Raw genomic sequence first — 126718 nt, forward strand, 5'->3', positions numbered from 1 at the left:
ATTTGTTCCACTTTTTTTTATAATTAAATGTTTCGTTATTCGTTCGTTGAAGCAAGTTAGGTATGGAGTGGATTAAAAAATGATTCCGTTTTTATCCTTATAATGTATTAAAATAAAATAGTTAAATATAATAATACTAAAAAAATATGCAAGTGATACCATAAATGAGTTTTTTTTTTATTGGTTAGATAATGCAGACAAAGATATTTACATAAATACTACAGACAACAACTCTGTGCACGATGACTTGCAATTCTATTATTTGATTAAATGTTACAAACTGTATTTTGGTTTATATATTACAATTATGCTAAATAAACTAGTGAATCTGTAGAACTTCAGCTCTCAAGAATTGAATAAATTTGATGATAGTTAATGGATATTTTATAGAAACTTTTAATTTAATAAATTTAAATAATAATATTTTATAAACTTTCTATAGCAAACAACTTTTTTTTTATTATCTTTATTGAATATAGAATAAGAAATGAAATAGTTTCTTTACTTAATATACAAATGAATCTAAATTTTTCAAGGCAGATTTTTTTAAAATTTCAAATGCAATTTAGTTTCTCCATTGGTATATTGTATCTAATTATTAAACAATATAGCATTGTAGTTTTATTAGAAACAAAGAATTTTTCAAAAGCATACAATATATTTCATCATTTGAAGAACTTATTGTGCTATTTGACTATAAGAGGCAGGAAAAAAAAAAACTTAACACAAATTAAAAAAATATAATGAAAATAGTTATTTCCATTTTTTATTAGTATTTATATAAAAATATGTTCTTTTCTATGAGAAGAAATATTATATTTCTATAATTTTATATTATTTATTTTATTGTTTTACAATAAAAAAAATAATAAACACAAAATAAAGTTGGATGGACACTCTAGAAGCAAAGTAAACAGAATGAAAGTAATTTGATTAAAACTTGTTTTTAAATATTTACATAACAGCTCATTTTTGTGAGGCAGTTAAGAAAATAATATATTTGTTTTCATTAGGTTTGCTTCGAAATCATTAAGGAAACCAAAATATGAATGATAAGCATAGATAATGTACTCTCAATTAGCATTGGAACCATTGTGCATTATATATGTAATTTTCATAATTGTGCTATAGGTATAGGAAAAATATTTATTCACTTAAAATATAGAAATGTTACAGTGTTAAAGAATATAGTAAAAATATTTACAGATTGGTTACAGAAGGCTACACTTAGCTGAATGCCTGCTAAAAATGTCTTTGGTAAGTGGTTAGTGATTAAAAAAAAACTATAATTGGTTATTTATTTACTGAATTATATAGGTAATTCTCATAATTTATAAGACTAACAATGAAAAACATTTATACATGAATATTTGACCGAGTTAGTGCAACAAACATTGATATTGCATTATAGGAGATGCTTTGGATGTAGAATATTTTACTATATAACTTTCAAAAATCAAATAATAAAAACAGCAAATTATTTAGCATGTAACTAAATTGAAATACTAATATGAAAAAAATTTTTTGTCTATTGAATTGATATATTTGGCTCTAATTTACAATGTAAAATTTTAATGAAAGGAATTAACATTATCAAGAGGGTTTTGCAATGAATAGACACATATTAAATGCACAAACTACATATAAAATGCTAAGCAAGATGTGTAAACTTTATTAAGAATGAGAACAACGCATAATATAAAAAAAAATATTAAAACTGAAAAACATAGATACCATAATTACAATTTCAGGATCAATAAAGTAAAGAAAGCGACAAGAAGGAAAAATTTACCTAAGTATTTTAAACACTAGTATATCTTCTCACAAATCATGTGATGTGTCGCATTTTATCGTTAAAAAACGTTCCAAGATTCAAATTGCCAATACTACAATTGATTTTGAATAATCAATTTTTGAATACTTAGTACATTCTAAAAGAGACACTATGAATCTATGTGTGCAATATTTTACTTGGATTTTTTCTTTTTAAAAAGAATTTATCATTGCATAATTATTTTTAGAAACTATATAACTGCAACTGGCTAATGGAAAATAAATGTAAAACATATGAAGTTCCCAAATAATGTCTTAAATTGTGTTTTTATGATATGAGAACATGATGCAGTTTTGGGAATGAAATTTTTATTTCAGAAAAAAATTGGTCAGCTATATCTTTAAATTGGGACTGCAGAAAATGCAAAATATCAGAACACATTCTAAATTTATTCTGTTTGAGTTTATATTCTGAATTAACAACATTCTATTCATATTATAGAAAATACTTCTACAGAAAGATTATATCAGAAAGCATATTCTATTTAAAGTATATATATTTCAGATGCTTCAATTTGTCAATGCCTTTTGTGACTATCTATGGTTTAAAAAATCCAAATTTTAGTTTATATTACAAAATTGAAATGTTCTCGTGTCAAATTTTAAATTTAAAAATAGCAGTATACATTTTTTTTTCCGTTCATGGTAACATATTAAGACAAATAGAAATGTGAAATTTAGGAATTATAAAAAAATAGACATACACTGTTCTGGGAATGTAAAGGCAAATATAACCATTGGCAGAATATTTTTTTTTCTCAGACTATAAAGATATTATATCCATACAATCATATAATAGGCACATCTTTTTTACTTACTGCAGAAATAGTACATGTTAGATGTAAATGAAAAATATGTTTCCATATTATTGAGAAATTTTTCTGTAAAGGAATGTTATCATATTACAATTAAATTTTTTTCAAAATCAGTAAATTACCAGTTTTGAAGATGATGTATTAATGGAAACATTCGTCGGGTCAAAAGTACTTTTAAATGATTTCAAGATTCATTAATATCAGGAAATTCAGAACCCTATAAAAACAGAATTAGTAATAATAATAAAAAAAACAGTAGAAAACAAGTAAAAGCCACCTGAAAATGAATTGTCTGAAATATTGCTTTTGGTAAAATAAATGGTATTTGTATTAAATATCCATTGAATAAGATGAAGGTCACTGAAAAATATATTTTAAGCTAATATGTCAACACCTTGCTTGGAAAACGCATCCTTCCACTCCAGCGGAAAACGATTCAATTGAAGCGGGATAAGCGTTGAGCTACAACTCAACATTTAAAAGACAACGTTTATCCCTGCTGCCCCTCTCGGTCAACGTCCCTACCTGTCGAAAGTATGGTTTGGGATGGATTCGCCCATCCCATAGGGATAGACGTTGCGATTGAGACGCTAGTGTGGCAAAGTCGTACTCTTGGCCCTAGTTGGCGCTGCTATAAAAAATAAGAGACGTTCCCCTCAGGCTTAAATCGCTGTCTTCGTAACAGCGGGCTTGTCGGTGGCAAGTGCCATAAGAAACAAACAACAAACAAACAAATTTGTTTAAACACTTCGCAGCACAAAAAAAAAAAAAAGCTTCTTTAACATTTGTTATCTTTAGCTAATAACTAAGCTAATAATTCCTAGCTAATAACTTTAGCTAATAATTCCGTTCTAAATAGCTCCTGAACTTGGTAATACCCTTGAATAAGAAAAAAAAATCTCTACTTCAGATGACTGAGTAGGTACTTATTAACAAAAACAGTCGAATCTTAACTATTCTGTACAGTTTCAAATTCCCCATTACTTGTTTAATTAGGAAACCATTAAATATGAAAATCTTTCATTTTTCCGCACATGTAAGAGTTTAATGAGATGTTTGTGTTAGAAATAGGATCTAGCAACAAGTCATTTCCTCTTAAAATCGGAACCGAACTTTCTGTGTTTGCATTTCTGCAGCATTGTATTGATTTCTCTATGTAGCTGAAGTTATATCACCTCGCTAAGTAATAACAAAATAGAGATTTATAATGAAAGCTTTAGAATCAAAATTGCTTTTATAATTTTTGAATTAAATTTATAATTTGAATGACCAATAACAAATTTTGCTAATTGAATTTACTTTATTTCGAACGAATATTAATTTCTTATTCATTCGAAAATTCAGCAATGCATCTAATGATAAGGTTATTTAATTAAGAAATTATTTTTAATTGAAAATGAATCTAAAAAAGTATTGAATCATTAATTTTTAACGGATGGTTTTAAATACTTTATAACCATCATATATCAACGAATGATTATAAATAATTTATAACTATTTAATATGAATTATGTTAACAAATAATTTTAATATTATTTATTGTTTAAATATTTCACTTTAAAAATATTTTAGTAAAAATTAATCAACATTAAAATATGTATATTCATTGAGTTATTATAAGTATAATAATTTTATATGGAACATTCGATTGCCAAAATATTTGGACAAATTCCATATATCCTATTTCGCAATTGTATTTTTATTGATTCTAAAACTGTTTATTAATTATATTCAGTATTATCATTCATTTTAATAGACATGTTTTTAGCTTTTAATTACTCTTTTTGTATAGTTGAATTAATTTATTCTATTTTATTTTATAAATTTAATTCTTTTATATCCTGTTTGATTTGATATTATTTTCATTAATAACTGCTAAACAAAAATTCATAATTTAATTTAAAATTTGTATTTTAGTCCCAGCACATAAATAAGAAATGTTATTTTTAGAAATATCACATTATAATATTGGAAGAAAGAAGAGAAACAATTTGTTCATAAAGTATACCTATCAAATTGCTATGCGTCCGTAAATTCCTGACAGAGTTCCTGATAATTCTAATTACCAAACAAAATTTCTCCTATTTCACCCTTTATCTTGAAATTTCTTTGCTTGTAATTTCTGTGACTTCCACCCGCTGGTGTGGCTTGATATGGAGAGGGGGGGGGGTGCCAGCTCAAGTGTCGTCCTCGTCATCTGATCGAGGTTCAAAATTACGAGGTCCGTCCCAAAATAGCCCTAGTGTTGCTTTAAAAACGTGACGGTAATATAGCTAAACTAAACTGTGATTTCCAATGAAAAATTTTGCTATTAGTTTGAAACATTCCCAAGCTTTCCTCACGTTTATCTCCATTTAATTAGAAATATTCTTCTTCTTTTTCATAATTTCAGATCTTATGAAAGCCTTTCTTTAGATTGTCTTTGATAAATCCGAGAATTGCTCATTGAAACATTCTTTATAGATAATTTATTAGTTTATATTTACTTAAATAATACTTAAGATTTTACTTAAAGGTAAAATTTATATAAAACAATTTTCTACTCATAATTTATAAATATATTTAATAAATCCATATAATAATATTACGCTCCTTTTAAATATTCAAAATTTTTACAGATTAGATTGTACATGATAAGATTTTTAATTATTTTTCCAGAAATCAACATCATGAATCTATAAAAAAAAATCATTAATTATTTTTAAAATAATTTTTTCATTGCAGACTTGTGAAACTAAATCAGAAATATAAAAATATAGTAATACTGGAAAGATTTTTTTGAAAAAAACATCGTATTCTTTTCCATCGATACCCGTGGCTTGTAGAAATGTTTCCATCATTCATATTAATAACGAGGATTTGATGCATAACAGAGGTGAAATGCGAGTTATTTTTAAGGATTTTGCTGCTTAAAACAATTTTGAATTAGGTGTGAAATCCGAGGAAAACATGCTTCTAATTCTATTTTAACTATTATTAATACATTTTTCATATTTGATGAAAATAAACACACACTCTTTATCATTCGTTTACCCTTATAAAGCTATATATTTATAATTAGTATTCTTCAGTTAACATAAAACTTAGAATAAAATTTTTTGCACTTTGTTTTAGATATATGTAAAGTAATCTAAATAATAATTTCTACATGGGGTGAAAATAGTTTCTCTTGCTTATTAAACAGAACAAAAATAAAATCATCAAGATTTGAGAATAAAATCTCACCCTTTTTAAAATACCGATTTCATTTATGCATTTGCCGCAGTTCATGCAAAGCTTTCAATTTATATACTACGGGAATCACCGTCAAAGTACTTGCATAAAAACATTTTTTTATTTGAAATTTATTAAAAATACATTTTTTAAATGTTTAATATCGAAAAATTTAGAAACTGATAAATGAGTTTCGCGAAATCAATGTGAAAAGAAATGCCAGAAAATATTAAAGCATAACTTCAAGAATGTACAACAGTAAAATATAGCTTCATCTTCAGAACTTCTCAGAAATCTATATCGAAAGTTTTCAAGAGGAAGAATGTGAAAATCTGTACGTTTATACGAGTGAAGAATGAAGGAATTGGAACAACATATTGCTTGGTGTCGAAACACATAAGATTAGATCTCACTCAGCCAAACCAAAAAAGAATGTCTTTGTTCATTCCCTTTGCTTTTGAAATGCAGCGAGAAAGCTGTTGAAAAAGACGAAAACGCATGAGAATGTAGAAGAAGTATTCTTCGGGATTCTGCTGCTTCTAGCATCCATCGCTCTGCATTTTGTTTCTAGAACTACTTTATTCCTTCCCATGTGACGCATATTTAAATTTTATTTCGGCATTCAACTAATAAAACCTTAAATAAGAGCAAGAAAATTTTGCTTTATATCTTAGCAGATATTTAAAGAAAATTTTATCTTTGAGGTATGAACACGTTCAGAGCACTTTTTTTAGAAAAACATAGTGTAGATATACTTTAACCATATTTCTGGATTTGAGAACTATCAAAGATTAGTAATAGAATGTCAATATTTGAAATAAACATTAAGAATTTTTGAAAATTAGTACTTAATAGCATAAATTTAAGCAAATTCTTAAGAAATTTCAAATTGGCTACGCGAAAAACTATTACTTTCATCCGAACAAAACTTATACCAAATAAACTGCCTAGTTTTCTCTATAGAATGAACTACAAGCGTATGGTTATAATTATTAATAAAAATTTTAGAACCAGTCAAAGATTTATCAGGCAATTTGTAGTAAATTTATGACATTAATATTCAAAAAATAGGCTGTAAATTAAAAAAAATATTCGCTCAATCTAAATTCTTTTAGTTCATTCCCTAGAAAATAGTATAAAGACAAAGTACACCAAGTTTCATAGAAATAAAATAATTATATTTCGAGTAATTTTATTTGAAGTGAGCAAAAATTAAGTAAAAATCAATTTTGAGAAAAATGCATTTAAAGTATTCATTAACATGTTTTAATAATAAATTATGTGCATACATACTTAAAATTCACCCCATCTATAGGTTATACCTTCTCCCTCCACAGCTTTTAATAATTTTTCTCTTTTTTAATAATTTTTTTTTTTAAATTTAGCAGTGAATGCCGCTTGGATTTATTTATTCTGTCATTGTCGAGCTCAGTAAATGCTCTAACTGCATTCACACTAGGATACACTCCTATATCCTTACGGACATTCGGTAATCCTATAAAATCTTTCTTAAACTGTATTTAAACTCTTGTATAAATGCCCCTAATCTGAGGGTTCGGAGCTCAACAAAGACAACTTTAGGAACAAATTTCCACAAAACACCGTTGAAACTCTCATAGGCATTTTACTTTTTTCCGTGCAAAACATTTTCCGTATATTAAACGAAATTTTTAACAGGTTTTCACCCCTTTACATTAGTGCTTCCGGTTATTTAAATGCCCACTTCCGGTTTGCCGATCATTGCGATAATATTAATATCTTGATTTCTAATTAACATAGAGGCAAAAGTAAACCTGTTTTGGTTAGCTCAAAAACTGATCTATCCAATAAAAGATTTTTAAAAAATGCCATTTTTAGCGAAAATTGACCTTTTCAAAATGTTCGAATACTTTAAAATGAAGCTTACCGGCGTCCTGGCATAGGGGTAGCGCATCTTCCCCGTGATCTGGGCGTCCCAGGTTCGAGTCCCGGTTTGGGCATGGTTGTTCTTCCGTCGTTCTATCTGTGAGATGTGTGAATGTGCCCTTCTGTAAAAAGGGGCTGTGCAAGCGATTGAGTGATGCGTGAGTAGTCAAGTCGTTCTCTTGGCCTAAGTTGGCTCTACGATAAAAACAAGAGGCGATCCCCCTTAGGCTTAAATCGGCTGTCTTTGAACAGCGGGCTGTCCGTGGAAAGTGCCATAAGAAACAACAAAAACAAAATGAAGTTTGCGTTAGGTTTGTATTTTTGTTTAAACATTCACTAATAAAAAAAAAAAAAAAAACTTTTAATTTTTGGACAAGTTTGATTTTTATTTAATTTGTTAATAATCATGAATCAACTCTGCTATTCAATGGCAACAGGGGGCTATTTAGCATTCAGGATGTATTTATTTATACATCGTATAAATGAAGAAAGGAAGAGAAATTGGAAACACCTGCATTTTTTCTCCCTGTTCAGCAATAACCTCGGTATCCCTTCCTTCCTCTTCCCCTTTTTTGAATTTGTTACGATAATATGCATTTATTATTTTTTATGTGATATTCACTCGATTGGTAAAAGAGATATTTTTGTGATCAAACCATTGTTGAACTGCTTGAGGGCTTAAGCAATCTTTTTTTTTTCTTTTTTCTAATTTCTCGTAGTAATATGGTACGTTAGATTTTAATCGTATTTGCGTTCATCAAATTTGATATTTCTTTTACATTCTATCTTAATTATGTGCTCTTAAATAATTAATTTCGTTAATTTTTATATTTATTGAAGCATTAACTTTGGCCTTTAAAGCAACTTTTAATTGTATTATATTATTAAGTAGCAACAGTTTCTGGCTGAATAATAACTCATGTTATTCTTGTATATATATTATGCAAGCTGTTTATTGTTGCCATCGCCTCTTATGTCACTTGTCATAGATAAGCCCGCTGACGAATTCAGTGATTTTTACGTCGAGAGATTTTCTCTTGTTTCAGTAGCGCCATCTACGGCCAAGAGTACGACTTAGCTATTTATGCGTTGCAACGCTTTTACGGGGCGGACTTCATTCAAGCATTTCATTCACTTATCACAAATCGTAATTTAGACCTGAATCAAAGAACGATCACTTCTGAACCCGGACCCTTAGTCGTATTGTCCGGAGGACTTCGTGGCCTCGACAGATTTAAATGTACACCAGCCACTACATACACGGGGAGACTTCGGCCAGCGGGGTTCGAATTCGCAACCCAAGGGATGCTATTCCAACGCCCTACCAGCCACGCTACCCAGGCCTACCAAGCTGTTTAATTACAGCCAACATAAAAAATGTAACTTCTGTATATATGAAGCATTTATCATCGTTTATTCATGAAATTGGTATCGGTGACAATGCCTTGAAGGGACAAGTTTATTCAAAATGAAAACTAATTAATATATTTAATTAATAATTTATATAATAATTATATTAATTAATATAGTTAATAGTGAATTAATAAAGTTAATGAAATGCAATTTTTAAAATTTCCAATGTGCAAGCTGCTATTTCCCAACAATCTGAACTGATAAATCGTTTTACTTTCTCGTATACGAAGTATATAGGAAGAAATTATTGTAATCGTCGAGAAATTCGAAAACGAGATTCTCGAATCTCCAAATTTCAGACCTTCCTCATATCGAAAAACATATTTTAGAAATTATTTCTGTCTGTCTATGGATTGATTCTATAACCCTTAAACCCTTTCAGCTTGAAGGATTAATTTTGGTATATGAGCTTAGTATTACATTTCAAGATTTCTCCCAAAATTGGTACGAAACCCATTTAGAAGTCTGCAATCTGATTGTCTGAATATAAGTGAATGTAACAACTGCCGAACATAAAGAGTTAAATAAAAAAAATAAAGGTTTATGCGAAATTTAACATCTGATATGTAAATCTGTATTAAATTTCGAAACTAATCCGCCAAGAGGATGACCATCTTTCGGTTTATATTTTTGCATGCAAGTAACCGCAACACCTAAAAAATGTACCGACTTAAAGAAATACAATTTGGTACGAGATCTGGAGACTCCATTTGAAGTTTTCTGTTAAATTTCGGTGTCAATCAGTTGGAAAAAAAAATGTCCAAGAAAAATATTCGTACTTTTGTATTAGCTGCATGCCAATTATTAAATGCCAATAATTAAAAGTAAAAAAATATTGCTAATGATTACTCACATGATTCACTTCAAATACTGATGTTCTTAAATTCTATTCAATTAATACACAAGTGACGATAATTTACTTTAGTACAAAACACAATTCTTTTGTGAGGGATTCTGAATATGAAAATCTGAGCTTTTGGGGTCCTATAATTTTTATGCGCCGTGGGAAAGTGGATAACATCTTTATTAAAGAGTGTGCAAAAGATTTTGGCGAAAACTCCCGTGGGTTCATTACAAGTTTCACATTTCGCAGTAATTCTTAAGAAAAATCCTTTTGTTTTCCTATATACTCCACCTGAAAAAAATAAACTCGGTAAATAATGGCGCATTTTAAGTAAATCTCATCTTGTAAATTGTAAGAATAAATGCTTCTTTAATTAACTGGTACTTTGATTAACTGGATAATAATTTTTATTTATTATTAACTGGCATTATGTAAAATTAACCGAATATACCTTCGATTGATATTTAACTGGATAGGTTTTGTTGCTGACAATAAGGATATTACATATTTGATTTTGAATTAAGTTTGGCAATAGTTTAATCAAATCAATAGAATAAGTAAGTGACAAATATTTAAAGATTTTTGGTTTTAATATTATATTAATAATATTTTAAATCACAAAAATAAAGACTGTGGTGGTATGTAGATTATTATGATCCATGCAGGAAGCAACAGGACGAATGTTGTTGGAAACATTTCTTTTAATAATGACATTCACACACTTAAAACAAGCACAAACACAAAACCTTCACGCGCGCGACTTCACAGTTCAGCGTCACATCTCATTCTAATTACAATCGCAATGCACTATGGGATGGCATATGGGATGGCCTAATCAGGCATCGCCATCTAGTATCCAAAAGAGAAGATAAGAGTAATGCAACTGTTACATCCTCCCCCTCTGGCTCCGACGACGTCTCGGCAAGGAGACAGAATTTGAATTGTCTGGAAGTCTATTGGTTCCTGAGGAAAGGGAATTAAGTTTTGGTGGTCGGCCTCTTTTGCGAATCGGATGCAGTGGTGTATCCGCTTCCATGTTTCGACTGTACGAACGTAGAGCTGAGGTATGATATGTTCCTAAGGAGGTGGATGGATCACTTGGGCTAGCAATTTCATAGGTAGTTGGAGAACGCTGCGTTAATATGATGTATGGACCATCTCGACGTGGTGCAAATTTCGACGTTTTACGTTTAAATTTGTTACTAATGGGATGTGATGTTACCCAAACCTTATCACCCGGAGAATAAAATACTTGCTTTCTGTTTTTGTCGTAATATATCTTCCTTCTGTCTTGTTTCATTTCTATTCGTTCCCTTAATTCGTTCATGATGTTTGCAAACCTTTTAAGATAAGGCGTTATCTCAGGTACAAAATTGTCATTCTCGACAACTGCTTTGAAATCTCGTACAACATCATCAACAGTCCTTAATTCTCTTCCGAATTGGAGGAATGCAGGTGTATGGCCAGTGGTATCACAAACTGCGGTGTTCATGGCGAAAAGAATCATTGGTAACTTCGAATGCCAGTTTCCGTGATCATCTCCAACCAATATGGCCAGTCGAGGCTTTAAATCTCTATTCTTTCGCTCTACAGGATTTGATTGAGGAAAATAAACAGGAATGAGATTTTGGCTAATGTTGAGGGTGCAACACACCTGTTGAAGAACGGCACTGACGAATTGAGACCCATTGTCGCTAATGATTCGTCTGGGAATTCTATATCTCAGGAATATCTCCTCAATGAGTGTAATGGCGCACTCACTAGCAGTTGCTTGAGATAGTGGAAATAGTTCAACCCATCGGGTTGCACAATCCTCAATAATAAATATCCATTGCTTACCATTTTCAGTCTTTGGTAATGGACCAAAAAGATCGATCGAGATTATCTCAAATCTTTGAGAATAGACTGGGGTTCGCAGTAAACCAGCTGGCTTCTGGTTGTTTGCTTTATATCTGTTGCATTCTGGACAATTTTTTACATAATCATTTATGTATTTTCTCATACCAGTCCAATAGTAACGCTTAGCAATTCTTTGAAAAGTACCTTCTTCTCCATAATGACCGGCCATCGGATCATCATGGTGTTTTTCCATTATAGAATCACGTTCTGAAGAAGGAATTACCAGTTGTGCCTCTTCGGAATCAGCATCTGGCAAATATCTGTAAAGGACACCTTGATTCATTAAGAACCCACGTTCTGTCCAGTTGGCATAATCTTCTGTTTTCTGAGTAGATTCGAAGCTGTCAATAATCTTTTTCAGATTTTCATCAGCAAGTTGAGCTTCGCGCATATCTTTAGCACTTCTGACAGGCAGGTCAGCAATGGCTATGTTACACACTTCATAAGGAGTTTCTTTCTCATCACATACAGGTCTACTGAGCATGTCTGCAACTACATTGGCTTTTCCAGCAACATACAAAACTTTCAGGTTGAAAGCTTGAATTTCTAAAGCCCATCGAGCAAGTCGACCCGTCGGAGACTTTAAAGTTAAGAGCCATCGTAAAGGTTGGTGGTCGGATGCCACAGTGATTTCAGAACCTTCTAAATACCCACGAAATTTCTTTAAAGCCCAAACAACAGCCAGTGCTTCCCGTTCTGTTGTTGAATAATTGCGTTCTGCTTGAGTGAGCAATCGACTTGCATATTCGATTGGATGTTCTTCTGAACCGGTACCTTGAAGTAAAACAGCTCCAAGTGCATAGTGGCTTGCGTCAGTCCGGATAATGTATGGCTTGGTGCCATTAGCTTGCTTCAACACTGGGGGTGTTGTAAGGCACTTTTTAAGGGTTTCGAATGCGGTCTGCTGGGGAAATCCCCAATTCCAAGGAGATTTCTTTTTTGTGAGGTCACTGAGGGGTCGTGACATCTCGGCAAAATTTTGTATGTATCTTCTGAACCAGGAACATGTCTGTAGAAATGATTGGACCTGTTTAACATTCTGCGGAGGTGGGATGCTCTGGATAGAGGCAATTTTTTCAGGATCAACTTCTATTCCTTTCTGAGTTATCCAAAAACCCAAATATTTCACTTTGCGGGATGCAAAGCAGCATTTCTCGCGGTTGGCTTGAAGTTTGAAGAGGATCAGTCTTTCAAAGACACACTGCAAATCTGAGAGGTGTTTTTCAAATGTCTCTGACAAAATGATAATGTCATCTAGGTACGCGAGAGTAAAGATATCTTCCAGACCATTGCGGAAGCGGTCTATTAATCTTTGAAATGTTGCCGGTGCATTTCTGAGTCCAAATGGCATCCTTTTGAAGCGGTATGTTCCAAAAGGGCAAAGAAACGCGGTTTTGTCTTGATCATCTGGATGGACCTTCACTTGATGATAACCGGCTTTCAGATCAATTGCTGACATGAAAGGGGTTGGCTTTGCCTCATGTAGAAGATCGTCCATTCGTGGCAATGGATAAGAGTCTGGAATAGTGATGGAATTCAGTTTTCTGTAGTCTATACAAAGTCTCATGGTACCATTGGCTTTTGGAATTAGGACCACTGGAGAGGCATATGGTGACTCGCACTCTTCAATAATTCCTTCAGCAAGGAGTCGGTCAATTTCTTGTTTCAATGTTTCTTTTTTAGTTGGAGACATCCTATACGGTGGTACGGTGACTGGGAGATGATCACCAGTGTTGATTCGATGCTCGATGAAAGGAGTTGGTTCTCCCCCTGGTTGGAAACATTTCTCGTACCTTTTGAGCAGGGAATTGAATTTCGTCCGTTGTTCGCCCGAGAGATGGGTGCCCTCCTTTTCTCGAAGTTGACAGGGATGGGATGCAACAGGTACAGCCAGGAGAGACTTAATATCAGCCGGAGGTTCAATAAAGTTAAACGATTGGTGAGGAGCCTCTGAGAAATACCAAAGTCCTTTCTGAAGATCCAGGACGATACCTGCGGCTCTCAGAAAATCTGTACCCAGAAGAGTTCGGTTTCCCTTGGAATTCTTCAAGACTATAAGTTTCGTGGGGATAACTTTTCCTGCCATACCAATATCTACCGTCGTTGTGAGTATATCTGTTTTTTGTACATGCCCGTCGGCTAGGGCCATGTCAACAGTACTATTTTCGAATCTTAGTCCTTTATTCTTGAGGAAATGGTAAAGTTTTTCTCCGGCAACCGAATGTGTAGCTCCAGTGTCGGCACACAATGCTGCTTGGGAACCACAAATCGTAATTTCAATAATGCTTGATGGCTGGCTTTCCATTGAGATACTATAAAAGTTCATGTGATTAAGGGTTGGAGGTTGAGTGCGGTCTCCTTGAACCATAGGATTACATTTCGCACATTTTGCCTTTACAACTCCTGGCTTATTTGAATTAAATAGAATTGTGTTGATATATATACATAAAAAATTACTATTTAATTATTTTGAAATTTCATAAAGTTAGCATTTTAAGAAGAATTAATTTTTGTATTTCAATTAATCAATAATTATGCCTTTCTGCATTTTAGTATAATATATTAAAAATGAAAAATGTGCAATATTTTCTCATTCACCGATTTCATAAGGGGTTGATGGTTGTTGAATTGATATGTCCGCTACTCTCGTCGTTGTTCCAATTTAGTGACACTCATCAATTTAAAAAGGTATTGATGGTTGTTGAATTGGCATGTCCACTACACTCGTCGTTTTTCCTGTAGAGTAAGTGCTCAGTGATTTAATCAGAGATCGATGTTTGTTAAGATGACGTGACCGCTACTCTCGTCGTTGCTCCAATAGAGCAGCACGAGTAGCATTCATCGATTTATAAGAGGTTGATGTTTCTGGAATCGGCATGAACGTTACTCTTATCATTGCTCGAATAGACTAGCACTCATCGATTTAATGACAGGTTTATGGTTGTATAATTGACATGTTCGCTAATTTCGCCGTTGCTCCAATAGAGCACCACGAGTAGCAATCATCAATTTATAAGATGTTGAAGGTTGTTGAATTGAAAAGTAGTCTACTCTCGTCATTGCTCCAAATGAGTAGTACTCATCGATTTAATGAAAGGTTGATGTTTGTTGAACTGACATGTCCGCTAATCTCGTCGTTGTACCAATAGAGTAAGCGTTCATCGAATTAAAAAGGTGTTATGGTTGTTGAATTGACTAGTACGCTACTCTTGTTGTGTCAATAGAGCAGCAAGAGTAGCACTCATCGATTTATAAAATGTTGATGTTTGTTGAATTGATATGTACAATACTCTTGTAGTTACTCCAATAGACTAATACTCGTCGATTTAATAAGAGGTTGATGATTGTATACTAGACATGTCCGCTAATCTCGTCTTTGCTGCAATAAAGTAGTACGAATAGCAATAATCAATTTATAAGAGGTTAATGGTTGTTGAATTGAAAAGTAGTCTACTTTCGTCACTACTCCAAATCAGTAGCACTCATCGATTTAAGGAGATGTTGATGTTTGTTGAATTGACATGTCCGCTACTCTCGTCGTTGTTCCAATAGAATAAGTGCTCATCGAGATAATGACAGATTGATTTTTGTTAAGATGACGTGACTGCTACTCTCGTAATTGCTCCAATAGAGTAGCACTCATCGATTTATAAGAGGTTGATGTTTGTTGAATTGACATGTAAGCTACTCTTGTCGTTGCTCCAATAGACTAGCACTCATCGATTTAAGGAGAGGTTGGTGGTTGCATAACTGAAATATCCGCTAATCTCGTCGTTGCTCCAATGGAGTAGTACGAATAGCAATAATCAATTTATAAGAGGTTAATGGTTGTTCAATTGAAAAGTAGTCTACTTTCGTCACTACTCCAAATCAGTAGCACTCATCGATTTAAGGAGATGTTGATGTTTGTTGAATTGACATGTCCGCTACTCTCGTCGTTGTTCCAATAGAATAAGTGCTCATCGAGATAATGACAGATTGATTTTTGTTAAGATGACGTGACTGCTACTCTCGTAATTGCTCCAATAGAGTAGCACTCATCGATTTATAAGAGGTTGATGTTTGTTGAATTGACATGTAAGCTACTCTTGTCGTTGCTCCAATAGACTAGCACTCATCGATTTAAGGAGAGGTTGGTGGTTGCATAACTGAAATATCCGCTAATCTCGTCGTTGCTCCAATGGAGTAGTACGAATAGCAATAATCAATTTATAAGAGGTTAATGGTTGTTGAATTGAAAAGTAGTCTACTCTCGTCACTGCTACAAATCAATAAGCACTCATCGATTTATAAGAGGTTGATGTTTGTTGAATTGACATGCCCGCTACTCTCGTCGTTGTTCCACTAGAGTAAGTGCTCATCGAGATAATGAGAGATGTTTATTTGAGAGATTAATGTTTGTTAGGATGACGTGTCCGCTACTCTCGTCGTTGCTCCAATAGAGCAGCACGAGTAGCATTCATCGATTTATAAGAGGTTCATGTTTGTTGAATTGACATGTACTTCTACTCTTGTAATTGCTAATTGTATCGATCTAATAAGTGGTTTTGTTCATGCACACGCAAGTGTACGAAGCTAGAGTTAAAGATGAAAAAGGTGGTTCAGAAATGCCAAAGAAAGTATCTGAAGTTGTCTCGTAGTATGGCTTAGAAATGAAGTTCAAGATATGTTAATTCCTAAAAAGGAAAGTAGAATTTTTTGTCACATCGTCGAAAACGGAAATATACAAGACGGTGACATCTTGTGGTAGACTTATTGAATTTCCTTGTTTTGGCTATTCTGTTGTGCCTTTTCTCGTTTTTTTCTTCTTTTCTATCGTATGAACCTACGTTCACATTGATCCTGAGTTTGTCGTTTATATATTTTTTTTATTATTTTTCTTAAATATAATTTTGTGTACGCATTCTTTTTCTGTGTCTTCTGTTTTTTGTTAACATTTTTCAGGATTGCTATGGGTATGGACCCCGATGATGCCTGTCCTAAAATTAGAGCAAAGAATGGTTTAAGGATGTGTTATGTGTGTGGAACTCCTGGACAAGTTTCATGGGAATTCCTCCGTATGATTTCTCAAGCAATTTGTATATTTGCACGATATGTATATACGAGGTAACTTTCGTTTTTGCTTTTTTCTCAGCCAGTACATACTGTTAATCATATGGATTAATATCTTAGCTTTTATATCTGTATTTTAAAATTTGGTGAAATGTGATTTGTGTTGATTAAATTTCTTATGTAATGTTTTTCAGATACAAAAAATAGTTCTCAGCCCTAAAATGGGACATTCCACCAGAAAAATTAAAATACATCTTAAAGAAGGCCAGAGTTCGTAAGAAACATTTCTCCGATTCCTCTTTTACTAGCACGCTGAAGAACAGCTTAAACAAATTTGAATTCCCAACTATTACAGAAGGAATATCTACAGCAGGAGTTGATTTTTCTTCATTGTCTTCCCTCAAATTTGTAAATTCTAATACAACATCAACCCATGATGACTCTCTGCCTCTACCTGCATCCAACTGCTCATCTGTTGAAGACAATAAACATCTCATATGTACTACAGCAGCATGAACCTCTGCCACAAATAATTGTTTGTAGACAACTCCCAAAACAAAGAAAATAAAACCTTTGCTTTCAAGTGTTTCCAAATTAAAGAAACGTCTATATGAAAGTCTTACTTCTTTTCGCCTTTTGGGGCAGCTACAAGTAAAATTGACAGATAAGCCATATTTGTTTGAATTTATTCTTTCGCGACTACATATACAAGGGAGGTCAAACAAAGGTCGATCACAGAAAAGTAATTTGCACTCAATTATTTACACATTGCAAGTGCATATCGGTCTTTTCCAAGCAAAGCAACCTTACAAGGTAAGTTGTTAATATTTTCCAAATGTATATTAATTAGTTTGTTTAATACAGTATTCTGAGTTTATCATTCATAGAAAAGGATACTACTTCTGCATTACTTTTAATTTCTTCTTTGGTTAACTGTTCTGAATTTTGCATTATTATTTTGCAAAAGTTTTTACATCCTTTAATAACCATCCCAAAGTGGTCACATTAAGTAGTTCCGACTGTAATGAAAAAATATATGCCTGCGATAAACAAAAATATTAGTCCTGATTATATCATTTTTTATTATTAATTTTTTTTATTTCAGATATAATGTTTCTAAAACTTTCAAGATTTTGTCCAAATTTTGATCAAGTGTTAAAAAATCACCTCGGATCAATCATCTCGGATGAGTAATTCGTAAAAATTATGCAGCTCTTTCATTGATGTAATGTCGATAAAAGCAGGATTAATATATGCTACAGACTTAGATTGTGTTGATGGGTTCACCATGTTCAAACAGGAAAACAATGATAAATCACCATATGCAATTGTATTCATGGCACAAATCAAAAATTGGAAGCAGGTTATTTTAAAATCTTTTTATAAATTTTTAATCTATATGTACGTAGAAATATATACATAGGAATATATACAAAATATATTGTAATTGTCAAATAATGCATATATTACCGTTCTTTTGATAATTTTTTACTCTTAAATCTGTAACTTAAGCAATAAATTATATATATATATATATATATATATATATATATATATATATATATTTTAATTTCAGGTATTAGGTTATTATTTCACCTCCCCTACAGACAATTTCAGTTTAAGCCAGAAGTTGTAACAGAGTTTGGTAATAGAAGCAATCTACATTTTACATTCTTGTCACTTAAAGGTCTGTATTGTATACTACCAAGATTAGCAGAGTTTTATGATTTATAATAACTATTTTAATGAACCATTACACTATTGTGCAGTCTTTAACTACTTTATAAAGATTTTATTACATATTTTGTTTTATTTTTTCTTCCCCCTGCTTTATAATACGTGTATTCATATTAAATTTTCAGGTCCAAGAGACAAAGGGCTTTTCAAAAACGTGAATGTGACAACAGAAAATCCTAGCTTTATACGCAAAAATAAGAAAATTTATGCAATGTAAGATTCCCATCACCTTCTAAAATCTGTCAAGAAATGGCCTGATGAATCACAGTAATTATTATAAAGACACGTCTATTGGAAATGGTTCAGAAATTGATATTTCTTATATAGCTTTTGCAAATTGGAAACATATTGTGGAACTTTATCAGATAGATTCAAAAGAAGTAAGAAAAAAATCATTTTTAAAAACACATTTTATTAATGTACTTAAAAAACAAAGTTTTTTTTCTCTTGTAGCTTTTATTGTGTCTTTAATTTTTACAATTTTTACAATTTTAACAATTTATAATATTTATAGTAACCAAAACTTAAAGTTGTGTATTATCATCCGTATTAAATATTAAATCTTTTTATAATAAACATTACATTTTGTATTGATCCCTATATTTAATATTTTCTTATATATTAACTGTAATTTCTTTGTTTTAGGAATTCAATGCCTGCAGAAAGTTGACAAGAATCACATTGTAGTATCAGGATTTAAGAAGATGAATGTGAAACTTGCAGCTCAGGTAAAACTCATTTTTACTCGTTGAATACTTATTCTATTTACTGTAGTTTTATAATTTCAATTTTTAACTGAAGTATTCAAGCATATACTGATAAACCATTTCATTTTTGTTGTTTACTGTTTTAGGTACTAAGTCATACAGTTGCCTTAAGTCTATATGTCACCGTCCAGAAAATGGAAAGTAATGCAATTGATACAGCACTTCTCATAAAGAAAATGGATGTACTGTTTGACACTTTAAATTATAGTACTTTGAAACATTAAAAAAAGGAACTATGTGCAGTCACAAAATATAGATGCCACATAAAGATTCGGAAAGAAACTAAATCCTGGATTAAAACATGGAAAATACCCTCAAGTAAAGGAAAAAAATTGTTTCTACATGTAAAAATGGGTGGATTTTAACCATTAATGCATTCCTGGGAATTTCTGACGATTTACTTAAAAATAATAAATTCACACTAACTAATCGATTTAGCCAGATCTGGCAGAAAATACCTTTGCATCCCATAAAGCACAGAGGAAGATTTAGGAAGAACCCAAATATAAATGAATTTAGGCATACTATTCAACAGTTATTATAGCAAACTTTTTCAGACACTCGAGTGGAAAAAATTGCCAAGATGATGATGCAAATTCGCTTATAGATTTCAGTACATTTAATAAAAAAAAAGAGTTATTTGAAATTATTAATTCTGAAGAATGTTCAAAAGAAAGTGTTCTAGAAGATGTGGATACCTAAAACTTAACAACCATAAATAGTGTTGAAGAAAATTTGTTATGTTATGCTACTGGCTATTTTGTTAAAAAATATTTGTCATCTGATGATTGTTTGACATGTCAAAAATTATAAGTAGATAAAAACAAAAATTTTAGATAAACACACATTTTATTTTATTTTTTTACATTTGAAGTAATATGATTATGTTAAATATGGGTTAAACTGGCCAGTAAATGATGTATTTCAATATTTTGTAAAATTACATGAATGCTTTATGACTAACTTGCACTTATTTTATGAAAAAGAATGTATAAGTAAAAGATTTGCTGGTATTTTGTAGAAAATAAATATGGACTTTCTTGATAATCATGAAGAGCACAAAGAGAAAGTGCAAATATTTTTTATTTCTTCTTTTGTTAGGATGATGGTAAAACATAAAGTAAAAACGGCGAACAATGATTTGAAACCCAATTTTAATTATAAAAGAAAGGTGAAATATTTGTGACTTGTTTTTTGGAATGTTCCTTATTTGTAATATTTTATTATGTGTGTCCAATAAATTTTGTTTTATAGTATTTTAAGTCTGACATTTATTATAACATCTTGGTGCAAAGCTAAATAACATTTTTTCCCTATGGTTAAAAAAGATGATAATGAATTTTACAACTGAATTTTTCTTTACCATAATTACATTCCATTAATTTGTATATCTTTAAAAAATGCCTGAGAATTTAGGAAAAATGAATTTATTACTTCAATATAATCTGAACAGATGGTACAAAGTTAAATTAATCTCTCTAAAAGATAATTTCCTGGGGTTAATTTGTTAAAATTATATTTGGACAAAAAAATTTTTGAGAAAAGAATAAAAAGGAATTAATTTGAAAAATACTTTATGTTTTGAATTCTTTATCCTCGTATTTTAAAATATTCATATTCTACGAAAGGGATAATTATTTTCTGTTCATACGTAAAAAAATAGATATGATTTTATTCAAAATAAACTTAATACTTTTTAAATGAAATTTCTACTTGCTTAAAATTATTAATTCTCTACAAAAAATGAAGCTCAAAATAGTGGGGAAAGGATGCTGGATTGGAATTTTTTTTTTAAATAGTCATGGAATAGATTATTCACACTGATGAATGAGGAGCAAAACTAACTTGAGATTTAAGTATTTCGATATCTAAAAATAAAGAACAAAATCTACTCTAGTCTGTTAAAAAACGCTGAAAGGCACCTTATATTGATGACTAAATTACTTCTGCTCCTAAATTTCCTAATTGCCGAAACATGATAAAAATTTAGAAAGAATAAAGATAGCAATTGTAAAAAACTTTTTAGATCGTTGTCATGGCGACAAGCATCCTCTCCTGTCGTGATGACGTAACGATGACGTAATCCGATGAATTCAATTGCGGAAAGTTGATGGCTCTTGCTAAAAAAGTTTCCATTGATGTCTATGAGAATGAGACCTCTGTTTCTCCTTCTCTGTGTAAGAAACACTCGAGTTCTTTTTCTTCCGGTGGCGATGGACGAGTGAGGTCGTACGCGTTTTACGTGCTCTCTTTACTTAGCCTTTTTAGGCTTTAGCCATGTTTGGACGTCCCCATCTCAGGTGAAATCTGCTCCTAATTAAATCTTATCCCATTTCTGTAAATATTGAAATGTTTGTTTAATTATATGTAGTCTTAATAAATTAATTGTTTGCCTATTTCTGGTATTATGAGTCTCTTTTTTCAAAAAATTTCCACTTTACCACTAGATGCCTTCTTGCGTATATATTTTGTAGAATGGGGGTGTGCATTTCGTAGCTATTTGCTTTATATTTCAATTAGAATACTAATTATTTAAAAATTAAGTAGAATTATGCCCCTTTCTATCCATAATTTCCGAAAATATTACTGCATGAAACTCGGTTTTATAAAAATTTAAAATCTAAAAGAAATTGTCTCTTTAATGATGCCAATTCTATTTCTTTTTTTCTCATAATAAAGATGAATATATGTGCCTGAATATATATATGAATGCTATTCATACTTGAATGATTGACCTAGAACTGCCAACATGTCTTTTTTATGTATTTTCAAAGCTAGTAATGTGCACTTCTAAATAATTTGATATTATAATTAAAATGTTAGTAAATTAAAAAGTAAGTAATGTTTTAATAATTTATCATCTTAATTTATGTATATATTATTGTACAAAACATTTTGCACCATTATATAATATAAAAATATTATCTTTAATTTAGTTGTTAGGTATTTTTTTTTTTCTGAATTTTAACAATTTAAAATAATTTTGCATAAGTTTTGATTTTTGCATTGAAATGGTTAGTGTTTCCATTATTTCATCAAACTAATCGCATTAGTTTCTTCCGTCGCTGAAGGTGAAGGAACAAGGATTCGGTTTAATATTTATGTCTTCATGGAGGAATATGCAACAAAGCTATATCAAAGCAAAAGTCAGAAGACAGATGAATTAGACAGTTATGTTTTAATAGCACTGTGATGTTCTGAATTGTAACTCATTATGATGGGTTTTATTATATATAATGTTCACAGAGGACATAAGGTTATTAAAATAGGACGGTTTTTAATCAGTGATAATTTATTGCTTAAAAAATTTGTTGGCGGAAAAATGAGCAGGAATTTATTTGTAAGAGATTTAATTGAAATAAACGCAACCAATATATCGTTAAACTAATAAAAAACTATCGTCAATTAAAAATTAAGCAAAATTTTTGCGTTTTTCCGCTATAACTTCTGAAAATATTACAGCACAAAATTGATTTTTACATCATGTTGAAAATCAAAAAAAAAAAAAAAAAAATCTTTGCAATGATACTTACGTTTTAATCAACTAATTAAATTTCTTCTTTTAACGAATTTTTTAAAAAATCTATACTACTATTATAAATGTGAAAGTTTGGATGGATGGATGTTTGTTACTCAATCACGCCAGAATGGCGAAACGGAATTTGATGAAATTTGGCACAGAGATAAATTATAGTCTAGAATAGGACATAGACTGCTATTTATTCCACTTAATTCAGAGGTTAATTTTTTATTAATTAAAAACTAACTTTCCCGCTGAAATTTTTTTTTATTTCCCCACCGCCAAATGAGTAAGGCTTCAGTTTTTTTCCCACCCTAATGAGGTTAGGCTTAACATATATCCAACCGATTATTTCAAACGATTCTGTATATTTTTTTAGTGTTTGATGCATCTAAAATTAAACATTGTAAATTAATCGATTTGTTCACGATGAATCTGAGAAAATTTTGTTGAAAATTCTTGAGATATTACATAAATTAAGAAAGATAATCTGTAATGCCCATAAATGCTCAGCGACTCTGTTTTCAGTACTCATGTTAAAAAAAACGTTTTGTTTCAGTAAAAAATGTTCTTATATTAATTGCAGTTTAATCATGTTCACTTTAATTTAAAGCATGAATTCTACGGCAACTAACAGAAAATTAGAGAGATACATATGAAGTTATGACTGAAGCCTTTTATAATATTATGAGTGAATTATATGACTATCAAAATTTGAAGCTTTAAAATATTTTAATGAAAAAAAACTATTAAAATAGGAATTACATAAAATATTTAATTGTTAAAATTTTAACAAGCATTAAGATTAGTGAGCCGGCTGGTCGCCAAAAGCAGGTAGTCTTAAATAAAATAAAGAATTCGTTTAAACAATCTAGAAGTTAGATTGTAATTTCATAACTTTAATTCATAATTTCCTGTGGATTTAAAAAAATTAAATTCCATAAATTATGCTTTGAACTTTTGCACATTCGTATGGTTTCCGCAAATATTTATTTTTCTGCAAATAAATAAATTTGATTTTTCGTAAAAAAAGTAAATTAATTATAAAGGAATTAAAATAGCGATGTACTATATTTTTAAGCAATATTTACAATACGATTTCTGTTTCTTTTCTCCAACAAGTTGGTCAAATAATATGGGTATTCGTACTTCAAAATTTTCTTTCAAATTTAAATGGAACTTAAATGATTTAACATTTCTTATTGATCAGGATCTAAGGATTAAACAAACTTTTCATTGCGATTTTAACAGATGTGAGTTTAATGTATTAAAATACAGCTGCATCGCTCAAAAGTCTTATTGTAATATAAAAGGCAGAAAACTTCAGTAAATGAACAATTGCTTTACTCAAATTATTTTATTGCATTTTAGATATAAACAAACAAAAAAAACCCACCACAAGTCATTTTTTTTATCAAAAAGTATATGAAATTCTAAGATTATTGCGTTACATAAAATCAATTATGGTACTTTGTTTTCAAATGTTCAATACAATATTGAGATATATATATAGGGTAGTTATAATTAAAGTTTCACTTTGAAATGGTCATAAAAGGAAAACTAAAGGACCAAATATTATCAAACTTGGTAATAGTTTAAAGAAGGTCATGGGAATTTCTTTTCTGCCAAAAAAGTTCCAAAACTCACCAACAAGGGAAAAATGACGCTGTATGCAATATTGTTAAACAAAATAGGACATGAAGACATCGGTTTAAAATGTGTTTAATCGATTCTGAAACGTGTTACAAAGCATATTCACTGTGTGTTATCTCAAAAGCACTGTTTATGGTGATAATTTAAACAATTTGGCAGAACTGAAAGAAGCGATACACCTTTCCTCCTGATATGCTAAGAGTTACTGTTGAGAATGCAGTAATGCGCTTTAACTTGCTTGCAGAAAATGGTGGACACTACCTTGAACAATCTTTACGTTTCAGAAGCGATTAAACACATTTTAAAACGATGTCTTCATGTCCTACTTTGCTGATTACCCAATATTGCATACAGCTCCATTTCTTTCCAGGTGTTGAGTTTTTGAACTTTTTTTTTTGGTGGAAAAGAAATTCCCATGACCTCCTTTAGATTATTACCAAGTTTGATAACATTTGGTCCAGTAGTTTTTCTTTCACGACCATTTCAAAGCAATTATAACCACTCTGTATATCAGAGAAGCAATTATTGTTCAAAGAATTCTGCTTATTCAGAAATGTATCAGATTTATATTTCTAGTCCCCCCCCCCGTTTTTACTGGTCTTTTCTCAACCTTACAGAATTGCTTTGTTCCCATCTTTTTTTTTTTTTTTTTTTCCCTTGCATACGAATTCTATCTCTTTGCGAAAACCAAAAATTATGCAGAAAGCAATTTGCAATGAGAACTGAGGGTTCATGTTTGAAAACCTTCCTTTATCTACTTCTTTTAATTTAATTAGCAAAACAAAATGTAAGAATGAAAAATCCACTTATTTTCACTTCATTGCTGGTGGTTTAGAAATTAAAATATTTTTGCTCGTGAGGCTCTATTCCAATCCATTGGTTTAATATTATAGAAAGTTTATCAATTAAATTCCATTACATACGAGAGAAGAAACAAATTAAAATTAATTTCCAATTTTTATTTCACTAACAAAATTTAATAAAAAGGATTTTTAAATCTGTTTTTATTAAACTTTTTTTTCAAATCTGGGCTCAAGATGCTCATATTTATTTAATGGCTGGCTAGTTACATTAACGCCCCGTTTTAAAGGAACAGTAGGACTATTTTGAGACGGACCTCGTAATTTTGATCCTCGGCCAGATGACGAGGACGGCGCCTGAGCTGCCCTCCTTCTCCAGGCTTACATACCACACCACCGGGCGGGTGGATCCAATTGATTTAACGTGCTCCAGACCCGCTTACACGACAGTTCTTTGATAGAATCAGGTCTCTAACCTGAAACCCTCCGGTTCGGAAGCCGAGATCTTACCACCGTGACCCCACTAAGTGTCGGGATACGATGCATATTTGTGTCATAGACTCAGGGTGGTACTTGGAGAGGGAATAAATGCTTTACATAAAGAAATTGCTTTTCTTCTTATTAATAAAAAGTACTAAGCATATAATTAGAATTATATGCTTGTTAAAAAATAACAAATTTTAAGGAAAATAATAATTTTCTATCATAACAGAATTTTTAAAAAAATTAAATGAAAGGGGAAAAAAGTGAAAGAAAAATGAATTCGAAGAGCGGGCATAGAACCTGCGTCAACTTGTTGGAAGCTCGACACTCTGACCACAAGACAAAATAGGAATTGTCCAAAGACGCAGTTTAAAGCCACATGTCTAGTCTTTAGTGTATATTCTATAATGATGCGAGTCCCTGCATGAAAGCCATGTGTATATCAGAACGAATAAGTCTGCGCCTGTCCAGGCCCTCCGACCGAATTTAGAATTTTGTTTCATTCATTTCTGTATTTTGGGAAAAGTTTTAAATAGATTAAAATATTTTCAAATTCTTGAAAATTATCACAAATTGCAAAGAAAAACAATATTTTTTTCTAAATGTATAATTTAAAAAAAATTTAAAAAGATTTAAAAAAAAGTGAAAGAAAACCGAATTCGAAGAGCGGGCACCGAATCTGCGTCAACTTGTTGGAAGCTTGACACTCTGACCACAAGACAAAATACGAGTCGTCGAAAGACGCAATTTAAAACCATATGTCTTGTCTTTTGTGTATATTCTATAATAGTGCGAATCCCTTCATGAAAGCTATGTGTATATCAGAAAGAATAAGTCTGCGCATGTCCAGACTCTCCAACCGAATTTAGATTTTTGTTTCCTTAATATCTGTATTTTGGGAGGTGTTTTAAATAAAAGATAGTAAAAAATTATTTTATTCATAATGCTTAAAAACTTACATACGATCCATCATTCTTAGGTGAATTTACCAAAACGTCGTCGAAAGATTCAGTCGAATTCCGTTTTATGTACGATATTAATGTAGAATTATAAAATGTAAATAAATTATAAGGGGGAAATTAATAAAAGAATCGTGGATTTCCTTCAACCTAAAACCGCGAAGGAACAACTTATTGACATTGCCGAAACTTAAGCGGCCTGAGTCGACACCTCTGAAAGAAAAGAAGCGGTATCGGCTGATCACCAACCCTCCAGGTGGAGGAAAGGAAATGACAGAAACACAAAACATTCTTCTCTTGTGTCCTCAGGGACCCCTTAAGTTGAAGTCATAAAGAGAAAAGCAGAAATCTGTAAATGGATTTAAAAGTGAACGGACCGGTTATTCTTTAAATTTCCGTATCATTAAATCCCATATCACCGAAATGGGAGTATTCACAAGAAAGTGTGACATCACCGCTCCGCTTAATGATATTTGACTTTCCGATATTTGCACTTGACAATGCTCTATCCCATAAAGATCATTTCTAATTGCCTGTGACATGTCCTTCTAATGGTATTCATTCTGTTCATTTTGCAGGCGCCATCTATTGGCAGAATATAGATCTAAAATGAAAATTATAAAGAAATGACATTTTTTAAAATTCAGCTTTTTTAAAAAATGCTTTACTCTAATAAATAAATAGAATTGAAAAAAAATCAAAATTAGAAAGTAAGCTGAAATAGATAAATTCAGTCAATCACACGTTACTTAAATTAGCAAATAATTAATTACAATTAACAGATTTTATATTTCATTCTACTTAATTTTGTTTAATTAATAGTATGATTGAAATAACAGATATGTGGTACAAATATTTAAAAATAAGAATTGCAAAATTATTGTTATTTAAAAAATCGTAGATTATGCATCTCTATCCGTTGCCTTCTTCAGATGCCGAAGGCATCACATGCTCAAATTTTTTGTCTACACGACAGACCGGCGCAGCCGGTTTGCAAAATTTCTTTATTATAAAATTGTAAACGTAAGCAATGATAGTGATTCTAAATGTTAAAAAAAAAAAAAAAAGTCTTCTCAGATATAACAAAACTGACCAGTAAAGATCATAATTTTAATGCAGGAAGTGGTAACGGTAACTGTTTTGCAGAATTGTTTATTTTGTCCGCCATCTTCATTGGCGACTTGGCATCCTTGGCGTAGCAACGGGCGCACTAAAGTAAGATTTCACCCAGAAATTTAATTCAAAAACATTTGGTGAGTTCTTGTCTTAAAAAAATTGCAGTTTTGGTGCCATCCTCTGTTATGTATCTGTTTTTCTTATATGACCAGTTTGATATTTTGAAGGCATTAAGTCTTTGTGCAAATATTAATGTTTTTCAAAGACAAAGTTTTTTTCTTAACTTCTTAAGATTAGAGATGGAAGTTTTGATTATTGTTCTAGTAGCATCACATTACAGTAGCAAAAATTAATGCTACTGTACCAATGTCTTTCCATGTGTATACTTGATGCTGTCTCTCAAAGGGGGATTAGAATACTAATGGAGACTAATACTAATTAAGAAAGTTGCAAAGACTATTAGTTTCATTAGCCAATAAGAAATAATTCATCTTTTTATTTCTGCATATAAAAAATAAGACATTTAGGTAGGAAATTTCTCTACCAAAAAGTTTGTGTTTCTATTCCTCTTAAATGAATCATATTTAAAATGCTTAATGTTATTGTATTTTACTGTTATATCCAGTCAGATTTTACATATCTTTCCAAAATCTGTGGATATCAGTGCTTAAATAAAATTGTACAAAACTAAATTATTTTAAGCGAAATAAATTGCTGACAATGGGTACATGGCTGATATTTTTGAAATTATGATCCTTTAGCACACTGAGAAAAGGGGTCTGTATGAAAAAAGTCTAATTAAAGGTCCTTCAAAAGTTATTCTTTTAGCTTGAGACTGATGAAGATATATGTTAAAATTAGTTTTTATATGACAATTTTTTTTAGATTTTATAAAATAATGAAAAACTGATGTATTTTCATTGTTCCATTGAAAATAATAGCATAATATTTAATCTGTTTTTCTCATTTGCCCGTATTTTTTTATCAATTTTTTTTATCACAGATAAATCAAGTATTTTTCAAATTACTTTTTACAAAATGAATAAATAATATGTAAATAATTCTGGAATTCATTGAGAGCTGTTCCTTGAGAATATACTTTTAATGTTGTACTAGATGGGCAAAGTGTGTTATTTGTATATTGTTATGTCACTATATCAACAAACATTTGTAAATTTCTCTATCAAAAATTTACCAATTTTTTTTTTTTTTTTTTTGCAAAAGTGAGCAAAATTCTAATTTGCTGTAACAGAACTAATCATATAATGAAGTAATTAATTTTTGACAACTTTAATATTGAAATTCTTTTTAAAATATCTGATGGAAATAGCCAAGTTTCACATTGCGACTAGTAGAATTGGTTCATGATTGTGTAACTACATCCATTTGATACATTTTCATTATTCCTGTGTAAAGGATATTAAATTTCCTATCTCTTTCAACAGAAAGAAACAAAGTGATCAAAAAAAGATTGGTTTGTGTGGTTTTTAAAAAATTATTTACAAAATATTTTAAAAGGAACTGAAGATAATTTGATTTTGTCATTATAAATCTTCATTGTACTAGAATATTCTGTTGTTTTAAAAAATTGGTTATTATTTTTATCTTTTCTTGAAAAAATATTTTAAGAATAAGCCTTATTATTATATCATTATTCAGTATAAATGCATTGTCGAGATAAATTATTTTTCAACTACCAAGTAATGTTTTAAGTACTATTTCTGATTTTTCATAATTCAGTGTCTTTAATTACTTTTTGTTTAAGATTAATTTACATGATATGGCGATAAAACATTTTTTATTATTTTTGAAAATTTATAATCCGCCAATGGGCTGTAAAAGATATAACCAGATATTCATCTTTCTTCTAATTTTGATTTTAGTAGTTAAAGATGAATGACTTTTCTGCAATATGCCTTAAGCCTTTTGATACAAGAAAATAAAATTAATGTGACTTAATAGAAGTCAAGACTTGGGTAATTGTATTTGTACTCACTCTACAGTGCATTTTAAAAATATCAATGTCCAGTTACTTAACTTTCACTACATGCAATCATTTTTAGAACACAATTACCTAAAATTGTTGAACAGTTATTCTTGTGCTATTGGTTCCACTAACAGAGAAAAAAAAAAGCTGTCCTTAATTATCGAATAAGTAGTTTTTCAGATACAAATGTGATTTTTTGAAAGAATAAAGGAGTTTTAACTTATCAATATTCTTCTAGAATATTCATGGCTTCCTTTTTATTTATTCATATATAATCTCTTGCATTATAAATAATTTTTATATAAATTATATTAAAAGAATCAATTATTTATTAATAGTTTAGAACCATTGACACTAAAATGCTAATTCATGTGCTGAATGAATATGATTTCTTATTTTCAAAATCACTCATAAATATATTGTAAGCTCAGAAATTCAATGATATTTTTTTAACAAGAAGTTAAAAGAGCTCATCTGTGGGTTAAGCGACTTTGCTTTGAAACAGTATATATATATATTTTATTCTTGCCATCTTGGGTAAGAGGAAGTTAAAAGGAATGCTTAAATTTATCATATAATATATTTATATTGATCATATAATAGATATGTTATTTTTCAGAGTTGAAGATGAGCCCAGGAAAAGCCAAAAATTACACCCGACCAGTTATCAGCAATGCAAAGGAAAAGAAAAGATCTGTTAAAAGAGTCAAGAAGATGCAAAAATGTCTAAAAACTATTTGTGATCCATTATCTAATGAAATAATATTGAGTGATCAAATATTAAGTAGTGCAAAACAAAATACTCATATTTTACCTCCATTTGTCAGATTGAAGAGGTTGGATTTTGGCATAACTGATCCAAATTCTTTATATAAACTTTCAATTCCAGTGACTGAAAATGGAGAAATTATTAAATCCTCTCAAAAGAAAACAAAAATTAAAGAAAAAAATAAAATTTTAGAATCTGCATCTTCTCCTGTTAAAAACAGTTCGGAAGTATTAAATCAAATATGTGCTTCAACTTCTGCAATACTATCTTCATCTAAAAATGATATTAAATTGCTTAAAGAAAAAAAATTGTACCATTCAAATTCTGATACTGCATTGCCATTTTCTAGAAATACTATTCCTCATATTGTTAAAGAACTAAATGATACTTCTTCTAATCAAATTTGTATTAAAAATGATGAACTTTGCAATTCAATTTATAATCATGCTTCTTTAGATAATGACGATTGCCTTTGTAAGATAAATTCTAGTAGCTCATTAATGTGTGATATAAATGATATTATTAGTTTGAAAACTAAAAAATATATTTGCAATTGTGATACTTGTGTACCTGCTATATTAGATGCTTCGGTGATTGCTGATGCTTTCAAGTTTTACAAATGTCACAAAAAAATATCAAATTTATCTTCAGGTACTAATGATTTTTCCATTAACCAATTATCTCATTCAAATTATTTAAATTCTGAAGCAGATAATTCATGTAATGAATTAATAGGGGCTGATGATTCTTTTCCGATCACTGAAGGAGAAGTTCCTCAATCTTTAGCAGCTGTAACTTCCAATTCAGAATTGAGAGCTGTTATGGAACACATCACTGCAACATCAGATTGTGTAGAGTCTCGTAGTATTAGAGAAATTTCAGATTATACCCATTATGCTGGCTCAAATGCAATTTTAGAAAATCCTGGCTTTAATAGGATTTACATGCAAAGTATTCAAGAAGAGAAGCAAGAGAAAGTAGAAGTTTTATCAACAGTTAAAGATATTGACTTCTCAAATGGTGAGATAAATAACTTTCAGACTAATAATGATCTTGATATAAAGATTTGCAATGTTCGAAGTTATTCTTCAGAACAAGTTATTCAGTGTGTAATGGGAGGCAATGAACTGATAAATGAAATGTCCATAAATAATGAAACTGACAAATTTTCTTTTTTTTCTAATTATGAACAAGATTCAGCCATTGAATGTGAAGATTCAGCCGTTGAAAGGAGACAACCTGCTGAAAAAAGTAGTGTGACTATAGAAAAAGCAGATGTAGTTTCAGTTTCTGGATTAATACAAATAAACTCTAATCAACCTTCAAATATTCTGAACTGTGACATTTCTAAATCAAATTCTTTGACTATAAATGAAGAAAAAAGTACTGCTTCCTTAATGGAAAATTCTGATATATTAGACAAAGATGTTCAGTCTCCAAATAAAGGATCTTGTACAATTACAGCCCAGAACTCACTCTGCATAACATCTGATCATCGAATTCAAAGCAATTCAAAAGACCAAGCAATAAAAAATATTGCTTCTAAACATAAAAATGAAAAAAATGAACTTTCCCAGAATGATGTAGGAAACTCAACAAATGTAGGTTCTGAATTTGAGTGGGTTTCAAGTGCAAAACATGATGAACAAAATTCTAACTCAAGAGGCTTTCATAAAACTGACATTTTGTTTGATGAGTTGGATTATGAACCATCAGAAGTAGGTGAATTTGAAGTGAGTGAGAGTGAATCAAATAATGGTGAAATAGACACAAATGAAAATCATTTAGATATTAGAATATCAGCTACTGCAAAACAAACCATTAACGAAGTTAATAAAATTCAGCTCAACAATGATGATAGTATTTTTAGACATTCTTTTGCAGAGGAGCCTGAAAAAGATTCTCTCATGATAAGATCCGATGATGAAGAAGACAATCAGTTATTCAATAAAACTAAAATTTCATTCAATAATGATTCAGTGGAATCTATTCAACAAAATGGTATGTTTGTTAATCAAACTGCTAATTACTCACCTCTAAATGATAATGATAGGTGTGAGGACTTTCATTCTAGTTCACACATAAATTCTGGTCAAGCTAACTTTTCCAATTCTGCTGTTTCTGACTCTATAGATACTTTGCAAGAAAAAAATGCAGAAAATTCAAATACGGAATTTGATGCAATAAATGATCATAACGTCCAAGAAATAAATCTTAACAGAAGTATTAACTCTGAAGATGACTCTGAAAGTGATAGTGAACATTCATTTAAAAGGTATTATGTATTTAATATAATTTTTAATTTATAATTTCTATGTTTTTAGATTTTTCCTAATGTTCAGAACAAATTTCATTTTATAGTTTATGAGACTTTAGTTGCAAATGCTGATGAATTCATGTTGTTTTTTGAAAAAATATTTTTATTAATTCTTAAACTGATAAAATCAAAATCTTTGTTCATGCAATCAGATTGTAAAATCAAACTTTCAATATCATAATTTTATGATCCCAAGCAAAATTCAAAATTACCTTACTCCATATTTACTACTGGCATAATAAAATTTAATATTTCAATATTATTTTATTAGCTATGCCTTGAGATGGATTATGTCCTCTACTCTGTTAGTGCCATACATCCAATGAAAATTCTTCAGCTCAGAAATTACCACTGCTGCATACGATAATTATCAAAAGATTGATCTCTCCTTATAAAAATATTCATCAGAATATTTGCATATCTTCTTTCGAAGAGCGGTCTTTTATGAAAGAAAATACTTTGAATAAGCGAGATATATTTTTGTCTAAGCCACAAAAAGTGAAATCAAAACTCATAACTCCCCCCCGCCCTCCATCTTTTCTAGTTTAAAGGGCAAATTTTTACAGATCATATAGAATAGTCTGGCCTTCTTTTACAATTTAAACTATGGAATTTTTTTTATTTTTATATAATTTAAGGGTATAAAATAATATTCTTATACAGAACTGACTAAAGTTTGTTGAATTTTTAAATTTTTCACATGCTTTATTGTTCTTTTCTGTTTGGCTCTTTTTTTTTGTTGTTATTGTTTGTTTGTTTAAACTATTATCTTTTCTAATGTAGGAAAAATTCTAATAGCAATCAAGGAATTAATTCTGTGATGGAAGAGAATTCAGTGGATAAATTTAGTCAAGTCAAGGTATTTTTGAAATTGTTTTTATGATTAGAATTTGAACATGACAATATTTATTTTGATGATTAAATTCTCTTTGTAGAAGTAATTAACTGATAGTTTATATTGTGTAGTATTAGAAATGCTGTGACTTTTTTAAACTCATAGAAATTTCATAAGCATGTATTCCCCATGATAATACAGGATTTTAATATTTTCAAAGTATAAATATTAGTTAAATAATATAAAAAATTTTCTTTTATACAAATTAGTCAATCTGTTAGTCAGCCTTATAGTGAATTTGAAGCAAATTTATTTCAATTTTTTTTTTAATTTCTAATATTGAATTATGAATTAAAAATTAAGAGAAACTGGAGAAAAATTTCTATTTTCTAGTACAATTTTAAAATTCTGTTTTCAGAACTGTCTTTAATCATTTATTAATTTTTAGGTGGATTCTTCAATAAAAACATTGGAAGAAGTGTTACTTTCAATTGAGGAAAAGTGCAAAAATGGTAAAATAGATGATGCCTTGCAGATTGCAAATAATTACATTCCGATAAGCAATTATTCAGTGCAAAAGAATATATTTGTAGAATTATTCATAAATGTAATAGAATCATTCCGTGATTCAGATCCTCCACTGATGGAAGATTTTTGCTTAGATATTATGAAAGATACCATGGGAATATTTTATGAATTAAATTTATATGAAACTGAATTATGTTCAGACATTATCATTGAATGCTTAAGTATGAATCTTACCTTTCCATTTGGACAGCAACTTTTTGCCATTTGTCAGAAGAATAATATCATTATTGATCCAACAGCAGTAATGTTGTACATAAATTTCATTAAACCCTCAGAAATGTCTTTGATTGAAACAATCTCATTTTTAAATTTCATTTGGAAATGCAAAGTCTCTCCTCCCAAAACTATTCTAAAGGAAATGTGGAATCTTCTCTTTCAAGATAAAGAAGATACATCACCTTCTGTAATAACTGAAATTTGTACATTATTGTGCAATGTTGATTCTTCAGAAGTCGATAAAGAAGACCTAAAGAATTTCTTAAAATTGTGTATTGAGAAAAAATTTTGGTCACAAATCGTTCACCTAATTTCTGCCTGGGCAAAGAAAGGTTCCCTAATTGCTTGTTTGATTGAAACATTTACATCTCAACTTGAAGATATTGGGTTTTATTTTGAGGAACTGGCAAAAGAAATTTATGGTAAGATTATAAGCTATCCCTAAATTTCTTTAATAATGCATTCTACAAAGCAATATGCTATGTAAAACACGTGCTTAATTTGTTTGCATAAATCATAGAAGTGAAAAGATTTATGGTATGTGAAATAAATAGCAATAAATTTTTTAAATGATATAAGTTAATTCAGTTACTTATTGAAATAAATTTTATGTTAAAGTATTATAAATACCAAATGTGATAGTCCTGTAATACTTTTCAGATAAATGTTATTTTTTTACACTATACTTGAATAGTTTGATTATTTTACATGCTAATTTATCTTTTTTTCTTATCTAGAAACTAAATTAGTGGAATAATTTTTGTTTTATTGATTTGTTTTTCTATTAATTAATTTAAAAATTATTTTTGGAAGAAGTCAATCTTCCACATGGTGTCTAAATATTTTAACAAATTTATGTATTCTTTAAGCTTGATTTTATTTATTGTGGCAAAGAATAAGTTATGAAAACAAATAAATTTTTTTTAAAAAATGCAAAGCAAAGGTATAACATTAAAAATAACAAATTTTATATCCAATAGCAGTTTAAAGAGAAATGGGCAGAATGGAATATTTTTTATCTCTATAACGAAAATATTAAATATAGTTTTCTAAAAAATATTTTGTAACATTTTCAAATAATTTTTATGAAAGGGAACAATAAGTTTTAGATGCAGGAAGTGTATCCAGAATTATTGGTTTAGGATTTTTAAAATATAGATTTTTTTTGCGGCTCATTAGTCATTAATATTACCACAGATGTAATCTATAGAGTAATTTGACATTTTCATTTTTACTTTCTCTAAGAAAAAGTTTTGTGATCATCAACAAAAACCTACCCCAAAATTTTGTTGAAATTCCTTGTTTTACTGAGGGAAACTTTCATTTGATTTTGAAAAAAATTAATATTACATTTTGGAATCAGGTCTGTGAACATAATTTAAAAATGCAATAAGTTAGAAAGATGAAATTTGGTGTGCTATCTTTTCACTAAAATTGTATATTGGTATTTTTCTTTGGATCTTGCATATAAAAGAACTTGTGTTTTTATTGTTTGTTTGTGTGTGTGTATGTGAGAGAGAGAACAGGTAATTCAAAACTATAAGAATATTGATAGATGAAATTTAGGATATAGTTTTAATGCCAAATTGCAAAATAAATTTTTTCACCTAATTCATCAGCAGATTAATGGTTTATTTCTGTGTATGTTGATTTAAATAAGTTGCAACTTCAATTAATGAAATTTGGCAATATTTTGCAATTTAAAAGGATAATACCTATCATCTAGTCAGTCCATTTAAAGTTTTCCAAAATTTACATATATATATATTTATTTATTATATTTTAAAGTGCAAAGCATAACATTTTGCATTAATATACAAGACATCTGAAGTGAGGACACTGACTAATGTTTGATTTCATTAATCCAACAAACTGAAATTTGTTCAGGATATAAGAGTTTTCCAGTAATTTTATAATCTTAAAATTTCTTAAATTTGTTATGGTGGTATTTCAAAAATGCTTAATGTATTTTCTTTTATAGAATTATAAGCTTATACAGGATTAAATTTTAAAAATATTCAATCAAATCTAGCAGACATAGCTGAAAGCATTTGTTTAATCCAAAGAAATAAAAATTGCAAAATAAATCTAAACATTCTTAAATGTAATTGAAAATTTTTTTAAAAAACATCTTTACCAACAAAATTTATGTTGACTAATAAAATGCTTTATTCTGATTAAAAAAAAAAAAAGGTTTAAAAATTTTATTGTAATAGTCATTTGATAAGAGTTTTGTCCCATGTTTATAAACCTGCTTGTAAATGAAAAATTTTCTAAATTTTTGCATGCAATCTTCACAAAATTGTATTATTGTAGATATTTCAATAAAACAAAAAGAATTTCTCTTTTTTAATCATTACATTAACTGATGTACCATTCTGGATGAAATTACTTTCATTTTTTATATTAATTAAAATTTACTATTTAATAATAAATTTTCACCAAATCTTTGCTAAAACCTTCATAACGCTTCAGTATTTGTAAGAAAAACATGAAGTGCTCATAATTAATAGATATAAAATAACAAGGGTTACAGTTATCACATGAAATCAGACATTAAGGTTTAAGTAATATAAATGTCAGTTACACGAAAATGAAAATGTATTTAATATGAATGCTCAAAAGAATACAAATTTATATACAAATAAATACCTTTTTAAAAGCATATAAGGTGCATTTTTATATAAAAAAATTATGTACAAAAAAAACCCAAAATCCTATTAACTTCTGCAAATTTATGAATATGTGTTACACAGAGCAACTTTTAAATATTTTACTATCTCAACAACAAAAAATGAAAAACACTAAAAGTTTTTTCCCCCTTTAACTTACCTATAATATTAAAGAATGAGGCAGAACTTATGCAATCATTTTGAGTGTCAGTTTGAAGACAAATGAAGTGATTTGGAATATTTATATCATTTTTATTAAAATAAAATGTGGCTTAATGTGAATTTGTCTTTCCTTTTAAAAAATATAGTTTAATTAATAAAAATTAAATTTATTTATTATTTGTTATAAAACTTTCATTAAATCCTTTCTCATTTAGAGTATATGTTTACTGCTTCAGAACAGTTATGAATGAAATTTGAAAAAATCTATTCAGTAGTTTGGATTTCTTTAGCATATTACCTATTTATGAAATTTAATTTATATTTCTTAGAATATAAATAGAGATATATGATATCTAACTTTGATTAAACATTTTTGATTTTTTTTTTTTTTTTTTTTTTCAGATCAAAATGACAATGTACCGATTCAAATGCGCTATATCTTTGGACAAATGGGATTGTGCCTATTCATGGAAGCTTCATCCAAGAAACATTATGACAGTGCTTTTAAAATCTTGTTAGTGTTTCACCATTACAATATCAACTATCTAGATTTTCAAGCACCAATGTATGATGCAGTTTCATATATAAAATCTGTTCCTGACCCTACTATGATTTTTGTGTTCCCATTTTCAGTAGCATTTACTGCTTTGGATATCTGTCTGTATTTAGAAAGACCAAAAGATGCATATATGATCTTTAAGAGTAAGTTGAATTATTTCTGTTGAAAACTATCTGATGTATCTATCATTGCTTGGATTAAAACACATTAATGTCTAAAATTTTTAACATAAAAATTACTTTTATATGGAATATTATAATACTTATAATCTTTTTATTGGCTGGAATGTTTTTTAATTAAAATAAAAATAACATCTGAACCAGATTGTTATATAATGAAAGCCAGATTTCTCCTAAAATATTAATATTTGTTATATGAGTACTTAAAATTTTGTTCTCAGTTAGAGGCTGCAGTGAATGTTTTAAAGCAATTTATTAATTTTTCATTTATTTGATCTTGATATAAATAATTAATCATTTAAACTTTTTTAATGATTTGATTAATTATACTAATATGTTCTGGTTACAGTTCTTCAGTAATAATAACTATCGTTATGAATTGTATGTAAATAAAATTGTGCAATGTTATAGTGTATAAAACTAATTTTGAAAAATTTATTAAAATAAAAATTATTATCATTAAATATTTTTAAAAAGACAGAAATATCAAAAATAAAAGTAAAGTCTTGCTGTTGTCTAGCAACAAAATATTTATAAATTTCATTAAATCAAAGGCATCTGCATTTATTTATTAAATTTTGAAAAATCAATAAAAATTGAAAAATTTACATATTTATGAAATTGGTATAATTGAAAAGGTAAAATTTTATATTAAGATGGTATAAAAATATTTCTTATTAGATACTTTGCTGTGCAATTGCTCCAGAAAAGCAAAAAAAGTTTTAATGCATTTTTAATTAATTGAATGCCTGATTAACTTTCATATTTTACAAAATGGACAGCATTATTTCACTTGCCTTAAATAGTAATTATGCAAAGTTTGATTGATATTGGCCTATTTATTTAGGAAACAATGTAGAACAAACAAATATGTATAGCCACAATGATTTTTATTTATATCAAGATAATGAAACAAAGTTTAAACTGAGATAGTCATTGAGCATAAAAAGAAGCAAAGCAATTACTTAGATCAAAATGCCACCAATTATTCTAATAAGATGCAGGTTGAGTTGAAAATAAATTATAAATACTATAATTGAATTTATAATAAGATTAATAACATCAGTAAATTTTAACATGCATATCCTTTCTATCATACAGAATGTTAAAGCTATCTTTTTCCATGATGTATGTTTGCCTTGACTCCCACAATAGATGCTATTTGCTGTTCTTAAAACATGAAAGGTTGAATCATCTCAAAAAAGACAGAGGGAAAATAATATAGATCATTATTATTTTTATTCTGTTGAATAATTCTCAATTGGAAACAACATGTTTGAAATAATTTTGTTTCCATGCCACCTATACAGGGATTGAGATTTGCATTTATATTGCACTAAGCATATCACCTCTTGGAAAAACATCAACATTGCAAGCTTCTTTTAAACTTTTCATATTATTGCTGCATGGCATTGATATCTAGAGGATTGCATGCATATTGATACTACTCTTTAACATGGATGTTATGATGGAAATAGATAAGTTTGTGCTATGGAGCCACAAATCCCATCTTACTTTTATTCTTATTAATGGCATTGTCTTAACTTCTATCATAGAGAATGGCACCTTACAGCATTTAACAGAAATATTTACTAAACATATTATTTAAATACTAATTGTGCAAAATTCGAATTTAAAAAAATTAAAGCCATTTTATGCAAGTTAAAAATTTGCAAGGCTATCTTCAATAGCTATTTCATGCTAATGTTTATAAATAGATCTTAAAAACTTTTTATCTGACCTTTATAATTACACACTAGTTTATTGGTTATAAAAATAATCACTCTGTTATGAATTACAGTATCTAAGGAGTAGGTGGTGCTGTATTTATTCACTTTTATTTTTATATGTTTCATACTTTTTCTGATGCAATACTCATTTCTGTTAATATCTTGTGCAATACATATGCATAAGCATGTGTGCTTGAAAGCTCTTGAATTTTCCCTTAACTAGGAGTAACATGATACTCGGCTAGTTGCAAGGTGCAAGCTTTTTTATTTTTTTTATTTGGGTATTTCAGAGTTATAAGATTCCCCTCATGAAGCATTGAAATGAGGCATTAACCAAATGAATGTCAACTTATTTTTGTCTTCTTTGTATTGTGTGCTAGTTGGTTTTTAAACCCAAATTTTCTAAATTACTTTTTTTTAATTAAAATTTTACTATAAATGCAAATTGTGGCTATATTGGGAAATTCGGCTAATGGTTGATCATTATTAATTATTAATTCTCATGTTTTAAATATAGATTCTCTGTTATTAGGGAAGATATTTTTTTTGGTACTTGCATCCTATAGTGGCCCCCAATTTTTATTTCCAAATAGTTGTGTTATGTATAGTGGAGCTAGTCTTGGTGTAATCTAAAAACTTTCATGTAAACCAGAGGGCTGTTGTAAGAAACAAGTATTGATTTTTTAATTAGTTTTCTTGGAAGATTCTTGAGAATAGTCCTTTGTCTTGATTTGATTTTGGTAGATGTACTAACTTTTTATATTCCGATCTGTTTTAAAAATTCTTTTTGTTTGTAGGTATTGTGGGAGTTTTTATCTAGTTTGATGATTCTTCTCATGACTTCATAATATAAAAAGTTATGAGCAATTTTCCTTATTAATGTTATTTTTGTAAAATAGGCTAAAAATCCATGTTGTACATACTAAAATAAAAAGTGATTTTACTGCTTTATTATGCTTTTTGAAAATAAAAGTATCATTTCCTTGAATAATATTATTTGATGCTATGCTCTATTTTTCTCTTTTTGTTTTGTTTTGTTTTGTTTATTAATCATCTCTTTTAGGTTTATCTTTAACTCTACCCAATGAATTTGAGGAAAGTCTGAAATTAGAAATTTGCAGGCAAAGATTTCATTATCTTTTAAAGATAACACTGGCTTTACAATCCAAAGATCCTCTTGTCAGAGGAATAAGTGCACTCCGCTCCCTTTTATCAATGGCTCAGAAAGGTATATTTTTTATTTATCAATATAATTCCATCTTTTTATTTATTATTGTTTGTCATTTTTTATTGCATTCTTATGATATTCTTATTTATGCTTAAATTTGTTTCAGTTTTTTGAACATTAAATTAAGAATAAATGATAAGGTTTGATTAATATAGTTAGTAAAACACAGCTGCATGATTTCATACCAAAAAAAGATTTAGTTTTAACTTTAATTATTTAGGAAAATATTTATAAGTAAATTTCAAATTGGATGGAAGAAATTATTTTATGCCTTATACTTGCTGAAAAATCAAAATCAGACTTATTAGTAGTGAAATTTGTGCTTTTATATACAGCTTTACAAATGTTTAAATCATTTTTCAAACAAATCATTCATAAACAAATCATTTTTCAATAGGATATAAGTTGAAAAAATGAAAGGACTTCTATGAGGGGCTATTTTTTGATTAATCAAACAAAAGAAGCATTATCAGAGTTGCCATGCCATCTTGAAAACAGGGAATTCAAAAATTGTCTTGAAAAAATCAGGAAAATTTGAAAATTTTCATAAAAACATGGAAAATACAGAGAATTTTAAATTTCTTATTTATTATTTCCCATCTAAAAATTGCCGATCTTTAACGATTGCAAGAATACTATTAGCAAGAAACAATACTATTAGTGATTGTATAATGCGGAAACCCACCCCATTTCTCTCTCCCCCTTTCTTTTCTCTGTATAGATCATTCCAGTTTCGATTTACAAGATAGTTGGTCTTTCTCCATAAGATTCCTGAATTGCAGCTAATGACCATGTGCAAGACTTCTGTAACTGTGTGAAAGAATTGAATAGATTTCTCTGATGGGATTAGTTACGTTCAATCTGCGGTAACAGTGTAGTGATATTTATTCAACTTGAGTTTATTGTATGGTTTGTTTATTATTTGAGAAACTCTAAACTTATTCAAAGTAGATTAGAGGATTATTTTGTTAAAATAATGAGCTGCTCAAAATCCGTATTTAATACAAATTGGACGGATAAAAAAAAATTAATTCTGATTTTGTGGAATGGGTTTCAGAAGTTCCACAAAATCAATTTGTTGCACACTGCTTACTTTGTAAGAAGGTAATAAGCCTAAGTAATATGGGAACACAAGCTATTACTAGTCATGTCAAAAGAGGAAATTGATGTGTCATTGATGTTGGACATCAAGTTGGACCTATCAAGTTTAGTTAGTAAACGGAATACAAGAAAAGCTGACACTTGAAATCCTAAAACATCAAATTTAGTGTCTGAAAGTAAACTGATTTCGAGCTTTTTGGTTCACGAACAATAATTTAAAGTTGAATTATGAGTATTAAACCTTGTTGCTTCACATTTTCCTTTAATGGATTCAATAATATATCAAAAATTTTTTCACATATGTTCACTGAAAGTGAAGTAACTAAAAAATATACTTTAGGCTGTACAGAAATATGGATTAGGTCCATTAGCTCCATGAAACTGATGGCTGAAAAATCTGCAAAAATTGATGCCCAGTTACTTGAATTGGCAAAAATGGATAAATACAAGAATAATAATCTTGCTTTGTAATATTTTTTGTTAAGTAATCATTAAATGATTTGTATCATGATAACAAAAATGTTTTGTGTTTTATTTCACTCCAGAACTTAATTTTGTGTGACTTACAATTAAAGAGCATGAGAGGTAATATATCCTCTCCCCTTAATATATAAATTGTGTCTTGCTAAAATCTAGTTAATAAATAAAGGGAAATTGTTTATTTTTCTGTATGTAAATATAAACCTTCTTTAGATATGCTATTATTTTGAATTATGTCAAATGGTTTCTTCCTTTCCTTTCTTTTCCAACTCCTTAAAACCATATCCATTACAACTAGTGTGTGAGTGCTCTCCGGGCATTTCATCTTTTCTTGAATATACATATACATAGAAAATACAGATAAATTTTTTCCCCAGATTTGAATGGCAACTCTGATTATATAAAATGTACAACATATATTTAATGGAAAGTAAATTTAGAATAGCAGAACATAAAATTTGCATAAACAATATCTTTAAAATTTGTGTGTATCATGTAAGTTTGAAAATCCTATGAAAACTTTTTCAATTTTATTTTCTTATACTTGGGGTTAAGGTTGAAATAAACACTTGATTTTTTATTAGGTCCTTGAAAAATAAGTAATGTACATCCATTATTCTTCAGAGAAAAGAGAAATCCAGTTTGTGAATTAGTTTTACCTTGAGAATTTCAACCAAGAAAAAAAAGGCACTGATAGGATAATTCTGTCGATAACTCCTTTCTGTATAATTTAGGGAGAGCAAGAATCGGGCAGTATTACCCCACAACAGCACAAGTAATCTTCAATAGATCCTGTAGTCGAGGAATATTACACTTATGATATTTATTATGCCTTCACAATGCTTATATCCAGAAATGAATTTGTCTTTGAAGTATGGGAGAGAGGTATTATTAATATAGCTCATGCAAGGAAATTTCAAATTTATTCTTTAAAAAAAGATGTTCCTCCAACAACAAGATTGCCAAAATTTTCTCCAGTGGGTCAGTAAAATGCTTTTATTTAATTTCATTTAGGATTGTGCCATACATTAAAAATGTTTTATTTAAATGCCTGGTTGATCTTAATGTATATAATCTGTTTAACAAAGCATGCAGTAAATGTTTGCAAATGAAGCAAAACTTTCATAATTCTACAGGAAAATTGAATTTGAGAAATGCTTTGTTTATCTCAATAGATGATTCATCAGTAACTTTAAAGTTCTGTTTATTTATTGAATAACAAAATGCAAAAAAAATTGTCAACATTTTAAAGAAATATGGATAGTTGTAACCTGCATTTTATCAATAGTTCATTTAGATATGGCAAAATAATATCCATTTGGAAAACTTCTTTTGTCCATTAACTCTTCTGTTCATTAAACTTAATAATATCCATTAAACTTCTTTTTGTCTAATGTGTATTATTTATCCAAAAATTTGCCAGTTAGTAAAGTACTTAAAATTTTGAGCAAGTGGCAAAATTTTGTTGCCACTTGCTGAAATTCTGCAAAATTCTGTTGGAGCTGTTGCTGAACTAGCAATCAAGAATATAGGTGTTACATGTCAAGGCTGTTGAAAAGAGCTGGTGTTCTATGACAAAATTAAATTGGACAGCTTTTTTGCAAACTACCTTTTGCAACCAGTTTGTTTGCAGGGAATGCTGGTTACATTTTATTTCAGTTAAATCACTTGGAAATAATATTTCCATCAAATTATCAGACTTCAATGTTGATTTAATAGCCATTAATAAACATTTGGCTTTATATTAATTGAAAATATGCGGCCAAATATAGAATCCCAAATCACAAAAGAAATATATGAAGTGAAAAAAGAAAGAAAAGAAAACAAACAAAAAAGTTCATGCAATAAATATATTGAAAGCATGGGTGACCAAAGATTACAGTCTTAAACTGGTGAAAATATGAAAAAGAAGCACCTCAGAAATGAACTAAAGGACTTAAAAATAAAAAAGAGGAAAATTGAAGTGAAGGTCTGCTGGAAAAGACAACAAATAAAATTAAAAAGTCAGAGAAGACGAGGTTTTCAATATGTAGCAAATATTGGAATTGAAACTTTCACAGAGTAACATAAAATGTGAATTATAATATTTTAATTGCATGCTGATTATCAATACATTAGCTTAACTGTAAATATAGGATTGTTGATTTGTATCTGTTCGTTATATTTTTTTTAATTGCCTAGCAACGGCCAAAAATAATGTTAGGAACTCTTGTGTATAAATTTTTTTTAATTAATCTTATTTCAACTGAAGTATGAATGTATTTGTGAAACGAACCTCCATTAATAGTTTATATAAAATTAGCATCTAATAGTAGTAACATTCAAGATATATGCAATATGATTTCTAATGTCAATTCGAACTGTAAGTTTTGATTTATTCTCTACAAGTTGAGCATAACATTTCATAGTAATCTTTATTTGGAACATTTTGAAGTGAGAAATTAATGGACATTTGAATGTTGATAGTATTTTTTATTTTTATTTATTTATTTATTTTTACTAAAATGTGGGGTTTTGTTGTTTTTAATTTTCTAAAAAATGATCTTTGAAAGTTCTTGACTTTTTCCCTTCATTAAGCATAGAAAACTTGATGCAGCATAACATATACAATAGTAAGTAATATACAGTTAACAATGAAGTTTGGGAATTTTTAAAAGTGTACAAAGGACTTGCCATGAAAAGTGATACAGCATCACATGTTGTAATTCATGCAAATGGGTTGTTGTGCTGTTGTAAATATGTACCTCATTAAACCTGTGTTGTGCTATTCATTTGATATAATCTTTTATTTTCCTTAATCATTGATTAAGAACAGCCTTCCAATCCTCTGTTTTGTTGCAAAAATGATTTGCTTTTTATATGTCAGATTTACTCTTAAAGTTTATAAATAATCTTTCAGATTGTCTTTTAAATTATTTTCTTGTTATAAAAAATATTTACTTTTTAATTGTAGTATTCTGCGCATAAGATCTTGACTTTAGATTTGTATGATTGCAAATGTGAGATGAGTCTAAACATCCATGATGAATATGAATAAGGATTTAGTACATGCTAGATCTGGTCTTATATTAATTCAACAAAGCAAGAAGAGTTACAAAATCTTTTTTGAAAGTACTAACTGATATGTTAATTAAGTTAAATAATTTACATGCCTTAATTTTGTTTACATGTGGATAAAAAAATTCCATCTATTAATTAGTGTCAAATATTCATAAATATAAATTTTTGTTGTACATATTAAAGACTACAACAATAGTTTATTTCTAAATGTAATTGTCTTTCAAATGTAAGCTGCAGCCAATATTTTACAGTGTTTGTTATTCTTTTTTCAAAATAAATAATTAAATTTGGCAACTGGATATGAAAGCATTCTTTAAGAATAAAATGAAAAGGGACTGCACAAATCTCCATTTCAAAATCTCCTAAAGAGGTAACAGTTAATTGTTATCACATTTGTGGTACAGAGAGAATAGTTAAAAATATATTTGCACTGTTTCTGTGGTATGTCTTATGGTGTCTGGATTAATATTTTTGGGATTATAAAAGCATATTATAATTTACATACCCTGAAGCTTTTTTTAGATTCTCTCACAACTTGTGATAAATTCCAACAACCAAAAATGAAAAAAAAAAGAAAAAAAACATGAAAATTTTTTATAGGAACTATGAAAAATTATTTTATTGGAGCTAATATCTGTTTGGATTCTGGGAAAATTTGATACAATATTATTGATATACTAAATGCAATAGAGTATTGACTTTGGGTACTCTGTAAAAGGGTACAGAAAGAGCTAGTAACAGGTTCATAATGCAATGTAGCCATAGATAAGTCAGTTGAGGATAGTACTTTGAGTCGGAGTAATGCTCAGTTACTATTACAATATATGCTAAAAATGACATTTTTGGATTAAAAGTATCAGATTTGGTTTTGCGGTGTTACCAGCTGCCTCGTCCTTCTAAAAACAAATCAGTACTCATTTCATTTATCTTCTATATGTTCTTTTATAGAAAACTGTTGCTATTACATAGTGTTGAAATGTTAATTATCTTGTGTGTTGTGTGAATCATTTAATCCTTATTGAAGTACATTGTTACTGTTTCCACACAACATTTATTTTTATGCTCAAAAACTAAGATCAAGTTAATCTTAAGGAAAGTGAATTAGATGAATCTCAATAGATCTTGTATCATATTTAGATGTTGCTAATGTACTTGGAACTAACACTAATCCATGTAGAACAAAGTACTGCTGCTGCATTAACCAATATGATATTTATGCAACACTGGTGAACATTATATTGAAAAAAAATTAATTCCTTATGTTAAAAGAAAATGAAATAATGACAAAAGAAGTGATAATGTTTGAATTAGCTCCCATTAATTAAAATGCTGTATTCATTTTTAAATAACAATTCAAATGTTTCTTTAAATTAGGAATAAACTTTAACTTTGTTTTTGATTCATAACTGTTATTTTTTAATTCACTTTTTAAGAAAAGTTCTTTCAATTTATTTGAAAAAAGATGTTTTAGGTTGTCCAGAATTTTGAATTCTTTAGAACTGAATTACCAAGACTCCATTATTGTACAATTACTGCACATTTCTCAAATTTTTGTATGTTTGTTTCTTCATCCCTTTTTTAGAGAGTAATAGATAATTTTTGACAATTAATGGTATTGATTCCAACTATAAATGCCTAATAAGCACCTGATGTTACACCTTATTTCTCACATATTATCAGAGTTTAATTTCTGAGTTTTTGCACAAAAATTCTCAAAATATATGTCAATCAAGAAATGCATAATTTGCTATTAAAGCACTTTAATTTGTTTATTGAGATTACATTTCAATGATTTTTTTTTCCTTGTGACACACACACACAAAACCCACTATAATATTAATTATTATTTGCAATATCTTTAACATGTTATGCTTCAGGAAATATAATAAAAATTATTTTAAAATGATAATGTTTTTTCAGGTTGTCCTTTTTCTGTAAATTATTTCGTAAAAATTACTCATTTAAGAACTAAAAATGTGCAGCATCTTGTGCTATAATGAGTTTTTATATGATAGATGATTGGGCAGATAATTCTTTCTGTAAATTATTTGTTTAAAAATCAGAATGTAACAAATTGATTCAATTAAATCTAAAATATTATTATACTTAGATGCTCCCAAGTAGAAAATCAAAATTGTTTTTAATTTTCTCATATATCCAAGGTAGAGAAACCCGACTAGATCAAATTGGATATTCAGGTAACTTTTTCATATATAAAGTATAGAAACTTTTATGATTTTTGAAAAAGATTCAAGCTCAAGATTTTATTAAAAGTCCATATTTCAGATCTCCCCGAGTCTACAAAATCTAATTTTGGATCATAGCTCTTTATGAGAGAATACCTCAAAAATAGAGTCAGTGAGACAGCTTGATAGACAAAATTTGGTACATGAAAACTGTAGATGTCTTTCAAATTTTGTATGAAATCAGTGTATTAGAAATCTGTCTTTAAATGTACTATCATGATATTCCAAAAATTCATTGAGCTAAATATTTAAAATCTAACAAAGAGTTTATCACCAAAATTGTAGTTCTGGATCAAATTTTGAACTAGACTTATCCTGTCTCTCTTTTAGTATGTTTGTGAAGATGATAAACTCAGAAATGTAACAAACTAGAATAATTAATTTAATTAAATGGTTTTTACATCACAGTTCTCAATTTTTGTCAAATTTTCCACCCATTCAAGGAAAGAAGAACGAATATGAATCTAAAATTGAATCCTCTTAATTGAATTATGGAATTAAGAAGAACAATTCTTAGACTGTGGACATATATGAGAAAGTTTGGGAGAAGGAATTTTCATTTTAATAATAAAATAAAATTCTTTGTATGCATTTATTTTTAGCAAAAAGGGGGTAAGAGTACAATTTCAAAATACAGATTACATTTTAAAATATTTTATGAAATTTGAATGAATGATTAAAATAAATATTTAAATTTTCAAAATCTTTAACTATTTTAAAAGATGATAGTGGATATTACCCATCTTTGAACATGAAACAACATTCTTTTTTATGTAATTTTCAATGTTAAGTATTTTTAATATTTTATTTATTAAGTTTATTTCTTTAGTTAACAGGAAATTTATGGCATTTTTCACTAAAGAAGTTAATTTTATTTTCTAGATTTTATTTTAGAGCAACTGAATGACTATTCTAAAGGTAAATATGAATTCTTTTATTCCTTTTTACATCCAATGATGTCTCTTAAATTTTCCCTTTCAGATTGTATAATTGCAACCCAACGCGGCTCTTTGGATCAGGCACAAATACGGAGTGAGGCCTTCTCATTTGAGAATAAAGTGAATAAATAAATAAAATCTAAATTTTATTACAAGAAAATGTATATATGACTCATTCTTTGCTAAATAATAGCATTTAAAGCATATTAATATAAAAAAATTAATTTAACTCAAGAAGAAAAGCAGTCTAAAGGACATTCATACTTAATTCTTTAACATTAGGCAAAAGTGCTTGATGTATGCGTATATTATAGCAAGCTACAAAATGTTATAAAGATGCCAAGTGAAGATTTGAAAAACTGTTGGGTATGTTACTGTTACTGTAATAAAGATAATAATAAAAATTAAGGAAATTATATTTGAAATTAAAGAAAGGTATAATTTACAATGAAAAATTTTTTAAAGGAAGAAGTTAAATTGAGAAACTTTTTATATAAAAGGTAGCTTGAAAAATTCTTGAAGGAAAGGTATAATTTGGGACTCTTAGATTTTGACAAAAGGTTGTTTTTGAGGCTTTAAATAGTTTGAGTGTTCCTTCTGCTATTTACATTTGTGTGAACATTATCTAATAGGCAATCCTTTAGTTACATTTTAAAATATTCATGAAAGGTTCATAGGTAGAGGCAGGAGTATTGTTGTTTGTAAGTTTGTTTTGTTTCTAAGTGTTTGATTTGTTTTTTAACTGAATTTATTTCATTGCATATTTTATTAACTCTTATTAGATTATTTTAGATTGGGTTTGCATAATTTTTTCATTCTTTTGCAAATGATTTAATAGCAGGAGGTTACTGACTGATTTGAAAGCAAACTGTTCATTGTGTTAACAAAAAAGAGATTAACTTCTTTTTACCATCATATACCGTAGAATTTATGCATAAAGATAATGAATTATTAATTTAAGATTAAAAAGTAGAAATAATTAAATTTAAAAAAATTATCCAATTTATTCTCCAACCATTTGAACAAACAATTATTTAAAGTTTACCTACCTAATTTTAAAGTTATATTTCTGTTTGTAAATATATAAGCATATTTATGTTGCATTTAAAGTTTTCTTTTAAATTTCCATTTGCCTTTCAACTATGAAAAATATAAAAAGAATTTAATAATCTGTAATCTGTCAAGCAAATATGCAAACTAATTTTCTTAAGATTATATCTTTTATTTATTGACAAATTTGTTGAAATAGAGCAACTCTTTTAGATCCTTTGCAAAGTCAGAAACTGTCAAAATCTTGAAGCAATGGCTTAAAAAAAAATCATGTTGTTGTTCTGTGGAAAAGCTGCAGATTATTAAGAAATATGTCAAGAAAAAAATTAATAAAATTTACTGATATCATTTGCTCCTGCATACAGTTTGAAAGTTTTTTAAGGAAGGACTGGTTTTAAGTAATTTTAAAAATTTCTCTCCCAATCTGTTTTATTGTAACAATACCTGTTAAATGATAAACTTCTTTAAAGTAATAAAGTTTATTTTTAAAAATCGGCTTTTAACCTTACTTACTCATACTTTGTAAAGTTAAAAAGAAAAAATGCATAAAATCACTTCAGAATGCAATTTTTATTTTTCGACTTCATCACCATAATTTTCACATCCATCAATTACAACAATAGATGTATACATAGAATAAAAAAAGGTTACTTAAAAAAATAAAATATTAAACATAAAAAGAAACTTCTATATATTTTCTTTGTTTGTGGCAACAAAAATTGCAAAACTAAGCTTCTAAACTAGAATATCATTTGTTAACAAAACAGGAGTTGCCTAGAATACAAAAATTAAAAGACCCTTACAAAACATCTTGGCTATTAAAACATCTTTATGTGAAATTTAAATATTCGGAAATCTTACATTAGTGCCAAAAGTTCTGGCTCCAATTCAGTCTTTACATTAGATCACCCCCCTTCCTCCCACTAGTCACTAGAATTTGGCTACAGTGATATCCCCCCCCCCCTCTCCAGAAATGCAGGGATGACAATGTGGACTTAACAAAACCAGAAATGATGAAGCAGCTGAAAAGACTTTTTGGGGACTTTCTGGAGTGTTTTAAAGAATGGAAGTGTAGATGGATCAGGAGGCACTTCAATTCAGAAGTATTTGAAAGAGAAAAGTTGATGTTATCCTTAATTGCATGGAGGAAAGTTTAATTACTTCTGTCTGCATATTACAAATTTTTAGTGTTTCTTCACAGCACATTTAGTTCTATGGTAAGGAAGACAATTTCACTGATAGCTCTAGTGATTCGAAATGGTTGCCAAGTCAATCTCACCTGGCTCTGGTGACCATTTAGCAACAATATCAAAGTTAAAAGTTATGATAATTTCTCTAAAAACTTTGGCAATTGTGCCATGTCTCTTAAACTATTAAAAAGAGAGAGAGAGTTGAAGAGTCATTTGTATGGTGAGAGAGCAGTTGGTTTGAGCACAAGCAAATGATTGAGTGAATTATCACAGAGTGCCTTATGCTAATTTTACGATTGTTTATTACTAATTTGCTTTATTGTATACATTTTGCCTCTATTTAACTGCTGTGAGTTCGAACTTGTGTATGGAATAAAACATCTTTACCTATTTTTGAGCTTGTTAGAATTTTCACCATACAAGCCACATAATTCTCTGTAATAATATTTCATGATCAGACTGTATACATTTGCAACTATTAAAAAACAATAATTTTTTTTTTTTAAATGAGTGCTTTGCTTTTAGGCAAAGGGGAACTTTATACTGATTTTGAGGATATGTCTTTAAATAAAATTATTTTTTGTTCAACTTATAATTTTTTGAAGATCAAAATGTCTTAATTCCTTTTTCTTTATTTTAGATATCCAAGCTATTTATAATAAATATATGGTATGCATTTTAAATACAGAAGATGAAAACTTAATAAAGGAATTTTATTCCTATACGTGCGGTCCTCAAAAGGAGCTTTTTACTTTGGATTGTCAAGTATTACGAGGGCTTACTGTATTCTTTGTGAAGCATGGCATGCTAGAAGAAGCCAATAAATTATTCCTTTGGGGATATTCAAAGGATGTATATGAATTTGAAAAGGTAAACATTATGTATATCTATTGTACCAATATTAAGTTTTATTTTTATATGTTAAGTTTTTTTTTTTTTTCCCCTCATATATGAAATATATGAAACTCATTTCTAATATATGTAATGTAATTTTTTTTTCTAGCAATAGCTACATGGTTAAGACACAAAATTGATGAAAATGTTAATGAAACTATGTGAAAATGTTGCTAACTTGGCAATAAGACAGTATCATGTTCTTATATCAAACCCAGATTTTTATTTTAACTCATTTACAAGTGTCTCATTTGTGATGATTTAGCTGTGAGTTAGACATGTTTTTCGAAAGCAGTGCAAAGTTTATTATTTTGTGTTTATAAAGAATTAGAAACTTAACTTTAAATAACTCTGAGATTTTCCATCTATGGGAATGTGAATGAGCAATAAAACCTAAGTTATAAATCATTACCTATTTCTCATTTTCATGACATTTTTATTTTTTTTATTCCAGTGTTTTAAACAAGAATATAATAAAAAAAAGTAAAGAAGGCATATTTTTTTCTATGTAATTATTGCTTAAGATTTTATGCATCTAAGTTATTGTATACTGTATGTGGTGCAAAGAACAGATATTATTTTTGTGGATAGTACAAATATAATAAGACCAGAAAACATATAATTATCTATTAATTATAAAGGCAAATTTGCTTCAGAATTTCGATAATTTAAATTTTTTTCCGTTATTTTTATTTAGTATTTTAATTCTTTACTTACCTTCCCTATCCCTTATGGTTTTCAACTCCCCCCCCCCCATACACATAAAAACTAATGCCAAACTGTTCAGAGTATTTCGGCATCATTTAATTTATATCTTCACCATTGGTTTTCTTTATTTAAACACATATTTAATCGCATGATTTTCTATAGAAGAAATATTTTGTTTATTATCTAACTAATTTATGTGAAAAATTTTTGAAAAAAAAAAAAGTCAGCAATTAGAATATGAATTCGATGAATGGTCTTGATCTATTAAAAAAGTTCAAGTACACAATAGGCAGAACAGCTGTAAGGTTTTCAAAATAATCAAGTTGTAATGTCTATCACAATTTGATACTTAAAATTGCTTTGTTGGAAGTATCGTGTATAAGAAATTTAATTGAATTAAGCATAACAAATGTTCTTGTGCAATTAGTTGCTTGCTAAATTCAACAAATATTAATAAAAGCGAATGTGTATGTTTCTGTTGGCGCTATACAAACTAAATTGTGGCATTAAGAGCTACAAAACTTAGTATATATGGGAAAATGTATATCAGAGCAATTTTTTTTAAATGTTGGCATATTTCCACGGAGATTTCAGAAAATTGCCTTTCTATTAATACTAGTTTGACATTAATGGACTTTTTTCTAGTTTAATAAATTTTATTTTTGAATTATTATTTGCAGTGATGCTTTTCATTGTAACAAAATTCAAAACAATGTCATAACTTAGTCAAGTCATTCAATGACATATTTTTTAAGTGTCCAGGTCATGATAAAAAAAAAATGAATTCTTAAAAATATAACACTCACTTTTTTTAGTATATATTTCCAGTAATAAGCCACTCAAACTATTCAATTTTTTTTTTCATATTTTAATATTTATTTCTCATTTATTCATTAGGTTTATCACTGCCTTTTGAAAATGCGTTTTTCAGTTCAAACTTATTGAATTTTTAGATTTTATATAATTAATAAAGTTCTTATTATAATTACTAGAATATTTTATCTCTCTGTGTGATTTTCTTTCATATGAGGAACTTAATCATTGAAGAATACTAGTATAAAATATGTACATATATTTTGTCAAGCTGGTCCTACAGGTAATTTAAAATAGCATAAGATTATTTACATTGGGATAATTTTTTCTTTGCTTTCTTTAGCCAACAGTAATGATACCTCCTTGGCAAATGATGGTTAACTGTAACTGGACCTCAGAGGAAATAAAGCTCACCTTTCTGAGATTTGCAGATACTCTCACGCCATATCTTAGGTCAAAGAAAAGGATAGATGATTTTGATAAATGGTTTTCTGTGGAAATATTAATAAAAGTAAGAAGTACTTAATATTTTTGAAGGTACAGTCACTTCGTAGATTCTCAGTAATTATTATTAGATTAGTTAGATTGTATTACTGTGTATAAATTATAGAAAGATTATTTGGTTTTGTAAGACCTAAAGTGGGAAAGCATTTTGATAAGTTATGAGAAGATACAATTTAATTTTGCATATAACATTTAAATCCATAATTAATCTAACACTATTTTCATTTTAATGCTTTAATAAAGGAATGGAACAAACAGTATGTGTAAGGTGAAAATTTTGAAATTGTATATACAAAAGTTTGAAAATTAGTTATAAAAGTTACTAAAATAGGGCACTATATGCATTGCAAATTCCTTAAAATAGTACAGCAATGTCCTGAGCAATAAGTTCTTTCTGAAATTTGTAAAAAGAAGTTAGCGTACCAACTCAAGAGCTTACAAAATCATGTATTCCATTGTACAATGCACATTTCTGGTATTGGAATATCACAGGTTAGAGTACAGTCCTACAGTAACAAGGTGCAGTTTCCAAACAGTATATAATGTTCTAGAAAGCCCTGATGCAAAACCTATTCACAAGCTTTTCGTCAAATTCCAAAGAACAGGCAGCATAACTGATGATGTAGTGAAGAATGTTGGCCACAAGCAAATGATAATTACCCATACATACGTTGCCACAGTTTCTGGAATGATTCAAGAACATCTGAGGAAATCCATTCGAAGAATTGCAGCAGAATCTGATTTAAAGCATTCCAACATGTTTCTATTCAAAATGCAAAAACTCACCAACCAATACCTGTTCAAGCTGAAGAACAGGACTTGGCGAAGAAAGGGAGGAATTTGCAAGCACAGTGTTCACAGCAATTGATCAGAATGGATTTGATGTTAGCTGCATCTGATTTCCAAATGAAGCACATTTTTTCCTAAATGGTTTTGTGAATAAACAAATTTTGCGGCTTGGGGGAACCGAAAACCCTAATTTGCTTGAGGTGAAACTAGTACTTTCTCCAAAGAAACTGTTTGGACTGCGGTATGCTATAGAGTATTATTGGGTCTTTTTCTATGTGTGACATGATCACTAGTAAGCATTACATTGAAACTTTGAACGATTTGTTTCCACACAGCTAGCATTAGAGGAGTGACCACACACTGAGTGGTCTTACTCGCCCGATCTCACCACATATGACTACTTTTTGTGAGATGCATTGAAAGATTCTGTCCCTCAGAACAGTCCCAAGACACTGAACGAGCTTGCAGAGTCGATATATGCAGTCTGTGTGTCAATTTCCACTTGAACACTTCAGGATGTGATGACATATTTCGTTATCCATTATCCAGGGGACACTTTGAACAAATTTTGATATGCTTTCAAAAACTTCTTGCAGGATTTTTCAAAAATGTTGATTTGCCAATTGTTTTCATTTAAAAAATTCTGTACAGTGCAATTTGTTTGCAACTTTTATAATATATTTCCAAACTTTTGTATAAAATTTTCACTTGCTTTCGCACTGAACATACCATTTGTTTCAGTCCTGTATCAATCATAAGTTTTGTGATTTTAAATTTTGAAATCAGGGTGTCCTTTGCTGGACACCCTATAAGAATGCTTATTAAAATTTCAGAAATTAGAAACAGGTCTAAAATGCTTCGCAATTGCAGAAAAGTTTTTTCGTGTTCAAAAGTGAAAAATAATTGCACATGGAAAATTAACTTTAATAAAAATGGTTTTTAAAATTTTTTTCTTGTTATGTATGGAAATAAACTTTACACATCATTTTTTTTATTGTTTAGCCATTATTATGTAAATCTTTATATTCCAGACTAATGATTGCAGAAAAAGTATTTGAAAAAAATATACTTTAAAAGTAGGTACATAATTAAAATTAATGAAAAATTAGCAATGTTTTTTTTATCAAAAACTCATCAATAATCTAATTATTGTTTTTGATTAACTAATTATTCAAAATTGATCTAATCCTTTAATTGTTTTGCTTTTTTTTTTTTTTTTCATTATTTAATTGAATTGCACTTCCCTTCTAGAAATGTGCTGTCTTTCTAATTCCTTTTTAAGAATTTTTAGTGCACCTGACATGTTTGTGGATTGTTACAATTTTATCAAATCATGACTTTGAATAACTTAATTTCAGCTTATAAATTTGAGAAACAATAAATTGTTACCAACATGATGCATGGACATGATGTTTAAAGAGTTAAGAAAAAGAGAAAAAATAATTATAATTAAAAATAGTTATTTGTTACAATTAATTATCTTTATTTTGTAGAATGTTACAAAAGTAGATTACGAAGTGGATTGTTTGAATGAATATTCTGAAAATCCTATCCAGAAAAGGATTTGCAATGCTTTGAAAAGCGTAGACTCAAACATTCGATGGAAAAGTGGAAGAGGTGGGATGTCTGTAGTATTGAATCCGGAAACTTTTTATAGCTTTTGGTTCTCGGTAAGTTTCTGTGTCTTTAAAGTCTTTCTGTAGATGTAATTATGACATTATATCCTAGGCTTAACTTATTGCAGTCTCAATTATTGTTATCAATCATTACATTTTTGGAAATTTTCTGCACTTTTTATATTTTTTAGTGACAGTACTTTGCTCTCATATTTTCAGTTAATAAATTAATTTAGTTAAATTATGTTTCAATAAGAGCTCTCTGCTTAGTAATAAATGTTAGAAAACTTTGGTTGCAAGATTTCATAACATTTATAATCATGTAATCACTAAAGGATAAAAAATTAAATGCATTAAAATTAAATAAATTCATTTTTAAACTGCTTCTATTAAATTTATCCTCTCTTAATATTTGAACTATGTGTGGTGGATGATATCCTCTGAAATGCCTATTTAAATGTTAAGATAAATTTAGCAAGCATTTATTCTTTCTTATTAGATTTATTTTTTAATTTTACATTCATTTGTAAGAATAAATTTTTTTAGACTGTACATTTATTTGTCATTTTGTGTATAACATTGAAATGTTATTTAAAATTTTGTTAAATATTTTCTTTGTCTCATTAATTTTGGATTTCTGAATCAAGAAACTTTAAAAATTTTTAAAATATATCTTATGAAGCAACTCTGTAGTATTTTGATTCATTATTTAAATTTTTTTTAGTGGATGCATCCAGCATTCTTCAAGATGAATTTGCATATGTATCAAACTTGATATTTAATTAACTGTCATAAGATACTTTTTTTTTCAATTTTTTTAAACTAATAATATAATCAGATAACAGTTTTAATGCTATAGTTATCACATATCAAATCAGCTGTTGAAGGTAATTGCTCTTATCATCATATGTAAAAAAAATGGAATCTACTTGTTATTAGCACTCTTTAAAATCTCATTGTTATTGTAAATAAATGCATTTTTTAAAAATATGTCGATAATATTTTAATATAAAATTGCATCTATATAGTAATGTTATATAAACATAATAAAATCCTCTTATTGTCTGCTGTTTTATATTTAATTAAACTAAGAATATCAGTTGCACTGATCAGTTTTTAAACCTTGTAGCTTCTCAAAACCACACACTTGTTTAAATAAATTTTATGATTCTTATTAAATGTTTTCTATATATTAACTTATTATGTCTTTCCCACCCTCTCTTTCTTTTTAGAAATTTTCATCTTCCTCAGAGTCTACAGAAATCTTCAAAGTTCCTGGGAAAATGCGTATTTCATTTGGTGTATCATGTGCTCAAGAGAGTTTTGACAATGAAAGCCCAATGAATTTTTCTGATCTAGAATCTTCAGAAGCTCTTAGTAACTGCTATACAACCGAAACACATTCTGTTGATACAAGAGTACATGAGGAGAAATTTCTTTCTGATGATTTTGTAAATTTGAGTACAAAAAATATTCTAGAAGTTCCTAAAAACATTTTTTTGAACAGTTGTAGCAATGACAATGAATTGTGCATTCAAGAAAATGTTTCCAAGAATATTGATTATTTTAGCCCTAAAAAAACTACTTCAAATACTTCATCTACTCCACCAAATATTGAAGAACATATTCCTTCAGCCATATCTCCTCATTTAAGCCCCAAAAAAACTGCTTTAACTACTTCATCTCCTCAAAAGTCTTTTTTGAAAAGTTCTGATAAAATTGTATCTCCAGGAGTCCAAAAAAATTCCTCTCAAGTCTTTTCTCCTAAGAGCAATGGCAGTCCAGGTGGGATGACTGTTTCAAATACAAACTTTGAAAATGCTGATCAGAACTCTTCTTTTAGAAAAAATATAAACTTTGATCATTGTAGAATTTCTCCACAGCAGAATACTGTGACAAATAATCTTCCAGAATCAAGTAATTCTGATAATCTGATCCTTCCAGCTGTTAGTGCCAATGAAAGTGTTGAAACTCTTGATCCTAAAATTCGTTCCTCTTCGACTTTAATAAAGAAAGGAATTTCTACATCTTGTTCAAGTTATAAAAAGGCTACTAGAACATTAATAAAAGCCAAGTCTAAAATTAAAAAACGACCTCTTAATTTTGAGAATATTAATATTACTCTTCAAAATACTTCAGTACAAGGTGATGCACACCGAATTGTGAAACCAATGCCGGGAGTGAAACTTCATATTGGAGCATCTCAGAGGGAAACGATTGACTCTGGGGAATCAAATTATAAGTGTAGTAAGTACTTTTAAACATATTAAATCTGATTCAATTTATTTATATAATTTACAATTATATGATATTAACTCTTAATCAGGTTTTAATATTTTCTAGTAATGATGATAGCAAATCTAAAAATAATTTTTAATTTTTTTTTTATAATTTTAAAATGTTTATTTGTAGTAATTCATATATTTCAATTTTATGTAAATTTGAAATTTTTACCATTTTTTTATTCACATTTTATTAATTTTTAGATAGTTTACTAATATTTATTGTTTACAAGTATCACTTGTAGATTTTGTTTTGTTATTCCATTATACGGCATGTGGCAATATATTCACAATTCTATATAAAATCTGGCCAAATTTTAATAGTTTGAAATTGTAAAGTTTTATTCTAAATAAAAATAAAAAATAAAAGTTTCTGCAAATATTGAAAAACATTTTAAATTTTAGTAGAACAAACACAAGGTGATGCACATCAATTTGTGAAACCAATGCCGGGAGTAAAACTTCATATTGGAGCATCTCAGAGGGAAACAATTGACTCTGAGGAATCAAATTTTCAGTGTAGTAAGTATTTTTAAACATATTAAATCTGATTCAATTTATTTATATAATTTACAATTATATGATATTAACTTAATCAGGTTTTAATATTTTCTAGTATTGATATCAGGTCTAAAAATAATTTTAAAATCTTCCTTTTTTTTTCTTTTTTTTTTTTTTTTTTTTTTTTTTCTTCATAACTTCATAATGTTTATTTGTAGTGATTCATGCATTTCAATTTTATGTAAATTTGAAATTTTCCCCATTTTTTTATTTACCTTTTATTAATTTTGAGATAGTTTTCTAATATTTATTGTCTTCAAGTATCACTTGTAGATTTTGTTTTCCATTATATGGCATTTTGTTATTCCATTATATGGCATGTGGCTATATATTCACAATTCTATATAAAATCTGACCAAATTTTAATAATTTGAAATTGTAAAGTTTTATTCTAAAAACAAATAAAAAATAAAAGTTTCTGCAAATATTTAAAAAATTTAAAAATTTCGGTAGAACACACACAAGGTGATGCACATCAAATTGTGAAACCAATGCAGCGAGTAAAACTTCATATTGGAGCATCTCAGAGGAAAACAATTGACTCTGAGAAATCAAATTTTCAGTGTAGTAAGTATTTTTAATAATTTTTAAATCTTCTTTTTTTTATATATAACTTCATAATGTTCATTTGTAGTAATTCATGCATTTCAATTTTATGTAAATTTGAAATTTTCCCTTATTTTTTTAATCATATTTTATTAATTTTTAGATAGTTTACTAACATTTATTGTCTACAATTATCACTTGTAAATTTTGTTTTGTTATTCTATTATATGGCATGTATCAATGTATCAATATTTGGGAAACCCATCATGCTATGGCATCCGTTAATTCAAAGACTTGATCAGTTACAATAGATAAAATGGAATTGGTCTTAATCAATATGTGTGATTCCTTTAGATAAAGTTTTATTTGTGTGTGCAATATCTGCAAGTAACTTTTTATTGAGATTTACAGTATCTGTAAATAACCATTTCTTTTATTATGTTCTTTGCAATTTATTTTTGGAATAAAATGTTTCCTTGTTTTTTTTTTTTTTGTTTGTTTTTTTTTTTTTTTTTTGTTTTTTTAGATATTCCCAAAGATGTGTTTCAGAAGATTACTAATTTTTTGAAATCCAAAGTGATGGTGAAACGTAAAGATTTAACACCTCAACAGCAACAAAAGAAAGCACTTAGCTTGGCTGAAGGCTTTATTCAGAAAAATGTTGTTAACACACTTGATAAAAGAACAATGAAGCTTCTCAATGATTATTCAGATGAGTGCCTGTGACAGTCTTGCCACTTTCTCCAAATACCTTGTTACTGTATGGAAGTGTTCCAATCCAAGTAAAATGGAGCTTATTTTAAAGCTCTAAGATTCTAAAAGGAGATTGCAGCTATATATTAATTTTAAATTTACTTTATATTTCAGTAGTTCAGGTGTTACATGAGACCTACACAAGATTGCTGTTGGCATTGATGCTGTATGTAACTTTACTCATGCTTAAGAAAGGAGATGGATGACTTCAGAGTTATAATTCCTAGGGTTGCTGATATATCCAGTTTTTGTAATGCCCTGCATGAATTTATGACTGGTGAACTTTTAACCTTTCAATGGTTGGGAGTTATAAGGAGAGAATTATCAAGATGGAATTTTGAAGAATTCCCACCAAAATTTTTTAGCAGGTCAAGACTCTCTTTGGACATATGTGGTGCTTAGAACAGCACCATCTATTTCAAAAGATTTCTTCCATTGGCTGTTTAGGATCTGGTAGTGTGGTACAGGAGCATTGAGTATAATTATTTCACCTTCCATCTGACAAATGAGTATTGGCCTTTTTCATCTAAAGAATTATTAAGTAGCATCATTTTTCTTATCTTCATTGTAGAATGCTGTCATTTTTGGGAGTGAGAAACTGGAATGCCATCACTCCATACTCATGCAGCAAACACATTCTTTCCTTCAGTTTAGATAGTATTACAAAATAAGGCTGTTTTCTTGTGGCATGTTTTATAATTACTAAATATATTGTCACTTTTATATATTGTCATTTTTCTATATTTTGTAAGATATATGTAAATCATTGTTTGGAATTAAACATATAAAATAAATCAATACATTTTTAATGAAATTTAATATTTTTCACCTTGCATTTATTATCATTCTGAATTATATTGTTTTAGCATAATTTGAAAATATTTAAATATTTAATTTTTATATTCATCTCTTTAATTCTATATCACACATCAGATTGTAGAAAAGGTATGTCAAATGTGTGCTTGGACATTTTATTGCTTCAAAAGGAGAAAAGCCTATAGTTGGGAATAAAATAAATAAGAATTTGGTAATTACCGTTTTGATGAGGCTTGTAAAGCTCATTGTGGAAAAATAAAATTTTTGCTTATGTTTAACCTTTAGCACTCACTCTATTGGCATTTTCTTAAGAGGTCATATGCTAATTAAAACTGTTAAGATTAGATTTTTTAGTTACTTGGCAGGAGGAAATATTATTAATAAAATTTTTACTATTAAATTATTTGCTTAGAGGTGTTTTAATATATCCGATTTTTTTGCTGATTTTATTCACATTTTTTGTCGTATCTCCAAGTAAGTTCAAAATAAAATAGTGGTTTATGATGAAATTGATATTTTGTTTTGAACTTTAGTTAGTACAATTTTGTTAAATATGAAAATAAAATTTTCTTGATTGAATGAATTATGAAATCAAATTTGATAAGTAAACTTACCAATGATTACAGGCTAAACTAAAAGTGAGAAATATATTTATCACTGAGCATTAAAGTTAAAAACACTTTAGAATGCTTACTGCAAGTAAATTTAACCTTAGATTAATTTATAATCTTTGTTGGCATTCGTGAGGTGCAATTCAATGATATGTTTAAAAATTGAAAATAAGGATTTAATTGAACTAAACTTGGAGCTTATTTTGAGTTTAATGGGATAGACTGACAAAGGGCAACATTACAAAAATAAAAAACTATTGCACCCTATTATAATTTATTAATAATATCTTATCAAGGTAAATTAAAATATCAAGCTACAACCTATATTTATTCAGAATTCAGTCGAAATAAATGCAAGACTTCTAATTTCAAGATCTCAAATGTGAAGATATGCCTACTTCATCAAAAGTGTTTCAGATTTTGTTTCAATGCCTTTGTCGCCATCTGCTAATTTTTCAAAATAATTGTATGCTGTGGAGGGGGGGGGGCTTCAGTTTTTAAAATTAGATTTATATAAAAGTCACCTTAACATCATTTTTGAAATAACTACAAGCATCAAATTGAAGAGAAATAATGAATTATTGGATAATTCCCTTCCAATTTTTGCATGATGTAACTTTTAAGTTAATCCAGGTATTGAGAAATTTTAGATGAAAATATAATATTAATAATTTAGGTAAAATTTTCTTTCTGTTGCCTTTTTATCTAAAGAGTATGAGTTCCCATTACTCTTTATAACAATATGATCTTTACCTGACGTAGTTTTGTATTTGATTTATATTTCATTACTCCTTTAATCCTAGTAACTGGATAATTTTGTTTTTGTTGTTGACTAAAGAGTCATAAATGCAGAACAAGAGTCGGTATGAAAATGAATTTTTTTCAAATAATTCTCCATTCTCTCAGTTGATTTTGAAATTGTCTCTGTCGAGAAATTACCCTTCTTATTAATGCGTTTTATTATTTGAGATTAAAGTTTTTCAACATTTTCACAAAAACACATAACAAATGCAAAAAAATTTTAATAGTCATTTTTTCCCATGTTATTAATTGCCTAGAAATGGTAATATTTTTCCAAAGAAGAAATCTTATGTATCATTTGGGTTGTTTCTATAGTTGCTATATGTTCTAATAATGCTTAATAGTTACATTTTTGTGTTTAAGTTTTGTTCAATTCTTTCAATCAATTTTCAGTGCCATCTAACATCATCTTTACTTATACAATTTTTTTAAACTTTCAATATTTGGGGTTGAACTTCCCATGCTGCTATCAAATTTCGAACTATTTTCTTTTGCAGGTTCAAAACTTTCTCTAAAATTGTCGAGATGGAGATACCACGTCTTTCGATGATCAAAAGTAATTCTAAGACTGAATACTTAATATTTTTGTTGCTGATCTTAATAGAGGGAATGTGAGGACTTTCTTTTTTATGCAGAAACATAATAAATCAATGTTTCCTTGAAATTATTTTTAGATTTTACTTTTTAGCACTATCTTCTAGTGGTTTCTTAGTTGGGATTTTAAATCTTGTTCGAATATCGTTGGCAAACATTATACAGTGTTGAGCAAATTAATTGGGAAAAACTTCGTTTTTCATAAAATTCGTCCTTTCATAAGTATTTCCTATCTGTTATCGGTTCAAATTGTATTTTGTGACGAGGGACCGGTGGTCAAAACATTATCGAGAAACCTAAAATGATTTGACCATGTGATCATAACACGTAGAGCATTTTCGCATCAGTTGTATTTAGAGATTGTACGATTTGTCTGGTTCTCATGTATACGAAAACAGTTATCATTTGCAATGAAAGTATAGAATTATTACTCTAAGTCAGTATACTTTTGTGATTGAGGGACATTGAAGCTAGTTGTTAGAGTCCCGAAAATCCAGTATTTCTAAAATTAATAATCAGCAAAATAAATTTGGGATACTTTTTCCAAAACATGTATAATTATACTGTTTTTAATCGTGTATAATTATACTTTTTCCAAAACATGTATAATTATACTGTTTTTAATCGTGTATAATTATACTTTTTCCAAAACATGTATAATTATACTGTTTTTAATCGTGTATAATTATACTTTTCCAAAACATGTATAATTATACTGTTTTTAATCGTGTATAATTATACTTTCTCCTTAGTATATAATTATACTTTACTTAAACTGTGTGTAATTATAACTTAAACATGTGTTAGTGTCTAATTATATTGTAGCTCTTCAGTGACTTTATGGTAGATTTAACATTCACCAAGACTCACTCATTTAATGCGTTTCACCTTCTCAGAATAAACGAATATGATCCTTTCTGTCTTTGCTGCCTATTGAACAAAACACATTCTCTTTCATTCCCATTGGAAAAATAAAATTAGCCTTTTTTGTTATTATTATTTAGTCTTTCCATGTTTGTGAAGTCCCTTATTTTATTGTAGTTTCATTTTTATGTACTTCGATATGCTTATAATTTCAACCATATCTACAAAATTTATTTAGATATAGTAGAAATTGCAATGTATAAATATACAAATTTATAAAATAAGTGACTTATAATCTAATATGTTCATTTTTATTCAAGTAATTAAAAATTGAGCCCATAATTACTTTACATTTCTTTTTCATAATTTTTTTTATTATTATTTCTTTTGAACAATATAAATGATTTAATATACCTAAGTATATTTATATACTACATACACAGAGAATGCCAAACTCCAGTAAGATCTGGGCCATGTGTTAGGATGATTTAATTTGGCAAAATAGGGGTGAGAGGAATGGAGATGTTTACATTTAACAATTAAATAAATTCCGGTAATGGCGCACATCTTTCCGAGTGTCACCCCTTAGTGAGATAGAACCACCGAAAAGTGGTTGTCCCAGAATAATGAAACGAACAGTAGATATTTTTTTTTCTGTCTGACTTTTGACTATATTCTTGAAAATTTCATTGTTGCCATTTTTCTAATTTGGAAGAAATTCTGTTTGCAATAATTGCTACTATAACTGACAAACATATAAATGTCAGTAATTCTGGATTTCTTTTACATGATTCTTGTTTCCATACATAGTTGTAAATAATTGCTTGAATCTGAAAATGGAAATAATTTCGCGTATGAATCAGTTCTTTTAAACAAAATTGGCAAAGTTTGCTTAAAATCCAATTACAATAAATTTCAGTATCGAATAGAATCTCTTTTTCAACTTTTGCATGTGTTTAACTTTGTATTCTATAAAATCCAATGAAGTTTATCTTCCGAAAACTTGAACTTTTATTTTTGTGATTTTATTTTTAACTGCTTGAAATTCATCTAAGTTTGTCTATTAATAAGGAAGCTTTAGAAAGTTATGAAATGGAAATTTTGTTACTGTATAATATCTCCACGATGTTGTCCGACATTCCGACCAATATTGTGTAGATATCGTAACTAAGTTATCGGACATAGCTATGCTAATAAGATTTTACTTGATTGAAACAATAGCTTTTTATTCTGGCGTCATTGTTTCCGTTGGTGAAACATTCACCAATGGATTCAAAATTTTCCTGAAATCTTTTGATCTGATTTTAATTTCTGTGGTGTCCATTGATTCATGGTGGCCTTTCCAGGAATGCCAGACGACTCCATCCGCGTAGCTCTCATGCTTCCCTCTCAAGTACAGTCCGTTCAGATTCGATGCATGGCACGCGCCATACCACCATCCACCTTTATAAAGTTGTGAACAGCTCTGATTGGCTTCATTATCGTTATCTTGGTCTTTAGTCGTGAATTTATTATTGTTATGAGATCCTATCATTGAGTCTCCTGAAAGAGAAGAGAAAACCAGTTTAAAATGACAATGTCTGTAGACTGAACACTAAATGTAACTTGCGGTATGCATGTTGTGGTATATATTATTCAGAAATGAAAGCAAAGCTATCATTTTAGAAATGAAAGCAAAGATGGCTGTTAGGCTAGCTATCGATACATTCTGAATCTAGAGATACCAAATTTGGCAGGTATAGGATAATAAGAGCTCAATAAGTATGGATCTTTCAAAATTTTAATTAAAAATTAGTTTAACTAGTTTTTAAATGAAAGTTAATGGAAACGTTACTGTTTTTCCTCAATCATTACTGAGCATGCATAATTTGGTTACGGAAATTTTTTTAGCTACTTTAAAGATACTTCATGAAAAAGAAACGTGAAATTAGTCTTTGCACAATATATTTGTTGTAACGTTATTTACATTAAATTAAGCCTGAGGTTAAGGCGTTAAATTAAAAATCTTTTTGTTTAAACTTTCTTTTAATTAATGCGAAAAAGCACTGGCAGATTTCTGTAAATTTACTATAGTTAAAAATTAGAACAAGTGAAAAGTTATTTTGCTGAACTGAAAAAGCTTCTTTTATTTAACATTCTTGAATTAAATTAAAACTCTTTACAGATTTCAATTACAATCTGCCACCATATTTTCCCATAAGCCTTGTTCCATTATCTTTATGTCTTAAAAAAATCGTTCACATTAATCTTTGTTATTATCATCAAGATTTTTAGAAAAATGATATGAAAAGCTGGGCTAAGATAATGAACCTTTATGTTCATGTCACAATTAAAGTCTTTGATGGTCCAATGTCTTTATAAGTCATTATGTAACTACTTCAACATAGTTTCCAACCTTGGGATTGCCAAAGAATTCTTGAGAACAAGTAAAAATATGATCCTCGTTTTTGGATGTCCAAATCGAGAATCACATTTTTGAAAAAGCCAGGATCACATTAATTACTGGGTTTTCTTTATAACCAAAAAAAATAAATAAATAAAACATTAACTAATCCACATATAAAACTTAATTTCTAGTTAATGAATTATATATATTTCATATTTAGCCCCATTGAATCTCAATAAATAGGGCTGAAAAGAAAAGCTGTTTTTATATTTGAGGTCATGCCATAAAATTCAGTCAAATCAGTTTTTAAAAAAATTCCTTGTATGAAACATTTTTCTCCCTTTTTGTAAGAAGCTTTGCACATAGACCATTCTTATACATCTTTAAACTCCAAAAGAAAATTGATTTTTCAGCGAAATCTGTTTTATTTCTGAATAATTTTCTCTCCGACTTTAATAAAATCTAAGTATATTTTATTATTTTATACACGCGTGTTTTGATCATATTTTAATACTCCTTTTGTGCATGTCAAGACTGCTATGATTACTAGTAAAGTTTTAAAATTGTTAAAAAAAATAGATTGATCAAATTTAAAGTAATATCATTTAAATCTCTTCATTTTAAATGGTTTTATTTTTTTTAAGTTAATAGTAATTTTTTTCTACACTCTCTCCTATCTGTAGTCTTACAGTCAGAATATGAAAAACGAATGTCAGATGCAATTGGTAGCGAACTAGAATCATTATAATACAAAAGTAAATCTTTTAATCCAAATTCCACATCATTTGTCTAAAAGTAGTCTCGGCTTCAGGATCAGAGAATAGTAGGTTCGACATCAGATCCCACCAAAAATAAAATATGTTTTTTTTTTTTTTTTTTTTTTTTTTGTCATGATATATTTTGAAATTGCTTCCAGGACTCGAACTTCACGAAGGCTTGGTATGGAAGTTTATAGATTTGACCGCTGTCACAGATATTGAATCCTTTTTCGTTTATTTTCGATAACTTGTAAAATGAGATCCATTATAAAGTCGCCCTCGTTTAACTTGTAAAAGGCGGAATGGAAAGTAAGGTATTCTCATTTAAATATTAAACGACTTAAAAGCGCTACAACTCTAAAAAAAAAAAAAAAAAAAAAAAAAAAGGCAACAGCATTATTTACAAAAATTATAGGAGAAGATAAATTAACCCATATTGGATCACTCATAAAAACAAACAGGAAAAACGTAAATTTTTAAAGACATGATCAATGCAATGGTCTTGCCCATATAAAAAAAACATTTAATATTTTTTTTAATACAGATCATCCTATAAATAGGACAACGGTCCAATACAGTGTATTGGACCGTTGTAGTGTATTTTTAGTAGTGTATTGAATACACTACTAAAAATTACAAAGTTTGACTTACCTTACAAAAAAGATTTATAAATTTAAGTCCGAAAAATAGTCACTACATAGTCTAATATTACACATTCTTCAAACTGTAATAAGTTTTTTACTAGCAAGATTTTTATTGACATCGTCTTTGACAACCATCTGTGTTTTTTACTAATAAATGCTCACAATTTAGGAGACGAAATTCTTTATTATTCTGCAACATTCCTCTATGTGTTGCTTTTCGGAATTGTTTCACCAAAGTAATTTGTCGTTACTGACCAGAGAGAGTAACAATAAATGCAACCCATATGAAGTAAAAAAATTTATCCATATATATATAATCTGTGAAACGTAGGATTTTTCACAACAAAAATTCTACAACAGATTGGGAAAGTGGCTCCATAAACTTTTCTTGATTACCTTGATAAGGAATAATAATGAAGGATATACATTGTAGTCAACATCCATAACTTGTATCCAAATTTCACAGGTTTATTTCTCATGTACAACGTACAACTGTGTTTGCCAAAATCGATTATTAGATTTTTCTGAAAATATTCCAAATTTTTATAGTGGAATATTAAATTTTTCTGAAAGTGGACGAATTTTGTAATAACGATCCTCTTTGTTGATGACCGAATTGTCATTCAAATGTATGTGTTTTTTATTATGTCATTGTATTGTTTCCTAGACATAGCTCTATTCACTCAGGTTGTGCCAGTGTCCGGAGCATTTTCCCAATGCGCTTTTTCATGTTATAAAATGTGATAACCACTGTAATCAAAGATTCCCTATAAACTTTTCGATGTCACTTTCGTTGACTTCAAAAGATTTATCTTTCTTCTGCACTGCATAACGATTAGTCTCTGTATCTATGCGATATCAAATCATTAGCCATCATGGAAAAAAGTTCGATGATACTTTTTTCCTAATATCCTATCTGCAATACATTGATGATCTTGAAAAGAAAAAGAACAGGGTGAAAAAGAAACTTCTAGTTCGCAATTTTTCCCATTTGGGTGGTTTTGTATCAAACCTAATTTCTTCACTGATATTTGACAAAACCTCTATAGTTCCAGCAGTATCTCGTATCTCAGGATAACCACATGTTTCATATATATTACAATTTGTGAAAAAATTGTCTGTTTCTTCTTCGTCACTGACCGCATCTGGTTTCGGTGGAATAATTGTCCTTTTAAGATCATAAAATTCTTCATCGGATAAAGAATTCATATATTCGAAAACTACCACCGCTGTTAGAAATTTCCGTCATATTTTGCAACAACAAAAATGGTCGCAACTACAAAGTAAAGCAGCAATTGAAGTAATGGAAAGAAAGAAGCTAAAACAAGTTTCATACAAGCATATGTGCAACAGCATGGTCAAAACTAGTTTTACAAAGGGGACTGATACCAAGGAACATTTCGACTTCTGTTCCCTAACATGAAAAAAAAAAAAATACATCGTTCCCTGAATTTAAGGAAAGCGATCTAGAAGTATGGGCGCTTTGAGAAAAAGGTGGGTATCGGACAGTTGTCCTATTTATAAGACAGCTGGAAAACAAATATCAAATGCCTGTAATATTTATATTTTTCATGGATATTTTTAAAGATTTGAACAATACTGATGATCTACTAAAAAACTATATATGTTTGTTTAAAAAAATTAATAATTTTATTATTATTTAGGGGATTAAAACTTTTACATTATTTTAGGGGTGAATTTAAAACAATTTTATTTAATTAATTATTATTTAAATTCCATTTTTCCCACTAATTTATTAAATTTAGTCTGTTTATAATAATTTAGAGAAGTTCTATGTAGATTTTAATTGTTTCTTTTATTTTATTCACATTTAATTCAACTGTCCTATAAATAGAACAGCGGTCCAATATGGATTAAAGTAGAAGTAAGATTGCTTTGTTCTAGCTAATAGAATATTGAGTGCCGGCCGTCTAGTTGCCATAGTTGATAATGAAAACTCGCCACACTTACCTAAAACTGATTAAACTAAGGACTATCTATCCCTCATTGGACGGAATCAGTTACCCATTCATTTTTTATGTCATCTGGTAAGCTAAAATTGTCATACTCCTGTTTATCCAAAATATAGGCAATAAAAGAGAAAAAGAAATCAGAAGTTCTTTTTACCAGCATCGCCACTGTAACCACCAATATGCAAGGTGTATTTGTGATCCTCATCGTCAATCCAGAAGGTGTCATATAAGGCGTAGCGTTTCTGTCCTTCGACGTCTTTCAGATCGAAGCGTATGGAAGTCAGTCTTTGATTACTCAAAGCAAAGATGTTGTCATTACCTAGAAAAATGATAGGTAGTGTATAAACATACATAATCTATTACGAACTTAGTAAAGAGTGGGCAAAAAGTCCGTAAAAACTTTAAAAATTCATAAAACCCGAAAAAAATGACCAAAATAATAAAAGGTTTCGCAGGTTTGGCATTAATAGGCCACGAGATTTTTTTAAGATAAGAAAAAAAATTTAAAAAACAGCCGACAGATGGCACTGGTACTAACGATTTAATTGGATACATGCAAATGAGACAGGCGATTATAAATGATTATGCTCTTGATCCAGAACCAATTTTCTGTTGCATGCCATCATGTAAGTGAACAAGGATACTGAGTGGAAAAGATAAAGCTCTGTTGGTGAAGCTGTTTGACATGAACCAGGAATCAGCGACTGTTGCACTGCGTAAATTTCGACTTCAGAAAGATGTGAAGATTGGAAAAGGGTCTTGAACAGTGGCAAGCCTCATAAAGCTTGTTCAGCGATTTGAGGAAACTGGATCGCTGGAGGATCGTGTAAGGACCGGGCGATCAAGTCTAAAGCCCCGTTCCAAAAACCTGTCGCCTTACAGACGAGGTACGCTTTTCTCTATTTCCCCTCTCTTGCGAGTTTCCGGGGTTCTTTGATGTCTGTCCAGTTTACCGACAATTTTCGGGAAACTCCGGATCGCGTTCACAGACATCAAAGAACCTCAGAAAACCGCAAGAGAGAGGAAACTGTGCCATGTCTGCAGAGGCATAGGTCGTAGGAACCACGGCTTAAGGCATACACGTTCAGCACTTTGCAGCCGAAATGGAAACATTAACGTTAGCATTTAAATGTGGAAATGTCGTCTAAATGTTGCTATAATAAATGATTTGTAACATTATTTTTGTTATTTGCCTGTTTTTTTCACTTATGCACAAAACACCATCTATCGGCTGTTTTTTCCCTTAAAAAAATCTCATGACTAACTGCATGCTAAACCTGCAAACCATTTTTTATTCTGCTTAATTTTCTGGATTTTATAAATTTTTAGTTTTTACGGACTTTTTGCCCACTGTATTTCCTTATTTATAAATGAAAGCAATTTGGAAAAACTTTTAAAATTTTAGAATCCCGATTATTTACTAGAAATATTATATTGAAATGTACATCATGTGCTAGTTTCATACTTTTACTTCTTTAACATATTAAAATAACTACGGATACTGAAAATTATAAAATAAGATAATGAAATTTCAGAATGTCCGTTATAATATTCCGAAGAGTTTATACGAAAGAATGTATCAAAAAAGAATTCGTATAAAAGACATTCAGGACCATATTCTTAATTAGAATTTGTAACTACTGTTTGAAAATAATAAGAAATTTGTTAAATAAGATAGAATTTAAAATACTCATTTTATTATAAAAGATTCAAGAACAGTAATTCAATATAGTAAGCGAAAGGTTAACAAACATGAAATATTATTGGCAGACAGCACATAAAGCATTGAAATAAAACTGGAGTGATTGCAAGGGTTTTATGCAGCGATTCTCAACCTGTGGGGCGCGCCCCCCTAGGGGGGCGTGAGCACACTAGAGGGGGGCCTTGAGAATATCCAAGAGAAAATATTATTTAAAAAGATTGATTAACTCACTGAAAGGAAAGCAGACATACACATAGAAAACAAAATACATTCCGACATATTTAATAACTTATTGAAATAAAACAACTTACTAAATCAAAACATATTAAATTAAAAACAAATTTAATAATTATTAGTGACTTCTTGGGCCTGTCTTGCAAAGCAAAGTTTTTCGAAGGAAGGCTTAATATTAGAAATAGCCACTCTCAGTTCTGTTTCTTATATTTCTATATTTTGTTTTCAAAGAAGCCACAGCAGAAAATCCAGTTTCACAAAGGTACGATGTTGAATGGTAATAGAATGTGAAATGTCCTTGTTTTTAGTACAGAAAAATCATGCTTACTCCTGCCCAAAATTCAAATAATGATTTATTACTAAATTGTCTTTTAGTTTCGCCATTTGTCGTGAAGTCTATGAATTTTTCTTCCTCATCAATTGAGTCCTTCGGGAGTCTTATGAAATGGATCCCTAATCCATTCACTATCAGTTTGTCGTCAGCATAAAAATACTTTTTAAAATTCTTTGCCAGCATGGCTAAATGATTTTCAATGGTTACAAAAACAACTTTTACATGTTCTTCTTCAGCCTTACAAGTTTTAGTACAATCATCCACATTTACAAATATTGTTAGGTGTTTTGCTTTAAATTTCTGCTCCACAATTCCAATTTTCTACAAAAAGCATTAACTTTATCACTCGTATCCAACATATGTGTATTTGCTCCTTGGAGTTGAAGATTCAAGTTACTTAATTTCTCGAATATGTCGACCAAGTACCTCAATTTCACCACAAACTATCGCGAAAATTCTCGGCCTCCTGTCTGTTTTCTTCTTCTAGGAAATGGCGATTTCTTCTCTTAATTCATAAACACGTTGCAAAAATTTCTCACGTGATGACCATCTTGCCTCGCAATAAAATAGTAACGCTGAATGCACTGAACCCATGTCTGCGGAACCAAAGTGCGGAAAAGATTCTTGATTTCAGGGGTCTCATTTTTATATAATTTATTACGGTTACAGCCGTAGTTAACACAATATTCAGACCAGGACTGATTTCTTTCGAAGCCAAAGTTTCTCTGTGGATCATGCAATGTGTGCACTGAGGCGATTTTTGTTTTAAAATTGCTTGTATATCTTGGAATCTTTAGGACATTGAACGAGCACCATCGGTGCATATTCCGACGCATTTTTTGTATTCTATGTTTGCCTCGTTCATAAAATCATTTAAAATAGCAAATAATGCGAGCGCTGATGTTTTGAGTTCTATTGGTTTGCAGAAAAGTAGTTCTTCTACTACTGACATATTATCACAAATTCGAACATAGGCAACTAAATGAGCACCTTTATTACTATCTGTTGCTTCGTCAAGCTGTATTGAAAACAATTTGTCACACAACTTCGAAAAAAGCTGACATTGTACATCTTCAGCTATATCGCTAATTCGACGGGCAACAGTATCATTTGAAACAGGTATGGACTGCAATTGTTTTGAAAAATTATCTCAAACATAGTTTCTACAATCTCCATTGTTGCTGGCAAAATAAGCTCTTCACCAATGGTGTGAGGTTTTTTACATCTGGCTATTTTATATGAACTTTGTAAGAGGCAATTAAAGTTTTTTTTTTCACAAAATTTCTTTAGAAAATGATTTTTGCTTGTTATATGATTTTAATTTTAATTCGAAGAATTCTCTGGGTTTGTTGACGTACTCACTATGAAGCGTTTCCGAATGTCGTTTAAGTTTATTAGGTTTCATGCTGTCTGTGGCCAACATTTTTGAGCAAATGATACACAGGGGCCTTTCTTCTTCATTTACTTCAGTACTGGTAAACCCAAAATTTAAGTATTCTTGAGAATATTTCCTTGATTTTATTTTCGAAGCAACGCTCGTCTGTGTACTTCTTGATGCTTGACTATCGTCTAATGCTTGCTTACTTCCACTTAAAAATTTATTCATGAGACTGCATAAATCTACTGCCATGAATGTTTTATATGGTGAATTGCGAATAACACGAAAACATGTATCACATACAAATTCACGATGGATTCTATAGCGATAAAAGGATCGACTCGAATGAGACTGGTTGGAATTGAAACTTGAATCGAATATTTTCCTTCTTCTTATGAGAAACATTTGTTCCGCGCATGCTCGAGACGGCATCGGTCGTGTGGATTCCCTTCCACAAACATTCCTATTTTTTTCACTTTTGTTTTGTCATGTTTCTTTCTTTTTTTATTCGAAAAAATGTATTCCCAGTTTCTAAATTTAGCTCACCCCGTCTAGGTTAACTTTCATTGGCGAATTTTTCTACTTTTATATTCTTTTAACGTTATCTCCCTGTTTGGCTTTCATTGCAAATATAATATTTAAATTTTCTCCGCTTTCATTCGCTTCATCTGTTCACCGCCCGCTTGTCCAAAATGCAAGATGTGGTTTCTCGCCAACGTTGGCTCGCTTTTTCTCTTGTTTTGGCAGTTAGTTAAAAATAATTTAAAAACAGAATCCAAAATACTCAATATACATTATTGTTGTATACATTTTATTGTAAGCGGGGGGCGCGATGAAAATTATAATTAAAAACTGGGCCACGAATACTGCAAGGTTGAGAAACGCTGGTTTTATGTATTTCCGGGTCATTGCACCCTAATACGGTCAAGCATCAGACGAAGTATTTCATGCCAACAATCCATCTTCTGACCGAAGCTTTATTTGCCAAGGCAACATATATAGTAATCTCTCATAACCATTCATCAATGGATATCAGGCTATCTTGCAAGATTAATAGATGTTCGTTCAAAAGAAAACACATTTTAATTGCAAAGTCTGTGTCTTTGTAAAAGTTATACCGAAAATTAAATTATTTATATCAAACAATATAAAATAAAATACACAATTTGAACAGCGATTTGATTTTAATAGTAGAAGTAGATACTGCACTCACAAGTGATATCAACATATTCGCTAAAAGTGAGCCTAACTTGTCTACTCTCTGTAATACTTCAAATGAAGTTATCTGCGAAAAACGCTTGATTAAAAAAAATACTCATTGATAAAATTATAAGCAAAATTTAGAAGTGTAATCCTGCTAAAGGACAGAAAATTGAAGCTCTCTTTGAAAAGGAAGCCTTAGCTGTCCAATAGTGTATTATCCTCTTCGGTGTAGGTTACTACAGCACATAAGTCAACTAAAAGTAACTCTAAATATTATTATGAGACAATATTTATAGTTACTTTGACAATTCATTTGCATTGCGAGACAAATTTTATTTAGAGCAGAATTTAACATTAAAATGCCTTATTATTTGTTGTTTTGTGACAAATGATGCTGATATTTGATTAGGTCATATATTGAAGTCCATTTGTGGAACGCTCATAGATTTTTATTTTTATTTATTTATATTTTTACTTTCATTTGCATTGCGGTTTTTACGCAGTTACAAAGTTCTTACGGAATTTATTCGAATTAAAAATTATTTTCTGAAATAAACAGAGGGAAAGTTGAAAAATTATTAAATATGCAATAAAGAAGTTGGTCAAAAAGGTTATTACTTATTTTAAAATATTCTTCATGATGGAACGATCTAGTAATTTTTTTTATATTTATGGAAATGGCAATTTTATTTTTACACTATTTCTTTCATTTCTTAAATTTTTTTTATAAAAAATACTATTTATTTTTATTGTTTATAGTTAATTATGTTATTCTTATAGAAAGTGTTTTTTTTTTTTTTTTTTTTTTTTTAATGAAAGTTAATGTTTTCAGTACCTAGCCAAAAATCCTTTTCAATGTTTCCAAAACCCGTTTTGTAAGCCTTCCAGTCTTGAAAAAAGTAATCTTTCGGCCTTGAGAAGTTACCTCTCCTTTGCAGGACCTAGAGAAATAAATAAAATAGTAAAAAGCAAAATAAATAAATAAATAACAGCCGGTAACACAGTCAAAAAATGCATTGCACTGAATGCATATTACAAGAATACTTTCTTTTTGACATTGACAATAACAGCGCATCCTTTTAGAAAGCAATAGTGCTGAAAAAATATTTATCAAGGGATTGCAATTAAAAAAAAATACCTTTCCTGTGAATATCTTAACATTTTTACTTACTCTTATATATAATATAGAGAAAGTATAGTAATAGTCAAAAAATTCGAACTCAAGATTTTGATGAATATCTGCGTTTCATACCATCTTGAGTTCGAAAACCACATTTTTGGAAAATATCTGCCTATTTGTCTGTGACGAAAATAACTCAAAACTTGATTTAAACCGTTGAATTTTCTATTCAGAGAATTACTTCTGTCCGGTTGTTAACTATAAAATGAAACAACTATATAAAATAAAACGAAAAGAGCTGGATAGATAAGATTCAGTACACAGATTTAATATCTATGGTGAAGATATCTATCAAATTCTGAGCCAAAACCAGCAACGGGTTTATTTTATAATAGTTTTAGAATGCTGAAGAAAAAAGAAGGAATTGAACAATTTTATTGAGAGATAAGGATTCCACTTACCGTCCATCCTCCTCCATCAGTATCCATGTCGCAGAAGACATCAATGGATCTTCCATTCAACACTCTACTGTTAGGCCAAACAGTGTATACTTTGCTTTCATTATGGCCTGCTTTTAATATTTCCTCGCAATCGATAGCTTTATGTTGCATACTTGGACCTGAAATATTTCACAAATGTGAATTCACTGATACCTGTATGGACAATGAATATAAATAAGAAACTACTCTTCAATTGGCTTGCATTTTTTATTCTTGCATTTAGACCCTATATTGATTTTTATTACTAAACATTAGTCTAACTTAATATAATATCACAGTCTCGGTCATCGAGGTAAAAGCCGTTGCACCGACAATTGTCACGACTATCCTAGAAATTCTTTGGGCATTTCGAAATATTTTGCTATTTACTAATTACGTACAATACGGGCAAAGGTTTTACTGATTTTCATCAATGATTCTTAAAATCTCATATTTCAAAAAGAGCATTTGTACTGCTTTTCGTTCAAAAAGAATTTATTTTAAGGTTCTTGAGTCTTTGTCTTTCAACTCAATTACAATTAAACAGTTTTCGTTCATTCATTTGGTTCAGTTAATAATTGTGAAATTAAATGTTCAATAAATGCGAAAAAGAAACTGCGAAGTTGATTTGAAAACTCTTTTGATTTGCTCGCAAGAATCATCTGCCTTCTAGACCCATGTATGGTCCACCCATATGAGACCCACATTAGCTTAAAACTACAGAGAATTACAAATCTTCCAGAATAGAAAATTAATGAGAATCATTAAGTTTTTAATATGTTTTATGGAATGGATTACTTCAAAATTAATATTTGATTAAAAATTAATCTTGTCATCGTGAATTAACTACATATAAATTCTTCGAAAATGTTATTTGTGATTCGTAATAGGACGTTAAAACGGCCTACTTAAGATTCTGAAATTCCTAGCTCAAAAAATAGAGGCATCAGTGCTGAATCAAATGTTGAGTGTCTGTTAAGCCAAATATTCAAATCACTCCACCAATGGAGTGATGTCATTCCAAAATTCAATGAAAAAAAAAAGCATCAATCGGAATTGCCAAGGTATAGACTGGAAGGTTGGATATTCAATATTTTATAATATCTTTTCAGTTCATTTTTACAACGCATTGGACTGGAATGACCGTTCGCTGAATGCGAAAAGTTTTAAATGAGTAGAGGATTGCCGTGTACTTTAGAAAAGCGTTTTCTGAGGGAATAAGAAAGACGTTTTCTGGATCTAAACGTATGGTTTGAAGAAATCGGAATTGACAGGATAAAGACTGGAAACCAAGTTACTATCCAATCCAAAATCCAATCTAATGCGCTAAAATGGATGGACACAACGCTGGAATAATGCGGAAGGACTGTGAAAGATGGATTTTATGAATTAAATATCATTTATCTTTCATTCATTGATTAAATAGTGATTTTTAATATATCTGTTATGATTCATTCTGGTTAAAATTTAATATTACATAAAATGGGGAGTTAATTGCTTCCTTATTTAATCTAAATTAGCGGAATACTTTAACAGCTTGATATTTTTAAGGACAAGAGATGCCCAAACACTTAATTCAGCTCGCATAAACTGCTTTGAAAGATTTTAAAAGCTGTTTTTGTAGATGAATAAATATTTTTGAATTTAGGAGGCATCAATCTAATGAATTTATCCCGTGGCAGACAGACATAATTCGAGAAGTGTGTGTTTCAGATTCAGGGCAGATATTGAAGTCTCGAGTATATTATCGATTACAATATTTACTTTCCCTTTGTATACTTGTATGCAAGAAAGTAAAAAAAGTGAAAAATTACTAAATTAATCCAATGAAAATCTAATAAATTAGACTTTTAAAAAATTTTATTATTCAGGTCATACGTAAGTCATGATCTGAAAAGAGCACTTTTATCCGAACTTTTCCTAATCCTTAAAATCGGGAAAAAGAGTAGTAATTGATTTGGGAGGATTAAAAGATAATAAAAAAACTCAGAATCTAAGATCTATAGTAATCCCTTTAAATATATAAATTATTTCAATAAAATTTTAAAACTTTTTATTGCGATGTATCCAATTTTAATTCAATTACACAAAGATATTCTCTCACCTTAAGTCGATCAAAATATTTTCCTCTTATTGTCAAATAATGTATTAAATTTCAAATATTCCAAACTCTAGTGTGAATATGCGTAAATTTATTTCTCAAGACGTTACTTCATAAATCAACTCTCTTGATTGCTTAACAGACATTAAGATGTTTAAAGACTTTTAGTGAGGAGTTATTGATATGATGTAGTCTTTTTATTATGATTACAAAGAAGAAGTGAGGTAATTGCATTTCTTATAATGACATTACTATGAAACAATTAGTATATTGAGATTACAGTATAATTACATAGGAAATTAAGTAAAGAACAATGAGATTACGAGACATTATTTAGCCATACAAATTTTTCCTGATTTTTAGCAGGTTTTTTAAAATATTTTTTTGCCTAATTCCCATCTCATATTACGTTATTGATTTGAAATTCGAGTTCGAATTTATTGCTTCATCAGATATTTGATCGACCGATTTTCTTGCATTGTTTAAAACTAACGAAGAAGGGTTCAGTTTAATATTTGCGTAGGTTAAGAAACAAATAAGGAAATAAAATTACAATGGCGCTAAATTTAAAGAAAGTTGGATACTTACGTTTTTAATAGCGCTATGATGTTAAGGGACTGAGTTGGAGAGTTATGAATTATATTAGAGAGTTACATGTACATAATAAATGAAACTTAAGTAAATCAATTAAAATAACACGGTTCGTAATTTCAGACAATTTGGGGGAATCGTAGACATGAAATAATATCTAAACAATTTATCGGAACTGAAATATAGCTAATATTCCAATGATTCAGATGGTCGCCAATGGCTGCTAGTTGTTAATAATAATAAATAAAATTTATTGATTTATCACATTTTGCTTGGTTATTATTAATACTAATCTCGTTTATTTTTAATAATAAGGGATTAGTCACATTGACTTAACGTACACAACAGCAAGTTGAAAAAGTGGAAGTTATACCAAAAATAAAAATGCTAGCATTTCATACAGTTGAGTTTGAAAATCTAGAAACAAAACGATAATAGCATTAATCATTCATTTAAAACTTTTCAAAATTTAGCAAAATATTACCACTTAGAATATGTTTTCATCTGTGGATAAAAAAAAATGTAAAAACTGAAATCCTTTTCTAAATTGCACACTGAAACTTACAACTGTAAAACCCACAAAAATGTAATTTTTAAAAATTTTATATAGAAATTGCGTAAATTTTGAAGACAATGATACGTGAATGTGTAATCATAAACAGCTACTCCGACTCGCCTGGAGGCATACAAAAAAAGCTGAATAGCTAGACACCGCTACAGCATTAGCGAGAATTAAGTTTGAGTTCTAAGAGCCATCACCGTCCACAGTACAATTTCTCCCGTAGGAGGCATGTCCCGTCATCGGTAGGGGATATTTGATCCTACACCATTTCTGTACCCACCAAAGCGCCGGGAACCAGCCACCGTTCCGATGACCATCTTGAGGAATATGAATGGGTAAAAACTAAGGCCAATATAATGCGTTTCGTAAGAGCATAATAAACGTGGGCATTTGTTATATTTTAAAGATGTGTTTCAGAGACTTTCAAAAATTGAGGTAATTCATATGATTTGAATGTCTTGTAACAATTTCATAAAAATTCATCAAAAGCAAACATAATCGCTCTAATCATTTGACAACTCTTGGTTTTACCATAGGCTCTGGGATCGCATCCCCCAAAAGATTTTTAAAATTAAACTAATTTTAATTAAAAAAATTTTAATTTTAATTGGCGTATTCGACGTTTAAAGCGTAAGCATAAAATCGAAAAACAATCTAAACTTTCAACTAAGTAGCGAGAATTACTTTAAAAAAATAGAGGGCTTACACGGGCGATAACTTTCTTTCGCATTTCTTATCATCTGTGTTGCTACATCCAGATAAGACGTAGTCTTCGTTTTCACTTCGCAGTTCGAATATTCTTCACTCTGAGCACTGACGATAATGAAAACGGAGTGAAGTAAAAGAAAACGGACCATCAACCTATGAAAAGAAAACACTTATAAAGTTATATATAACAAGGAACTATGTTACTTAATAATATTGAGAAACTAAATTTTGTAGTCATAAGAACAAAGACATTTTCTGTCGTATTTTTGAAATGAAGTCTTCAAAAATTACTTGCTTTCTAACATGCTATGCTAAGTTTTAAAAAAAAAGAAAGCATTGTAATAGTCAGGAAATCGAACTCGAAATTTTAACAAAATCTGTGTTTCTCCCTGAGGGCACAAAATACATTTTTGAAATTACATCTGTCTCTTTGTGAAAGTGATAATTCAAAAACGCTTTGAGTTAAACAAATGAAGTATAATAATGGTAATTCGCTAAATTTGTAACATTCTGTTTCTAAACGAAATCCACTCATAGAAAGTTCGTCTAGTCGGCAATTCGAGTACAAATGAATTCTATAATTATACTACAAAATATATAAAACTATATATATAAAATTTAGTACTCATGTGTAGCATCTAAAATGAGTATTCGTATCATATTTTGAACCGAGTCAAATCTCCAAATTTGTCAAATCTCCAAATATGACTGTTTGTCAGTCTATGCTTTCTCGTGCATATAAAAGTAATAACTCAAAAATGCATTGATTTCAAATATTCAATTTAATTGTAGTATGAATACTGGCATAAATATGGACGGAAGAATGATTTGATGAAACAAAAAAAATGTATTTGATTACAACAATAAAAAGCACTATGATTCAATTTAATTTTCAAAAATTCATTATAATTTAAAAAACATATTGTTAAATAAAACTGATATCGATAAAAGGCTTATTATTATTTTTTTTTTTTGAAGCTTAAAGTGTTGAAAAAATAGTTTGTGTGTAATAATACATCTTGAAGCTCTTGAGAAGACAAGTTAAAATTTCAAATAATTATAATTAATTAAATATTTAACAATGATTTTTAGAAACTCTTATTAAGTGAGCACGCAATGCCCAAGAAATAATTATGTGCCAACTTTAGATCAAATAGCCTGAGTTGGTTCTGTAGAGATATGCATTCTGCGAGCACGATTTCATTTTGCTGCTTACCCAAAGTAAGCCAATATAAAAATGTTATCATGTTGGAACGGTCAAGTTTTTCTTACAATAGCAAAAATAATGCATAAATGATGCCAATTAAAATCATAAGAAGTTATTTTAAAATTTCTATGCATAAATACAAAATATATAACTCCCATTTTTATTTTATATATAAAAATTTAAAAATCGTAAGAGTTTTTTTTTTTAAATTTTTATGCATAAAGTAAAAATGGGAATTATATATTTTGATTATTATCAATAAAACTATTCAGTTCTAGAAGTTATCAAATTTTTTAAAGAAAAATTTGTATACTAAGTTGCTAAACATTCCATTATTTAAAAATAAATTTTATTTTTCATTCAATTAATTCCAGAAAAATATTTAATATCAATAATTTGTATTTCTAAATTGAAATAATAAATACAAAGTAACGTTTTCAAATGAAATTGAGAAACACAAAATGCTACCACTACTTACCTTATGTCCATTTTGTAAAGAATAGAGCACGAAAATAGTGATTTCAAAAGGTTCTTTTTCATTTTATAATAAAATCACAAGTTGATGCTGATATTTCCTGTCGTCATTGCAAAGGATTTTCCAATTTCCTCCGGCTGTTCTTCTCTGAAATCACCAAGACATTTTTCGGCGAAACGAGGAAGTCTTTGACATATCGATCAGGAACTCATTACCGCAAATCAACAATCTTTAAACGAGCTATAATTTCAAGTTGAGAATATAAATCAGGTGTTCAAACTGAATAGATCATCACATATAAGGATATATCAGCTGCAGGTATTTTTATTCGGGCAAAAAAAAAAAAAAAAGTAAGTCTAATCATGATAGCTTTAAATGATAAATCAAAGAATTTATTTTTAAAAATTTCACGCATAGTGAAGTTTGGTTTAGTCTTTTTAAAAGATATCTTATTTTACACTCATGTCCATAATTTAAGGATAATGCAAGTTCAGGAAAGGAAAGAATTAGAAGCAAAACAAATGTGATTTATTTGTAAAGCCTATTTATTAAACAAAGGTAAAGAGCAAAAAGGATGCTATATGTTTGATATCATTAATAAAAATTGCAATTTTTTTGCCCCCTAGAGCAAATTACAAAAAAAAAAAAAAAAAAAACTATATTACATGGTTGGTATGATGGCTATGTCTCCCAGACGATGCAATACAGTCCGTACAACGCCTAGGTATGCTGAGTACCAAATTATCGATCTGATCTTGCGGAATATTACACCACTCATCAATGCAATGCTCTCCGAAGTTCCGGTAGACATGTAGGAGGTGGTTGACGGGCTGCAACTCATCGGCCAAGCATGTCCCACACATGCTATACTGGATTCAAGTCCGGCGAGAATGCTGGCCAGTCCATACGGGTGATATCCTCCCATCGAAGGCATTCGTTTACGATGTTTGCACGGTGAGGACGGGCGTTGTCATCCATAAACACGAATTCTGCGCCCATAGCGCCCCGAAACAAACGTACATGTTGTTGCAGAATGACGCCCCGATAGATTTGGCCTGTCACGGTTTCAATTTGAATATGCAGGTCAGCTCTGGAACCCAGAATAATTGTTACGAGCAATTCTGCACCACCGTAACGGTGTCGTTCAGTGATGTTCTCTTAGTGATAATGGGTACCTGGCGCTCTCCATATGAAAGTCCGGCGAGAATCAGACTACAAGCTAAACTTGGACTCGTCGGAAAAGATCACACAAGCCCACTGTTGCGGTGTTCACAATGCATGCTGTCTACTCCAGTCTAATCGCATTAAGTGGAACACATCTGATAGGCCTACGAGCATATAGATCAATCTGCCCTAAGCGTCTGTACACGGTCTGCCTTGAAACTGTCGTACCAGTGGCTGAAGAGAGCTGATGAGACAGGTCTGATGCTGTGCTCCGTCTGTTTCTTTTGGCAATAACTGCTAAATACCATTCCTCATTTGGCATTGTAATTCGGAGGCGACCTGGCCTGTAACGTCTACTAACATTACTATCATCTTAGAATCGTTGCCAAAGCTGGAGATGACACTCCGGGCGATTCCAAGTTCCTCAGATACTTCCAACTGGGTACGCCTACATTCCAGACGGCCGATAATTCTACCACGTAAAAAATCATCCGAATGCCTAATTTGTGTTATAACTATGCAGTTATTGCACTGAAATGCTTATAAAACACTTGCGAACAATTTTACTTTTTTGCCTGTATTCTTTATACATCACTTTCTTACACTCTCGTCATTGTGACGTATTATCGGTGTAATCTGGTGGCTTCCTGTAATTTGCATATGATTTTTGAAGATGTGTGTTGTCATTTTACGAGTGATATATGATTACGAGTGATATTTTAGAGTTCGATTTCCATGCGACTCTGAATTATCCTTAATTTATCGGCATGAGTGTATATTTAAGAAAATAGATACTTCAAAATTTCATGAATGAAAATGCATCATTGTTGGTTAAATGCAATTTAATGAATTTAATTACATGTCAAGTTCCTTTTTGAATCTAAATACCATTTGCAGAAAAAAGAGAACGAAAATCTTCATAATTTCAAACTCATCCAAGAAAAAAAAAAAATAAGATAAAAGTTTAATACGAGCAACTTTTAAATGTCGAATATTTGACCTTAATAAATATTAGTATTTACATAATTTAATAACAAAGCTCTTCTTTAAATAATTATAATTCTTCTTCGATTAAATAACAAATATCCACTTTGTGATTTTTTTACCAATATAATAAATTTTTCAGAATGTTTTTTGATAATATCTATTTTGGTGAAAACTATTATATGAAAATTATTTTTCGATGTTTTTTTTTTTCTATCTATATTGGAAAAAAATATTTTAATAATTTGCACTTGGGAGAATTCATATAATTATACATCCTTGTTCATTAAAGAATTTTTTAAAAAAATTCATAAACTGAATGTTCATTTGTTTGCTGAAGCTGCTATAATTTTACACCCCTTGATAGAAACCAACCAAAATTTGGTAGAAATATTTCTTAGCGTTTGGAGAAATAACTGCACTTTTTAAAATTTGCTACGTTTCCCTTAAAAAGGTGAAGGAGGAATGAAATAATTTTATATTTTTCTACCTTAAATTTAGAATATAGTATTGCACGAAAATTATTTTTAGATCATTCTAAAAATAAAAAAAATAGAAATAAAAATAAAAAAATAAAAAATTATCTCATAAATTTCATTTTTAGATAACTATTTTCCTATGTTTAATCAATTTTACTGATTAGAATTAGATTGATTATTATTATTAAAATTAAAAAATAATGAATTAAAATTAAAAAATGATAATAATTTATTATTATTATTAAGTTATTTTAAACATTATTTATAGCAATGCCTTTTTACCCGTTGGATATTAAAACTATTTTACTGTTTACATTTATATAACACCGGCATTTTTTTGTTCATATTAAACTTAATTTTTTTTTTATTTTAGAATATTTTTACGTTTGCTTTATTTTTAGTTCCTTTTAATATGCTTACGTAGATATATATCTATAAATGCTGCCTTTAAAAACAATATTAATTCTGAAATTTTATGTTTCTGTTAAGGCCACATATATATTGCGATTTGCTAGAAAGGAACTTCCCTACAAGCTTTAAATATTTGCCAACCAGAGAGACAAGAGTGTTATTTTTCGAAATTTGAATATTAATTAATTATTATTATGATTAGTAATAATTTAATATTAAGATTTTTAGAATTCAGAATTCTAAAAATCTTACGAAATATAAAACTAATAATGTAAAGTTATTTTTATTTTATTTTTTCTTGTATACATCTACTACAAATAAGCTCAAGCGCAGCTATTGGTACAGCGGCTAGTTTATTTATGTTTTTAAGCATACTCCTATAAAAAGAACATCATAAGATCTTTTAACCTTAATGCTCAATGTAATTATACTTATCATTTCCAATTTAAATTAAATAATCACTGGAAGCGTTTAATCGCTCCTAATTTCCCAAATTAATTAGCTAAATGGGAAAATTGAAATGTTCTCTTATTTTACAAGGTCAGTGTATCAAAATAAAAAAAAAAAAAGAGCTTTGAAGATATCCCGGAGTTATGCCTAGCAAACAATTTACAATTTAAATTAAGTAATAACTGGAAGCGCTTCATCGTCAAATAAATAACTAAGAAAATAAGACCTATTAATTTTTTTAATTAAAATTTTTTATTAATATTAAAAGTCTTTCCAAAACATTAGTAATACATACTCATACAAAATAATCGAAAAAAATGTAAACTGAATTATATGCTAATTTATAATTTTAAATCCCATACGATCTTTTGGGAACTTTCTTGAGATGACAGAATTAAATTTAAAATCATCTAAAACTATGACATTCAAATTTCCCGATAATTTAATTGAATTAAAGTGGATAAGCTTAAGAATCAATTCAAGTCAAGAAAAGATTATTAACTTATTTCTAGTTACACACACACACACACGCACGCACACACACGCACGCACACACACACACACACACACACACACACACACACACACACACACACACACACACACACACACACACACACACACACACACACATCAGTTCCGAGTCGACTTTTTCTAACACTAGATAGAGTCTTGAAACTCACGCCAGAAACATTGTGTTTTAAAAACTTTCAAAGGGTACGTAATTTATTTGTATGTAAATAGTAAATTGTGTTTTCGTTCAATACAATTATGCTTTCTAAATACACATCTAGATCGGTGGTAGATCTATCAGCGAAGCACGAAACAAAGGTCGCTTATGAGTTTCTCATACAAACGAAATGCCATGAATAATTAAAAGAACCGTATAGCTTCGTGCGAGCTCCCCCCCCCCCATACACAAACTTTCTTTCTACAAATTTTCGCATGGGCAATGACAATGTCATTCTTTGCAAGATAATTCAGCCACACTTTCTTCATTTGTAAGTCGGAAATGAGGGATTACCCAAGTCGCATCATTGTTTCTGGAATTTCCAAAACTTTTTGGAAGGTAAGAAGATGTACAAACAGGGTTCGAGTGGCGTTGATTCGAGAAGGAGAAGAGGTTACCGATGGTCTCTTCTCTATCCTCCTTATTAGCCTGAAATGTCCAACATTATTGTTACGATATCTTAATGATATTGTATGGTCAAAATATCGAAATTATATTTAGAAATGCAAACAATATTGAGCAGATATCGTAAGGTATCGTGATAATTAGGTTGATGAATATGCATTATATTACTGATATTCATGCACCCAATAACCACCTGTTTGATAAATGATTGAAGAGTTGAAAAGGGTTTGAAGAAAGTATTTTCACTTTGCTGTCCTTATTAGTGATGAAAATGTTGTCTTTTTCTAATTGTTTTCGAGCTTAGGCATAAGACTGGTTCAAAGTGGGTTTAATGCTTAAGAAAAGTCTATCAGAGGTACAGTGGACCCATTCGAGTAAAAAGTTTTTTTAATTCATTCAATATTTGTTGAATTTGGAGTTTTGGAGTCTATAAACTTTGATTTGAACACAATATGGCTCATATCGGGGCACATGATTTTACAATTACAATTCGATATTTTCTTAATTTATTTCTTATTTTAAATTTAAAAAGCATAGTGTAAACCACTTTAACTGCAACTGTCAAACAAACATAAATAAACAAACGATTTAAAAATATCCGCGGTACGGTACGAGTCAGAATTATGTGGTTTATAATGCATTAAAATTTTTTTTAGTAAATATCAAAAATGTGATATTCAAATAATGTAGATGTAAAAAAAGGACGGGCTATGTAATTGTTTAATGCCTATAAAATTATATTAAAATGTCCCACAGTGATTTTTATGATTCGTCAAATTCTTTAGAAGAAAGTAAATAATTAATTTTTTATAGCCTTTTCTCTATACATTATTTGTATGTGCCTTTAAAAAATTAAATATTATTTTATGTGTCTACGTGATTATTTTTTTAGGCTAGTGAAGAGTGACTTATATGAATATTGATTATTTCTTCCAATATTCTAAATTTAAATGCTTCCAAATAGTAGTATTAGATTTATGAAGTCTGCTTTTTTGGCCTTAATGAGCTTCTTTTCCCCCTCTCTTTCATTCATAATTTATTAGCTACCATGAACTTCTGTACTAATTTTTATTTAATGCTTGATTTAAAAATAAATGACACTTTAATCATTTAAGTATTTGAAATGATTTGTTATAAACTTTTTTCTATAAAATTGAAGTTTAAGAGCCTAATATTGAATAATATTCATAACATTATATTATATTCAATATTAGGCATTAAGAGCACATTACATATTATATTCAATATTAGGCATTTAACATTAAGAGCCTAATATTGAATATAATATAATGTTATGAATATTATTCAATATTAGGCTCTTAAACTTCAATTTTATAGAAAAAAGTTTATAACAAATCATTTCAAATACTTAAATGATTAAAGTGCCATTTATTCATTGTTAAGCTCTTAATGTTATCAAAAATGGATAAAAAAAGATTCATTACATCAGGATTTTTTTTTTCTGTTGAAATAGTAATTATTATTTCAATTAAACTTTTAGATTTTGATAATGCTTTGAAACTTTAGCTTCTTTTCAGTAGTATTATAAAGTCCATCTGATTTCATTTTCTTGTTTAGATTCTAAATTGATAATATACAATTGTTTTTAACATTTTGTAACATGTAATTCTAACTATATAATAATTTCCTTTTCAAGAATAATGTTTTTTTTTAAAGAATTAAAAAAATATATCTAATTGTTAAGTATGTCTTTAGTCAATTATGTTAGTATTAATCTAGAAAGGAATTATGCTTATTAAAAATTTAATGAAAAGAATTAAAAAAATATGGATATTTGAATGTTGTAAAGATGTTATTCTCGCAGTTGTATCTACTTAATTGGAGAAAAAACAACAACTTATGGTTAATAAGACACCAGATTTTTTCAATGAAAATGCCATGATTTAATACAATTATTATCAGCATTTTTTAGCTGATTAAATTCTTTTTTAATTACCTTATTTAAATATTTTTTTGCTTTAATATTGATGCTCTAAAATGCTTAAATAAATATAAAAAAAGTGGAAAAGAAAATTAAATTTCAATTTATTTCATTTTTAATGTTTTTTTTGTTTTTTCTTCTTTCAGAATGTCTACATTTAGCTAATAAATTAATCTTGTATTGCAAAAGACCATGTCCTCGAGTACAGTGTCTTAGAGATATCAACAGTGATTTAATAGTATTGCTGTTTGAAAGCATTACAAATCACCCTATTCAAGGTATTTCTTAATATTTTTCATTTTAATCTGATTTTAAAAAATGAAGGCAAGTTAAATAAACTTTTACTATAATAACAATAAAACTTCTCTAATGACAGAATCAATAGAGATGAGAGTTAACTGTTTGGCACATTAATAAGATTTATTTCTTCACTTTATGCATCTTTACATTATGTGTGATTCTGTTTAAATTGAATGAAAATTTATATTAATTAATGAAATGACTGTTATTTATGATTATAAAAAGACAGATATTAACCATTATATTATATACTAATGATTTACAAGATAATTGTTGTTAATTTATACTTTTCTACATGTATCTGATAAATTGTTTTGCATTTAAAGCTATGCAATACATAAAATTTTCTTTGATTTCTTTGTATGTTTTGACTTACTATTTTGACTAGATAATAGGTACATTCCATTGATTCATCAATCCTTCTTTTTTGATGCATTTTTTTCTGTTATTCAAATACTTTTTTTTTTTTTTTTTTGCTATTCTGTCTTCTTTCTGGTTGTAAATTGATCTTGAAAGTAATTTTAATAGATATAATATAGTATAAAAAGTTGATTAATTTTTTAAGCTGTTATATATAGAAATACAGTCTTTGCCTTTGCTTTCTGCTCTTGCACTATTAATTGATTAAATTTTTTATTTCCCTATTGAAGTAATTTGTCTCTTCTTTAATATCTTGAATTATCATTTTACTGTTTGTTCAATTGCCTCTCATGTTTGATGAATAAATTATTTGCTCTAAAAAAAAAGAAATAGAAAAAAAAAAAAGAATAATTTAATAAGTGATTTAGAGAGAGATTCATTAAAATGTACCTTTAGTTATTTAAAAATAGATTGAAGCATATTCCTGTTTTTTAACCCTTTCTAGGGCCATGGGAAGTATGTTTCCCACCAAATTTATCAATCTTTGTATGAATTTATGCAGGTTGGCATAAGTTCTGACAAATTTTTTTAGAAACACAGATGCTTTAGTTCTTTATTTTACACAAAATGATGTGTCTTGATTTGTTACTTAATTATTAATTAACCAAATTAAGGAATTAATTAATCAAATTAAATTTATCTAATAAGCTAAATGAATCCCTTTTCTTATTCTAATTTCAAGCCTAAAATTATTTTAACATAATATGACTAGAAAAAAAATGGTCCTTTAAAGGGTTAATTTACTTTTATGACAAAATTTTTAGTGCTCAGCTAAGCACTTTGTATTTGCTTTGCTATGCTTATCAATATTGAAATCTTTTACAAACTTATTTTTATCAATTTTATTCATGTAATTTTATTTTAATCTCTTGAAAAACAGTTATTTGCAAAGGAAATTCTTTGGTTCGCCTTTGTTTAGCAGTTTTATATAATAACAAGATCATCACTAGAACTGAAAATGCAGAATTATGTGTTATTATATTATTTGATAAGACTTTAACTCTTTTTGAATCCCTTTGTTCTAATATAAATTATATTTATTTTAGAGTAAACTTTTTTTTTTTTAAACTTTTCAATTCCTAAAAAAATTCCACAAATTCAGTGGTGCATTTTTCTAATTATTAAATGGAATTTCTATGGTAGATCTTTGCACGTGAAGGCTATTGACTACTAAATCCATTCTCTCAAATATTTGCCTTTTATGTGTGTCACATGTATGTTAAACTTACCAAGATCTGATACCTTCCTATTGTTATTTCATTTAAAAGGAAAGATTATTTGATGTATGCCAAAGTATTTTTCTTTCATTCATCCACTTGTTGTGACTTAAATGTTTTTTAGATATGATATACAAAAGTAATAACTTTGTCATTGAATAATATTTAATTATTTTTATAGATTTATTAGTTTGTACAACCAAAGAAGAAGAAGCTCATAATGTGCAGGCTGTCATAGACACTCTATCTTTGGATATTTTGGGAATATCTCTGTCCCACATCACAGGGGAGGATGTAGTTGCTGGTAATTTAGTTGCTATTTGCAATCTTTTAGAAGTATTAGAAGGCATAACGTTGCATCTGAAAATAAAGAAAGACAAACTAGGAAGTAGAAGTAAGTTTTTTTAAATTTATATTTATATGGTCACTGTTCAAACTGATATTTATCTGAAAGTTTATGTATGTTTTAAATAATATTATATGTGTGATATATCATATTATTTAAAATACTCTTGTTTATTAATTGAAATTTTATTTTCTATTTCTTTATTTGCAAATAACTTCTGTAATTTTTTTGAATTTTTTTACTGTGCAAATTGCAAAATTATATTTAATTTAACAAATTACATTTGAAATGTATTACATATCTATTTTTTTCTTACTATATATGAAATATAATTTATTTTTTTTATTTTTAGGAAGCAGTCTTAAAAGGAAAATTTGTAGAAAAAAGGCACCCATCCTAAAAGTAGAATCAAAATCTTCTAAACATTCTTCAAATGGCATTTCTGTAATAAATTTTTCCTTTATTATCAAATCTTATATTTTTATGCAATATTTTGTTGATTTCTGAATCTTTTTCATATTAAGATGAAAAGAAATATTTAAAATTATAGATAAATATCTATAAAAAATAAATTTAAAAAATTGGTGAATTTTTTTCTATCTACTTTTTATAGTGAATTTTCTAAAAATATCAGTATTTTTATAATTTTTAAAATGTAAGAATTAATCTAGGTCAATATTGTGTCACCTTTTTCAACCAAAAGCAAAAATAAGAAAAGGAAAGTAGAAAAAATTGTAATTATCAGGATATTTATTTGATAATAACATAAAATAATAGGATCTATGCATTTCTAAAATAAGAACTCACTATAAGGATGAATAAGGGAATGAGGGGGGAAAACCTAAGAACGATGAGAGGTTTAAATGATTTACAAGTCCAATTTTGGAATAGTAAATAAATTTATCTTTGCTGATAATACTAAGTTGTGACTAAATCAAAGATAAGAATTGTATACGTAATTGTGCTTATCTTAAAAATTATTATACATAGTTAATTTATTTGAGTTTTTTGATAATTACTTTTATTAATAAATTATTGTTATGATTCATACAAAATAGATGTAAAAAGTCTTATTTTAATGGGAATTATATGAGTTTGGCCATTTCTGTAAGCATTTAATTATTAACTCATGATAGTATTATAGGATTGTTAGATGCATCTATTTACCAAAGATGCTATGATGTAACAAGTCTATTTTAAAAGATTATTTTTTTATGTACTTATTAACATTTTTATATAGCAAAACTTCAAAGGTGTCAGTGGTTAATTTCCCTAGGATACTAAAATTAAAATTATTTAATATGAGATTTGAATATTTTTTTGGATTATTTAATTTGATTATTTTTTAAAATACTTTTTCGTTGTTTATTTTAAATTAGGATGGTGGAAGTGAAGAAACTTCTATTAGTACTTCTGGTTCTCTTACTCTTTCCACAAATTCCAAATTTTCAATTTCTAGTCCCTCTGAACGAGGATCAAAGAAATCAACTAAAACCAGTAAGTAAAAGCAATATAGAATGCTGTAATGCTTTTATTAATTTTTTTTTAAAAAGACATTTAATTTTTTTGATATTTTAGCTAAAATAGGAGTTTACTTAAAGTATTCATACTTTATTTCAATTTAATTATATTTCAGTTAGATTTATTTTAACTTCTGAGAGGTATTGTGGTATGTTGGTGATAGTTTCAAGTCCAATATCAGTAATTTCTTATTCCACTGAACACCCACCAATTGTGTGATTCTTATTAAACTCATCTGGTATAAATGCTACCCATTAATGCAGTATTTAACTATGAAGTGGAGGATGTCAGTCTAATTATTGTCTTCATCACCTGAACATTATTTTATAGCCTTATTTTGAAACATTAATTTAAATAATTTAAAAATTCAGATTTTGATTTATTAGACAGATTAGAATTAAATTTGATGAAGGAATATGATTATCTTTGACTAATAAAAAACTTCTTTCTAAATTTTATATGTTAATTTTTTTCTTAGGATAAATTGAAAACATGACTGGATTTTGAAGTTATACTGCCTTTTAACAAATCAGAAGTTATATATATATATATATATATATATATATATATATATATATATATATATATATATATATATATATATATATATATATATATATATATATATATATATATATATATATATATATATATATATATATATATATATATATATATAAATATATATATATATAATATAATGTATTAGAGCAAGATTTAACCTTAATGGATAGCAGTGATGGGTTACAAATAAAAATGTTATCTTATAAATGAGAAAAAATATAGTGAAAATTTGCTGCATCAGATTAATTATGCTACTGCACCACTGACTTAAGAATACTCTGAAGTCTTATATTTTGCACTTTGTTTTTGATTTGTTTGTTTCAATTGAAAATTTATTTGCTTTAATAATTCTGTATATGTTCTGTACAGGTGTTAAAGATCACTTTACTCAGGAAAAGGATTTAACAACTGATTACCCAATCAGTAGCGGCTCTGCATCCTATTCTTCCCCCTCAAATGTAACTGACATTGAAAAATCTGAAGCAATTTTTCAAAAGAATCATGTAGTTGAAGTGAGTATTAAATTATATCAGTCACTTGTAACTTGAAGACTTTTCTGTGTGTCTTATAGAAATGCTAGGAATTTTAAAATTTTGTGGTTAAAAATGATTTTATTTGTTATCTTAATAATAAGGATGAATTTGTGTTTGTGCTCTATTGGCTCAATCACTTGACCTACCACTACCAAATTTGGCATATAAATATATATGGAGGATGGAAAAGCACAACTCAGAACAATTTTTTAAAAAAAGAAACTTTGATTAAAATTTTAATCAACTAAGCTTAATTTTATTTATTTGTTTATTCCTTATAAAAACCTTTGAAAATATTACTCCAAAATAAATTTTACTCCATTTTAAAATTACCAATTAAATAAACAGGCAATTTTTTTTTTTTTGTATTTCAGCAATTTTTTAAAAATACTTTTTTGCCTAATTTCAAACAATAGATTTCATTATTGCCCTGAAATTCAAATCATTTTCCTTCTTTTATAAGATATTTAATTATGTTACTTTCTTCTATTGTTGTAAACTGTGAAAAAAAGAATTCTGTTTAATATCTGTGTAAATGAAGCAGCAGTTATGGTCTCCTTAAAATTTTCTTCTATTTTAATACAGATATTATCCCTCTTACCCCACATTTCTTATTTGTTTAATCTTAAACCTGCATGTACTATTAAGGAATTTTCCCCTCTTAGAAAATCATTCATGTACATGAATTTGAGCTAATACGAAATGAATTATAAGTAGGACTGTCTCATTTATTGCAAAATGTAATCATGTTGTTGTTGCTAATCTCCATGGTCTGACGTAGTCAGACCAAATCCAAAAATCCGTTGACAAGAAGAAAGTCAAAAACGAGGAAGGGAGAAGAATAAATTTCTCCCCAATGAAATCCTAGACAGTCCAGAATATGTTCAGCAGAGGCCTGATGCTGGCAGCATTTCGGGCAAAGAGGGTAAAACTTTTCACCCTGAGAAAAGAAAAGACATTTAATGTGGCCACTGGCAAGGTGCAACAGGCAAGTGTTGGTTTTTCTATCACAAGGAAGATTTAAGGACTGCCCCGGCTTATTGGCTCTATACCAATCATGAGTAGGGGGAACCATCCAATTCTTCTTATTTAGGAATTTCGCCTGAGAGAATAGTTCTAAGTGTGTGAGCTCAGCAGAAGAGGAAGTCGCTAGGCTGCTTCCTTTCTTTGCAAGCCTGTCTGCTATTTCGTTACCAAGTAGATCCACATGAGATGGGATCCACTGGAAATGAATATCATGTTGAAGTGAAATCAGCTTCAACTTCTGAAGAATAGACAAACTTGCTTTATCTCCAACATAGGTCCAATTGTTAAGGTGTTCCATTGAGCTGCGGCTATCAGTAAGAATCCAAAGGTTCTTATAATTATTTTCGTGTAAAATTTTCTTAAGTCCCTCATCGATTGCTAAAAGTTTGCTTCTAAAAACGGAACAGAAGTCTGGATTTCGCTGACATAGAGAAAAACTAGACTGAGGAGTTACAATATAGATGCCACTACCTGCAGAATTGTCGATTTTGCTGCCGTCAGTATACAATTTAATGTCACATTTAGGTATTTTATTAATGACTTCCAAGGCCAATTGTCTGAGGTATTCTGACGCATTTTCCTTTTTATTAATGGGAACAGGGAGGTTGAAATGAAAGTGAACCCTGGTAAGTTCTTCAGTAGGATTCATACAGGAGAGAAGAGAATGTGGCTCTACATTTTTAGGAATTATATTCTGAGACAAGACTTGACTAAAGGGACTATTTTTCTTGAGTCTCTGGAGGTTAGTCCAATTTCTTAGGTATTTTGAAGTGTTGTTTTGAATGCCATAACTGGAAAGTTTGTTGAAATATTTGATAAGGTTAGCATGCCTTCTAACATGGAGAGGTTTAAGGTCGGCTTCATAAAGGACAATGTCTGAGGGGCAACTTCGTTTCAGACCAGTTATTATACGAGCTGCACTCAGCTGAACCTGTTCAAGTTTCTTCAAGTTGGAAACGGAGGCACAGCAATAAACTGGGAATCCATATTCAAGTAAAGGTCTGATGATAGCTAGATAGGTAGTTCTAAGGGTAGTCGCATCAGCTCCCCAATCTCTACCTGCAATATATTTAAGGATGTTTAATCGCTTTCTTGCTTTTGAGACTATGTAATCAATGTGCTTATTACTTGTAAGTTCAGAATCCGAAACAAATCCTAAATACTTTGGGTGTTTTTCATATGCAAGTTCTTGATTTTCAAGCATCAATTTTGGTTTGTAGTTGTATAAGTGTTTATTGGTTGTAAAAAAGGTGGTAATTGATTTGGCAGGATTAAATTTGAGTTTAAGTTCTGCAGCAAACTCGGACAAGGCCTTCAAAGGCTCATTGAGTTTGATCTCTAGAAGGTTTATATCGAATCCAGAGCTCCAAAGCGCAATGTCATCAGCAAACATACCAATGCGAGTTCCAAAAGAGATAACTTTTTCTGCACCTGCTAAAAACAAAGAGAATAGTGTTGGACTAAGCACTGTACCCTGTGGGACACCTTGGCTAAGATGAAAATTGTTAGAAAGTGTCTTATTGGACCTAACCCTGATAGATCTCTGTTGTTGATAATCTGTGATCCAAGCCAAAATATTTCCACGGATGTTAAAGCTATTATGCAGCTTAATGATTAATTTGTGTTTCCAAACTCTATCGAAGGCTTTTGTAAGATCTAAAAAAGCAGCCACGGTATGATGCGTTGGCTTGTGGTTATGAGCATCTCTGATAGTCTGTGCAAAGTAAAGAACTTGGTCAATGGTACTGTGGCTCCTTCGAAAGCCATACTGCTCACAAGGCATAAGATTATTTTGGTTTAGGAAGAATTGTAGTCGAATAAGGATAATTTTTTCCATAACCTTGCTAGTTGTACATGTAAGTGCTATTGGTCTAAAATCCTCAGGGGAGGAAGAATTCTTGTTAGGCTTTTTAACTGGAATAATGATGGCCTTTTTCCATTCCTGTGGTAAGCGTCCTTTCTTCCACGATAAGTTGAAAAGGTCAATAAGTCTTTGTTTCTTTGGTCTTCTACCTCCTGGTGCTCCAGTCTTTTGACTCACAGAAGCTGCACTTCCCTCCCCATGAATCGGTTGACAAATGTAATCATAAAATGTAGTGACTAAATAAAATTTTCTGTATTTTTGTAAATTTATTTGAATTTGTCAGGAACTTTACAAATTTTTATAGAATATTCAATACTGATACATAGTGTTTAAATATTTTATAGAATTGCAGGATATTCCTTTTAACATGCCAAACTGATGAATATTTCAACTAAATGTGTGATAGAAAGATGCAAGGGACCTCTTTCTATCACACATATTAGTATCACAAATCACTGTATGGAAAAAGTTTTATCATCTGGAGAAAATTGATTAATAAGTTTTAATGTTGAAGTAATATTGGAATTATGCTGCTTGAATGTAGGATTAGGTTTTCAAAATATTTTTTTACAGTGAGATTTTTATAGAATAAATAGGGAAAACTCTTCCCACTTGTTCAAATAATTTTTAAATAAGAATTTTCTTAACTCTTCTGTTCCCTTTGGTGTACACATTCATGTATTTCTCCATTACATATAGTTACAATACAGGAGATTTTGTATGAAAACTGATACTCTTATGATTTTTGGCATCTATTTACTAGATTTATGCATAGAGGAAAATAATCTATCACTAAAGAATATTTATTGATATTACACACTCATGATGGAAAGATTGAATTATGCTCACACATCATTAAATGTTAAATAGTATCATAGATAAAATGTGCATTAGTGAGCATATGTTCTATTTAATCATTAACATTACTTCAGAAGAGTATCTGATATGAAGAGAATTCAAATATTATTTACACACAGACTCAAAATATAAAGTGATTAGGAAATTAAAATGTTAACTGCTTGTAAATTGTATAGTTTGATTATGTTTTTGAAATTTTTCGTATCTGACATTTAAGCATTAAAGTTTGAGTCCAGTTCTTAAATTTATTTGAAAGCACAGAAATAAATTAAGGTTTGCTAAATTAATTTTAGTAAAATAATGCATGTCTCATTTATTAAACAACTGTTGCTTCTTATAGGTTGAATGCTTCTTGATTTAAGCCTTTTTTTATGTTTTAGTTTAATTTTCTTATTTAAAAAATTTTCAACAAATTAGAATTATTTTTCAAATAATTCATTTCTAGTATTTCCATTGATTTTGCTCATTTTAAGGATATAACTTTTGAGATTTGCAGAAACAAACTGTTTCCCTTTCTCTTAAAAAAGCTTTTAAAAAGTAAAATGATTGGACATCTAAATTGAGAGCAAATTCCTTCTTACTAAACAACACAATAACTATAATGAAGATGGAAAAACTATCTGTGATTTTTAAACTGCTGATTATGATTTCATAAAACATAAAAATATTAAGTAGTGTTATATCAATTTAAGTAGCATTATATTCATTTTGTAAAGCTCAATTATTAAAATTTGTCCAGATGATTTATCCTTAATTTCTTAATTTCCTGAATTATTATCAATTTGAATACTGTTTTTTTAATATAAGTTTTTTTACAATTAAAAATATGCTATGCTATGCTATCTTTCTATTTTAAATATTAGATGATATAATTTAAAAATTTATGTAAAAAGAAGCATGAATTGTACTCATTCATTAAACAAATGCAAATGATAAGTTCATAGTTTATAGCAAAGAGTAAGTTCATTTTGATTTATAATGATTTATTTTTAATGATATCAAAATTTTATATTGTCTGTTTTTTTCATTGTCTTTTATTCGTTCATTATTTAAAACTATACTTTTGTAAATGGATGCATAAAAATAACTTGTCAAATATTTTCAATAGGAAACTGATCATATCACATATCCTAAAAAGATACTGCAACAATTCAACAGTCAAGTATCTTCAAAACCTGAAAATAAACCTCATTTTCGGATTGAGAAAGTTGAGCAGGATAGGTAAGAAAAAATTTTTTTTATTAACTTATTGTCTATTTTAGATAGGATTTCAACTATTTTAATGATAAAAAAATCGTCTACACTGTAGCATTATAATCCAATATGTAACAATATAATAAATAATATAATATATAATCAAGATATAAATTTTAAAATTGTATGTAGTAACACTAAACAAATGGCACTGACAAAACTCGGTACTGTTCGTCAACGGATTCTGATATGACCACATTTCAATAACTCCATCTCATTAAGGGGTGAAACGTGGAATGATGTGTGCATTCCCGATATTTCCTTTGATATTGAATTTCCCCTATTAGATACTAGTAAATGTAAACATCTCCTCCTTTCATCTTTCCTCTCATCCCTATTTTGACGAATTAAACCCATCCTTACGCATGCGCAAAAGTGCGGTGGATTTTACAATCCGTTGCTGAGCAGTATGCATCTAGAAACATTTTAATATTTAAGAAAGCTGAATCTCACTTTTTTTATATGTAGGATTTAAAAATTTGGAATAGAGTTGACAGTAAGATGGCATTCAATCTGTATCCCAAATTTGTTTTGAAATAACTTCCTATGTGACATTCTCTAAAAGACACTACCTACTCATTTCATTTGTGAAAAAGAAAGTAACTTATGAAGTTTTTTTTTTCCCCCACAATATAAAAGTTTTGATCTTTTTGCCACGATTTCAGAGAGACAGTTATTCTGATTTGGAAAGTGCTCTAGTTATCTTGCCTTTGTAATTATTCCTGCCTGCTTAATAACTGCTATGTAATGAAGTTTCACAGCAGATTTTACTGTTACTAAATATTCAGTTTTAAAAACTCATGTTGAAATGATGTTACTTTATTTATTTTGGATTTTATTAAATAATTGCTAAATTATTATTTATTTGATGAATCAATTTTTTTATGTAATAATCTTAAACTACCTGTTACTTTTCTCAAAGCTTTAATAACCATTTGATTTCGTGTATTCCTCTTACTTGCATGCTTCTAATATCAGCAATATTTCTTTATTTCAGATGTTTACAATTTAGGGCTACAAAATTTTGTACAATATGCATATTATTGATATAAGCTTTCTGCTTAGAACACATGGTATTTAAAATTTGCAGAATCTGTATCTATCAACTCCTTTCATGCTGGTAGAATTTGTAGTTACAGGGAAGGGATATAATGATTTATATATTTATTGACAGCAGAACCAATTTGTATTAAAAAATTATATGTTGAATTAAATATTGTTATTTTGACAAATTAGTCCCAAAATTTCTTTGAAAGTATATAATCTGATATATATTGTTTCTTTATGGATAAGCATGTTTCCTGTTATTGAAAATATATGTTTTCTGTATTTGTGCTGATAAAAAAACTGCTGAAATGAGATATTTAGACAATAAATATAATAAATTAATTCAAAAAATATTTAAAAGCCTTTTTTTTTCTTTCCTCTCTTATTTCATTTATAATTGATACTTGCATCCGTTTTAATTAATAATTTTAAGTTCTTTGAAGCAATAAAATTATTTGATTTTATGTTATTTAGTAAATAATTAGATATCACAAGGTAGTTAATTATAAGAATTAGTAATAATAACAAATTGAGTCTCATTATGTAATTGCAATTATTTTTGTAAATTTTGAATTCATTACTGAAAATAGTAGTAGTCGTGTTTGCTTTAAAAAATTGAACCGGTTTCTGTTCATTCAACAAACGACTATGTTTACGATATTAATTAATTTTGAAAAATTCTGCAATTGAATTTTTTTAATTTTCTTAAAAAATGAGTTATTTTTCAATATGTGTATTTGCTTATTATCTATGTTACTATATCTAATTGTGCTTTATCTAAATTTATGTTTTTATCTTTCCTCTTTTATGTAAGAGACTATTTTTTATATATGCATAATGACAGAGTAATTACATTTTAATGAAAAGCAAAGCATATTACGTCTAATAATAACTTTTATTTAGTCAGTAATGGTTTGCCAGCTGATTAGTTTTATGACTTTTAACTAGATTTTGGTAATTTGTTACAGTTTTTAGATTTGTGACATTTAAATTAGTTTCTCAAGAATATGAGAATATGTTTTTTGTTTACTGATAAAAATTGTGAAAATCAAATAAGCTATTAATCTAATGTGATTTGATATAAATTCTGTTTTTTTTTTTTTTTTCTTTCAGACATTTAAAAGATTACAAAGAATTATCTTCTAAGCCTGGATATTTGAAAAGGAAAATTTCTAAATGTCCACATGAAAAAAGAACACAGCAGTCTGTAGAAAAAGAACAAGTATGAAGGAAATAAGTTTAGTTATTAATGAATTTTTAGACAATGTTCTTATTCTTGTTTATGATATATTTATTCTGAGTTACAATATCCAGTTTTTAAATTTTTTGTACTTATACAATTTTTAATGCATGCTGTGTTCGTGTTCTTTTTCAGTTTCATTTAATAGTTGGAAGTAATTGAAATTCATTGTAAGAAAATAAAAAAAAAATTATTCATTTTTCTGTCAAGTTTATAAGATTTGTATATCCTCTGCCACTTTATCACTTCCTTAAAAAAAGGTTTTTTTTTAAAAGATGTTTTTTTATTGGAATATTTTTAGTATGGAAAACTTCAAAAGTAATTTTTTAAATTGCTTTGGAAACTTTAAATAATCCAGAATATAAAATAATATTAATGCTTTCATATTATTTCTGGAAGTTGTTTTTAAAATTTATTTTTTTTCTAATTTTATGTTAATCAAATATTTTTTTCCTATTTTATTTTTTTAAATCTTTTTTTGTCTAAAGAAATACAAACAAACTATTTATGCAATAAGTTTTTAAAAAATATCCTATATTAAATATTCGTTATATAAAATTGGAACTAATGGTTTATTATCAGTTTTCTTTAAAAGCAAATAACAAACATTTATCTATTGTACTTTTTCAAATAATTTAAGCTCACCTTTGAAATTTCTTTATTAAGGACATGTTTTATATTATTGATCCTGTAAAAATACATAGCAATATATTAAGTTACTTACTTTTTTTTTACTTGTTATCTTTTCAAAATTTGTTCTTAGAAATTTCAGGTTTATTTTTTATTAATCATTATCTTTTATTTAATACTTTAGTAAATTTTAATGTGCTTATAAAAACTATATCTTATTATTTTTAGATAATAATATATATTTTTTAAATTTTTCATATTAATTTTACAATTTTTTTTTTAAACTAAATTTTTAATAAAGTGATACCCTTCCTTTGTATGCTTACTTAGGAGGTAGAGGAATTATTTGAAAGAAATCTAGAAAAGAAGGTCAGAGTTCTTTTAGAAAAGAATAGTTCCTATTATCCTCAAGCTTCTAGATTAGTAAGTAATTTTCTTACTTCAGTGTTTGAAAAATACATTAAAATTTTAATTAAATTTGAACTTAATATTTTTATATATAGTACAAAAATCATTTTAAAATTTTGCCTAGCAAAATGTAATGTTCTGCAAAATGATTGGAAACCAGTTCTTATTTAATTTATAAAAAGAAGAAGTATCATACATTTAAGTTTTATTTTGTATATTAGATTATATTTAATTTTCAGAAAAGACTGCAGCTTCAAAGGTTACAAAAACCCATTAGGAAAGCAGCATTCACTCCCTGCAAAAAATCTTGTAAGTACTGTGCATTCTAGTTAATATATTCACTTTAAACTTTTAAAGTAAAATGGAATTCTTATTTATTTTAGAACAGAGTTTGCAATTATTATTATCAGTGGTATTTTTATTATATAAAACTGATTAATCTGACTTCTTTATGTTCATAAATATTTTTTTTAATATTAAAATTCATTAGATTCCAAGTTAAAAAAAAGTTCTGCAGATAATTGCTATAAGATTTTCTAAATCATTTGCTTAACCTAATTAAAAATCATTTTTAATTACATTTAATTTAATTAAGATATTCTTCTTGTTTGTGATTATTTATTCCATATTTTATTATGTATTTATTTTTTGTAACACAGTTCTCCTACCTCACTCATTAAGACGTCGTTCTATAAGAAAAACATCTTTCAAACGGACAAGTGGTCATAAAAATCCTATTTCTCATACTCATCAGAGACAAGAAGGTAAGGATATGCTTAAATATTGCATGAACTAAATTTCATAGATAAGATAGCAAGATCCATAGTGTAAAAGATACTACTAGTCAATCATGATTGGGGTTCCCATAGTCCTTAAAAATATTCAAAACTTTTTGAATTTTATTTGTTGAATTTGGGACCCAGAAAATACTTGATTTTTCATTAGGTGTTTGAAAAATAGATAAGTACATCCAATATGTTTTGAGAAAGTAGAAAAATTAATTGTTTACACCATGTTTTTGCTTGAAAATTCAGCTAATTTAAATTAGATGTTACAACTGCTTTCGTTTCAGAAGTGTTTCGATATATCAGGACCTTTAAATCTACCCGATTTCTTCTTTAATTTGGTGAATTACTCAAATGATGATAGAATACTTCAGCAAATAGAGTCACTTGCATTTTAAAACATTTATTTGATTTAGACGCAACATATTTTCATCAATTCACACACAAAACACGGCTATATACAAGACTTATGTACAATTAGTTATGAAAACATATTTTACATCTATGGAACAAGAGCATGCAGGCTCGTGAATAGTCCGTTCACTTCAGTTCATTTTTAAACATGGACGGTCTTCTTCACATTAGAATTAAAAAATGAGTGATTCTGATAGATTAAAAAATTGTGAATTCTGTCATCATAAAACTTTTCTCTCTGTGTAATTTGATGGAAGGAAATATGAAGGGGGGGGCTTACAAATTTACACCACAACTGCTGAGGAATCTTCAACACTTTGCTCTTAGATATAATATTATTATGCCATCTATTCATCTTTAAAAGGCTTAGATACAGAATTGAAATGACCTTTGAAATGCATGAATAGTTCTTTTTCCTATAACTCTTGTTAGAAGATTTCAAACTTGTTTTGAGAAATGATTTCAGACAGCGAGACTGCTAAAAAGTTCTGCTGTGGACAAACAAAACATTCTTTTTAAAACTGATTTAGCATGTTACTCTATATATTAGACATGGTTTATTCAAATTGACTGCCTTTAATGTATATAATTTAATGTTTGATGAAGTATCCAACAATTTTTTGTAAATTAAGAAATAGATTTCTTAAATGCCTTCCAAATTTCAGTTTTGGAAGGAAAGAACAAGGAGGTGGAAATCAAATACATGGCTTAAACTTTTATAGGTCATTTTAAAGATTAAGATATTTTAAAACTTTATGATTCTATTAAAAAAACTGGATTTGAAAAAGAATTGGATTTTGATAATTTATCTAATTAAAATTTTTTTTGACTTTTTGAATTATTAGATGCAAAAAGAATTTTTAATATTGTTAATAAATGTGTGTAGTGTTACCTACATATTGTCAAAAATTCATTTAGATATGGCAAAATAGTATGGGATATTGAACATCAGATATCTTATGTGTATTATTTATTCAAAGATTCCACAACAAGAAGGGAGAACTACTTAAAATTTGTGAAATGGAGGCCATTAACTACACCTAAATTTTTGCAAAACCTGATGTTTAGAGAATAAAACTGCTGCTGATTAGCAATGAAATGCTGGTGTTAATATGTTGAGAATACTTAAAAGTGTAAGCTTCCTGGACTAGAAATAATTTACATTTGTTTCAAAGTGTAGCAAACATGTGTCTCTACCTGCCTAACTGAGAGTTTTCTTGTCATTTTCCAGTCATTTTTTATATTCTACAATTCAGCATTTTTTTCATATGATATGAAAAAGATACTAACTAATTATGTAGAAACTTACAGCATTATGAAAAATAATATTTTAGAAGCCTAAGACTTGCAAATAGTGTTTCTGAGTTTAGTTTTTCAAAGCAAAGATTTAAATGCCAATATCAGTAAAATTATTACAGGATTTTTTGAGAATAGAACATTTAAAAACTCATTAACCTGAAATAAAATTTTAAAATGTAGCTAAGAGATTTGAAACATTAATATCCATGTTTTTTATGTACTTTCATTTGTAGAATTTTGAGTTAGTTTTCTCTCAATAATGTGCTTTCTAGAAGTGTGGGTTGTTTAGATCCAAGAGAGATAACCAAACAAATCCATTTTTGTTGCAACAAGATGAAGGCCATTTTTTTTTTAAATCTATTGAATTACAAATGATTTCAAGAAAAAGCAATATGATTCTATTTTAATACAATGCAACAATTTTTTGAATAATGTGACTTGCAATTCAGTAAAATTCGAAGGGTTTGAAATATTGAATTGATAAGTCTTTATAAAATGTTTAGAAGATCAAATGTCTTATCAAAAATTTTGGGAGGTAATTAAGATTCTAGTTGAGACCATATAAGTTGCAAATAGATCATAGTTGAAAGGAGATTTATATTGAATTTGAAAATCTTAAAAAAGAAATATAAGTTGCAAAATGCTTTGTTTTAGATTAATTGAAAAAGTGCAATGGAGTAGAGAATTTTTAAATCACAAGACATTAAATTAAATATATTAGCTCTAAATATGCCATAAACAATCATAAGCAAATATTGCTATCCCAATGTGCTGAAAAGAAAAAGAAATGCATTAAACTTCATTTAAAAGATTTAAAATAAATAAGGGGATTTTAAAAAGATATTACAAATTAATTGAAAAGGCAAAGAAGAATTGAAATTTCCAATGCCTAGCAGAACAGATTAATTTTGGAAATTGTTGCTTTAACAAACAAAATGAAAATGTATATTTAAATTATTTGAGTGCATTGAGTGCATCAATTTATTTCTTTAAATGTAAATAATGTTATTTGTATTTCTCTCTTGCTTTTATTCCTTTATTTTACCAAATTTTGATCAAAAGTGAGGTTAGAGAATTTTTTTTTAGTGATTTTATTATATATATATATATATATATATATATATATATATATATATATATATATATATATATATATATATATATATATATATATATATATATATATGTGTGTGTGTGTTTCAAGTAAAGTAAGAATGTGTTTGTGAAGTGAACATTAAGTTGTAATTTGTATGAAATTACACCTCGTAGTAGCCATGTGGTGGCCGACTTAAGGGCTTGTGATCTCAAAATCCACTTTGAATTACATATCTGTTATTTTCATTTTACATCTTTCGTTTATTAACTATAAGATAAGTGCAACAAATATTCATAATGCTTTTTACTTAAGCATCTAGAAATAATAAACAAAAAAGTAATGGGGCATTTTAACATTAATTATTAAAATATTTTATCTAAATTTGTTATTTATATTTTTATTTCTAAAATATTCAATTTTATCGATGCTAGAATTTTTATAAAAAAGGTCCTTGAAATTCCTTAAAATGACCTTGATTTGTTTTTCTTCAATGATAGTAAGAATTTGATGATAAATATAATTATAATTCTGTGTTATAATTAGTATTATATGTTTTATATGTTAGTATTATATGTTATTGTCGAAATACATTGTTTTTATTTTATGCTTAGTACCTAAATGAAGTAGTTTAATGGCTTCTCAAAATCTTGATTATCTGTTTTAAAAGAAAAAAATTATTAAAAAGAGAAAAAATTAAATTAGAGAATATTTAATTCAAGTAACACTTCTAAAGACCCACCATGTAAGCTCACAAAATATGTCTGAGATCAGAAATTCTCCCACTATTGTAAAATTTTGAAAAGGAGATGTTGGCTTTAATTTTGTCTTTGTGGTAGGGATTTAAAGTAGGATTCCCCCATATATGGGATAGCTATTTTTTTATAGAATTATTATTTTCATTTTGTGCTGTCTGCTTGAATAATGTTGTCTAATGAACAAATTAGATTTTAGAAATAGCCTTAGATTTAATTGGGAGATTTTAGATCAAGCAGTGCCTTCAAAGATCTTCCATGTATTTAGAACCTGGTGTGTATACACATCATTCATGGATAAAAAATTCTTCTATTGGAATGAGGAGATAATTTAGGTAAGCAGTGGGCACTGTTTGCAAATATCACTCTAATGGTTGGAAAGTGAAGGAACTTTTGCCGATAACTCTCTTGTGATAGCTTTGAAAGCCAATATTAATACAAGAATAAAGCCTTAATTTTATTCCAGGATCAGTATTCTGTTCTGAGAATCATTACACATTTATTGTTTTTTATTATTAAAAAAAATATTTTTTTAGATGTCTTTTTATCAATTGAATTTTCATGTATTTGAAAGAAATTACTTTAATTTATAAATTTTATTTTTACAGGAAATGAAATGGAAGGGAGTATTCCAACTGGGTTTATTCAAGAGCTTTTTGAAGAATTTCCTGGTCTTAAACTACCTCCTCAAATTATTAATCATATAAGAAAAAAATATCAACAGCATCTTTTGAAGTTACATAAGCAAGTGAAAAGCTGTCTTTTAAAGAAACCAAAATCTCAGTTACAGGTACTATTTCTGTATGATTTTTCTTTCTGCAATTGTTTTGAAAGTTTGTCTAATTTTGTTCTCTGCAAATACTACTTCTGTTCAGGGTTTTATAAAATTTATATAGGACTTAGATTACTCTTATTCCATTTAAATTTGGGAAAGATAAGGTTTTAATTTGAAGCATTTAAATTGTATGCTTAATATATTTACTGTATCTGCTTTCGTTTATCTTTATATTTTTATGTAAAAAAATTAAAAATATAAATATTTTATACTGTACAGTTTTTATATTCAATTCTTTAAGAGGTTTTATGACTCACTTATTTTTAATACCTAAATGATGATTACCTTATAGAAAACAGATTCTTTTCAGATAAATTGCATTTTTAACTGTGTAATAAATTGGATCAATTTGAAACATTGGCATTTAAAGGTAATTTACAGCATTTGCATATTTAAGGTAAATAAAAGCAAAAATGGAACTCTTTGAAGAAGTTTGAACTGTTCTGATAAGTTTCCAAGTTATGATAATAGAAAATTTCAAAGTGTTTTGCCTTTATTTCACTCCTTTTAGAGGAGCATAGCAACTTTTTTTTAGCATATCATTCCTTAGTGCTAATGCTCCTCTAGATGCTAATGAATGTGTCAGATTTGTTCAAACTTGTCACAAGCATGGGATTGTTTGAAGTTCAAACAAACAGTCATTCATTTTTATAAATATAGATTAAGAGAAATATACTATGCTCAGTTTTGAAACAAATATTTTTATTTCTTCGTATATCAAAATTTTGTGAAAGATTTTGCTTTAAGGATCTTTTAAATCTAATAAAATGTAATGATTATTTTCATTGCCAGACAAAAAAAAAAAAAAAAAAATGTTTATGTCTTTAAGAAAATTTTAAAATTTTTAGAAATATTTGATAAAGTCAATAATGCATGTGATCACATCCAGAGACAATTATTTTCATTGGTTTAGGCAGAAGAAGCTGCAAAACGTCAAGCCCTTCTATCTGAGCTATTAAAGAAAAATATCCTCGAAGAGCAGCATTTGGTGAGCCATTTCTTTAAATTATTTCTGAATTATATCTTCACTCATTATTATCTTTATATTCCAGTTACTGATAATAATAGTTATTTACTTCGTTTGAAGTTTTGATGTAATAATTTTTTTTTATTTTAGTTTATTGATTGCTATGATAATAAAGACAATTATGCTCAATGTATATGACTATTAAAGTTAATAAAAATGAATAGAGTTTGTATCTTTAAAATTTTATTATAGACCTGAAGGGATTATTAATCTTCTATTTTTAAAATAAATAAAATTAGCAGAAGTTTTTATTTTGTTTATGGTTATAATCATATTTGTTCTGAATTTTTAATTTAATGTAGCTGCTTTAGGGTGACAGACTTTCGCATTTTCGGACTCATGGTTTGACAATGAGGGTAATTTGTGAACTGCATTCCACTTCCAGAATTTTAATGCAAATGTAAGAAAAATGGCAAATGAATTAGATTCACTTCTGGCAGACATTTTGGAAAATTGGGTTTTGAATCCATTAGATTATTCTGTCTTTTAATTTTTTTACTTGAATTTCTAGATATTTAGGATGAAGGGCAGGTGGAGATAAAGATTCTCTGTTCACACCTTTAACAGAAGCCGCAAATATGAAATAGCACTTCATTAAAGTAGGAGACAAAAAAATACTATGCCCTCGATTTTAGTAGCCATCACTGTGATGGTATAAAATTTAAACTCTAAAAAAAGAAGCTATATCTACAATAAAATCAGTTAATTTAGCCACAATTCTAAAATTTAATCTTTGAATTTTTAGGTATTTTTTTTTAATCTCAAATTTGATTCATAAAATTTTTGTAATCAGTACAATAAGATTTAATTTTGTCTCCATTTTTGATTCCAAAATAGATTTTCATAGTTTTATTTCTCATTTAAAAAGCTTTTTGTTCATTAAATAATAAGAAATTATAATAATAATTATTAAAGGATAATTATTATAATATTATAATTCTTTAATCATAAGTACATTAAATAATAAATAAAAACTTTGGTTCATTAAATAATAATAATCAAGTTAATAATATGTAATTTCAGACAAATTTTTTTAACGTGATTCTTTTTTATTGCCATAAGATCAGTAAAAATGTAATATTCTAAGTTTAATTATTTGAGTTTAATGTAATAGTAACAATTCTGTTAATCTTTCAGAGAGAATTAAGAGATAACAGAAAGTATGAAAATAAAATAAAATATCGTTTAAGAGATGCAAGATTGCAGTCTGCTAAGATGAAACAATATTGTGACGAATTTCATACAGAAATGAGAAAGAAAATGCAGAAAAGAAATTTTACAGAAGAACAGGTAAGTTTGAAATATACTACTCTAATTTGTTGCTTCAATAATTAATACAAACTGTGGTGATTTTTTAAAAATTTTTATGCATATTTCTTATTATGCACTTTATATAATTTTATGTACTAAAAATAAGTGTAATATTTGTAAGTAAAATGTTAATCCTCTTTTTAAATGTAAGCGTTGACACTTAAGTATTAGAATTTTGAAAGATTTTATGATTTTCAAATTCTTATGCCGGAAATATTTAATAATGATTGAATAATTCATATTTTATATTTCAATTATCTTGAATAAAAAAATGTTATGATAATTCTAAAACTTATTTAATATATTTTTTCCCGACAGGCTCATTAAACTTCCCCATCATTAAGTTAAAGTCTCATATACAGTTTTTTTGTTTTTTTTTAATCAGGTTTCTTTAAAATTAGCCTTACTCAGCACATTGATTTGTAGTTTTATCACTACCATTTTTGGAAATTTTGGATAATTATGTGATTAACATAATTGTTTACTGCAAGTTTTAGAAGTTAAAGGAAGAATTTTTTAATAAAAGATTTTAAGTGACTCTTTAGCCCTGGTTAGGATAAAAATTTCAATATCTGAGAAAACTTGGAAAATTTCCGTGCACAGAAACAAAACTGAATTGCTCCATTTTTATTTTAAGAGAAATTTCTGCATGGAAACATCCACTGCATGACGAATTTTTAACTATGGAATCATAGCTGGAGATGGTCATTTGTAATTTGAAGGAAATAGTTTTTAAAAACTAATCTTACATTTAAAATCCTTGTATTGTATAAGCTATTAATTTTTTCATCTGTTAGCATACAATAAAGCACAGCAAGAAGAAAATGTCATTCAAAATGACATGGAAATTTATCTGAAATTTCTGTTCACAAATATATTTATCTGCTTATTAAGTATCACATCTTCTAACGGTAAATGTGACATTTTGCATTAAGATTTACAACTGATACATTGCATAATGAGTGATAAATTTTTCATGGTTTCTAAATTTCATCATTAGTTTTAAAGGAATCCATTGTCCATTGATCCATTTTTATCCATTGTCTTTACATATCATTTTCAAAACTATATTTAATTTTAATTATGAAATATGCATTTAATTTGAATAAAATGCAAAAATAAAAAAGTTTGAAAAAAATGATGGAATGTCTTTATTTCTGTATTTTATATGTTTTCATTTAGAATTTGCTTAATTTATTTGTGTTTATAATGATTTGATTTTTTTTATAGATTCTTGAGAAAATTTTTATGGATGCTTTGAATATACAGAAAGAGCAAGTTAATTATTTGTGTGAAGAAGTAAAAGAAGCAGAGGAAAATGATGCAAAGCAACATTTAGCATATCTTGATGCATTAGAAAATCTGTATCCTTTTTCATAAATAATTCTAAATAACTTTTTGTTTTATTTATGCAAACTTGATTTTTTATGCATAATCAGATTCCTTCAATATTATAGATAATTCTTTTTTAATTGATGTCATTAAATTATTGCTTGGATACAACTGAACTAAGAAAGCATGTATTTGAAAGATTTAGCAGATATATAAAACATAGTACATCTGTTTCAATCATTAAAAGTAAATATTTTTCTTCGTTTAGCATGTGGTTCAAAAAAAGCGTCTTTGTTGAAATTATTATTTCTATTTCAAAGAATACTGCATCACAAATTATAATTTCCTTTTGAAAACTTGCAATGAACAGGTGCATTAAATACAACTTGCAAGAATGGTTTCGATGGTTGTAAAGATAATGGTGATAGGAAAAACCAAAAAAAAAAAAAAATGGGATTGGAAGAATCTCTGGTAGAAAATTCTAAGCAAATACATCGGAATTGAATAAAACATTAAACTAAATGTCCAAATATATGAAGATTTTATAGATTAGTTTGAAGACTAGATTATTTTAAAACGAGAAAAGTTCTCTCTTTATAGAATCTTTAAAAAAATGAATTGGGAGAATTTAGATCAGCACTGCTGAATTTGCATGAATCATTGAATCAAGAATGCTCAGAATATGGCAAAATACAGTACAGTACAAGACTATTTTCCAACATTTTAGATTCCCTTATTTGTTGAGAGAACAATCAAAATAGTTCTGGAAGCAATTTGTAAGGATTGTCTAAATTACTGTGAATCCATCAGATTTTTAAAAAATTTTTTTTATTATTATTTTTATCCTTTAGATAACTATATTTGTTATACATACAGGGCAACCTTTTTAGAGAGCAATTCAACTCTTATAAGCGTTAGCATTGATGACAGTAATTTCAAAGTGATCAGAATTCTTTCTCCATAAAATCTATGAATGCTTTCAGTCAGTAGATGGAAGATATATATATATTATTCTGGTATATAATATTATGGATAAATTTTTTTCTATAATTCTTCGATACTATTTCTTCTATACTCTTTACTCCATTAATAATGGAATATATTTATATAAAGTGTAAATATGACTCCAATATCAGTAAATAATTAAATAATCATAATTTAGGCATATTACTCTTTTTACATTTACATTGTAAAATTATGTTTGTGAAGTTTAGTGTATTAATTTTTATTCATTAACAAATGAATAAATTGCTTACTGATGATTTTAAAAAGTTATATATATTTTTTATTTTGTATTAATCCAATTTTATATTATGGCAATTTTTTCCTTTAACTCCATTCTAGATATCAAACACAATTTGCAATGCTTTCTGAGGCAATATCAACTGAAAAGAAAGACAAGGAAGTGCAAGTAAAGGCTCAAGAACAAGTAAAATTATTTTAATATGCATATCTTATTATCAGGTTCTAGAGAAAGTTTTGGTTGAGGTTTTGAATCTATAAAAAAACGTGGCATTAAATAAAGAAATATGTCATGAAGTTAACTATGCATCAGAATACCTCCTAAACTGAGCTTTTGAAAAAACAGAGAGTGAACCTTTTTCTAATTGATTTAATTTGGCATTTCTTTTATATTAAAATGTGTTAAAATATTTAAAGCTTTTGCAAATTTTTTACAAAATTAAATTGCTTTATTGCATACTTTTCAAAACTTTTGAGTTGCTAATTTAATTTATATTAGTGTGCCCAAGTAGTAAAGCATTTAATATATGGAAAGTAAGAGATATATAAAAAAAAGTGTAAAAGTAATTTTTAGAAATATTTTTTTTTGTGTATGATGAAGATTTTTCGTTTAAATTATTTTCTGCTTTTTGTCTTTAATTTATAATTTTTTGTTATAAATATTATGGAAACATGTTGGTTCTACTTATATTTAATCGAAAGTTAATTATATTAATTTCTAATTGAATTTTGGAGTTATTAAAAAAGTATATTGTAATTGAGTACATACTAATGTACAAAATTTCAGAACTCTAATATTGCAGGATATAAATGAAAAAAAAAATTATTACTAGATACCATCTTTTGAACCATAAAACAAATCAAGTTAAATAAAAGTCTGTAAAAGTAAAATACGTTGGCACAAAGATGAATCATGATGTTATTCATATATAAGTCAAATATATGTATGTATTATAGAGGTCCCTTTTAATATAATGATTTTTATGATTACTTTTTGATTAAAAGTATTACTCAGTTTATGATTTTTATATAATATTTTTTTCTATAGAAATATGTTTAATAACTTCATAACCTAAAATCTAGTTTCTTAGTTTAAATTCATATTGGCACTAGATAACCTGTTGTTTGCTCTCATCAAATTGAATTAATTTTGCTTTATAAATTCCATTTTTTTTGTTTGTTTAAATTCTGCTAAATTTTAACATCCAATAATATAATTATAACAAATTAACATATTGTTTTATTTATAGGTAATAAGATCGATGCAGAGGGAATTTCAAGATGAATTAAAAAAAGAAATTCGATTCATGCAAAAAGTTATTTTAGAGTGTACAGAAGATACTCACTTTAGAGAGATGGATGCAGAGTTATATAAAGAAAAGCTGAGGAGAAGATATTTCAGATAAAGTTATATGTGTATAAAATGTGAATTCAAGATTATAATTTAAAATTTTATTTGCATTGTAATAAATTACATTTCATTTGTATTCATCAATAATGAATTCCTTATTTATTACATAACTAAGAATATGATTTTATAGTTTTGTGTTTATATGATGATTAGGATTCTTTTAAGTTAGAAAAAGGATCAATGTATAAAGGCGATTTGAAATTTGCCACTCTTTCTTTAAAACTGAGAAAACAATAAAGAAAGAATAAAAATTCAATTAAATTTATATATTAACTGCTAATTGAGTTCTGGTGATATTAAAATAGCGTATTGTCATTTAGAACACATAAGCATACAAAATTTCAGAACTAGCATACCAGAAAATAAGTGAAATAGAAAACTTATTTTGTCATAGTTTTTTTTTAATTAAATTTTAAGAAATTTTTATAATCCTTATAATGATTTTGAGAAAAAAAACTGAAATCATAAAATGAGTTTTTCTTCAAAACATGCAAAATAAAGATGGCTATTTTTAGATAGATGCCTTACAAGGAACTATCTGTTGTAGTGGTTCTCATGACAATTGGGTGTATTAAAATTTTAGAAGTTTTAAAAAATAAGTCAAAGTAGATCAAACAGTTAAAGAAATTTCAATAATTTTAAAATTCAGAATTTAAAACATGCGTCAAACTGTACTGCATTATAAATTCAATTAAAATTCAACTAAAAAAAAGCTATTTAACAAAAGCAAAAATGCCTAATGTAAGAATTGTATGTAAACAATGATATATGTGATTAAACAGTGAATTAGATTTCATATTTTTATTTTTTAATCAAGGAGTTGATAAAATTTGTTTAAATTAATTTTGAAAAATTCCTAAAATAAGATTAAAATAACGTTGTAATGAAACTGGTATCCATATAAAGCTAATTTTTTTTAAAATTTTAAGATGGTGTAAGAATAATTTTTGTACGGCAGTTTGTTTAGAAGTTACGTTGGAAAAACCTTAAGGATTTTAACACCCATTTTACCTCCTTTAGAAGGGCAGCTGAAACTTTTTAATGGCGCAGTTCATTCTTCTATGCTATATTTCGTTTGAATCCCTCAAGGACTATGGAAGGGTATAAGGTTCAAACAAACATTCAATTTTATGTAAAGAGAGAGGTATAATGTTACTTCGTGAACAAGATGGTTCAAGTACAGTAAACTCCCGATTATCCGCGCCTGCCTCACTAAGTGTTTGTTTTTGCTTCCAAGCAAAGAGAAAATGCTTCCAAAGCAAGAAGCAAACACAAATGACTGATTTCTTCAAAAAGGTGCAGTTTTACAGTTATGCTTTTGTAATGACATAATACATTACAGTGTTAAAACAGTACATATGTATTAATTTTTCTGTGTATCCTTGACGCCTCTCTTAAGTACAAAGCACTTTTCTATTTTCATTCACAAAATGCATTTTGGGTTAGTTTTGAGTGATATACTAAAATAGTAAGCGTTAGTTAAACATTTCCTGCTGTTTATTTTACGTTTTATTGTACATAAAACGATTTTTCAAAGTTGGAATGACTGTTTTCTCTTTTGCTATACCCGTTTTTAGTTTTTTTCGGATTATCCGCGATTTTTGTTATCCGCGGCGACCGCGCCACCCAATTCCGCGGATAATCGGGGGTGTACTGTAGTTTTATTCGGATTTAAACACGCAAGAAATGTATTAAATGAAGGGAGAAAATCTCTGCCGATTTTATTAATACGCTTTTCAACTCAGAGAGATGGAAATGGTTGAGTGCTGAAATTCTTATTTTCCCACTCTTTCTTGGAAAGAGAAAAGTAATTAAGCGTATTGTTCAATCTTTATTCTGATCCTTAGTTGATAGCTGCAATAGCTTAGAAATTGGAGATAGAGTTGATTTGGCTTAAGTCTTGAAAAGGAATTTTCAATTACATTAAACTTAACTTTTTAACCTAAAATTATGATGCTTTCATCTTTACAACTCCCAACTCTTATGCAGTTAAAGAAGAGAAAATAACGAGGAACAGGGTACTTTACATGTCTTCGAATAAACGAAATAATAAAACGACGATAAAATGAAAATATCCTTTTTTGATGATAAACAAATTATTGGGGTATGCACCTTCTATTTATTTTGAATCCCAGAGAATGCCTTGCATGGCAATGACGTACAATAATTACGGTATATTAACCTTTGGCGCTCATTTACCATTTTACTGAATTTATCTTACCATCTTTGGCGGTTAATCCCTGTCGTGTAGTTAATGGTATCCATAAATCGAATTTGTGTTTTAATCCCGTTTTTATCAACCGACTGAAATAAAAATGTAACACAAAATTATAATTGTATTCATAAATTTTCAAACTAAATTTGGTATATTTAAGTCATTGCGCTTTTATATTATCTGTTTACAAGTTTCTGAACGCACAGAGCGACAGACGAACAACCCTTTGCTGGATTTGGCTCAAAATTTTTAAGCGTCTACACTATAGCTGTTAAACCTATTTAACGAATTTTATCACTAGCTCTCTTCGTTTTGTAGTTATCGTATTAATTTATATTAGAAAAGCCAGACAAATTGATCTCATTTTGACTCATTTATTTGATAGAAATCTACAAATTTGATGTTAAGATCGCATGCCAAATTTCATCTGGCTAGCTCAAAGTGATTTTGTGTTATCTTTGTTATAGATAGAGATTTTCCAAAAATGTGTTTTTCGAACTCAGAGAGGTCTTAAATGTGGTGGTATCGCTAAAATTTTTGTAATGTGTGTGGTAAAATCGCTAAAATTTTGTAATGTGTGTGGTAAAATCGCTAAAATTTTTGTAATGTGTGTGGTAAAATCGCTAAAATTTTTGTAATGTGTGTGGTAAAATCGCTAAAATTTTTGTAATGTGTGTGGTAAAATCGCTAAAATTTTGTAATGTGTGTGGTAAAATCGCTAAATTTTTGTAATGTGTGTGGTAAAATCGCTAAAATTTTTGTAATGTGTGTGGTAAAATCGCTAAAATTTTTGTAATGTGTGTGGTAAAATCGCTAAAATTTTTGTAATGTGTGTGGTAAAATCGCTAAATTTTTTTGGCGATTACTATACTTTTTCTATACTAAGTAAAAAATCGAAGACGGCGATTCTACTTGGTTTAAAAAAAATTTTAATGAAAAGATCCAAGTTTTCCTTCAGAAAGTCTTTTGAAAACCGAAGGGGATAAACACTTCTTCCTTCATTTGTAAACGGTTCACATAAGACTATGAATAAGCTTGTTTAGTCAGCTGTTCGATGATGAAGTGTCATAGCCAAATGACATCACTTCTGTAGTAATCTGCGCATTCGTTTGTATTCATTACCTGTTGAATTCTTTCTTTCATAACTCGGGATCTGTTTTAGGACGATAAGCAAGTAGAACAATAGGATTTCGAAAAATTCGATCATGAGACCTTTACTAAAGTTCTTTCAATTATAATGAAATGGACGGCGAAAAGAGAAGCAATGTCGAAAGCACAAGGTAAATTTAAAGAATAAATAAAGTTAAATAATTCGCCTTGTAACTTACTTCTTTTTGGGAGAAAAAAAATTTGTAAATCTATTTTCAAAAAAATTTTTTCTCCCAAATTTAATTCACAGAATCTTGAACCAAAATTGAAAAGTAGCTTAGAACATAACGAATAAATATCTGCTAATAACTAGCCGAGTGGTCTTCCCGATATTTTCTCGTATACTCCATAATAAAAGTATTATTCTCCCTTCCCCACATACAAATTGCGGGCTTAACCAGTGCTCAGATTTTTATTTTCGAAATCCCGGCATGAATGTTTTATACTTCGTATCAGAATGAAAAAAAATCGAGTATGCACATTGGATGCCTTTTAGTTCACTGATTGAAATCAAAATTTGACACAAAATTATGATTTTTGTAAAAAAATCACATGTCAAATTTCATTTATCTAGATCTTTGCATTTTAGAGTCATTGTGTTTATATGAATGCGAATGTACAAATTGATCGATGATTTATCAAATGACGCTTTTGATAGGAATCTATACTTTAGAGGTTAAAACTGTATATCAAATTCTACAGATCACTTTGTGTTTCTTACTTACTGTGTTCACCTGTTCTCGGACAGACAAGTAAAACAATTTGATAGAAATCTACAAATCTGATGCAAAGACCACATACCAAGTATCATCCATCTAGCTTAAAGCGTTTTTAAATTATCACATTCACAGATAGAGAGACATAATTCCAGAAATGTGTTTTTTGGATTAAGGAAAGTCTGAAACATGAAAATTAGTCAAAAACTTGAATTCGAATTTTTTGACGATTTATTTTCTCTTTGCACATTTAGGATAAAAGTAAAGATGCACCCATTTATCTATTGGTATTTTACAGGATAGACCTTTGAATCAACGACCTGGCATTTGAAAACATGATCTGCGAGATGAAAATGTGGATTCTGGAAATGATTTTTTTAACATTTTAAATACAATTTTAATTACTTAAAAATTAAGATAATTATTAGAGTTTTCCTTTCCTAACTTTCGTTAAAAGTATTTCCTGAAAATACTTATCGTACAATTTGCAATAGTACTTTTCATTGTTATAATGAAATTAAATTGAATTTCGTTGTTTCGTTCAATTAATTTAATATTATTATTATTTTTTTTCTATTTTAAAAGCTATGATTTACAAAATCCGCCTTCTTTTATACTTGTACTTAATTCCGCGCACAGCTGTTGTCAGTAGTAAAAAGCGCGGGAAACAGTCTCTGACCATCTGCCTGTATTATGGAAGGAATATGTGTTAGAGTAAATCTCTTTAGTTTCTAATTTCTCGTTTTTATTACAACATTCTCAAACATTGAAAGAAATAATTTTCCCGTAAAATTTTGTGCTTTCAGTTTTACGGTATTCTTTGAGTCAATTTAGCAACTTTCAATCGAAACTGTGAGCTATGTGGTGTTAATTCATACTAAATATACTTTACATAATGGGTATTTGACTTATTTTATAGATGCCTCGAATTTATATACGGAATATTGTTAAGGAATCTTGAAGCCTGCTCATTTAAAAGTAGTTATTAAAGCTGTTTGACAGGAAAAATGAAAAATTAGGAAAAGCTTTTGGAATTCCCGAAGGAAGCACCTCATATTAGACAAATTTTTACAATCTAATATTTCGGAAAAAATCTCTTTAGAAGGAAAACTGGTTTTTCTTATTTTCCCAAGAACAAAAAGACGGTTCGGCAAATTAATAACATGCATTGGTTTATCAGAAAAAATGACATCCGTAAAGACCTCAGCCTTATAAGATTACAACAATTACACAAAAAATTATCAACCAAATTCTTTGATAAACTGGACCTTTATGACAACATCGCCATTAAAGAAATTGAACCATGTTTCTGCAGAACATCAAGAGAACTCTCCACTTCATCCATATTTAAAGTTTAATTGCTGCTTTACTACTCCGTCATGACTCTGGACCAATTTTGCCGAAAAAATTCTTATGTAAAATTCTGCCCTTTTATTCTTATTTTATTTTTTCTCTCTCTTTCTCCCGAAATATTATTTATAATCATTATATTGTTCCGTTAAATAATAATTACTTTCATAACGAACAACTGCTTGCTAAGTAATCACAATGCCTCCAATCTCCAAAGGTTTCTATCAAATAGATTTATGTATAAAATACTTGAGAAACTTAACTAATTAATGTAAGAACTTAAATAAGACAATTAAAATAGTACGGCTTTAATGCCTGATAGTTTCATAGATATGAAGTTATATGTCAAAATTCAACTGAAATTAAATATTATCAATATTTCCGGCGAACAAGCTGGTCGTCGAAGGCGACTAGTAAGAGAAAAAAAAAAAAAAAAAAGAAATCGTAAGGTACCTTCTTAAAATAATGCGATCTTCATCTTTGCCCTCAATATATATATATATATATATATATATATATATATTTCAAATTAATAAAAGTTCTAAACCACTGCCAAGCCTGAGACACTGAAGGAGGTAAAAATATTCAGATGACAAACATTTAAATATATTTTATGCTCAGATTCTGAAAACACATCGTGTTTTCTATATTGTACTGAAATGAATTTCTGTATAATCTGAAAATAACAAATTTTGAAGAATATTCTTTTAACATTTTCAAGGTTATTTTTATATTTTGAACATCAGTATGCTTTTTGCTGATGTTGGATTAAAAATAAAATGCAGAATTGCAAAATATGAATTGTTTCATTGTTCCACTTCACGATTTTCACATCTAGATAAAATTATTATACATTTTTACAAATAAAAAAAAACATTGTGTGATGCTTTGATGCTTACGGCTCCTATTATCTGGATAATTCTGAAGCCTATTTGCCCCTAACAATACCACCCAGATCAAAATGCTTAATTTACAACTTCCACTGGTGAAAAATATAGAAAAAAAAAATGAATTCTTTGGAGAGCTATAGTCTCTAAAATTTACATCTAACAAATGCGCCTGGTACACGTACGATGAAATTTACAACTATGCAGCTTATTGCTGATAAATTTGCTTGTCAGTCATAAATCTTAGAAATAAAAAGCAACGGTAAGACAGAGAAACTGACTTTTCCGCTTGCCTGTTTTTTTGAAAGAGAAGACAGCAGACAGATTTTATTGCCCGTACTCGAAATTTTATTTTCGTTCTAACATTTTTCGGAGTGTCTTATCCTTTCTGTTGAATAAATGTTTTTTTTTTTTTTAATCTTAAAATATTCCCTGAAGATTGAGTTTTTAATTATGAAGGTTAAATTTGTTTTTCAGACTGGTTCACTGATTGCGTACATTGATATAGTGGTTTTGTAGAAACGACATTGTTGAAAATGAACGATGGAAACAAGTGCAAATATTAGATTTTATTAACAGAGCTGTTTTTTTTTTTTTGTTTTTTTTTTCATTTTCTTTACCAGTTAGTTTTCGCTTTTACTTTATCTTATACGTAGTATAGAGAAACTATAATAATTTTCAAAAAATTCAAAATTGACAGTTTGAATTTTTTACCTTCTTGAGTTCGAAAAAAACATATTTTTGGAAAATGTCCGCCTCTCTGTCAGTCTATCTATGGCAAAGATAACTGAAAAACAATTTGAGCTAGACGGTTGGAATTTGGTATAGGATATTTACCCCAATTGCTTAGCTTTCTATCAAATTTTGAATTAAATCCGTTCAGAGGAGGTCTGTCTAGCTACTCGAATAAAAATTAACACTACAACTGCAGAATGAAGAGAGCTATATAAATAATATTCGATACACAATTAACATTTATAGTGCAGACATCCGTCAAATTTTTAGCCGAATCCAATTGCGTGTTGACTGTCTGTCGGTCTTTACTTTTAGCAATAAGTAAACACGATAATTAAAAAAAAAAAAAAAATGGAACGTCTTAAATATATCAGATTTGGTATGGTAATTTGTGACTAATTTTTATCAATTTTTGTTTCAATCGATTGAGAAAAACACATCTAAAACACAAATTCGATTTTTAGATATTATTAACCATATGCCAGGGATAAATAGCAAAGTAACTCGCCAAGGGTTACATGCTAAACTCAGTAAAAATGCTAAATTCTCGCCAAAAAATATTTCGTATATATTGTGCGCCAATGCCATGTAAGGTCTTCTCTGGGATGGCAAATTTATTAGTGAGTATGCGAGAAAGTTTTAAGGAGACCACTCTCACAGGTTTGAAAATGTGATTTCCAGTCCTCACCGAAATGAGCAATAACGTTATTGCAAATGCAATTTTTGAAAATAATTTAATCGATCAGAAATATACCTATTTGGGGAATATTTAATTGAAAGAAAAAATTCATTTTAGTTGCTGCCTCTTTTCTCTCTAGTAAAATCGTTATGTATAAAGATTAACAATTCCAACTTCTTCACCACAAATGCATTCTAAGATTTTCTGACTTCTACGAAACTCCAAGCCACTGAATTCAGCGGAACGATTGTCCTTTAAGATCGCAGCAGTTGATTTTACTGTCGAGAGCAAATGGCATTTTCTAATCCCCGCATTCAGGATTTTCAGACCGTGGCTGTGACTTCTAGGAAGAGAAAAAAAAGTCAAAGTAAGAAAATAAAAACTATATAATGAGGGGAAAAGCGTCGCACAAAAGAGCATGTTCAGCACGTGTCGCAAGCTCTGATAAAACAAAGACAGTGCTGAACCTCTCCGGGGTCATGCCCCGCGGACCATTGTGTTTTGGGCAGCCGCGCCCACAGACAAAGCCCTGCATTTCAGATCTGGTCTCTAGCTGCCGAAACGAGCAGTTTATCACCCTTTTGGCTTTACTTTATCAAGCGCCATGTGAACAGAGAAAGATCTAATAAAGAATGGTATCATAAATCAGTCATTCAATATAAATAAAAGATAATTTTCCTAACTAGTTTGCACGATCTAGAAATCCATGTTACCGAGTAGCTTTTATTTACATTTTGCTAGCTAGCATTTTGTAAAGGAAGGAAGATCTAAAAGACAATAAATAAAATACTTCAATTTGTATCAATAAAATGTTTTCATCATAAGCACACAACTAAATGCAATTCCTCTAAATTGAAAACACGTCCGGCTTGGAAAAGATGTTCGGCTTTGAATAAAATATATTGGATCGAATGGATTATCTTGATTTTTGATTTAGAAGTATAGAATTCTTCAAATATTAATAAACTATAATTTCAAGAATTAGCTTTTGAAGAGTTCTCCTTTCCAAATTATAGAGCAACAAATAAAATAAGTTCATTTTGTTTTAATGAATGATGGCGCTCAAAATCATATTTCTGAAACATAGTGAAGCGCAAACTATTGCTTTCGGTCCAGGTGTCACTCAAAAAAGTTCTATCCAATCCGCCATAGATTTTTAAAATAATAATGTGATAATTTAAGATAAAAATATATCTTTTTTCTCTAACTAGATTATGAGGAACTTTTAAGAATGTATCCACAGGTCGATTCATCACATTAAAATTAAAGAATTTTTAAAACAATATTTTTTGAGTCCATTATTTAATTTTTGATTAACTATATTAACCTACCATCACTCTTCCTTCGCTTCTAAATAAACTGTCCACATCTCTGCCTTAGAATATTGTTATGTTTTTGGATATTACTAATGTCAATGGGGGAAAAAAAATAATAATAACATTTCGGTTTGTACTATCTTAAGTTTTTGTTTTTTTTATTTGGAACTTCCTAGTTTGAATTCTTAAAAAATCTGATCACTTTAATTTCGCGTTGTGTACTTTAAAGCCGCAAGTGCACATGTAAAGACAATCAAATTCTAACATACTTAAGAAAATAAAAAACTATCATCAATTAATAATAAAAATTACATGTTACTAAAATTTAATGTATTGTAAAGAAGTTTTAACCAAAGTAACTCCAAAACCCATGCTGTGTGATATTATTTGATGTGGGGAGCCATATTCTAAAAATTTTTGATATCTAAAAAAGTTTTTCTTCGATTGGAATCCATTTTTTAGAAAATAATTATTTAAATCTAAAAATATAAATATATACCTCATTATTAAAACGGAATAAAATGTAAGCAATAATTTTTCCTAGCCTTATACATCCATATGCGGATAGGAGAAATTATTTTATTCCTTTTAATCCGTTTGAAAAATATGGTGTATTAAAAAAATATTTAAATAATTATTTTATGTTTTTTAGTCTTATGTATATAAAACTTCGCAATCAGTTTTCAGCTAACTTCTCGATGAGCTAACGACTTGACATGGTGCCATCTGTTGTTAATGAAAGTTTTTAATCAATTGCAAAATATGTATCGAACAGACAAACAAGCAAAAAGATGGACGAGAAAACGAATCAATATTTCATTGTCATTCTATCCTGAACTATATTTAAAGTTTCAAGTTTTTAATTGCCTGAAGTTTAGTTTAAATCACTTGCAAAATTTGCACCAAACAGAAAGACAGATCAGAAAGCGAGTTAATAAAAATATGCTAAAAAATGCCTTCTCTGAAGAATTCTATACACATTTTAATTAAGAGTTATTTTTTTTAAAAATCAGTGAAATTTTAAATGAATTTCGAAGAGAACAATTAAAAAAATAAATTTATCACATGGATCGTTGAATTACTGTAATGGTTGAAATACAGTAATGTATTACCATAATATCATAAAGAAATTTTCATTTCAAAATTTCTTTAAAATGATTTATTTCTTTAATTAATAAATTTTTCTAAATTATACGATTTATTAAAACGTTTATAACGGCATTATTTCGATTATTAATTATCGATCACTTATCATTATCATTTTTTTTCTACTCAATGTTTTTACATTGGCTCAAGATGGCCAAAAATGGCTCTTTCGTGGTGAAACACAGCACAACCAACTATTATTAAAATAGGAAATTTTAAATTTTAAGAATTTTCATATTGAAAATCTCGAGCATGTCAAATATGAAAATAACAGAAGAAAAATTGCAGTTATGAAAAGCAAATAATAAAATTAAATAAATTCATTGTGAAAGAATTTAAAGAAAACTAAAGAACTGAAACCAACTTTTGTTTCAAAATTATTTAAAATAATGTACAATAATAAAAAACAATTTAAGTATCTGTTTGCTAACTAATAAACATGTCGTTAAATTAGCTACAAAACAGAAAACAGCTATTCTAAAAAGAACTACCATCAAATTTCACGAATAAGCATAGATGGAAGCCAGAATGTTATAATTCCTCATATATTTATATGAATAATTCGTTTCATATATTTGTATGAATTAAATTCCTCAAGTATATTTGTTTCAGCATTATTTAAAAGCCTCGGGAGGGGTAGGGGATTCTGATAAAATTCGGTACATTCATTCCTTATTGACCCATTAAAAGTACTATACGGGCAAATAAAAGCCAACCCTATCCGTTAGGTGGACTGACTAATCTAAAATTTGGCATGGCTAAGCCAATTTTAATTAAACTTGATATCAATGCAACCTTTTAGGTTGACTTTAAGAACTATAGTAAAAAATCAAAACTAATCTAAATTCCAAATTTAGGTAAAAAGGAGGGAAGGGGGAGTCATTGCAATACACATAGTCAATGGCCCGGTCGATGTGAAATTCGATTCTAATGTTGCAACCTATCAAATTCAAAATATGGAGGGGTTAAATTCTCTGTAATTATCTTCTTTAGACTGACAAGTAATGTTTATCTAGAATGGCTAGAGCAATTTTACTGAAACCTGTTTTTTCAGTTTATTAGACCACTGAATTTTCAGGCTGAAATATTAATTAAAAAATAGCTCATATATGATTCAATGAAAAATAATTTGATGTGAAATTATCCATCATCCTCTCCCTGCCGAATGGGATTTGTTCTAAGTCTATCCCACGGTAACTCGCCTGATCGAAAGGGTGTAAGATGCTGAAAATCTCCAGGGACAGAGCTGTTATTTATACATCGAAAGACTTACAATCATCGCCAAAGCATGAGTGGTAATTAAAAGATATTATAATTCTTTTGACTAAAATGAACTAATTTAATAAACAAATCTAATCTGGAGTCAAGAGATATAAAGTTAAAAATTTGCAGAAAACAGTAGAAAACATCCATAAACATAAGAATAAAATCACAAGGTCCAAAGAATGGGAAATATAGAACACTGTACAGCAATAGTAAGGGACTGAGGATATAATGATGAGGTAAGGGATGAGGGAGGGATAAAGGCGAATTATCGAAAGACATTTTTTAAAAAAAAGGGTTAATCTGTGTGATAATATCCGCATTTTTGTGTCCGAGGTTCCTAAAACGTTTTTGTGCCCCCTAATAAGCAAATAGCCTAAGAAAGATAGAATGATGTATATTTTTTATTCAACGAAAGAAAATTTTTGCATTATTTATTTATAAATTATTTCAACAGAATTTGTGGAGTATCACCTCATTAAAATAATAATAATATACAAAATCCTTTTTAAATAACGTTATTGATTTCCTATCTTACTCAAAATGTAATAAAAAAAATCGTTTAATCTTTTGATTTTTGAGGATAATTCTTTCATAACAAATGAATTTAAACATAGAAGGAAAGATTTCTTTTTCCTTCATTTATAGACAGTTAAATGATTTTTCTTCCTCGTATTTTATATGCATGTCACAAATTTACTTGCAATCTTTTACTTCCAACAAACAACAACGCTTATATTGAAAATTAAATCCTAGATCATCATACCCGCTTGTTCTATGGGCATCGAGTGATTGTTTCTCGAACTTATAAACTGAAATTAAATCATTCAGTTTATAAGTTATAATTCGATACAAAAATTATAAGCAATCTATAACATCATCTATTCTATAAATTATTCAATTATTATAATAATTAAGTCAGTAAGATTGCCAATTTCCCAAATGAATCTAATTACATTATGAAAATAGCAAAACAATGAAGGAATTACGGAAGTCTTTTCTGATTTAAAAACAATTCCATTTGTAATATTTGTAAAAAATGCAATGGTAGGGGAGGAAACATTTTATATTTAAAATAATCGCCCCCCATAAATTCCAGAAGTTTTACTCATAATTCAATAAACGATTAACTGGCTTTAAAATATGAATATTCTGATTTCAAATAGATTATTTTTTGTGATGGTTATTTTCTAATGCGTTTCATCATATAGAATCGTTGAAAGATAGCATCTGATTGAATATTCCGTCTTCAAACCTTATAAGGCGTTTAAACCCATGCTAGTTCGATTGTACAACCGACCATTAATGAAATTGTGACTCAAATCTGGAGGCTCGATTCCACCTCTATATCCTCTAGTCTAATAATTCAAAATATCGATAACATGAAAATCTCTTGCTTTTATGTGGTTGCCGTTTATAATATATCTAAAAAAATTAAATGGCAAGGTATGAAGTAAATAGGGTATCTGATATAATTACTTAATTCAGTTTGATCATTTTGTGAGTTAAATAAAATTTGCAGAATACAATCAATGAATAAATAATAATGATAAAATAGGTAATAATAGTTAGTAAATAGGCCGTTTCCTAAGAATAAATAAATTTAAAAAATACGATTCAGAACAATCATAACTCAATCGGA

At 28.5% G+C, this 126718-nt stretch overlaps 3 protein-coding genes across 3 annotated transcripts; 2 read left to right on the forward strand and 1 right to left on the reverse strand.

Annotated features, from left to right (window-relative positions):
• Positions 1–21758: 21758 nt before the first annotated feature.
• On the forward strand, positions 21759–61580 carry LOC129984104 (uncharacterized). Its single transcript, XM_056093884.1, has 14 exons — positions 21759–21778; positions 30616–33040; positions 33866–33941; positions 34366–35143; positions 37958–38257; positions 41087–41251; positions 49021–49056; positions 51957–52186; positions 54075–54242; positions 56518–56694; positions 57873–58887; positions 59328–59444; positions 59937–60050; positions 60556–61580. The coding sequence occupies exons 2-14, from the start codon at positions 30624–30626 to the stop codon at positions 60753–60755; spliced, it is 5793 nt and encodes a 1930-aa protein (XP_055949859.1). The 5' UTR covers positions 21759–21778; positions 30616–30623; the 3' UTR covers positions 60756–61580.
• Positions 61581–65677: 4097 nt separating this feature from the next.
• On the reverse strand, positions 65678–82464 carry LOC129984798 (techylectin-like protein). The gene is made up of 6 exons (XM_056094754.1): positions 82327–82464; positions 80640–80794; positions 76662–76819; positions 75916–76021; positions 70384–70548; positions 65678–66010 (listed from the first exon to the last, which is right to left on the reverse strand). The coding sequence occupies exons 1-6, from the start codon at positions 82386–82388 to the stop codon at positions 65694–65696; spliced, it is 963 nt and encodes a 320-aa protein (XP_055950729.1). The 5' UTR covers positions 82389–82464; the 3' UTR covers positions 65678–65693.
• Positions 82465–87525: 5061 nt separating this feature from the next.
• Positions 87526–113696, forward strand: LOC129984221 (centrosomal protein of 95 kDa-like). Its single transcript, XM_056094046.1, has 17 exons — positions 87526–87737; positions 89035–89166; positions 91007–91219; positions 91524–91615; positions 92551–92668; positions 93626–93768; positions 98646–98758; positions 100952–101060; positions 102039–102131; positions 102356–102425; positions 102776–102880; positions 107071–107252; positions 108211–108285; positions 109462–109614; positions 110866–110999; positions 112312–112396; positions 113460–113696. The coding sequence occupies exons 1-17, from the start codon at positions 87692–87694 to the stop codon at positions 113613–113615; spliced, it is 2019 nt and encodes a 672-aa protein (XP_055950021.1). The 5' UTR covers positions 87526–87691; the 3' UTR covers positions 113616–113696.
• Positions 113697–126718: the final 13022 nt, after the last annotated feature.

Source organism: Argiope bruennichi, chromosome 9, assembly GCF_947563725.1.
Source record: "Argiope bruennichi chromosome 9, qqArgBrue1.1, whole genome shotgun sequence".
Classification (NCBI taxonomy): domain Eukaryota; kingdom Metazoa; phylum Arthropoda; class Arachnida; order Araneae; family Araneidae; genus Argiope; species Argiope bruennichi.

What these genes read in the sequence shown, in the direction of transcription:
- LOC129984221 (XM_056094046.1), top strand. Translation starts at nt 87,692, where the DNA reads ATGTCCCACAGTGATTTTTATGATTCGTCAAATTCTTTAGAAGAAA. An exon ending in GTCAAATTCTTTAGAAGAAA is followed by an intron (nt 87,738 to 89,034) that starts GTAAATAATTAA and finishes TTCTTCTTTCAG; the next exon opens with AATGTCTACATTTAGCTAAT. An exon ending in ATTCTTCAAATGGCATTTCT is followed by an intron (nt 91,616 to 92,550) that starts GTAATAAATTTT and finishes ATTTTAAATTAG; the next exon opens with GATGGTGGAAGTGAAGAAAC.
- LOC129984798 (XM_056094754.1), bottom strand. Translation starts at nt 82,388, where the DNA reads ATGAAAAAGAACCTTTTGAAATCACTATTTTCGTGCTCTATTCTTTAC. An exon ending in CTTTACAAAATGGACATAAG is followed by an intron (nt 80,795 to 82,326) that starts GTAAGTAGTGGT and finishes TTCTTTTCATAG; the next exon opens with GTTGATGGTCCGTTTTCTTT. An exon ending in GAAAGAAAGTTATCGCCCGT is followed by an intron (nt 76,820 to 80,639) that starts GTAAGCCCTCTA and finishes GAAATATTTCAG; the next exon opens with GTCCAAGTATGCAACATAAA.
- LOC129984104 (XM_056093884.1), top strand. Translation starts at nt 30,624, where the DNA reads ATGAGCCCAGGAAAAGCCAAAAATTACACCCGACCAGTTATCAGCAAT. An exon ending in TGCATATATGATCTTTAAGA is followed by an intron (nt 38,258 to 41,086) that starts GTAAGTTGAATT and finishes CATCTCTTTTAG; the next exon opens with GTTTATCTTTAACTCTACCC. An exon ending in TTTATAGCTTTTGGTTCTCG is followed by an intron (nt 56,695 to 57,872) that starts GTAAGTTTCTGT and finishes CTTTCTTTTTAG; the next exon opens with AAATTTTCATCTTCCTCAGA.